General features: G+C 36.9%; 1 protein-coding gene and 2 non-coding genes across 6 annotated transcripts; 1 reads left to right on the top strand and 2 right to left on the bottom strand.

The window, feature by feature from the left end:
• Positions 1–5,395: 5,395 nt before the first annotated feature.
• Positions 5,396–110,341, top strand: LOC148268840 (uncharacterized). Of its 4 annotated transcripts, none has more exons than XR_015817098.1 (3): positions 5,396–5,828; positions 98,200–98,236; positions 110,132–110,341. XR_015817098.1 is itself a non-coding variant. In XM_088213544.1 (2 exons), exon 2 carries the CDS (start codon positions 29,281–29,283, stop codon positions 30,403–30,405), a length of 1,125 nt encoding a protein of 374 aa, XP_088069670.1. In that variant the 5' UTR covers positions 5,396–5,828; positions 29,174–29,280; the 3' UTR covers positions 30,406–35,771. The 4 variants fall into 4 exon arrangements, 1 of the variants encoding a protein (XP_088069670.1); XR_015817097.1 differs by lacking the exon at positions 110,132–110,341 and adding an exon at positions 98,368–98,630; XR_015817099.1 differs by lacking the exons at positions 98,200–98,236; positions 110,132–110,341 and adding an exon at positions 70,832–72,182.
• On the bottom strand, positions 32,934–33,039 carry LOC148268842 (small nucleolar RNA R71). The gene has a single exon (XR_015817469.1). It is a non-coding gene; the product is annotated as a small nucleolar RNA R71 (small nucleolar RNA).
• LOC148268841 (small nucleolar RNA R71) lies at positions 51,963–52,068 on the bottom strand. The gene has a single exon (XR_015817466.1). It is a non-coding gene; the product is annotated as a small nucleolar RNA R71 (small nucleolar RNA).
• Positions 110,342–121,896: the final 11,555 nt, after the last annotated feature.

Below are 121,896 nucleotides of genomic sequence, written 5' to 3'. Positions count from 1 at the left end.
GAGATGGAAGAGCTGAGAAAACAGATCATTGAATTGCAAGATAGTGGGTTCATCCGACATAGTGTGTCCCCTTGGGATGCTGGAGTCACATTTGTAGGGAAGGGAGATGAGACATTAAAGTTATGTATTGACTATTGGAGACTGGACATGGTCACAATCAAGAACAAGTACCCCCTCTCTAAGATCGATGACCTTTTTGATTAGTTATAGGGTGCCCAAGTCTTCTCCAAAATAGACCTGCATTCAGGTTACCATCAGATAAAGATTAAGGCAGAAGACATTTCCAAAACAGCTTTCCGAATCAAGTACAAACACTATGAGTTCCTGGTCATGCCATTTGGATTAACCAATGCACTGGTAATCTTTATGAATTTGATGAACAGGGTTTTCAGATAAGTTTTGGATTAGTTCGTCATTATATTTATCGATGATATATTGGTCTATTCCAAAAAGCAGAGAGGAACACGCTTACCATCTAACTTAGGTTTTGCAGGTTCTTAGAGAAAAAAAGTTGTATGCAAAGTTGAGTAAGTGTGGGTTCTAACTCGAGTAGACTACCTTTTTAGGGCACATCATATTAAGATATGGAGTGTCAGTGAACCACAAAAAGTTGAGGCAGTGCTTGGTTGAGAGAAATTGACCTCGATCAAGGAAATTCGTAGCTTTTTGGGGATAACAGGTTATTACCACAGGTTTATAAAAGGATTTTCTAGCCTAGCTGCTCTTTTAACTCGACTCACAAAGAAGAACATCAAGTTTGAGTGGAACGAGGACTGTGAAATGAGATTTTTAGAACTAACGAAGTGGTTGACTACTGCACTAGTGTTGGCCTTGCCGAGTGGGACAGGTGGATATACAGTTTATAGTGATACCTCGTACCTAGGGTTGAGTTCTATTCTGATGCGGCATGAAAAAGTCATAACCTATAGGTCCAGATAATTGAAGAGTCATGAAGAAAACTACCTCACCCACGACTTAGAACTTGCCATAATTATCTGCACCTTCAAGACTTGGTGCCATTACTTGTATGAGAAGATTTTTCAGATCTATACCGACCATAAGAGCTTGAAACATATATTCACAAAAGGATAGAACTCCTTAAGGACTACGATTGTAACATTTTGTATCACCGGGCAAGGGCAACATGGTGGTCGATGCACTAAATAGAAAAAGTCCAGGTATGTTAGCTCACCTAATGGTTTCAGAATGCAGGGTAATAGGGGGTCGCACAAGAGGTTCGACTTCAGAACCTGAAAAGAGTTACATATTTGGCTTACTTGACTATTCAACCTGAGTTTATTCAGAGAATAAAGGAAGCACAATCCGCCGATTCCACCCTAGCAGTCCTCAGGAAAGATGCAAAACAGAGAGTAAATTCAGAATTTCGAGTCTCTGTCGATGGGTTGCTCAGATTTTAGGATAGGATGTGTGTTTTATGTGACAGTGAACTAAAAAGGGACATCATGACAGAGGCTCATAACTCAAAGTTTGTCATGCATCCCGGAAGTATTAAAATATATCAAAGTATAAGACCTCAGTTTTGGTAGAACATGATAAAAAGAGAGGCAACTGACTTTGTTTCCAAGTGTCTAGTATGTCAGCAGGTCAAGACAGAGCATTAGTGTCTAGACAGCCTGTTTCAGCAATTACCAATTCTGGAGTGGAAGTGGGAACACATCACAATTTATTTCGTGACAGGATTGCCTAGGGCACGCTCTGGACATGATGCTATTTGGGTAATTATTTACTGGCTCACCAAGTTTTCTCATTTCTTAGCCATCAAGATGACCGACCCCTTAGACAAACTAGCAATAATGTATATCCAGAAGATAGTCAGGTTACATGGAGTGTCGGTGATAGTAGTATCCGATAGGGATCCAGGTTCACTTCTCGGTTCTAGTCTAGTTTTTAGCAAGGCATGAGAACGAAACTGTCTCTTAGTACCGCATTCCACCCTCAGACCGATGGACAATCAGAAAGGACGATTTGTACATTGGAGGATATGCTCCGAGCTTATGATCTTGACTTTGGATGCTATTGGGATTGATCATTTACTCTTAATAGAATTTACTTACAATAACAGCTACCAAGCAAGTATCAGCATGGCTCCGTATGAGGCGTTATATTGTTGCCTATGCAGATTGCTGATCTGTTGGGAAGAGGTGGGCGATAAAAAATTATTCGGCCCAGATCTTATAGAGGAGACTACAACCAAAATAGTTAAGATCGGGAAGAACATTCAGACGGCTTAGAGTAGACAAAAGAGTTATGCGGACACCCGGAGGAGGGATTTGGAATTTGAGAAAGGTGATCGAGTGTTCCTTAAGGTCACCCATTTCAAGGGAACTAGAAGTTTTGGCAAGAGAGGAAAACTAAATCCCTAGTTTATTGGACCATTTGAAATCTTAGACAGAATTGGTACTGCCGCCTACACACTCACATTACCTCCAGAACTATCCAGAGTCCATAACGTATTTCATGTGTCCATGCTACACAAGTACAACTTGAACCCCTCTCACATCTTGGCCCACGAACCCCTTTCACTCCAGGAGGATCTGTCTTATGAGTAGGTACAAGTGAGTATTACGAACCGAAAGAGTAGAGTACTTTGCAACCGAAAAATTTTCTTCGTTAAGGTCCTATGGCAAAATCACACACACAGAGAGCCCACATGGGAACTAGAATTATACTTCAGAGCCTAGTATCCTCAATTATTTGATTAAGTGTGAGGGAGACAAATTTGAGAGACCATATTTTTTTTAAAGGGGGAAGAGTTGTAATACCTGGGCCCGAAATTTAGTCCAAGATTAATATTAATATTCTAAAAATGTATAAGAATCTATTTTTGAAATTAATGAATTTTAATTTAATGTAGAATTATGAAAAAAATAGGTTGATGATGAAATTGAAAATAATTTTAAGAAAATTGCGTGAAAATTTGGGTTTGGATGGTGTTTTTAAAAAAACATCAGAAACTACGGGATTAGAACGCAATTAAAAAAAATTACGAAATATAGGACCGCCCAGTTAGTAACCTCGACGAACCGGAGCATGCCGCGCAGTAAGGCACGTTGACTCGGTGCCACGCGGGAGGCCACACTAACGATTCGCATGCCTCGCGATCGGACGAGCCAGGAGCGTTCTCGCACGCGTGGACGGTCCAAATTCGTTCCCTCCTCAGGCGCGATCAGACGGTCGCATTCAAACATGATGGATGGTCCAGATTTGTTCCCTCCTTATGTGCGATCGGATGATCCAAATCAAACGCGATGAACGATCCAGCTTCATTTCCTCCTTAAGTGCAATCGAACGGTTGAGATTACACGTGATAAATGGTCCAGATTAACACAAGATGGGTATAAATATTTTGCATCACGCCGAACCTGAACCCTAGCAGTCAACCTCCCACTGGAGAAGAAGAACTAGTTGCCGAAAAAGGGAGCCAACTGCCACTTACCGCCGTGCCGGAGCCACCTCCGATCGCCAAAAAAGGTACAAATTCTCCCCCTCACTCAAAATTTGATTCTGAGCACCCTTGTGGTCATATCGGAGCAAAAAAAGAGTGAGTGAGCTGAAAACTACATTTAAAGCTCGGCGAAGCTATCGCGGGCAAAACTCACAGTCGCCTCCAATGAGCCCCTTCCCGTTTCCCGTTTCATGCGATTTTTCCACCATTGTGTTCACCGTTCTGTTTTCTACAGGTTAATTGAAAAAAAATGCTGAGCTACGAAGGTGAGCCGGCGGAGCCGCCGCGCCGAAAATTTTCATTATCGGTAGGTTTTTGTTTTTTTTTTTTATTTTTTTGGGCCAACCGAGGCCTCCTAATTGTTTTCTCATAGGGATTGGTATAAACCCGGTCGAAACTAGTCAAAACTGGCTGAAAACGGCCAAGCCGAGGAAAACCGCCATCGTGGGCGACGGTGCTATCATCGGAGCAAGGCGGTGCTGCCGTGCCTGAACCCCAAAATTTTCTAAAAAAAGATTTTTAACACCGATTTTGGAGTTTTTGGGTATTTTTAAGTACGTGAAATGTGTTTTAATCTCAGTAGAAAAATTCAGGAAACCTAGGAACCGCCAGTATGCGCAGTATAAAGTTCAGTATTTTTGATACCGATTTGGGTAAAAAATCTCTCACCTTATTCTCTGTTATGGAATTGAAGCTTAATAATCGATAATATAGTATTTTGTGTAATTTAAAAATTTTTGAGAATAATTACATATTACTAATGGAGTCGGAACCGGTTAGTTATTTATTTGTTTGTCATGTGTAACTGATTATTTGCTTTTACAGCTTTAAATACATGAGAACATACTATAATGGTTAAATGATTCAGTTGTACTTACTTGATTTATATTTATTAGTTGTCTTGCATGATTTACGGTCAATTTATGAAATTAAAAATTAATTTATATACGAAAAATTGTTTGGTTATGTAAATTAATGAATGGTTGTCTTATTAGATATCTTGAGAGATGGTGGATAGATCAGGTACATAGAGAACCTTATCATGAATGTTGTCTCATACCAGATGGGGTATTGAGAAATAGTATTTTTGGTACTCATACTGGCTGGGTTATGGGGACCGCCCGATTCACCTTCATACCGCACGAGGTATTAAGGGATGGTATTTTTTGTGCTCATACCGAACGAGGCATAGGGACGGCCGATTAGTTGACAATGTTGGATTTTAGTTCACGCGTAGTGAAACATCCCTATAGACCCCTAGAGATACCAATAGGCATTTAAAAAGGAAAAGTTGTTGTTCTTGCTCACTTGAATATGAAATTAAAATGTTATTTGAGTTATTGTCTCTATAGGTCGATTTTAGAAATCTTAACAATTAAATATATACAATAAATGATTTTCTTTATGATAAATGAATTTATTTAAATCAAGAGCTCAATTGGTTATTTTTATGATTTTTACCAACCTTCAGTTTCTGTACAGTGAGTAGTGTGATATTTTTACTGGGATAGTGTAGCTCACTCATTCATTAATTATATCAAATCAAGAGAACCAAGATCCAGATCCCGATTAACAAGAAGATTGTGAATAGTTCACAACTTAGACTCGCTTCAAAAGCTAGTGAAGGTCATCCTAAAATGCTCAGTTATTTGACTTTTGTTTATTTCTTTAATTTTTGTTTATTGTTTTAGAATGGACATTCTCGTAATTTTATTAGGCTAAACTCTATTGTTTGAGAAATGTAAACCATAAACTCTATTATTTCGATTCTACATTTAATTTATAATTTTATTTTCTTCTAAATTCTAAATTTTTATATTTTTATTAATTATTAAATACTTATTTAATTTATTGGTTTGATTTCTTTTTCGTCAAAGTACAAAATAAATATAAATAAAATAATGTTTAAGTTAGTGTCTCACTAAAAGAGTTAATGAGAGAGAGAGCTTAAGAGAGAGAGAGAGAGAGAGAGAGCTTAAGAGAGAGAGCTTATGATGATGAAGCGTGAAGGCGAAGAAGGTGAGTCGCGCAGTACCAAATCAAGGCCCGAGGAGGAATGTAGAGGATAAGCGGTATACGAAGCTGTTAAAGGAAAGAGAAAGAGCAACCTGCTGCATCAGAAGAAAGAGAAAGAAAAGGGAAAATATAGAAAAGAGGAGAGAATGGAGGAAAAAAAAGAAGAGGCGAAAGGTACGAGTGAGAACCGAGCGGGAGAGGAGCTAATACTGGGACACTTTTGGGATTGCTGGGGCTATGAAACAGAAAAGGGGGAAGTGAAATTTTCGAAAAACAAATTCAAAGAGAGAGAAGAAGAATCAGTAATCCGTTCATATACTTATTCCAGAAATTGCCCGGAAGACAGGTATAGTTTGAATTCATTGATATGAATTTGTTTCCTTTTTTTTTTAATACCGTGATTATTGATAGTTGAATAATGCAAAGTTGTTGTAAAACACATCTTTAAATATCTGTATGAAAAGTGAAGAACAAATGCAAGAAAAATAAGACAAACTGAAAGAAAGCGAAGAGTAAACGTAACGTCCTGACTTCTTTTTCAAGAAGGAAACATTACCACACGTGTAAATTTCCCTTAATGAGCAGCAATATGATAAAATTTAAAATTATTTACAAAAATCAAATACCCGAAACTTTATACTACCTTTTTACAGAAATTATTTTATTTTTATTCTTTTTACAACCAAAAGTAACGAAATTAGAAAACTTCTTCATAATCTACTACTCGTTATTGAACTTCCTTCGAACCTGTCCTAATATGAAACGACTGTAGAAATTTGAGGTGAGAATTCTACTATCTCAATAAAAAAGGGCAGTGCCCATAACAGATATATGCAAACAATTAATTATATAAGTTTAATAAAATAAATGCAGATTTTAATGAAAAAAATCTCTATTTGAAAGAAAACAATCACAACAACAAGTCTTCTCATTTATTATTTCACATATTGGTTTCCTATTCATTTGATATCAATCTCACATATCCAAATTCCATATTTCATATCTGAATTTCTCTTTCACATAATTAAACTTCACATTAATACATCATTTTCCCTAACATCAAAACATCATTCTTTTCCTTTATACATTTCCATACTCATTGACAAACATTTCCATACTTATTAACGAGTTATCATTAAAACATGTTCGTATTTAAATGTCATACATATCAATCAAACTTAATCATTTGTCATTTGCCATTCCATTTTAGAATTAGAGTTTTATTTCCATTTTAAATTTCATCGCATGATGTCTTTTTTACCGGTATGGTTGAGGGTCCATAAGAATTTCTTCTATATGTGGATACTCAAACATTACCATATTTATTAATAATCATTGGTCGTCCTGATTAAGGAAAGAGAAAATCCCCATGAGATTTTATTTCTTAATCCCACAAAAAATCTTTCTTATTGAGAGGGAGAATTGACCCAAGAAGGAAATTGATCTTATATCGAAAGATATCTTAAGGAATAAGAAAACTCTTTAAATGTCAAATCTTACAGAAAAGAAAAATACTTGAGAAAAGGAAAAAAATATTGTCAGAATTTCTTTTCCTAAATCTCCATAATTAATTAAGATCTTCTTTATTTAAAAAGGGAGATCATATCTATCATATTTTTAGTTGTAATTCTCTTAATTTTGTTAGTTTCTTATTCTAATCTATATTTAGTTTTCTTTGTAATTTCTTAATTAAATTAGGATATTATTTCCTTTATTATTCACATGACCTACACTATAAATAGGTCATCAATTTATACTTATAATTATTTAAGTTTCATTCAATAAAATTATGAAGTTGTTGTTTTCAACTGGTGAGTTTTCTTCAACCTTCTTGTTGAGTGTGGAATTGATGTCAACTTATCAAGATAAACTGTGGCATCTTCATCATTCTCTTTTTTCGAATTAATTTTAACTTATAAAGATTCTTCTTGTGGTATTCTAATCAATTCATTTATCTCTATTATTTTAGTTTTGACTTCCATGTTGAATGCGGGTCAAGTAGGGAGGGTTTATTTAGGGATACGTTTCTGCAAAGTAATGTTATATGTAGAATTTTGGATTACATGTTTTAATCTTGGGTTCTGCATTATTATATGAAAGGTTTTTTATTAGAGCTTAAACTTAAGATAAATCTTATTATATTGCATATTTTATCCTTATATATTTTTTAATTCTTCATAGTTATAAAAAAATATTTTGCATCCGTTCATACACATAGAAAACAAAAAAAAAATGATATTCATATTGTCTTTCTTGCACTCTAAATGTCTTTCTTTCATTGTGTTTTTTATTCCATTATATCCATAAGTAACTAATTACATCCTGCTTTGTGACATCCAAATGCTAATTAAAGCATAAGGGTGCTAGATACAGAAACCGATTATGAATACATATAAGAAAAATATATGTAGCAAAATAAATAATTATAAATCCCTTATAAAATAATAATAAAGTTCCATAGATCATTGAGGCAAAAGCAAAATTAATTACAATATTCTATAAAAGATAGACTCATCAGAGTGCGGGCCAACTATGCACTCATAACGACGGTTCATGGATCCATGTGATTCTCAAAGGCTTCAAGAGGTAGATCAACGAACGGTTCCTCACTAGCTTCTTCATCCCGGGGGGGGGGGGGGGGGGGTATGGAAAGGGGTGAGTTCCATATAATATGGAAAGGGGTGAGTTCCATATAATATGGAAAGAAGTGAGTTCCATATACTTAATAAAGAAAACAATATTTAAAGAACACCACTAAGATTTTAAAGATAGTTAAAAATTACAATAAAGTACCATCATTATTTACTATCAGGAGTCATGTATGGGATTCTCTATTAATTATAAAAATAATTTATTTTATTAAATAAAACATCAAGCCATAGTCATATCATGTCAATCAAATCAATCATGCTGAAATAGAAAAAATCAAACAAATTATGACATGCTCTTTTTTTCATTTTTATTCTTCACATGAATCGTTTCGACTTTCATCTACTGAGGGCAATACGAATACCTGACTACCCATGTGAAATGATCAATTCAATTTATGTTATAACAACAATTTGCGACTTGCCAAACCAACAGCACATTTATGGCTTGCTAGACCAACAATACGCCGTACCAACCACAGTGGTCCTATATGTAATTTATGGCCACAATCGTACTTTGCCAAAAGGTGATCCCTATAATCATATCGCGTCAACACTCTCGTCAGAGAATACGTTGTCATCCATAAGAACTGGTCATCTCACATCTTTTCAGACCAGATGGGGGAAAAACAAAAATTTTTTAGAGATAAAAAGCCTAACAAAATATTTTATAAATCATACATGCCGATACCAATATATTTTTTCATTCTTAAATATCATTTCATGCTTTATTACTCCACCATCATACCATATATCATACATCAATGTTATTCACAAACATTTAATTATTTTAGTTAAACATGCGAATAATCGATTTATATATGTTCATATAAAGATGCATTAACATGTAATCATTTTATTTTAAACATATAAGATTAAGCACACATCCATTTAATTTAAAATTTTGTTAATTTAATCTAGAAATACTCCTTATTATGTTTAAAGTAAATACTAAATTTCTCACCAAAACCTTGATGTTTCATATTTCTATCTTTCTCTCTAAAATCCTTTGGTGGATAGAAGAATGAAGTAGAAGTGGTGAGAAATGGTGACGTAGGGGTCCCTATTTATAAAAAATAGGAATCGTTAGATTTGCGGTAAGTGGCAAAATCTTGTGAGGAGGGAGAAAGTTAAGATGAAAAGATGAGATGTGATGATTGACGGATGTGATTGACAGATAGACGATACGACGTGATGACAATGCAAAAATCGAAGGTACACCATATAAACGACAGCGGCACGTTGCTTAAGCGATGATGGCATGCCCGAGTTGGCAGTGGCGCCCCGCCCAACTAGCGGTGCTCGTTGCCCAAAAGCGGCGCCCGACGCCCAATGGGGCAGCATGCCCTGCTCGAGGTAGCACACGCTGTCCTAGCTTGCTATCCGCAGACTGACTGCGTGCTGGCCTATTAAGCACATGCCTAATGCGTGGACATAGGGCACTCAAAGCCGCGCGCCTGTTTATGCACGTAGACCGCGCCTCGTGCCCTGTGCGGATGGGACGTGCGCACAAGTTGACGTCCTGTGCTGGCCGCGTGCCTGTCTGCGCACATAGACCACGCCTCGCGCCTTGCATGGATGGGATGTGCGCACAGGTGTACGTCCTGTGCTGGCCGCCCACAGGCAGGGTCTTTCCTATGGGCATTCCTGTAGGAATTTTCGTCATTTCTCCTATGTTTTTCCTTGAAATCTTTTTAATTGAATTTAAATATAAATTATCAACAAATAAATTAAATAAAATAATTTTAATAATTATTTAATTAAATAATTACGAAATTAAAATATGAAATTTATTCAGAAATTACGAAATTAAAAGAGTTTAAACATCCTTAGGGCCTGCATAAATAGGGATTTACATTACAAATTAAGCATGAAGATTTTCGGGCTATTACATTTCCCCCACCTTTTAAAATTTGGTCCCCAAATTTTTTATGAATAGATCTAGAAACTTATCTCGTATTTCACTTTCCACTTCCTATGTCGCCTCTTCTGGAGTATGGTGTTGCCGCCGCACCTTCATCATAGGGATCCTCTTGTTGTGTAAAACTTTGTCAGTCCAATCAAGGATTTCTATGAGGAGCTCCTCATAAGTTATATCTACTTGAACCTGCATTTTTTGGTGAGGAATGATGTGAGAAGGGTCAGGGTGGTACCTTTTGGGCATAGATACATGAAAAATATCATGCAGACCCACAAACTCTGGGGGTAGAGCAAGGCGGTACGCCTTAGGTCCGACGTGATCCACGATTTAAAAATGTCCCACATAACGGGGATTCAGCTTACCCTTCTTACCGAACTGCATTTTTTCCTCACAAGGGAAGATTTTAAGGAAGACTTCATCACCAACAACAAACTCTAAGGGTCTTCTACGGTTGTTGGTGTAGCTTTTCTCGTGATTATGAGCAGTGGTTAGGTTCCCTCGAATGATGATGACTTTTTTGATAGCCTCTTGAATGTAATCAGATTCCAAGTGATGCTGCTTCTGAACTTTGTTCCAGCAAGTAAGAGAACTACAGGGCCTGCCATACAGGGCTTCATATGGAGCCATGCTGATACTGAAATTATAACTGTTATTATAAACAAATTCATATAAGAAAAGGTACTTAAACCAGTCATCACCAAAGTCGAGGACATAAATGCACAACATATCTTCAAGTGTCTGGATAGTACGTTCAGATTGACCATCAATTTGAGGATGATAGATAGTGCTGAAGTACAATCTCGAACCAAATTCTTTTTGAAAGCTGTCCCAAAAATAAGAGGTGAATCAAAGATCTTTATATGATATTATGGATGAGGGAATGCCATGGAGTCGAACAATCTCTTCGACGTACAGGTAGGCTAGTGAGCAGTCTTAGTCAATCTGTCAACGATGACCCATATTATATTGCGATCGGAACAAGTTTTAGGCAAACCAGTGATAAAGTTCATAGTTACATGCTCCCATTTCCATTCCAGAATAGGGAGGCCTTACAACAAATGGTTGGGTATATGATATTTAGCCTTAACTCGCTGGCAAGTAAGGCATCAGGAGACATAGTCGACAATGTCTTTCTTCATTTTAGGCCACCAATATTGATGCCTCAGGTCCTAGTATATCTTGGTACTTTTAGGATGGATGGACAATTTGGAGGCATGGGCAACCTTGAGAATATCCATCCTGACTGTGGCAGAGACCCAAATACGATCCCAAAATCTACACAATCCATCATCTGTGAGTTTGAAATCAAGAAATTTGTCATAAGTAAACTTACTCAGATTTTTGGTTATTTCTGGGTCAGTGGATTGAGCTTCCCAAATCTTCATGAAAAGATCAAACAAAGCTCAAATCTGGGCAAGGTAGGTACCGTTGCCATAATGGTTAAGGTCGAGTACCTGCATAACATCAACTAGTTTCTAATTGGAGGTCATGGTTTGGGCCAACAAAATAAACTCCTTTGGGCTCAGAGCATCAACAACCACATTACCTCTACTGGGTGGGTAGATGATCTTGCAGTTATAGTCCTTCAGGAGGTCTATCTAATGTCTTTGTCTCATATTTAATTCGCTCTATGAAAATATATACTTCAAACTCTTATGGTCAGTATAGATTTCAAATGTCTGACCGTATAGATAATGGTGCCATATCTTTAAGGCAAGACTACGGCCACCATCCAAGTCATGAGTGGGGTAGTTACAGTCATGGAGCTTTAATTGTCTAGATCTATAAATAACTACCTGACCATGTTGCATCAAAATACATCCCAAACCCACGTGAGATGCATCACAGTAAGCCTAAAAATCTTTCAGTATTATCGGGGAGGATCAGCACTGGAGTAGAGGAGAGATGATACTTCAACTCAACAAAACTATCATCATATTCATAGTTCCAAATAAAAGGTACATCTTTCCTGATGAGATGGGTCAACAAAGCTGCAATCTTGGAGAATCCATCGATGAATCACCGATAATAACCTGCTAAACTAAGAAAACTGTGTACCTCGACGAAATTTGTTGGTGAATTCCAATTTATCACTGTTTTAACCCTGGATGGATCCACAAAAACTCATTCGTCAAAAATTACATGACTAAGGAAGGAGACTCGATCAACTTAAAAATAGTATTTACTAAACTTAGAATATAAATGATTTCGGCGAAGGGTTTCCAATATCTAAGACAAGTGAGCTGTGTGTTTTGCATGGCTCTTAGAATACATTAGAATGTCATCAATGAACACGATGATTTATTGATCTAGTGCATGCCGAAAGACCCTGTTCATAAGATCCATGAAAGTAGTAGGGACATTAGTCAGTCCAAAAGGCATAACCTTAAACTCGTACTGGCCATATCGATATCAAAATGTTATTTTTGGAATATCTTCTTCTTTAACTCTCAACTAGTAGTATCCCGATCTGATATCAATATTCAAAAAAGTTGTAGCACCTTACAAACTGATCAAAGAGATCATCGATACGAGGTAAAGGATGTTTTCTTTTTATTATTACGTGGTTGAGCTCTCTGTAGTCTATGCACAATCAGAGGGAGCCATCATTATTTTTCACGAATAACACTAGGGTGGATAAATTTTTGTCTAAGAAGTTTAGAGAGCTGGTTTTCAAGTCCAGCAAGCTCAATGCGACTAATGCGATAGACAGGTTTTGAGATAGGTTGTTTTCTGGGAAGTAAATCGATAGAGAATACTATCTCCTGTGGGGGAGGTAAACTAGGTAAATCCTCTAGAAAGGCGTCCGAAAAGTTATAAATAGTAGGAATGGTGTATATGGCGGGATCGACATCCATATTCATGTTTATTCAAAATTTATAAGATTTTTTTTTTTCATTTTTAATGAACATAAAGTTATGATCTTACTTTCACAGTTGATAATTGCCCTATATTTCTCTAACAAGTCCATACCTAAGATAACATTGGATCCTAAAAAATTAAGAGTATAAGATCTACTAACAGTTTTACTCTTGAAACTTTTATTTTACAATTTTTATACACATAAGCTTCTAAAAGACCCCTAGAGAGAGTTTCTACTGCTAACACTTTATTTAAAGGTTCAGACCTAATATCTAACTCACAAGCAAAAGTATAAGAAATAAAGGAGTGAATAGCACCTGTATCAGTCAGAGCTCGAGCATAAATGTCATAAATAGAAAACACACCCTGGATAAGAGCAGGAGTGGCGAGGGAACTAGATTCATTAAGGTGGTACACACGACCTTGAACTACTAGTTTGGACATGTCCTTTAGCCGCTGGGAACAGTCTTCATAAAGTGCTGAATGCTTCTGCACTTATAGTAGGCCTTGTTCAAACGTCGATAGGGCTGATCACCATGCAAGCGACCATAATGTTGACATGGTTGGGTAGGTTGGGTAGGGTGTCCAGTAGGCTAAGGCAAAGCAGGAGGATGAAAAACTTAGGATTGTCTATCAGGATGGCTACTAACTAGCTCAGACAGTCTTCTTATTGGTTGTTGGGTTTGGTGTTGCTGTTGCTAGGTACGAACTCGGACAATGCGTTGGTGCTAGATCGAGATTAGATCTCTAGCCAACTGGGAATGTCCAACACCTTGGTATATGAGTTAGGTCTCAGCATCACGACTGATCGTAGATATTAGCACGAGATCCCTTAAGAAACTTCTTAACCTTACGACACTCAGGGGTGACCATCAGTGGAGTAAACCTAGACAGCTGGACGAATCGAGTTGCATACTGGGCAACTGACAAATTTCCCTAGCAAAGGTCCTGAAATTCCTCCTTTTTCTCTCAAACATAGACATGAAAGAAGTTTTAAAAAAACACATCCATGAAAACCTCCCAAGTGATAGGGGTAGGTAGGACTTCCTTTTTAAGTCGCTACCAATGTTCGGCTTCATCGATTAGCATGAAGGCTACTAGGGGAACCTTTTGTTCCTCTGTTAGGTTTAAGATAGAGAAAATCTTCTCTATTTGCAGGATCCAGGCTTTGACTACTAAGAGGTTGGGGCCTCCTTCAAAGTAGGTGGGTTAAGTTTCCTAAATTCTCCTATGTAGTAGGAGATAGATCTCTCGGTTGGGCGATAGTCAGGGGCGGGGGTGTTGGCTTTGGTTTGCTTGGTTTTGGCCTATAGCTACAGTTAAACTCTAGGTGGCTCGAAAAAGTTCAATAAACTTGGCCCTGGTTGGATGATCGTGGGTCTTACATCTCTCAGTTCTATCTACAGAAGGTCTTCCTCGTGTTATTCCTACAAAAAAAAAGAAGACACGAGTTGGTGGTTTAGTTTTTGAAAGAAGAAATATCTTAAGTATCTTAGAAGGATTTACTAACTACAATCTTAGTTGTAAGGGATTATTCTGCGTAACTGCTATGATACCATTTGTGACATCCCAAATGCTAATTAAAGTATAAGGGTGCCAGATACAGAAACAAATTATGAGTACATATAAGAAAAATGTATGCAGCAGAATAAATAATTACAATTTCCCTATAAAATAATAATAGAGTTCCATACATCACTGAGGTAGAAACAAAATTAATTATAAGTTTCTACAAAAGATGGACTCATTCGAGTGTGGGATAACTATGCACTCATAACGGTTCATGGATCCACATGATCTTCAAAGGCTTCAAGGGATTAATGATTGGTTCCTCATTATCTTCTTCATCTAGGGGGACATGTAAAGCGGTGAGTTTCATATAATCAGTAAGAAAAATAGTATTTAAATAGCACAACTGAGATTTTAAATGTAATTAAAAACTGCAATAAAGTGCCATCATTACTTACCATTAGGAGACATGTTAGGGGTTCTCTATTAATTATGAAAATAATTTATTTTATTAAAGAAAATATCAAGTCATAGTCATATCATGTCAATCAAATTAATCATATTGAAAATAGAAAAAATTAAACAAATCATGAAATGTTCTTTTTTTTTATTTTTATTCTTCACGCGAAGTCATTCTAACTTCCATCTACTAAGGGTAATACTAATTTCTGACTACCCATGTTGAATGACCAATTCAATTCATGTTGTAACAACAATTTACTGCTTGCCAGACCAACAACACATTTACGACTTGCCAAACTATGACATGATTTATGACCACGGTCATACCAACCACAGTGGTCTTATATGTAATCTATGGCCATGGCCGTACTTTGCTAAAGGTGACCCCTATAATCATATTGCATCACCACTCTTGTTAGAGGGTATGCCATCATCCATAAGGAGTGGTCCTCTCATGTCTTTTCAGACTAGATAGGGGAGAAACATAAACCTCTCAGAGATAAAAAGGCTAACGAAACATTTGATGAATCATGCATGCTGATACCAATACATTTTCTCATGCTTAAATATCACTTCATGCTTCATTACTCCACCATCGTACCATATATCATACATCAATATTATTCACAAGCATTTAATTATTTTAGTTAAACATGCAAATAATCGATTTATATATGTTCATCTAAACATGCATTAACATGTAATCATTTTATTTTAAGCATATAAGATTAATCGTACATCCATTTAATTTAAAACTTCGTTAATTTAATATAAAAATACTCCTTATTATGTTTAAAGTAAATACTAATTTTCTTACAGAAACCTTAGTATTTCCTACACCTTTTTCTTCTTCTTTTCCTCTCCTTCTCTCTCTAGATTACTCTCTCTCTTTAAAACCCTTTGGTGGATGGAAGAATTAAGTAGAAGTGGTGAGGAAATGATGAAGTGGGGTTCCTTATTTATAGAAAATGGGGACCGTTAAATTTGCGCCAAGTGGTGAAATCTTGTGAGGAGAAAGAAAGTCCAGGTGAAAAGATGAGATGTGACAACTGACCGATGTGACCGATGGGTGGATGATGCGACATGACGACAGTGCAATAACTGGTGACATGCCACCCAAATAGTGGCGTGTTGCCTAAGCGATGGCGGCACGCTGCCCAACCGACGGCACACGGTGCCTATGGGGGCCGCACGCGTAGCCCCAGCCTACCGTGCACGCTGCCCTTGTTTTTTCCTAAAATATTTTTAATTGAATTTAAATATAAATTATCATCAAATAAATTAAATAAAATAATTTTAATAATTATTTAACTAAATAATTACGAAATTAAAATATTAAATTCATCTAGAAATTTAAAATACGAAATTCAAAGAGTTTAAATATCCTTAGGGCCTGAATAAATAGGGGTTCACATTACAAATTAAGCATGAAGATTTTCGAGGTGTAACATACTTACTTAATATTATACATCTACATCCGTATCTTTATCAATCATCATCTATACTCATTTACTACTTTCCTCAATTAGGATTTCTTGAACAAAACTTTATTATCTTGGTTCAAGAAAATTCAATTATGACATTCAACTTTAATGAAGAAGGTTAAATTAGACACAGAGAGTGAAACCCGTGAGAAACTATTATTTTTTTACTAACCGTTCTTTGAATATGTTTACAATGACCTTATACAACTTCCTAATCGATGATATTTTCTCAGAGAAAGCAAAATTGGTGAAACCTTGACATAAAAAGTGCCTAAATTAAGGACGAATCATTTTTGAAGAGGGAGAGGATAATGTGAGCAAGGAAGAGGAAAACCTCCATGGGATTTTCTTTCTTAATCCTATAGAAAATCTTTCTTCTTAATAGGGAAAATCGGCCAAGGAAGGAAACTAATCCTACATCGGAGGATATCTTGAAGAATAAGAAAATTCCTTAAATGCTAAATCTTACAGACAAGGAAAACACTTGAGAAATAGAAAAGTATATTGCCATAATTTCTTCCCCTAAATCTCCATACTGAATTAAGATCTTTTCTATTTAAAAAGGAAGATCATATCTATCCTATTTTAGTTTTAATTCTCTTATTTTTGTTAGTTTCCTATGTAATTTCTCCATTAAATTAGGATATTATCTTTCTTATTATACACATGGCCTACACTATAGATAGGTTATCAATTTATACTTGTAATAATTCATGTTTCAATCAATAAAATTATGAAGTTGTAGTTTTCAATTGGTGAGGTTTTCTTCAATATTTTGTTGAGTGGGGGAATCGATGTCTACTTATCAAGATAACTTGTGGCGTCTTTATCATTCTCTTTTATCAAATTGATTTTAACTTATCAAGATTCTTCTTGTGATATTTTAATCAATTTATTTATCCCTATTATCTTAGTTTTGACTCCTCTGTTGAGTGTGGGTCAAGTAAAGAGTGTTTATTTAGGGATAACTTTATGCAAGCTAATGTTATGTGTGGGGTTTCGGATTGCATGTTTTGATTTTGGGTTCTGGATCATTATATGTGGTGTTTTTGATTATGTTAGTTGATCCTGAGATCCGCATCACATCCTCATATGCTAACGTGTATGAGAACCATAATCATAGGTTGTTCTCAAAGCCCAACCCCTATGGCCACTATTAAACCAGTTCCCAATTTTGTCTAGTATGGGACTTCTTAGTCTCGTCTGACTAAGGCCTATCCACTGTAGGGTTTATTACATATATTACACACATATAATCCCTCTCTGGTATTTGCTAAACAAATTTCCTCGTCTTTAATTGGTTCCTATTTTATTGTTTTGCTAATCAAATTCATCACTCTAACACACATATATTCATAACCTAGATGCTTACCTATTTAAATCCATAACCAATATACACAATTCACACATATTCCTATGCACGATTTAAATACATATATATTAAAAAATCATCTTACATATATATGTATTTCCATGTACATATGCTTACATAATTTATTTGTATATAGATTTTTCATATAACCCATACATATATACATATAGCTTATATCATATATACATGCACACTATTCATACACAGTTTTATACATACACCCATAATCTATTAATCAAACGACCATGTATAAATATGTATATCAGACACACACAATACATTAAACTGATATATACATAATATGCACCTACATGTTTTACATATAAATTCTTATATTACTCTACATACATTAAACATTGCATGTATAGATAATTTACAAACACAGATTGCACATAATATATACAATACAAAACACATACATATTCATATGTATAACTATTTAGACACATATTCTTAGTTGCCTATGTACTTAAAACACACAAAACATATTTGCACCTATATCAATATACATACATAATCATAAAAAGTCATTCATATACAATCTACATTCATATGCATATTTTTATAAAAAGTTTGCCAAGACAAGATTTGAAAATAAACTACAAAACTTTAAATAATTATTTATTATAAAATCAATAAACTATTTTATAAAAACATGAGTCCCCAAACAAAAAGTGACCTAATTTTTACCTGAAGCTTGATCGGAAAAGATACTGAAATCCTTATTGGGTTCAAGTTTACCATCCTATCTAATTCCAGCTGCTATCTAGATAATTTCCCTCATTTATAAATAGGAAAACATATGAACTAAATGGTGAACAATTTCGAAAATGACATAACACGAAAGGGGAACTAATTTTACCTTGGATATACAGTCCTCGCTTGCCGAAATCACCACGTGCCACCACATGCGTCACCACATGCATGTCACCAGAATTGTCACGTGCCATCGCATGTGCCATAACCAAGACCACCATGCGCCATCAAATGCATCTTTGTTGTGATCGCCACGTGTCGCCGTGCTTTGACCAGAGCACCACAGGCCCGTGGCGCGCTCACATATGGACCTATGCCAAAATTGCCACACGTACTGCCTCCTCTCCCTAGCTAGATCAAGCTTAACACCATACTCGAATCTGGTTTCCTCTTCTGAGTGGAAACGTTATGCCGTGCATCAGAAATAAATCTAGTGTGGTTTCTCTTCTTATTATTGCAGTGTGCACATCCTCTAGCTTCATGATTGCACGCGGATCTCCTTCTTTGGCCACCTCCTCCCTATCGTGAGCACCAAGTCTAAAAAGTCTTGCACGTGGATCGATTGTTTGTCGTTTCTCCCTTTTTTTCTTTCTTCTTTTTCTTCTTCTTCTTACCACGACCACTGATCTCCCTCTCCCTTATTTTTTTTCCGTCGCCATGGTGTCATCTCTTTCCTTATAGTCACAAACATGTCCTTTCCCTTTTATTTACTCGTGCTCTCCCTCTACTCTGCTCAGGCTCTCCCACTCCTCCTAGAGAAAAACTAATTTGATGCAACGAAGAATGGAGATGGATCGTTTTGACTCTCGAAACCTCACTCAACGTGACACCAGAAAGCTTAACCACTTAATTTACCCTCCCTTCTTGAACTACACCCAACAATATGAATGTAAATTTAAGATAACTGGAAAAAGTAAAAAGAATAAGAAAGGATGTCATGACTTACCTGATAAGTCAATCCTGATATCTTGCCTCAACAAGTCTTCTGAAGCTCTCCAACTTGAAGAAACTTGAAGAACACTCACAAAATTAGTTTAGTTAATTTTAAGAAAATAAGACAAAGTTTAAACTTTACTAATATGAAAATGTGATAGTTGTGAGTACAAGCCTAAGATTGAAGTCTTTGTATATACTTCACTTTTCTAATGAGTAAAAGTAAGATTACGTGAACACTTAAACTTAATTAAACTAAAAACCTTAAACAAAATAATAAAATAATTATAAGGATAAGGATTAACAATTAAATATTAATATAATATTCAATAGATAATTCTCATTTGTTTTACCATATTTTCCATGTGTTTTAATTCCTCAAGTAGACTTCAATTTGTAGTAGAATTTTAAAAAATCAACCATAAAAAACACATGAGAAAATGGGCATAGATGGAATCCTTCTTGGTATTAAACTCCCATCTATATGCCCCATCCGCATGACTATGTCTTCTAGCATGCGTGCGGGTATCCGTATGTGTGGCTTCCTATGTGCATGACCTTGTGTGCGAAATGAGAGCACTGATACTTGCGAGACCTTTTTCCCGCATGAGAAAGCAAGCTACGCGTGTGGCTCCTCTTGGACCACGGCTGCCTTGGCCAAAAATGCCTTGAATCTATCTCTTGTTGGGGCCAAGGTTGATTTTTCATATCTCTTAACAATGTTTTAAGCCCATAAATTCTCTCATGGACCTCATGCCCATTATTTTATCTTGTCTTGGATGTTCAGCCCTGGTTGGGCCTAGCTTGAACCTTTTTTTTAGTAACCTCTGGGCCTCCAAGATTTTCCTAATCTTGATCCAAGCTTGGTCACAAGGTTTGCACCTCTTTGGGCGATCATTGGGTCGAGTACTTGGCCCCACGTTGAAGAGCTTTGAGTTATCCTCTTTTGGACCCTTGGATTGATTGCAAGTCCCTCTTTAAAAAAAAATTTGGAATTGAGCCGCTACTGGACTTCTTCTTGGGCCAGGCTTCTTGGCTCTTTCAAAGGTGGGCTCAGCTTGGATTTTCAGGATTATTTTTGGCCTAGCTGGGATCACATCATAATCAATTGCCTTAAATATCCTCTCCTAACCATTCGATCTATCTCTTACACTCTTGGCCATTCATCGCACCTCTTTATCTCAGCTATCCATTTTGCCTCTTCATATGTGCCGTTCATTCCTAAATACTTTCAAAGTAGTTTGGCCTCACTTTTGAATATTTTATTCAATTTAGTCTTTTTTCTAAATTTAATTAATTTATAGGATTCCTTTTTACATTTTAGGGTCCCTAATTAAATCTTTAAAGCACCCAAATGTGAAAATTAAATCCCAAAAGCATGACTTCATTTTGGATTTAATTTACGCAAACCAGGGTGTTAAGTAGACGATGGCTCTATGAGAAAATCCTAATAGGATTTTAATTTTTTTTTTATTCTAAATAATTTAAATGAGAGAAATTGAGGTATTTATACCTTAAAAATTGAGTTGGGTGTACACATTCTATATGTAACACCCTAACTTTCTGGCCCTTAATGGATTTTAAAACTATGATATTTGTGGTCTATTACCTTGCAAAAATTTTCACTTAGAATCTCCACATCTTTTATTCTAATTAGCTTTTCTAAAATTTTATCTGAGTTTGCCAAAACTTTTGGGAGAAAAGTGAATAAAAATAGCTCGAGAAAAACTCGGACCATGACCCCAGCCCGCAACCCACGACCCTTGTACAGCAGCCTGTGAGCACAACCTGTGACTGTGGACAGCCCGTGCAGGCTTGCTGTGTGCACTGCGCACGCCTGTGCGCGCAGTCGATGGCTTGTATGCTACAATGGCGTGCTGTCACCGATGTGACAACCTTGTCCTGTCGGTCAAATGGCCACTCTTGGCCTTTCTTTTCTTCTTTTTCTTTTTGCCATGCTTGGTGGGCCTCAAATCCACCTCCTCACTCCATTCTGCCAACTTTTACCAAGTGGCGCAGATCTGGCCTTCCTTTCATCTCCATTTTCTCTACACCATTCTTCCTTCTTCACTTTCCCAAAATTTAGAGAAAGAAAGAAGAGAAACTTTAGGGGGGAAAGAGAAGGTTTTTTTTAGAAAGAATAAGGAGCAAGGAAAAAAAAAAGCTTGGAGTTTCACAAGCTTGTTCAGAGGATTTCTAGAAGCTCTCCCTTTGCTATCAAAAGGCTAAGTCAACCTAATTACGATTAGAAATTTAGTATTTACTTTTATGCCTCTAAGTGCTCTTTCTAGCTAAATAAAATAATGATAACATGAGATGGTTGTGAATATTTGCTTGGTGTCATATTTTGTTTAACTTGGTCGATAATCTACTCGGATGTCTTTACACTCATTTTGACTAAATAGAATTTGTACGAGTATTGATCCTTTGCCTTACTCTTAGAAAGAGCAAAGAGGGGTTTTTTAATGAGCCACTACTGCGTGAAAATATCCCGATGGTCAAGACCAGAGGTAATGGATTTTTGCCGCATTGGTTGGACCCCCACTAGGTTCCGAACATTAGGCATGATGCATAAGAGTTTGTTACATGATTAAGATGCATGAAACCTTGTCTAGAGTGATGTTTTGCTTGGTTGAACTATTGATTGGTTATATATGCAATGTTAGATACCATTTTCAATGGAAATACTGAGTATACTGCATGAACACATGAAAATTAAAAGTTTGCACGTTGGTTTGGCCCTTCGCCTTACTTAGGTAATGGCAAAGAGGGTTATTCTAGTGGACCTTAGTTCAAGAGGGTGACCTGAAGGTCAAGTTTAGGTAAAATGAGCCTTCAAGCTGGACATGAACCTTCGGGCTGGATAAGTTGAAGAAATCCTTCTCGGACTCGAAAAATAGTTGCATTGAACATATAGCATACATATGAAAAGAATATGAAATTGTTGTGAACATGAAATAAACAAGTGAGAAGAATAAAAAAATTTGTTTGACCGTTATCTCTGAGGGATTTTTGTTTCTCCCTCCTATGAATAAGTATTAGTGAATTGCTCCCTGTGATGATTGGTGTTCCCTATGAAGAGAGAGGAAACACGTTAGGTGAATGTACGGTCCCTAGGACGAATGGACGACCATGGATTAAAGCCTAGATGGGGGAAATGATAAGGACCCAAGAAAGGGGTTGGTGATTCACAGTGGTAGTCGGGGATATCCCTTCTGCCCTCAGTGGATATATGTTGCAACTGCTTGGCGCAAAGGTCAATAAAAGACAAATAAAATTTAAGCATCATTTAGAGCATTATTTTGATCTGTATGATGAAATTTTCTTTTTTTTGGTGTATTATTTATGCATTCTGATATTCCTCTTATCCAACTTCTTTGTTTGAGTATTCTTGGTGAAATATATTTGCTTAAGATGATATTTTTATCATGTTTAACATCTGTTTATCTAGTTTTTATAAAGACAACAGTTTTCATATGATTTAATGGCTCCATTCTGCAATGAACTCTAAGGTAAGAGGTATATGACCTTTACTCAAAATGATTACCATTTAAACCTTAGTCGTGTGATTTGAAATACTATTTTCCTTACTGAGTTTACATGAAACTCACTCCTAATCCATACCTCCAGGTGTTGAAAAAGTTAAGAGTTTGCTCTCTGAGTCACCTTTTGGAGTTCAGCTAGACCCAACTCCAAATTCTTGATGATACTCTAAGACATAGTTCAAGTTCACTAGTTACTTCGCACTCTGATGAGGTTCTTATAAAAGGCCTATCTTGCATTAAATTTTCATCTTATGACCTTATTGTAGGGGGATTGAATTTAGAAGGTTGTAAGGGATCTCCTAATTCTGCTTCAATATAAAAAAATTTATTTTGCACTCGAAATCTATTGAGTTTTCTACATCCCTTTTTTCAATGGGAAATTAGGGATGTCACACTATATATCTTATCAAGCTTGCTCTTAACCTAATACACATATACTTATATATTCACACACATTAATAACACGTGTCTAAAATAAGCTGCCGCAACCCATTTTCTTCTACACTCTTGGGCTTGGTTAATCAAAGTCTTGCAATGAAAGGCTTTAACATCCTCCATCAAGATGGAGAGTAGATAATTTCTGATCTCATCTTGGTTATATGTTAATTAAGGAGGATGTTTAAGAGTGCCTTAGTGGAAATATCTACAATTTTTTGTTTATTGTTCATTCATATTTTTACAATATTTTTGTCCTACATTTTTTTTTGTACTAAATGGCAATCCAGTTCAATATGCTTAGTTCTTTTATCAAATACTAGATTAACTACTACATGCATTACAACCGTAAACTGTCATAGATTTAGCATTACTACTTCTGGATGGTTAATTCCTATAGCATTCAAGAGGTACCTTACATAGGTTAGTTCACAACAAACACTTGACTTTATATTCTACCTCAACAAATAATCTAGAGACTATTTGTTACTTTCTAGACTTTCAGGAGATCAGAGAAGTAGCAAGGAAGATGTAGTATCATGTAATAGATTTCTTTGTGTCTTGACATCCTCCCTAATCACTACCACTATAGGCATTTAGTTCTAATTTTTATGAACTTAGATAAAATAGACTTTGCCCAGGAGTGCCTTTAATGTGTCTTAAGACCTTGTAAGCTATATTTAGATGTTGTTCTCTAGGGTTTTCCATTGGTTTAGGAGTTGTACAGAATAGGCTATATCTGGCCTTATGAGAGTCAAATATATAAGTCTTCTGATTAGTCTCTTATACATAGTTGGGTCAGGGACATATTCATAATCTTCCTTTAATAATTTGAGATTCTAATACAATAAAATTTTGAAGTTTTGCTTCCTAGGATGTCAGTGCCTTTTAACAAGCTAAGAGCATACTTTGACAAACATAAATTCCTTTCTTGGATCTGGCTATCTTAAAAATGAGGAAATACTTTAGATTTCTTGAATCTTTGATCTTGAATTATTTATTCATTGTTTATTTCGGGTCATCAGTCAAGTTATTATTGTTCCTGCAATAATTATATCACCTACATATACTAATGTTGTGGAATTTTTTGCATCTTTTCTCACAAAAGACTATGGTTGGCCTTTGATTGCCTAAACCCTTTTATGAAAATTAAGCTAGAGAATGTTGCATACTATCACGACTACCCCTCTCATATAGGGAATATCCAGAGCAAACTACACTTTACACGTAATTAAATAAAATATAATGAGATTTTCATTAATGAAAAAGTGCAGAGGTGTTACATCCCTTGATATATGTACATCAGATACATGTAAAACAAGGCCCTAAAATTTTTCTTTCTTACATTACAAAGCAAAAGTACAAAATAGTAACTTGAGTTCTTATAGAGCCTAACTTGCAAAAGACTTCTCTGTTATTATCGCTTACTCCGCAGCAGTCTTTGTAGGATCTAAAAATGATGAGGGAGTGAGATACACTATCCTAATAAGCAGATATCATCATGTGATATATATAACTTTCACATACATCAAAATATATATCTCATACATTTGCAAATAATAGATAACTAAATCATCATATTCACTTGGCTACATTGTACAATGAGTTATGCTACATCATCATTGTAGAGGGTCGTTCACATCTTCCTATTGCAAGCATGCATAGGCGCACACTTAACACTTAACACTTAACACATCCCATGCACCCGAAAATGGAACGGTTATGCATGGACACACAGAAGTTTAGCATCATATAGGTGCTTTTGGAATGGCTTACCTCAATAAAAATCAATGCATACTTATTAAAATCACTTTCCAAAACACATGGGCAAAATAACAAATATAATACAGTAACGCTTTCACAAAGCACTTGCACTTTATATATGAAAGTACGTATAAAACACTTATGAAAACACTTGAAAACTATGCATGCTATGCGATCATAAAACTATGCAACCTTGATTTGGGCAGAGTCCCCTCTTACACAAGCTCTAATCACTCTACTTAGTTAGGTAGAGTTTTCCATTATAAAATCTTTAAATTTCTCCGTTGACGTAAATAGAGTCTCCCCTTATGAAAACCTTAATTTCTTGTTTTCAAATGGGCAAAGTCTCCCCTTAGTTTATCTCAATTTTCTACCAAAATTTCAGCAGAGTATCCCTTTAGGAATATTGATAATTTTTAATTCAAAAATACCCTCTTCAAATGGAAATTACATTTATAAGTGATGCGAAACCCTAAGACCCTTGCTTGAACCTTAGAACTCTTCAATCGGTTTAGAACGGAATTTAGATCACAAGTATAAAAGGAATCAAATTTGTTCAATCACCCAAATGGTAGAAGTTAAAGAGAACCCAAGAAAGATAAATGATATCCCTTGAACCCAATCCAAACAAGCACCAAGAACAATTGAAATAGGAAATCAAAATTGAAACACAAGTGATAACAATTGTATTCTAAATCAACACCTTGTGCATAAAGTGAAAAGAAAGCCAAAATGCTCTCAACTCAATTCTGAAATGTTTGATTACAACTCTTGATGTCCACAAAGAAGAGTTCCTTTGGTATTTATGGCCAAAGAAATCAATGATAAGTTACAATACAATAACTACAATTGTAACTCCCACAATAATTAGGTTAATTATGTGGTAATTACAATTGTAACTCCAACAATAACTAAGCTAATTATAGGCATGTACTTGTTATATAACTCCTTATAACTCCAATCTTCTTAACCAACACCACTAATTATTTGTGGCACCATATAGTTATGGGCTCATTCTCGTAATAACACTAAGACAAGACTTAAGCCCAAAATGAGTTATACTTAACTATATGGGCTTAATTAACTCAATCTAAAATACTTAAAACAACTCAACTAATCCAGCCCATACACAAGGCTTATTCATCTATTACTAATAAGACTCAAACAAGCCCAAATTATCCCAAATTACTTAAATCCAATTAAAGTTACGAATTTGGGCTGTTCAAAAAGCTCATATTTGAACTTTCCACAATTGGCTAGCCCATCATCCACACGTTTTTGAGTAAAAACTTGGAGCAAATCTTTAAGCTTCTTTGCATTTGATCTTATTACTGGTCTGCTGAAGCTTTTCAGGTTTGGAACTGTATTTGTATTTACATCATTTGAAATTTGCTATAAGTCACCTTCTGATGCTCTTTGAGTATCTTGAGTGTTTTTAGCCTTGTTTACATCAAAAGTTCCTGAAAGGAGGATAAAGATGTGTGTGGCATTTGGATGAGGATGTAATACTCTAAATTTACTTAAGGGTGAAGGAAGAGGGAAAAGAGAGAAAAATGGATAAGCTTGAGGGATTGAGGTGGCAACCTCACCATTTGCCACCTAAACCCCTCTTGGCCGACCTTTTGGGCTTCCCTCCCCTATAAATAGGGGTTGGGAGATGGAAAATGCATTCTACAGTGAAGGAGAGCAAAGTTAAAGAGAGAGAAGAGAGAAAGAATAGAAGTAAAAGAGAGAAAAATGGTGCCTACCCAAGAAAAGTGAGGGAATTTAGGAGTTTTTCCTTGAGGAAATCCACCCAAATTTGTGAGAAGAAGGGAGAGGAAGAAAGAAAGAAGGAAGAAACAAAAAAAAAAGAGATTAAAAGAGGGAGAGCACTCATAACAAGCAAAAGGGAACCCGCGAGCTTAAGGTAAGTTTACTCCATCAATGGTATTATGTTTCTCTTGAATTTTGAGGTTAGTTTCTAAATGTTGTGAGGGATATTTTTGAGGTTAAAAACATCCTGAAACTTTACTGAATTCTTGGGAGAAACAGGCTCAAAATTAAGCTGAAACTCTGTCAGAGTTAAGATTGTGAGTGATACAAGGTAAGTTCATTTAAACCTCTTTTTCTTATTGATGCAAACAAGGCTAAAAACACTCAAGATACTCAAAGAGCATCAGAAAGGGACTTGTAGCAAATTTCAAATGATGTAAACACAAATACAGTTCCAAACCTGAAAAGTTTCAGCGGACCAGTCACAAGATTAAAGGCAAAGAAGCTTAAAGAGTTGCTCCAAGTTTTTACTCAAAAACATGTGGATGATGGACTGGCCAATTGTGGAAAGTTCAAATATGAGCTTTTTGAACAGTCCAAATTCGTAACTTTAATTGGATTTAAGTGATTTGGGATAATTTGGGCATGTTTGAGTCTTACTGGTAATGGATGAATAAGCCTTGTATATGGGCTCGATTAGTTGAGTTATTTTAAGTATTTTAGATTGAGTTAATTAAGCCCATATAGTTAAGTATAACTCATTTTGGGCTTAAGTCTTGTCTTAGTGTTATTACGAGAATGAGCCCATAACTATATGGTGCCACAAACAATTAGTGGTGTTGGTTAAGAAGATTAGAATTACAAGGATTTATATAATAATTACATGCCTATAATTAGCCTAGTTATTGTTAGAGTTACAATTGTAATTACCACATAATTAACCTAGTTATTGTGGGAGTTACAATTGTAGTTATTGTATTGTAACTTATCATTGATTTCTTTGGTTATAAATACCAAAGGAACTCTTCTTTGTGGACATCAAGAGTTGTAATCAAACATTTCAGAATTGAGTTGAGAGTGTTTTGCCTTTCTTTTCACTTTATGCACAAGGTGTTGATTTGGAATACAATTGTTATCACTTGTGTTTCAATTTTGATTTCCTATTTCAATTGTTCTTAGTGCTTGTTTGGATTGGATTCAAGGGATATCATTTATTTTTCTTGGGTTCTCTTTAACTTCTACCATTTGGGTGATTGAACAAATTTGATTCATTTTTTACTTGTGATCTAAATTCCGTTCTAAACCGATTGAAGAGTTCTAAGGTTCAAGCAAGGGTCTTGGGGTTCCGCATCATTTGGTATCAGAGCATTGGTTCACCAAGTAAATTAGTCTATCCTTATTTTGTTGTCTTTATTTTCATTATTTCTTATAAAAAAAGAGAGAAATTTGCATTCAGCAAAAAAAAAAAAAAAATCAGATTAGTCTAATTTGCTTAATTGTGCAAAAAGACATTTCCACATATTCTTCCTTGTGTAATTGACACAGGTGCTGTTATTTTCATTTTATTATCTCATATAACATTCAAATACATTTAAAATTTAAAAGGGGAACTCTTTTCAAGACTGTTTGTTTGGTTGAGATTGTTTGTGTAATTTTTGGGGCTGCTTGGAAACAACTTACCTCAATTGAGTTTGTTTTCATCTAAAACTGTTTGTTTCACTTAATTTGAGTATTTTGGGTGATAATTTGTGGTTCTATTAGAGAATTATTAATTTCGTGCATTAAATTTCATATTCACCATTTTTTTTTCTTGCATCCTTAATTTTCATTTAATATTTCTGCCCATTTGCTTCTTATTACATCTTGAGGTAATAATATTGATTCATTGTTGCCTAATTAACATAAAAATCATCATACACTTATTTCTATATAAAGTGTGCGCTCTTCGTTGTTAGATTGTTCTAGTTTGCTTTTACAGTTGAATTCGTTTATCTTGTTTCTTTAGGAATTCTTTGTTATCTCTAATTAAAATTGAGTACATAGTGATAATTAATTGTTATTTGAATTGGCCATTTTGTATAAAGTTATAAAAGATTGCTTGAGTATTAAAAAGCAAGAGATGTGAGCTCAAAAAAGGGTAAAAGCCAAAATTGAGTGAAACACGAGTGCCCATACTATGAGAGGAAACACGTGAGGGAGTGATTTGTGAGGTTGCAATTTATTTTGTTTGTCATTAAAATTTCAGATTTGAAGATGGAGCCACAAGGGAGTGAAAGAACATCAAAAGATCAAGAATTCATCCTCAAAGCAATGTAACAACAATTTGAGAGGATTCAACTAGCTATTGGCAACATGAATGAGAAACTAGAGAAACAACAACGTGAGTTAAATTCCATGAGAGGGGAAGCTTCCCAAACCAATCCAGGGGCAAGAAGACTTCCAACACCACCTTTTGATGAGGAACTGGAGGAAGAATTTGATGACCAAGCTTCTTTGGTCAATGAAGGTCGAAATTATGGTAGGGGTCGAAACGATCTTGATAAAAACACAAGGAGCATCAAAATGAAAATCCCATCGTTTCTAGCCAAGAATGATCCGAATGCTTATCTTGAATGGGAGTGCAAGGTGGAGCTTATTTTTGAGTGCCACAATTATTCGGAGGAGAAAAAGATAAGGCTTGCGGTGTTGGAGTTTGGAGAGTATGCCATTGTGTGGTGGGATCAACTCATCACAAGTAAAAGGAGAAATGGAGAGAGATCTATTTCCACTTGGGCCGAAATGAAGGCTATCATGAGAAGGCGCTTTGTTCCTACTCACTACTATAGGAACTTACATAAAAAATTACAAGGTCTTATACAAGGGAACAAGAGTGTAGAAGACTACTACAAAGAGATGGAGATAGCCATGATAAGGGCTAATATTGAAGAGGATAGGGAAGCTACTATGGCAAGGTTCTTAAATGGCCTTAACAAAGACATAGCCAACATTGTAGAGCTTCAACATTATGTGGAGATTGATGATATGGTGCACATGACTATAAAGATTGAAAGACAATTAGAGAGAAAGGGGAACAGAAGGCAAGTCAACACTTACTCGGCTCAAAATTCCAATTGGAGACCGAATTGGAGGGGAGATAACAAGGCTGTCCAATTCAAAAGAGATGACAAAACCAAGCCAAAAGATGCTAATGATAATAAAAACAAAGGTATTTCTAACTCCCAAACTCCTAGGAATAGAGATATCAAGTGTTTCAGAGGCTTAGGTTTTGGTCATATTGCATCTCAATGCCCGAATAAAAGGGTAATGGTGATGCGTGGTGATGGTGTTGAAACGGATGATGAGAATAATGTGGAGGATGAAATGCCTCCTTTGGAGGATTGTAGTGATGGGAAAACTCCTATGGAAGGTAGATTGTTGGTTTCTAGACGTGCTTTGAATATGCAAGTAGGGAATGATGATGAGGGGGTTAAGTTGTAAAGAGAGAACATTTTTCATTCTAGATGTCTAGTGAATGGAAAATTGTGCTTCAAAGGCAAGTGGAGGAGCTCTTACAAAAGGGAAACATTCGAGAAAGTTTAAGTCCATGCGCAGTGCCCGTCTTATTAGTACCCAAAAAAGTTAGTAGTTGGCGTATGTGTGTTGATTGTAGAACCCTCAATAAAATAACAGTAAAATATCGACACCCAATACCTCGACTTGATGATATGTTAGATGAGTTGCATGGTGCTTGTGTATTTTCTAAAATTGATCTTAAAAGTGGTTATCACAAAATAAGAATGAAACCAAAAGATGAATGAAAAACTGTTTTTAAAACAAAACAAGGGTTATATGAGTGATTGGTTATGCCATTTGGCTTAACTAATGCGCCAAGTACTTTCATGCGTTTAATGAACCATGTTTTACGTGAATTTATTGGAAAGTTTGTGGTTGTCTACTTCGATGATATTCTTGTGTATAGCAAATCTATTGATGAGCATGTCGTGCATTTGAGGCAAGTGTTTGACACATTACGCAAATTTCAACTATATGCTAACATGAAGAAATGTACATTTTGCATTGATTGCATCATTTTCTTAGGATAAGTCGTGAGTGGAAAAGGAATTGAGGTAGATAGTGAAAAGGTAAAGACTATTCAAGAGTTGCTGACATCTAAAAGTGTAAGTGAGGTGCGTAGTTTTCATGGTTTGATAAGTTTTTATTGGAGATTTGTAAAAGATTTTAGTGTTGTTGCTGCCCCTTTAACTGAAATCATGAAAAAAGATAAGGGGTTTGTTTGGGAAAAAGAATAAGAACATGCGTTTTTCTTATTGAAAGAAAAGTTATGTAATGCGCCTTTATTAAGATTGTTTAATTTTGATTCAACTTTTGAAATTGAATGTGATGCCTCTGGGCTTGGGATAGGTGCTGTTCTTATGCAGGATAAAAGACTCATTGCTTACTTCAGTGAGAAGCTCAATGGTACACAATTAAATTATTCCACCTATGACAAAGAGTTTTATGCTTTGGTAAGAGCATTAGAGACATGGCAATATTATTTGTTACCAAAAGAATTTGTGATTCACACCGATCATGAATCTTTGAGGCATTTGAAAAGGCAAGGCAAGCTTAATAAATAACATGCAAAATGGGTAGAATTCATATAGTCATTCCCATATGTGATACAATATAAGCAAGGAAAAGAAAATGTGGTAGCTGATGTGCTTTCAAGAATGTACAGTCTTATCTCTACTCTTTCTACAAAATTGTTGGGATTTGAGCATTTCAAAGAATTGTATGTGCATGATAGTAATTTTTCAAATGTTTATGTGGCTTGTGAACATGCGGTATTTCAAGACTTTTATAGGCATGATGGTTTTCTATTTAAAAAGAGAAAATTATGTGTGCCTAATAGTTCTATTAGGGAGTTGCTTGTTCGTAAAACACATAGTGGTGGTTTAATGGGACAAAACTTTGAGTATTTTAGATGAACATTTCTTTTAGCCTAATATGCGCAAACATGTTGAGAAAATTTGTGCCCAGTTCATCTCATGTAAGCAAGCTAAGTCTAGAGTTCAACCACATGGATTATATATGCCATTACCCAATCCTACACATCCTTGGGTTGTGGACCCTAACACTGTTTTATTAATTGATTTATCTTCCATTTAATCTGGTTATTCAATTCTTTACAATTTTAGTTAGTTTTATATTTTACTTTAATTTACTTTCATTTGATAAATATCTCTCAAATAATTATTTTCAGTATAATAATTGCTTCATAAAATTTGATCTTCATGGGACGATACTCAGATTTTCATATCTATATTACTGAGACGACTAATGAACTTGCTAGTGTTGTTTAGGACGCATCAAGTTTTTGGCGCCATTGCCGGGGACTAAAATTTATTTAGAAATTATTATATTGTTATTAGCTATTAATTTGATATTTTAATTTTTTTAATTTATTTCTCTTATGTTTCAAGTTTTGTTAGTGTATGACCAGAAGTTATGAGGAGCCATTAGTAGAATCTAATCCGGAACCTAAATGAACTTTTCCTTAAAGAAAAAGAGCAAATCGTAAATTCAACATGATAGAAAATCAAAACAATCTTCTTGAAGGAGGTGATAACAATAATGGTGCTTGAGCTACTCAACTTATTCGCATCATGAGAGACTATGCCGTGCCATCATTGGAAGGAACAAGTGCAGGCATTTTGAGGCCTACTGTTCAAGCTAACAACTTTGAGATAAAGCCAGTAGTACTAAAGTTGATCCAACATACTTGTTAATTTGGAGGATTGCCTAATGAAGATCCACACCAACACATAGCTAGTTTCCTCCAAATTGTTGATACTTTCAAGTATAATTGAGTTTCTAAAGATGTAAAGAGGATGAGGTTTTTTCCTTTCTCTTTAAGGGATAAAGCACAACATTAGTTGCAATCACTACCACGAAACTCCATAACTATTTGGATGCATTGGCACAAAAATTCCTTAGTAGATATTTTCCTCTGTTTAAAATTGCACAATTAATTAATGAGGTTGTTAAATTTTCACAGGGAGATTTAGAGACCCTATGTGAGGCATGGGAGAGATACAAGGATATGCTAAGGAAATGCCTTCAAGAGGAATTCTCTATTTGGGAAAAAGTATAAACCTTCTACAATGGAATTAATAGCTAAGTCAGAAGCATCATAGATGCTTCACGTAGAGGTTCAATATACATGAAGTCACTTGAAGAAGCTTATGAATTGATAGAAGAGATGGCTGCTAACTCAAGTGAATGGCCCACTGAAAGATAATTTGCAAAGAAGGCAGCTAAAATTTATAATATAGATGTTTTTATAGCATTAGCAGCTCAAATGGAAGCATTGAATAAGAATTTATGTGACATCCTAAATATAAAACAAAGCATAAGGGTGTCAGATACAAAAACATATTACGAGTGCATATAAGATAAATTTATGCAGTGGAATAAATAATTACAATCCCTTATAAAATAATAATAGAGTTTCATACAATACTGAGGTAGAAACAAAATTAATTACAATCCTCTATAAAAGATGAACTCATCAGAGTGCAGGACTACTATGCACTCATAACCGTTCACAGACCCACAAGACCCTCAAAGGCAATTGGTTCCTCACTATTTTTCTCATTTAGAGAGGGGCATGGAAATAGGTGAGTTTCATATACTCAGTAAGAAAAATAATATTTAATTTACATCACTAAGATTTCAAAAGTAATTAAAACTAAAATAAAGTACCATTATTTACTTACGATCAGGAGTTTTGTCAGGGGTTCTTTAATAATCACGAAAATAATTTATTTTATTTAAAAAATATGAATTTCATTATGTTATAGTCATATAATGTCAATCAAATCATTCATGCTATTTATTTCATTTTATTCTTCGTGTGGAGTCATTTTGACTTCCATCTATTGAGAACAATACAGATTTTCGACTACTCATGTGGAATGACCAATTCAATTCATGTTATATCAACAATTTGCGACTTGCCAAATCAACAACACATTTACGGCTTGCCAATCTATGACATGATATATGATCACGGCCTTGCCAACCATAGTGGTCCTACATGTAATCTATGGCCATGACTGTACTTAGCCAAAGGTGACATCTACAATCATATCGCATCACTACTCTCATCAGAGGGTACTTCGTCATCCACAGAGAATGATCATCTTACATCTTTTCAGATTAGATGGGGGGAGAAACAGAAAGCCCTCATAGATAAAAAGTCTAATGAAATATTTTATAAATCATGCATGCTGATACTGATACATATTTCTCATGCTTAAATATCACTTCATGCTTTATCACTTCACAATCGTACAATGTATCATGCATCAACATTTATCACAAACATTTAATTATTTTAGTTAAACATGCGAGTAATGAATTCATATACTTTCATATAAACACATAATAATTTTATTTAAGCATATAAGATTAAGCATGCAACCATTTAATTGAAAATTTCATTAATTCATATACGTGCACAAGGCGTGTGGAACCACGCAGGTAAACTGTGTGCCTCGCGCCCCATACAGATGGGATGTGTGCCTGTGTTGGCCGCGAGCGCGCATGCGCGAGTGGCATGTGGAGCTCGTGTAGGCAAGGTATTTCTCACGGGATTTTGTTGTCTTTTCTCCTCCGCTTTTCCTTAAATCTTTTTGATAAAATTTAAAATAAATTATCAACAAATAAATAATAAAATAATTTTAATAATTATTTAAACTAATTAAATATTAAACTAAAATATGAAATTCATTCAGGAATTTAAAATACAAAATTTAAAGAGTTTAAACAGTCTTAAACCCCTAATAAATAGGGGTTCACATTATAAATTAAGCAGGAAGGTTTTCATGGTGTTACAATCTATAAGGGCTGCAATTGGAAAATCAGCTGTAGTGGCAGCTATTTATGATTCTTGTGGAGGAGGGCACTCGAATCAAGAGTGCCAGGCAGTTAATACATTTACTGCTAATAATATGCCTAGACAAGTTAGCTTTGTTAATTTTCACAGGTAAAATGATCCCTTTAGCAATACTTACAATCTTGGTTAGAGAAATCACCCAAATTTATCATGGAATAATAATAATAATCAAGGGAGATAATCACCACTAGGATTCCAACCTCAATAGTATTATCCACTGCAAGAAAAGAAATCTAACTTAGAAGAGCTAATGACAAGGTTCATTAACTCTACCGAAACAAGGTTGCAAAATCATGAGGCTTCCATGAAGAATCTAGAGACACAAATTAGACAGCTTGCCAATGTTATTACGAGTCAAACTCAAGGTTCATTACCATGTAACTCAAAGAGCATGTCAAGGCCATTACACTCAGAGATGGGAAGGTGTTGGAGGAGCCAAAGCAAAAGGTAAAAATTGATAAGGTAATTCAATCAAACCCAGTTGAGGTAAGTGTGGAAAAGCAAGGTAAAAAAAATACTAAATTTACAATTTTTAATTCAAGCTCTAGTGTAGATGTTAATAAGTTTCCTTACCCAGATAGAATTAAAAAGGAAAAGAAAGATGCTAAGTTTGCTAGATTTTTAGAGATCTTTAAGACATTATAGATTAACATTCCATTAGTTGAGGCTTTGATGCAGATGCCATAATATGCAAAATTTCTTAAAGATATCCTTTCTAATAAGAGAAAGATTGAGGAATATGGCATGGTAATGCTTACTGAAGAGTGTAGTACCATTATACAAAATAAGTTGCTATAAAGCTTAAGGATCTAAGAAATTTTTCTATACCTTGTGAACTAGACAAATTTAAATTTAAAGATGCACTATGTGATTTGGGTTCTAATATTAACCTAATGCCATTATATGTTTGTAGGAGACTTAACCTTGGGGAGATGAAAGAGACACATATGGTTCTGCAATTTGTAGATAAATCAACTAAAAGACCTGTGGGAATCATTGAAGATATTTTGGTAAAATAGGAGTGTTTATTTTCCCTATAGATTTTATTATACTTGATATGGATGTTGAGCCTGAATTATCATTGATTTTAGATAGACCATTCTTAGCCACAGCTGGAGCATTAATAGATATAAAGAATGGTAAAGTAACCCTTAGGTTCAATGAGGAGGAGATAGCCTTTGACATCAAGAAGGCGATGAAAAATCTTTCTATTAGTTTGGATGATATGTGTTGTGCAATTTATATTATTGATGAGTGTGTAGATGAATAAAAATAAGCCATTCTAATGGAGGATAATTTAGAGAGATGTCTTGTGCTATCAAACACAATTGAAGAGGAGGATCCTCACTTGAAAAAGGAAGTGATAGAGTTGGAAGGTGAATCTCTATCATACATTGTGCTATAAATAAAGGAGGAGCCACATGTGGAGACAACAAAAATGGAGCTTAAGCCATATTTTGTAGGACGGTTAAATCTTGTAACTGAAGCCTTCAAATTGAGAGATTGAGCTCCAAAAGAAAGTCAAACTAACAACTATAACTTAGAACTACTTCTCTACCCTTATATTTAATTATGTTTTTTTTAGTTTTTAATTTTTTTAGGATTAATTATTCATCGTTTTCAATGTATTTAGTCAATTCTAAGTGGTATGTTATGGTTTAAGCATGAGTTTGATTCTTCAATGTGTCTCATGGTATAATCTAAATAACTTTTCATCATTTGGCAAGGTTTTAGAGGTGTTACACATGACAAACAACAGAGGGCAGCAAGCTGCATGAGCATCAGCATGGTGATGCAGTCACTCAGGCACATTCAGACTTAACTAGGAAAGGAGGACAACAAGGTGCATGACCATCTCCATGGTCATACACATGGTAAAAAAAGATTTTTGGGGCAAAAAATGGCATGGGCAGCTGCATGCTCATGCTGTTGAGAAAAAAATTTAAAAAAAACAAAAAAATAAAAAATAAAAAATAAAAAAAATTAAATGAAAACCTAGCTGACTCCTTTTCATCTATTTCTCTTGAACAGATCTTGCCTTCAATTGTAATGTTAACTATTAATGTAAATGCCAAGTTTGAAGAGCTTTCAGGTATCATCCATAGCCATAGTGTTCGCCCAAATTGAATCGAGCGACAATTAGATAATTCCATGGAAGAAGACAACCAAGAACATTTTTCCACATCACACTAAAAGAGATTTACAAGCAGTTTGTCCTCACGGAAAAAATTTCAGGGGAGTATTCTATACTTTATATTTCAATCTTTATCATCTCCTTTGAAACTTCTTCTTAGCATTGAGGAAAATGTTTATTTTAAAAATTTGGGGTCGGGTAATTGAAAATTTTATGAATCCATGCATACTTAACATTTTGCTTGTCAAGCTTGAGGTTGTTGTTGAATTGTTGAACTGATACGAGAGGGTATGGGGAGGATCGAATCAATTCCTATAACTCACTCAACATTATGCAATATCGAAACTATAACCGCCTAGATAAATCTCTCCCTCCAATTGAATCTACAATCCTAAAAAGAATGTATAAACAAAGATTATGAAAAATAAACAAGGAAAGGAAAAATGCCACGAACTTACCGATAAGTTGATTACCGCCCCTTGTCTCAACAAGACATATAAAGAATCCTGCTTCTCGAAGAACTTGAAGAAGCTAATTTTAGCAAAAATGCTAAAAGAAGAAAAGGCTAAGCTTTCAAGAATTCTCTTAAATTGATTGTAATTGGAGTTTACAACCTATGGGCAAATGCCTATTTATAGCCTTTTCCTGTCAATCTAGATGAGTACAAACTCTTAAGATAATTTAATAAAATAATTCACTAGATAAAATTCTATCTAAATCTAGGATAAATACATAATAAAATAATTATTCTATCCTAAATAAATTAATTAAATAATCCTAAGGAATAGAATTAGAATAAAATAATAATTAAAATATTTAAATATTTATCCCATGTGAATTCCATGTAAAACACGTGGAAATTAGTTTAGGCATGTGGGATTTTAATTTAAAACATAAATAATTTTAAAAGTGGATCCCAAAAGCCTTTTAAAATTTTAAAATAATAAAACAATAAAATATATTAAATAGTTAAAAGCGAAAGAGCCGGGTGGGTTTGGGTCACCCGAATGGGCCGGGTCGGCTAATCCACGCGGGCTACGTGGGAAAAGGCCTATGAGAGTTGCAAGCTGGTGGGCTTGTGTTGGTTGAGTTGTCCACAGGCTCGTCTGCATGAGTTTTATCCCTTCCAACTCTACGGGGCCAGTGCGAACTCACGAACACGAACATATTTTGGTCGAGCAACACTTCCCAGCAAATTGCACCATCTATAAACCATGACATCCCCCATAGCTCCTCTCTACCACGTGGAGCACCACAGTCATGTCAAACCTATTTTGGTCGGCCACAAAGTAAAACAATTATCATTTTTCTTTACATGTGATCCAATAGATCACATTAATCCAATCTCGTCTATTTGAAGCTTCTTCCCTTTTTCTATTCTCTTATGTTCTTCAAAAGGGAAAACTCAAGAGAGTTCAGAGAAGTTCAATGAAGAAATTGAGTGAATTTCTAGGAAGAAGGGCTGTATGTTGCTACTACTACAACCTCTACCACTTGTTGCTGCTTCGCCTGCCTTTTTCCTCCTAAAGGTAAGGCCATTTCTTTACTCCTTTACTTTCTCTTTTCCAGTTTTTTTTATCAAACATCACCTCATTAATAGTAGCTCTTCTCTCACAAACTAAACAAGAATAGCTTCTGACCTTTGGAAGATAATTTTTTCCTCTACAACAGCTTCCTCCTCTGCCTAAAGGAGCCTTTTTACTTCTATTTAAAAATAACAGACATCACTTATGATTTAAGGAATGGAGTATTTCTTTGATACTTTTCATGGAATTTTTAGAAAAGTCTTGGAAAGTTTAAGACGCTTAATATTGCATGCCAGATTGCTTTTACTTCGGTGATGCGTGCCTACATTCAAGATGATTTGAATTATTTGTTTTATTTCGAATGTTTAAAATTATATGCATGTTAACGGTAAAATTTTTAGGAATTAAATGGAATGGATCTCAGGATGAAAGGGTATTGAAGTGAAAGAAAAGAAGTGTGACAAAAAGACTGCCACACATGGTTGTGCCATACAAGTAGCATGCGCGAGATACTGCTTAAGCACGCCCAAGTGTCGGGGTAGAGCCCCCTTGCTTGCTATGTGCACACATTGAGCTTTGCATGAATAAACAAACTCTACCAATTATACATGTGCGCTGAGAGAGTTGCGACTGACATACGCATGCATGTGCAGTGTTAATTTTAGATGCCTAAAGTGGCGAGACTACCCCCCTAACACAGAAGGTGCGCGCATAAGCATGTCACATTGGCAGGCACCGCACGTCGAGGGAGTGCATGCAATGGCACCTTGTGTCCCGTGAGGGGGAGCCTATGAGTTGGCATGTTGTGCTACACGAGCGCTTGTGGACATGTTGCACCACGTGAAGAAAAATGTTCATTTCCACATAGGGGCTTGTCCTGAACACCTAAGTGTCTAGACAGCCTGCACTAGGTGCACTGCAATGTGCTGACTACTTATGCTATGCAGCTTTGCCAAGTATACCCTGTGCCTAGAGGGCTATATAACTAGCCTTTGTCTCGCCTAATTGGTGAATGCAGAGAGGGTCTTCCCTCGTGGCCCTTGGATTGGACATGGGTCCTAGTGGGCTAGGTTTCTTGATGGGCTTAAAGGAGACCAAAAGAAAGTTAATGGGCTTTATAGAGCGTTGAATTTAACAATAAACCCTCGATATGGTCCCGGTTGTGTTTTATGGGCCCTAATGGGTCGAGGGCTAGTGTAATGGACCCTGTTTGGTCTAGTTTTGTATACGTAAGACTAATGGGCCAAGAGGAAATTGAGAAATGTTTGGTGGGTCCAATGGACCGTACAATAAGACTTATATGATAAATTGTGAGCGAATTTAGGAATAGCCTTAGGAATTGACTCTTGTGTGAATGAAAACTTAAATCAACACAAAAATTCCTAAATTCATTTAACCATTATCATAGAGGGGTTACCGTTAATTTTCTCCTCATTGATTCTAGCGAAACCACTCCCTACGAATGAGTATCGTATTGGCCTTCCTTCTGATGAGAATGGATTGTGATTGATTGTAGGGGTCATAATGGCAAGTAATACCGTGATGATAGAATCTTACTGAATTACCATATCGTGAACCTAATTTTTTTCCATTCATAGTGGTAGTCGCGAATCCCTCTTTCCCTTTATTGACATAGGTTTAGATAGCTTCGCATGAAGTCTCTAAATAAAGGAAACCTAATTGAGTCAAAATAATTGGGTTGGTCAAAATTGTCTAGCTATAAGGTTACTGATTGAATTATGATTTGCCCTAGAATAACTTCGTTTTCTTTGTGTCTGATTATACTATTACGGATAGACTAGAGTTGCTATTTAAATAAAACTAAAATTGACTATTACTATGATATTTTTAACAATTTTTTAAAATAAACTGAAATTGTGTTATGAAATTTTCAATAATCTCTATTATGTAAACAAATGTTTGAAATGATAAATTGTATTTCACCGGTTGCACTAATCAACTTTAAAACATTAATGCTATGGATTTAATACTATTTTACCTACTGAGTTTCATGTAACTCACCCCAATCCATCTCCCCCAAATGATGTAGAGGAAGAAGATCTACCTGTCGATATGCCCCATGATGCTACTTGGATACTTTTGTTGATCCTTAGATGATGAATGCAATGAGAGGATTGTACTCTAAGAAGCAATTATTGGTGGCCTATAATGAACAAGGACATTTTAAACTATGTCTCCCGATGCCTTACTTGCCAACGAGTTAAAGCAGAACACCAGAGACCCAGTAGTTTGTTGTAAGGGCTCCTTATTCTGAAATGGAAGTTGAAGTATGTAACAATGGACTTTGTCATCGAACTGCCTAGGACCTGTTCTAATCGTAATGTCCTACGGGTCATTGCTGACAGGTTGACCAAGACCACTCACTTCTTACCCATCAAAAGTTTTTGACTCTACGGCATCCCCGCATCCATTGTGTCCGACCGAGATCCTCGATTCACCTCCCTTGTTTGGGACAATTTCTAAAAAGCACTTGTATCTAGATTGTACTTTAGCACTACTTATCATTCCCAGACTGATTGTCAGCTTGAATACATTATTTAGACGATGGAAGACATATTGCACGCTTGCATCCTCGACTTTGGCAATAATTGGTATGAATATCTTCCCCTTTGTGAACTTTCTTATAATAACTGTTGTCATTCCAGCATCGGTATGGCTCCATATGAAGTCCTGTACGATAGGGTTGCCGTTCTCCCACTTGTTGAAATAAAGTTGGGAACCAGCATCGTTTGGGAACTGATTTCATCTAGGAGACTATCAAGAAAGTTGCTGTCATTTGAAGGAACTTAACCACTACCCAGAGTTGTCAAAAACACTATCCCCAGAGTTGTCGTTGGTGACCAAGTCTTCCTTAAGATCTTTCCTTAAAAGGAAAAAATGCAGTTCGGTAAGAATGGAAAGTTGAATCCCCATTATGTGGGATCTTTTCAGATCGTAGAATGTGTTGAACTCCTGGCGTACCTTCTTACTCTACCCCGAGAGTTTGTGGGTCTACATGATATTTTTCATGTTTCCATACTCAAAAGGTACCACCCTGACCCTTCTCACATCATTCCTCACCAAGAGATGCAGGTTTAAGCTAATATGACATACAAGGAGCTCCCCGCAAAAATCCTTGGTTGGACCAACAAGGTTCTGTGTAACAAGAGGATCCCAAGGGTGAAGGTGCAATTGCAACACCACACTCTAGAAGAGGCAATGTGGGAGTTGTAGAACGAGATGAGAGAGAAGTTGCAAGACATATCATGACAAATTTCTGAGACCAAATTTTCTAAGGTAGGGGGAATGTAACACACCGAAAATCCTTGTGCTTAATTTGTAATTTAAATTCCTATTTATTCGAGCCCTAAGGCTGCTTAAACTTCTTAATATTTTATAATTTAATTTTTCATATAAATATCTCATTTCATATTTTAAATTTCGTATTTTATTTAATTAACTACTTCTTAAAATTATTATTTTATTTTGTCATATGAAAAATTATATTACATTTTTTATTTAAAATAAATTTCATAAAAAGTGGAGAAAAGACAAGAAATCCTTTAGGAATGCCCGCAGGAAGGATCCTGTCTGCCTAAGCTCCGCTAAACGTGCATATTGTGCGCACATCCCGTCTAAATGGGCACAAGGCATGGTTTACCTGTGTCCCATCATGCCTAGACAAGCATAGTCTGTACGCGCGTCCCATCACAGACAGATAAGTGCAGTTTGCATGCGCGTCCCATCATGTGCAGATGAGTGCGGCTTCGATCGCCCTGTGCATGTGTCGTCTGCGCAGTTAACCTGCAAACAAGGGCTTGCACTTGGTAGGATAGCAGGCAGTGCCTTGCGCACTATAGGGGCCTGCACGCTTGATAAGCTAGGCCTGTGCGCACGACAGGCTGAGCTTACGCGCGACAAACTAAGTCGGCACACGCAGAAGGCTAGGCCTGCAACATGGTGCTAGCTAAGGCGGCGTGCGATTGCCTCAAGCAATGTGTACTGCGCCCTTAAACATCAGCGCTGTTGATTGGGCGGTATTCCACTATCGCTTGGGCAACATGCCACCATCGGCTTGGACAGTGTGCCACTGTCGTTTGGGTGACGTGTCATTACCAGCTTGGGCGATGTGCCACCATCATTTGGGTGATGTACTGCTGCTATTTAGATGGGTGCCTCTATTTTTTGCACCACTGTCACATTGTATCGTCCATCTGTCGATCACATCTATCAATCGTCACATCACATCTTTCCCTTTGACTTTCTGTCTACTGACCAGATTTTGCCACTTGGTCCAAATCCAATGGTCGTCATTTTCTATAAATAGAGACCCTTCCTTTACCATTTCCTCATCACTTCCATTCCATTCTTCTATCCTCCTAGAGTTTAGAGAGAGAGGGAGTGATCTAAAGAGAGAGGGAGTGGGGAAGAAGAAGAAAAGATTTAGGAAACATCAAGATTTTGGTAAAAAATTTAGTATTTACTTTTAAACATCCTAAGGAGCATTTATAGAATTAAAACTAATGAGGTTTAAATTTATGATTTGCATGGTTTAATTTTTTGCCTAAACGAAGTAATTTTACGTGATAATGCATGTTTTATGATCATATATGAACTTATTAATTTATATGTGTAATTTATATGATTTGATGCTTAAAATAAATGTTGATATGTGATTGATGGCCAAAAAATGATTAAGCATGAAATGATGCATAGACATTAGAAATATGTATTGATATTAATATGCATAATTCATAAAGAGTTTTGTTAGGCTTTTTATCTGTGAAGGGTTTCTGTTTCTCCTCCATCTGGTTTGAAAAAACATGGGAGGACTGGTCCTGTGGATGACGGCATACCCTATAACGAGAGTGGTGATGCGATATGATTGTAGGGGTCACCGTAAGTGAAGTACGATTGTGACCGTAGTTAACATATAGGACCACTGTGGTTGGCATAACCATGGTTAAAGATCATTTCATAGTTTGGCAAGCCACAAATTGTTCTTATAAATAAAATGAATTAGTCATTCCACACGGGTAGTTAGAAATCCATATTACTCTCACTAGATAGAAGTAGGAACAACTTCACGAAGAATGACACAAAAAATAATGCATATCGTGATTTGTTTGATTTTTTCTATTTTTAGCATGATATATTTGATTGATATGATATGACTATGGGTTTGATAATTTTTTTAATAAAATAAATTATTTTCATAATTTAATGAAGGACCCTAACATAACTCTTAATGATAAGTAATGATGATACTTGTAACTACCTTAAAAATATTATGATACTATTTAAATATTGTTTTCTTTACTGAGTATATAGAATTTATACCTTTCCATGTCCCCATCCAAATGAGTAGGATAGTGAGAAACAGATCGTTGACCTACCCCTTGAAGTCTTTAAGGATCTCGTAGATCTATAAACCTTTTTGAGTGCATGACTTGTCCTGCACTATGATGAGCCTTTTTACATAGTGATAGAAGTTCCCTTTTTTATATTTTGATATTTTGTATTTTGTTATTTTGTATTTTGTTGCCACTTCTGGCCTCAATTATATATGTAATTGGGAACTCATATTTTATAAGGGATTTGTAAAAATTGCTTCACTACATACATTTAACTATTATACACTTGTAATCTATTTCTGTATCTAGCACTCTTATGCCTTATTAGCATTTGAGATGTTACAAATTAAGAGTAGTATAGGAAGATAGACTTGTCGATTATATCCATAAGAATTGATTGGATCCCTACACATCAGTCTGAATTATCATTCTTTGTGATCTATGTTTCATTCTTTATGTTTATGCTTGTTCCATTATATAATTAAGCGACTAATTGTTACTAGTTACGTAACGCACAAAGGGCACGTCATTCCTTTTTCTGTGCGCTTATTCCTGAGTTTCAGTAGAAATCAGAATCCTTTAAGGTTTCTTGTTGTGTCATAAGGACTAATGTGTAGACCCAATTTAAGTGACTCCAATTTTAAATGCTCAACTCTACAGACGAAGCTACCAATTGAGAGACAGTGAGGTAAACACGAGTGAAGGTAAGAGAGAGTTTTATCTTCACTAACGTCTTCTTTGCAGGTACTTCGGTATGTTTCAGCTCGTTGATGAAACTCCCAACTAGAGCAGTAACCTTATTTTACGGAGGACCTTCAACTTGCACATCAAGGATGAGGACCATGAACAACGGGAGAATATATTCCACACCCGCTGCCCAGTCAACGGTAAGGTGTGCAGTATGATCGTCGATGGAGGAAGTTGTGCCAGCATGGCAAGCACCCTGCTCGTGGAAAGATTGGGACTAGCATGCACCGCCCATCCCAACACCTACCTGCTGTAGTGGTTGAATGAGAGCGGCAAAATAAAGGAACCCAGCAGGTCATGGTACCCTTCTCCATCGGTAAGTATAAAGATGAGGTATGTTGTGATGTTGTTCCTATGCAAGCCAACCATGTGATACTCGGCCAGCCTTGGCAATTTGATAGATGAGTCCAACACTATTGTTTGGCCAACTGCTATTTTTGGTGGAAGGCCGACCTCACTCATATCCTCACACCTTTCTCACCCCAAGAGGTGCACAAGGATCAAGTTAAGGTCAAAAGGGCCTTCGAGGAATACTTGGAGAGAGAAAGGGAGAGAAAAAGTCAGGGGTACCCAAAAAGGAGTAAACCTAGCCTAGTAAAGACTCGAGAGAAATAGAAAGGAAAGTGAGTCTTTACATGAGGGGACAATAGATGAGGCAATCAGTTTATGAGAGAAAAAGCCTCATAGTATTGTAGTATAAGGAAGTGTACCTAAATCTATCTGATCTATACCTAGCCATACCTTGAGGTATTGTTTCTGTAACACCCCGCCCATCGTTGTGCTTAAGTAATTTGGAAAACCTTATTTGTTCGGGCTTTTGACTACATTAAACTTATTTAAATTATTATGCATATTATTTATCATAATTCGTGAATCTGGTAAATTTTTAATTATTTTTCTTTTATTTAATTTTATTTAATTTAATTTTAGAAAATTTAGAGAAAATAAAAAAAATAGCAAAACAGGAAGAAATCCCACATGGAAGAAGAGCCGCTCGGCAGGATGCCGCGCACAGTAGATGCAGCACATGTGCATAACGCGCACATCCCATGTGCGCTCACGCACGCACGACATGTGCGCAAAGCGCGCACATCCCTTCCACGCGCACAGTGTGAGGACAAGTCATGCGCGAGTTTTATCGCATGCAGGCGGGCCATCCGCGCGTCACCTCGTGCGTGTACAAGCGCTATAAACTTTGCGCGCAACGTTCGCGCGACAAGCCTGTGTCAATAGGGCCTGCACACTTGGGGCGTCCGGGCAGTAGGCCTACATGCACGGCGGGAGACCTATGCGTCTGCATGCTAGCCTGCAGCACACTGCCGGGGCACTACTGGCTCGGGCACTATGCCCTCCTCCCTCATTTTTTTGTGTTGAGCATCTTTTTCTCCTCTCTCTTCACTGGGTTTTGCCACTTGGTGCGAATCCAATGGTTCTAAAATTCTATAAATAGGTATTCCCATCCTATTATTCCCCACATTCCCATTCTTCCCTTTTTCTAGACTTAGAGAGAGAGTAATCTAGTGAGAGAAGGAGGAAAAGAAAAGAGGAATAGTGAAGGAGAAAACATCAAGGTTTCAGTAAAGAATTTAGTATTTCTTTTGATGTCTTAAGGGATATTTTTAGATAAAATAAAATTATTAAACGTGATGATTGTGATTTTGACTACTTGTATGCCTTTACATTTATAGTTCAGATAATCGAATTGTTCTTGTTTTCAAGCATGCTATGTGAATTATAGACACTTGATGATTTGCATGTAATAAATATAACATGTAGTCAGTATTATTGCCTGGTAAAAATAATGAATAAAAAAAAAGAAAAGAAAAAAGTTGAATGAAGCATGAATGGTCTGAAGTATATCTATATTGATAACATATTGCATCAAGTGTCTTGTTAGGCTTTTTATCTCTGAGGGATATCTGTTCCCCTAGCCCTTTAGGGTATCTGCTTCCCCCTCCCCTATCTAATCTAGAAAGACGTAAGAGGATCGCTCCTAGTGGATGAGGGTATACCCTCTCACGAGAGTGGTAATGCAAATATCTGTTAGGGATCACATTTGGCTAAGTACTATCGTGACTGTAGATATCTGATAGGGCCACTATGGTTGGTACGACCGTGGTCGTAGATCATACCGTGTTTTGGCCAGCCAAAAATGGGCATAGCAAATTGCCATATCTGTATCTAATTTGGTCATTCCATTTGGGTAGTTAAAAATCTATATATGCCTTCAGATATGGAAGTTGTAATGACTTCGTGAAGCATGACATGAAAATATTAGCATTTCATTATTTATTTGACTTTCTCTGTTATCTACCATGATGTATGTTTGGTTGTTCATATTAATGTACTATTTTCTTAGTAAATAAATTCTTTTCATAATGTAAGATAGGTTTACGAGGTGGCTAAATGGTAAGCTTTTAAGTCAAAATAATTCACCTTTAAAACCTTATGATATTAATTTAATACTTTTATCCTTACTGAGCATATGGAACTCACTCTTTTTATGTCCCCCCCCAGATGAGGAAGAAAATGAGGAACCGCAGGCTGACCTACCTTTAGAAGTCTATCAGGATCTCGTGGATCCACAAAATTTGAGTGCATGATTGTTTTCGCACTCTGATGAGTCCAATAGCATAGGGAAAGAAGTGACATTCTTTTATGTTTTGTTTTTGTATTTTATACGGCGAAGTAGAACACTGGTGGTGACTTAAAAGAGAAGTCCTGCATACCCCTACCACTTGGGAAGTTTTAATGGATGCATTTTTTGATAACTTCTTCCCTGCCTATGCCTAGAAAAAGGAGGAGGAATTTCAGGACCTCCACCAAGGGAGTCTGAGGTTGCCCAGTATGCAGCCCATTTTGTTCAACTGTTTAGGTTTGCCCTTCCAATGGTCACCCCATAAAATCGAAAAGTTAGGAAGTTTCTCAAGGGCCTTCGTGCTGACATCTATGACCAGGTCGCGATGTTGAGACCCAGTTCGTATGCAAAGGTGATATAACATGCCCAGTTGGTCGAAGATCTCATCTCAGCCAAGCACCAATGCATTGCCTGAGTCCATACCTAACCCAGTAAGTAGCTACCCTAGAGTTGCCCTTCGCCCTGCTTTGCCTCCACCTACAGTTCAACTTGCCTGACCTAACCAACCCTGTCAGCATTGTGGTCGCTCGCATGGTGACCTACCCTGTCAGCATATTAATAATACCTGTTATTAGTATGGAAGCACCCAATACCTTATGAAGGATTGCCCCTAGTGACCAAAGGATGCCGGTTGGCCTATAGTACAAGGTCACATGTACCAGTTGGATGAACCAGATGCTCTTTCTACTCCTGTTCTTATCCAGGGTATGCTTTCTATTCATGACACTTCTGCCAAGGCTCTGAACAATATAGGTGTTACTTGCTCTTTTATTTTTTGTATATTTACCTGTAATCTTGATTTTAGACTAGAACCTTTGATAGAAACATTAACAGTAGAAACTCCCTTTAGGGGACTGCTAGAGGCTCGTTGTGTATATAAAGACTATAGGATAAAAACTTTAGGAATAGAGGTATTTGTGAATCTGATACTGTTAAATTTTGTAGGATTTGATGTAATATTAGGAATGGAGTTAGAAAAGTATAGAGTTATAATCGATTGTGAAAATAAAATTGTAACTTTATGGTCCCTAAAAAAGGAATAAAATTTTTGTTATTATTTTTCCTAACCATTGAATGAATAGGAACAAGGTTACTGATCCTGTTGTGTATGCCATACCAATTGTTTGCAACTTTTTGGATGTCTTTCCCATCAAACTTCCTGGTCTACCTCCCCCACAAAAGTAGATTTCTTAATTGAATTGCTGCCTGGAACCTACCAATCTCAAAGCCCGCCTATCGTATGAGTCGTGCTGAACTAATAGAGTTGTAACATAATCTTTCTGACCTTTTTTACCCGAAAGTTTATTCGCCCTAACCATTCTCCTCTGGACGTTCCAGTGTTATTCGTGAAGAGAAAGGATGGTTCCCTTAAACTCTGTGTGGACTACCGAAAACTCAACCGAGTGACCGTTAAAAACATGTACCCCTTACCTCAGATCGATAATCTCTTTGATCAACTGTAAGGAGCCACAGTCTTTTCTAAAATTGATCTCAGAATGGAATACCACCAATTGAGAGTCAAAGAAGAAGATATTCCAAAGACCATCTTCCGATGTAGGTACAGTTTGTACGAGTTCAGGGTAATGTCGTTCGGATTAACCAATGCCCCTACAACCTTCATGGACCTAATGAACAAAGTTTTCTAGCATGCACTAGATCAATACTTCATCGTTTTTATTGATGACATCCTTGTGTATTTCAAAAGCCTTGAAGAACATGTAATGCACTTGACTGAAGTGTTGGAGACTCTTTACCAGAATCAAATGTGTGCTTGAGTAAATACTCTTTCTGGTTGGATTGAGTTTCTTTTCTCGGTCATGTAATTTCGAGTGAAAGAGTTTCTGTAGACTCGTCCAATATGAAATAGTAGTCAACTGAAATAGGCCCACCAATTGGCCGAGGTACGTAGTTTCCTTGGCTTGGTAGGTTACTACCGACAGTTCATTAATGGATTCGTTACGATTGCCACCCCACTGACCCGACTTACCCGAAAAAGGGTACCATTCATATGAAATTATGAGTGTAGTGAAAGCTTCATTGAATTGAAGCATCATCTCACCTCTGTTCCTGTGTTGATCCTCTCTAACAATACGGGAAGATTTCAGGTTTACTGCGATGCATCTCATATTGGCTTGGGGTGTATCTTGATACAACATGGTAGAGTAGTCACTTCTGAGTCCAGACAATTGAAACCTCATTAGCGAACTAGTCTACCCATGACGTGGAGCTAGCAGCTATTATTTTTACCCTAAAGATATGGCGTCATTACCTGTATGGTCAGACCTTTAAAATTTATATTGACTATAAGAGTTTAAAGTACATCCTTTTGTAGAAGTAGCTAAACATGAGATAGAGATGCTGAATGGATCTTCTAAAGGACTATGACTGCAAGATCATCATCACCCAGGGAGAGAAAATATGGTCGCTGATACATTGAGCCGAAAGGAGTTTGCTGTGCTGGCTCAAACCATAGCTTCTAGTTAGAAATTGATGGATGCTGTTCCAAGCCCTATGGCAAAGGGACCTATCTTCACTTTTTAAGTCCTTCCTCTTTTAATTATTTTTTAATGCTTATTTTAATGTAAATTCTATCCCTTAGGTTATTTAATTATTTAATTTGAATTCTAGATTGGAATAGGATATTATTTTATTAATTTTTAAATGTTTGTAACCATCTATACTATCCCAAAAAAAACTTATTGATAATGGTGTATTTTATATACAATCAGGATTGTTTTTACTTTAGTTTTTGTTAGTTTTGAGTAATTCTCGTTAGTTTTTTGTTTAATTTTAGTTTGTTTAGTCACTTTGGTTTATTTTATAAATTTTAGTTGATTTTGGGAGAATTTAAAAAGTTTTAGATGAAGGCACGAAAAAGGCAGAAACCTGCACTGACAGATGTATACTTATGCAGTGGTGATGCACATTAGTATTGGAGTCTCTCTCTACATAGAATTTTGAAGGCAACAATCTGCATGGGTAGGCGCATGGTCATGTAGGAAATGCATAATTTTTAGGTTTCCTAAATGGCTTAGGATGCTTTATTCTCTTTCCTATTTCACCTAGGATTTGTATTTACAAAATTTTGTTATTTACCCTGTGTATATAGGACATATTATTAGTATTCTAGCAGCACTCTTTTAATTGAGATATTGTTCTAAGTTGGGGTTTTTCTTCTTCTTCTTCTTCTTTTTCTTCTTACTGGAAGACTCAAAACTCCATTGGAGAGGAGATCAAGCTCAAGACGAAGACACAATCCTAAGTTTTATTTTATTTTATTATGTTTCCTTTTAATTTCTGTTTTTGTTTTCTCGATTTAATTACGGAGTAGATTTCTTTTGTTAGGGAGAACATGAACGCTAAACTATAAAGGGTATTGATTTTGCTTAATGATATCTGAGTTAGTTTTATGCAAAATCATTGAGTTTAATGCTTCTATGGATATTTTGTTGATTGAATTCCTTAATGATGTGTCAAATAGAGAAGTTAAGGTTTTCAATTGATGGGATTTCAATGCATGATTATTAGGATTTTGCATAACAGGTTAATAACAGATTTGTTCGAATAGATAATCTGAAATTGACTTGTAGTATGTATTCGTGTTCTTGAATGAGGTCAGATAATTGGGTTAATTATATGTTAGTTTTATATAAAAATGTCTGAATCAGAGTTTTGTTAAATCTGAAAGGTTATATCCCTAAATAAGATTAACCAGGCTTTAGAACTAACCCATCAATCTTAACTCAAATTTTGTTATCAATATTGATATCCAAACAAGTTTATGGAGAACCCTAACACTATTTTATTAATTGATTTAATTGATTTATCCTCCATTTAATCTGGTTATTCAATTCTTTACAATTTTAGTTAGTTTTATATTTTACTTTAATTTACTTTCATTTGATAAATATCTCTCAAATAATAGTTTTCAGTATAATAATTGCTTCATAAAATTTGATCTTCATGGGACGATATTCAGATTCTCATATCTATATTACTGATACCACTAATGCATTGTTAGTGTTGTTTAGGACGCATCAAGTTTTTGGCGCCATTGCCAGGGACTAAAATTTATTTAGAAATTATTATATTGTTATTAGCTGTTAATTTGAGATTTTAAATATTTTTTAATTTATTTCTCTTATGTTTTAAGTTTTGTTAGTGTATGACTAGAAGTTATGAGGAGCCATTAGCAGAATCTGATCCGGAACCTAAACAAACTTTTCCTTAAAGAAAAAGAGCAAATTGTAAATTTAACATGGTAGAAAATCAAAACAATCTTCTTGAAGGAGGTGATAACAATAATGGTGCTTGAGCTACTCAACTTATTCGCATCATGAGAGACTATGCCATGCCATCATTGGAAGGAACAAGTGCAAGCATTTTGAGACCTACTGTTCAAGCTAACAACTTTGAGATAAAGCCAGCAGTACTACAATTGATCCAACATACTTGTTAATTTGGAGGATTGCCTAGTGAAGATCCACACCAACACATAACTAGTTTCCTCCAAATTGTTGATACTTTCAAGTATAATTGAGTTTCTGAAGATGTAAGGAGGATGAGGCTTTTTCCTTTCTCTTTAAGGGATAAAGCACAACATTAGTTGCAATCACTACCATGAAACTCCATAACTATTTGGATGCATTGGCACAAAAATTCCTTAGTAGATATTTTCCTCTGTTTAAAATTGCACAATTAATTAATAAGGTTGCTAAATTTTCACAGGGAGATTTAGAGACCCTATATGAGGCATGGGAGAGATACAAGGATATGCTAAGGAAATGCCCTCAAGAGGAATTCTCTATTTGGCAAAAAGTATAAACCTTCTACAATGGAATTAATAGCTAAGTCAGAAGCATCATAGATGCTTCACGTAGAGGTTCAATATACATGAAGTCACTTGAAGAAGCTTATGAATTGATAGAAGAGATGGCTGCTAACTCAAGTGAATGGCCCACTGAAAGATAATTTACAAAGAAGGCAACTGGAATTTATAATATAGATGTTTTTATAACATTAGTAGCTCAAATGGAAGCATTGAATAAGAATTTATGTAACATCCTAAATGTAAAACAAAGCATAAGGGTATCAGATACAGAAACAGATTACGAGTGCATATAAGATAAATTTATGCAGTGAAATAAATAATTACAATCCCTTATAAAATAATAATAGAGTTTCCTACAATACTGAGGTAGAAACAAAATTAATTACAAGTTTATATAAAAGATGAACTCATCAGAGTGCGGGACTACTATGCACTCATAACCGTTCACGGACCCACAAGACCCTCAAAGGCAATTGGTGCCTCACTATCTTCCTCATTTAGAGAGGGGCATGGAAATAGGTAAGTTTCATATACTCAATAAGAAAAATAATATTTAATTTACATCACTAAGATTTCAAAAGTAATTAAAACTAAAATAAAGTACCATTATTTACTTACGATCAAGAGTCTTGTTAGGGGTTCTTTAATAATCACGAAAATAATTTATTTTATTTAAAAAATATGAATTTCATCATGTTATAGTCATATCATGTCAATCAAATCATTCATGCTATTTATTTCATTTTATTCTTCGTGTGAAGTCGTTCTGACTTCCATCTATTGAGAACAATACAGATTTTCGACTACCCATGTGCAATGACCAATTCAATTCATGTTATATCAACAATTTGCAGCTTGCCAAACCAACAACACATTTACGGCTTGCTAATCTATGACACGATATATGATCACGGTCGTGCCAATCATAGTGGTCCTACATGTAATCTATGGCCATGACTGTACTTAGCCAAAGGTGACATTTACAATCATATCGCGTCACTACTCTCATCAGAGGGTACTTCGTCATCCACAGAGAGCGATCATCTTACATTTTTTTAGACCAGATGGGGGGAAAAACAGAAAGCCCTCAGAGATAAAAAGCCTAATGAAATATTTTATAAATCATGCATGCTGATACTGATACATATTTCTCATGCTTAAATATCACTTCATGCTTTATCACTTCACCATCGTACAATGTATCATGCATCAACATTTATCACAAACATTTAATTATTTTAGTTAAACATGCAAGTAATGAATTCATATACGTTCATATAAACACGTAATAATTTTATTTAAGCATATAAGATTAAGCATGCAACCATTTAATTTAAAATTTTGTTAATTCATATACGTGCACAAGGCGTTTGGAGCCACGCAAGTAGACTGTGTGCCTCGCGCCCCATACAGATGGGATGTGTGCCTGTGTTGGCTGCGAGATCGCATGCGTGAGTGGCATGTGGAGCTCGCGCAGGCAAGGTCTTTCTCGCAGGATTTTGCCGCCTTTTCTCCTCCGCTTTTCCTTAAATCTTTTTAATTAAATTTAAAATAAATTATCAATAAATAAATAATAAAAATAATTTTAATAATTATTTAAACTAATTAAGTATTAAACTAAAATATAAAATTCATTCAGGAATTTAAAATACAAAATTTAAAGAGTTTAAACAGTTTTAGGGCTCGAATAAATAGGGGTTCATATTATAAATTAAGCACGAAGATTTTCATGGTGTTACAATCTACAAGGGCTGCAATTGGAAAATCAGCTGTAGTGGCAGCTATTTATGATTCTTGTGGAGGAGGGCACTCGAATCAAGAGTGCCAGGCAGTTAATACATTTACTGCTAATAATATGCCTAGACAAGTTAGCTTTGTTAATAATTTTCATAGGTAAAATGATCCCTTCAACAATACTTACAATCCTGGTTGGAGAAATCACCCAAATTTATCATGGAATAATAATGATAATCAAGGGAGATAACCACCACTAGGATTCCAACCTCAATAGTATTATTCACTGCAAGAAAAGAAATCGAACTTAGAAGAGCTAATGACAAGGTTCATTAACTCTACCGAAACAAGGTTGCAAAATCATGAGGCTTCCATGAAGAATCTAGAGACACAAATTGGACAGCTTGCCAATGTTATTACGCGTCAAACTCAAGGTTCATTATCATGTAACTCAAAGACTAATCTCAAAGAGCATGTTAAGACCATTACACTCAGAGATGGGAAGGTGTTGGAGGAGTCAAAGCAAAAAGTAAAAATTGATAAGGTAATTCAATCAAACCCAGTTGAGGTAAGTGTGGAAAAGCAAGGTAAGAAAAATACTAAATTTACAATTTTCAATTCAAACTCTAGTGTAGATGTTAAGAAGTTTCCTACCCAGATAGAATTAAAAAGGAAAAGAAAGATGCTAAGTTTGCTAGATTTTTAGAGATCTTTAAGACATTCTAGATTATAATTTCATTTGTTGAGGCTTTGATGCATATGGGAAGGAAGGTTCCTTAAGTAGCAAAAATCTAAGCTGAATCCTCGAGGAGATAGACCATTCCAAGTTTTGGAGCGTATCAAGGACAATGCCTATAAAATTGACCTACCAGGTGAGTATGAAGTATTCGCTACTTTAAATATATCTTACCTATCTCCTTTTGATCTAGGTGAAGATTCAAGGATGAATTTTTTCGAAGAAGGGGGGGATGACGTGAAAGCCATCGCGAAAGATATCTAGATAAAAGAAGAAGAAGTGCAGGACTCTGAAGTCCTTAACAAACTAGACCCAATGGGTAAACAAGCCCAGTTGCCCGTAGGCCTAATAACCTGAAAGCTTTAAGGAATTTTCAATCTGCTAGTCTAGGATTGCGTAAGCAACACTATCATCGATGAAGCAAAAAGGGATGCCCAAAGTCCAGCGTGAAGATGGAATACACGTACAGTATGCGTAAACTACCTTTAGCACGTGAGTAACGACAATGGAGATCCACTCGTGCAGGTGGATAACTCCCACGCATGAAGCAGCGTGCGAGCATGCGACTGGAATATCACGCACGCCCCACACGCGTAACATACGCGCAAGGCCTGTGTGGCCCAACATGTGCACAAATCTAGGGTCGTACGCCCCATGCTAAAATGGTCTACCATAACAAATACACTGTCATGACCTCTCCTAGTCCTTGGCAGCCCTAACACAAAGTCCATAGAGATGTCTACACAAAGGCCAGTGGGTATAGGTAGCGGGGTGTACAAAACATGAGGCATTAGTCTCGATTTGGCTTGCCTATAAGCGATACACTAGCTACAGATATGTTTAACATCCCTTTTCATATTTGGCTAGTGTTCTTGTAACATGTCTAGGGTTTTCGCTGCCCCAAAACGTACCATGAGTCCCACACTATGCGCTTTTCGTATCAATAGTTCCCTAATGGAACAACTTAGTATAAAGAATTTGTTTTTCTTTAGGAGGAATCCATTGCTCTAGTGATATTTTTGGAAAGTATAATGCTCACTAGCTTAGTAAAAAAAGAAAAAATCTTTATCATTGGCATTTATCTCTTTTATGTGCTCAAACCCTAACAATTTAGAGCTTAAAGTGGAGAGGAGCGCATATCGTCGAGATAATGTATCTGCAATGATGTTGTCTTTTCCTTGTTTATACTTGATCACATAGGGAAACGTTTCTATAAACTCTGCCCACTTACTGTGTCGGTGGTTCAGCTTACCTTGGCCCTTTAAATGCTTGAGGGATTCATGATCAGTGCGGATTATAAATTCCTTCGGCAGTAAATAGTGTTGCCATACTTCCAAGGATAGTACCAAGGCATATAGCTCCTTGTTGTAGGTCAAGTAATTAAGTGGTGAGCCACTGAGTTTTTCATTAAAGTAGGCTATTGGGCGCGCTTCTTGCATCAACACAGCTCCTATACCTATTCCTGAAACATCAACTTGAATCGCAAATAATAGTTTTTAGTATAATAATTACTTCATACAATTTGGTCTTCGTGGGACGATATTTGGATTCTCATATCTATATTACTGATACGACTAATGCACTTACTAGTGTTGTCTAGGATACATCACCTATAAATAGGCCTTTTCCCATAGGTTGTAAACACACTTAAGTTGAGAATAAAATTAAAGTTTAGATTTTTTCTTCAATTAGCAGTTTGCTAATTTTTTTTAACTTCTTTAAGTTCTTTAAGAAGTAGAAGTCTTCAGAAGTCTTGTTGAGCCAAGGAGCGGGTTTCAACTCATTGGTAACTCGACGGAATTTTTCCTTTCCTTCTTTTAGTTCCCTAGTTCTTGTTTATGCACGCCTATTAGGTGTTGTTGACTCAAGTAGAGGGAGGAATTTTCTAGACGGTTAAAGTTTTGATATTACATATGTTATGTGGGTTAAAGGAGTTTATTTTATCCTCCCCATACTCTCCCATGTCATCTAGTATTAGATTTTAGGCTCTTAAAACCCAAACATATTAGAGTTTATGCTTAGTAAGGAAAATAGTATTCAAATAACATCGTAAGGTTTTAAAAGTGAATTATTCTAACGTAAATACTTATCATTTGGCTACTTCGTAGACCTATCTTATATTATGAAAATAATTTATTCATTAGGAAAACAATACGTTAATATAATCAAACAAACAAACATCATGCTAGATAATTGAAAAGATCAAATAAATGATAAAATGCTCAAATTTTCGTGTCATACTTCGCAAAGTCCTTATAATTTCCATCTCTGAAAGCACATACAGATTTTCAACTACCCATGTGAAATGACCAGATCAGATATAGATAATGACAATTGCTCAGGCACAATTCTGGTTGGTCAAACCATGGTACAATCTACGACCACAGTCGAACCAACTATAGTGATCATATCAGATATCTACAGTCATGATAGTACTTAGCCAAAGGTGATCCCTAATAGATATTCGCGTTACCACTCTCGTCAGAGGGTACACCATCATTCACAAGGAGTGGCCTTCTTACTTCTTTTCAGGCCAGATGGGGGAGAGGGACACAGATATCCCGGATGATGCTAGAGGAACAGATACCCCTCAGAGATAAAAAGCCTAACGAGACACTTGATGCATTATGCATGTCAGTATAGATACATACTTCGGACCATTCATGTTTCATTCCACTTTATCTCTTTTTTTTGTTTCTTTTAACTTTTCAGATAACAATATCGAGTTAATATTAATTTTTATTACATGCAAAACATCAAGTGTTTATAAATCACATAGCATGCTTGAAAACAAGAACAATTTAGCTTATAAGACTTACAAACACACAAACATGCAAAACGGGAAAAATAATCATTATCATAATTTAATAATTTTTTTAAAAAATACTCCTTAAAATATTAAAAAAAGTACTAAATTCCTTACCAAACTTTGATATTTCCTCATTCACCGTGCTTCTTTTCTTTTCCTCCTCTCTCTAAATCGCTCTCTCTATTTCTTTCTCTCTAAGTCTTGAAAAATGGAAGTGTGGGGAAGAATTGGAAGGGAAGACTTATTTATATAAATTTGGAACCGTTGGATTCGTGCTAAGTAGCAAAATCTGATGAAGAGAGAGAGGAAAAAGATGCTCAGCACGAAAAATGAGGGAGGAAGGCCTCCTCCGCCCGTGGCGGCAGCGCGAGGCGACAGCAGCGCACAGCCTGAGGTGGCAGTGGCCTACCTGGCACGCTGTAGGCTAGCTTGCAGGTGCATAGGCCACCTGCCGCGCACGCAAGGCCAAGTTGCGCTAGGCGCCACCCGCGCAGGCCTTAGGTGCACAGGGGCCTATCTGCACATACCTGCTGAGCAGACGACATGCACACAATGTGTGGCACCTATCCGTGCACGAGGTGATGCACAGACGAGCCTTCACGCGACATGTCGAGCGTAGGGTTTGGCCCTGCACCACACGAGTAGATGGGACGTGCGTGCTGTGCGCATGCGTGCGCGCACAATGTGGAGGCATCCCGCGTGGGTTGTTATCCATCCCAGCGAGATTTTCCCATTTTGCCGTTTTTTTGAATTTTCGATTTTTTTCTAAATAAATAAATAACATAAATGAAATTAAATTAGAAATAAATAAAAATAATTAAAAATTAAATAAAATCAAAATAATTAAAAATTGGTAAGATTCACAATTTATGATAAATAACATGCAGTGTAAATTAAATGAGTTCAATGCAGCCTAAAGGTCCAAACAAATAGGATTTTTCAAATTAATTAAGCACACGATGAGCGGGGTGTTACAAGTAACCATAAAAGAGAGGGTTCTGGACATGTTCACTCAGTTAAGTTTGCAAATGGGGAACATGTCCAGAACCCCAAATGGGGAACATGACTGCCCGCATGGATCATCTGGAACAGGGAGACAACCGCAATCGCGCCTGATGGCGCATTGCAGGCTAGCCTATAGGTGCTCAGGTCTCCTACTGCGAGTGCAGGGCCTTAGCGTGCTGGGCACCACCCGAAGGCCTGCTGCGGAGACTCGCTGCGCACAGTCTGTCGTGCCTATCCACATGCGATGTGACACGCAGATGGCTCACCTGCGCTAGACAGGAGAGGCGCAAGTCCTGACCCTTCGCCATGTGCGCACTATACGCACATCCCGTGCGCTCATGCGAACGAATTAGACGTGCTCACTATGAGCACGTCTCGTGCATGCGTGAGTGCGGATGGGACATGCTCGCTGTGCGCATGTCTCGTGCGTGCGTGAGTGTGGATGGTGCGCATGTCCCGCAGCTACTCTGTGCGCATGCGCGCACGCACAGTGTCATGCAGGAATTTTCTTGCGAGATTTTCTTCCCAATTCACCGTTTTCTAATTTTTTCTCAATTTTTATGTTTAATTTAAATGAGTTAGACTTAATTTAATTACAATAAATTAAAATAAAATTAATTAAAAGAAAATTAAATAAAAATTAAATAAATAAAAAAATCAACCAAAATTACGATAATTACTAAGTAGCGTAAATTAATTAAGTTTAACATGGCCAAAGACTCGAATAAATAAGGTTTTCAAATAATTTAAGCACAGTGATGGGCGGGGTGTTATAAATCACCACTTGGAGAGAGTTAACATCCATTATGAGGAAACGGTTTATACCAACCCATTTCGACAGGGACATGAATCTGTAGCTGCAACACCTAATTCAAGGCTCCAAGTTAATGGAAAAATACTACAAGAAATTGGAAATAACTATGATTAGGGCCTAAATAGACGAACGGCCAGAAGCTACCATGGCTCGGTTCTTGGAGGGCCTAAATAAGGAGATAGCCAACGTCGTTGAACTTCAAAATTATGTCAATTTGGAAGAGACGGTACACAAGGCTACCAAGATTGAAATGAAACTAAAGGGTAGAGGAACCAACTAAGGATATGTTAGTGACAATCCCTAGGGTAATTAAAGGTGGACTCGAGGGGATGAAGGCAAAAAAGTGGATGACAGTAAGGGAAATTAACCAACTGACAACTCAACAGGTAATCCTAAGGCACTTACTGCTTGCCAAAGCGCTATTAAGTGTTTCAAGTGCCTAGGAGTTGGGCATATTCCATCTCAACATCCCCATTAGCGCACCATGATCACCAGAGATGATGAAAATATTGTCAGTGATCATGAGAGCAGTAATGAGCAGGAAAATCTGCCATCAGTGGGTGCAAGTAGAGAAAGTATCATTCAATTAGTACATGGAGATGTGTTTATGGCTCAATGAGCACTGAACATACAAGTTAAGCCCAAAGGCAATGGTCAAAGGGAAATAATTTTCTACTCCAGATGTCTGGTCAATGGAAAGGTCTGTAGTATGGTAATTGATGGAGGCAGTTATACTAACATTGCCAACGGCTTACTAGTGGATCGAACATGGTTAATATGTGAACAACATCCTTGTCCCTATAAGCTATACTAGTTGGATGACAGTAAGGAGATCAGTGTCACCAAGCAAGTACGCATCTCATTTTTTATTGGTAACTATATTGATCAGATATTGTGTGATGGTTCCCATACAAATAGGGCACTTATTGTTAGGCAGGCTGTGGCAATATAATCGAGATGTTAGCCATGCTGGTGAAAGGAATCAGTACTCTATTAAAATGGGAAGCCTTACCCATGTTTTGAAACCTTTGTCAAGAAGGGACGCCTATGAAGACTAACTCAAAATTATCAAGTTATATGATGAGTTTATTAAAAGAAAATAAGAGAAAGGCAACAGTTCGGACTAAGCCAAAGGCTGCTTCTTCATTCAAGAGTTGCTTATGCAACTTGTTCTGGGGTTTTGTGCATTTTGCTCTCGAGTCAGAGAATCGAGCATGTCAATTACGGGGCTACAGTGTTGGTCGGCCATCTTAGAACTGCTTGCACTTAGAGTGAAGCTTGTTCCTCTCATGTGATTTGGAGTTTGAGTGTTGCTAGAGGCGACTGTGTTTGTGCTTTTATCTCACCAGTGGTTCAAAGTCTTTTATTTTTTAATCAGCCATATTTAGGAAAAACTTCCTTCGTCTTTATTTCATATGGTTTAAGGATATTTGGAGTGGAGGGAGGTTCAGGTAGAGCAAATAAAAAGGATTTTTGTTTTGATAGAAGATGGGCAAAGTGGGTATTGTGATAATTAAAAAGAGAAAGGTTTAGGGCAAAAAAAATTAAAATGGGTGTCAAATGGCCTTGGGTAAGCCTTGGGTGAGGCTTATGCGAACATCCCTAAATTAATCCCAGATATGGTTATGGCATAAGCCTTGGGCAAGGCTTGTGCGAATACCTCAAATTGAATAAGTGGCATGATCAAGCCTAGTGCAAGGCTCGTGTAAATATCTCAGAAGAATTATTGTAGGCTTGGGGCAAGTCTAGAGTAGTTGACATAAACCTTAGGCAAGGCTTATGCAAACACTCAAGATTAAAAACTCAGTAGATCTGTTTGTGGCCTCTTCATTGGTGAGCTGCAAATGATAGGAAACTTCATGTTAGAATAAATAGAACAAAATGTCACGGATAAAAAAAAATTAAAAAAAAAACTAAATTTCAAAATAAAAACACTAAAAATCGAATGGGTTGCCTCCCATTAAGCACCCTTATTTATTGCCCTAGGTTAGACATTATCAGCTATGTTAGACACTTTTTTCAGGGATATTCAAAGTGAGTTCTTCCACCTATTGTGCAAAGAATCCTTCATAGAAGGGCTTCATTCGATGGCTGTTTCTTTTGAGAATTTTATGGGTGTCCAAGCTTTTAATCTCGACTGAACCATGAGGGAATGTGTTGGTAACAACAAACAGGCCTAACCACCTTGACCATATATTCTCATAAAATAGTTACATATGAGAATCATAAAACAAGACTTTTTACCCCATTGAGAATTGTTTTCTGGAGATCATCTGATCATGGAAAGCCTTTGTCTTTAATTTATAGATTCTTGAATTCTCGTAAGCATCACTACTTGTTTCTTCAAGTTCTTATAGATGTAACCTCATGTGTTCCCCAACTTTTTCTAACTTCATGTTACAACTTTTGATCACCCAATAGGCTCTGTGCTCCAATTTAACAAGAAGTTGACGAGCTTTACTAAAGACCAAGCGATATGACAACATTCTTGTGAGGATTTTCAAAGCTATTTTGTAAGCCCATAATGCATCATCGAGTTGTAAACTCCAATTCTTCCTATTGGGACTGACTATCTTCTCAAGGATCGATTTCACCTCTTAGTTAGAAACTTTTATTTGTCCATTGGTCTATGGGTGGTAAGCTGTGGAGATGTGATGAGTAACATGGTATTTTTTGAAGAGAGCTTCTACAACTCAATTACAAAAATGAGTTTTTCTTATTGCTTATCATTACTCACGGTATCCCAAACTTGATGAAAATATGAGTTTTGTCAAAGTTCACAACTGTTTTAGCATCGTCAGCTCGGGTAGCCCTTACCTCCACCCGTTTAAAGACATAATCAACAACAAGCAGTATGTAGGAATTACCATAAGAGGAGGGGAATGGCCCTATAAAATCTATACCCCATATGTCAAATTTGAAAAATCAGGATAGGTGTTAGCTGCATTTGATCTCTATGGCCTAAGTTTCCTGTTCTTTGACAATTTTCAAACATTTTGAAATACACATATGCATCATGGAATAAAGAGGGCCAAATCAGACCAGATTCCAACTCCTTGTGGGATGTTTTTCTTGGCCAAAACATCCTCCACAAGCATAAGAATGGCAAAATTTTAAAATGGAGGGTACTTCTATTTTTGAGACACAGCACCCAATGGTTTGATCTACACAACATTTTCATAAGTAGGGATCATCCCCTACATAATGTCTAGCCTCTTTTTTCTTGATCTTATCTCTCTTTACTCTGGACAACCATCCATCTAGAAGTGTATTGGTAACTAAATAGTTAACGATATAAGCGTATCATGGTGTTGATTGGCAACCTGAGAAGAGATACCCATCCAAGAAATTGTCTTTTAGTAGCAATGGCTCTTCACTTAGTGGTAGACAGCTAAGGTTGTCAACACCAAGATTCTCCATACCCTTTTTATCCTGTATTTTCAAGTTAAACTCCTGTGGCAAGAGTATCCATCGAATCAGCCTCGATTTGTATCTTTCTTCTTAAGTAGGTACTTTAAAGGTGCATGATCTGAAGACACAATCACCTTATTGCTAAGAAAATAAGAACAAAATTTTTTTAAGGCAAATACGATCGTTAAAAGCTCTTTTTATGTGGTCGAGTAATTGATCTAAGTGCTGTCAAGAGTTCTTGAGGTGTAGTAGATCACATGAGGTTCCCTGCCTATCCTTTGCCCAAGGACTATTCCCACTGCTTAGTTGCTGAGATCACACATAATCTCACGGCAGCTCCTAGTTTGGCAACTGCATGATTGGTGCTAACACTAGCTTCTCCTTAAGTATTTCAAATGTCTCCTTGCATGATGCATCAAATTTGAACACCACTTCCTTTTTATAGCAACCAGCATAGAGGTTTGTTAATCTTAGAGAAATCTTTAATGAAATAGAACCCTACGTGTCCAAGAAAATATTGCACTTCTTGTACACTCGCAGGATAAAGCAAGGATTTAATTACATTAATTTTTGCCTTGTCTACCTCTATCCTTTTTGAAGACACCGCATGTCCTAAGATTAATCCCTAATCTACCATAAAATGGCACTTTTCATAGTTCAAAACGAGGTTAGACTTAAGGCATTACTAAAGTACTTTTTTGAGGTTGATGAGGCATTCATTAAAGGAATTACTTTGGATCGTGAAATCATCCATGAATACCTCTATTATACTCTCTGCAAAATTAAAAAAAAATATTGACCATGCACCTCTAGATGTTGTTGGGGTGCTGCAGAGGCCAAATGGCATCCTCCTATAGTCAAAAGTGGCAAAGGGCCAGGTGAAAGTTGTATTTTCTTAATCTTCGAGTGGGAAAGGGATTGGGTTAAAACATGAATAACCATCAAGACAACAGTAGTGTGTTCAATTGGCTAAATGTTCCGACATCTGAACAATGAAAGGAAGGGGGAAGTGATCTTTTCTGGTTGTTGCATTCAGTTTTTTATAGTCTATATAAACTCTCCAACCATTCTATACTCTAGTGGATAGTAACTCACCATCGTGATTTTCCACCATTGTTACTCATGTTTTCTTTGGAACCACCTACATCGGATTTGGCCATTTACTGTCTGAAATTGGGTAGATGAGTCCAACATTAAGAAGTTTCAATATTTCTTTCTTTAGAACCTCCATCATGGGTGGGTTAGTCGTCTCTATGCCCGTTTGCTCGAGTTGCTTTTTTCCTCCAGTAGTATCATGTGCATGCACATGGATGGTGATATCCCTTTTATATCAGCTATGGTCCGTCTAATTACGTCTTTATGCTCTGGGGCACTCTAGTTAACATAGTATCCTCTTCTGTCCTGCTCAACTTGTTGGAAATTATTACTGGAAGGGTTTCTCCTTCTCCTAAGAATGCATACTTCAGATGTTCGGGCAATGGTTTTAGTTCCAACTTCGGTGCCTTTAAAATATAATGTTGAAGCTTCATGTGAGAAATAGGGAGATTGATATTAGATACATTACCTCTTTGTGGTTTAAGTGTTTCTAATACAAACATTATTTACTGCACATTCCTTTCAACAACAAAATCTTTTTCCAAAGTTCCAAAGCTTTTCACATTCATATCATTATAGAGTATAATGTTCAACTTATCATCATAGCTTAAATCAAAGTATTTTTTACTTAGAGTATCTACAATATCAACACCATACACACAAGACACATCACTAGGATACTTTATATCATCATAAACATTAAATTTTACAATTTCTCCATCAAACTCCATCAAGAGTGTATCGTCTTACACATCTATCCTCATCTTAGTCGTACTAAGAAAAGGCCTACCTAGCAAAAGATTAGAAGAGTTAGAGGATTTTCCATCTTCCATGTCTAATACATAAAAGACAGCAAGGAAAATAAGATTGTCCACTTGGACTAGTATGTCCTCTAAAACTCCCTCAAGGTAGACAACTGACCTATCTACTAGTTAAATGATGACACCGGTTCCCTTCAATAGACCAATATTCAGCTTGGAATAAATGGATAGTTGCATTACATTTATTGAGGCTCCTAAATCACACAATCTTTTTTATACCTAAGGTACCTATCTTGCAAGAGATAGCAAACATATCTTGGTCCTTGCACTTGGGGTAGTTTTCTCTGAAATATGGTCGAGACATTCTCCCCCACACTTACCTTTTCATTATAGCTCAACTTCTTTTTATTGGTGCATAGTTTCGTTAGAAATTTGGCATACCGAGGTATCTATGTAATTTTGTCAAGTAAAGGGACGTTTAATATAATTCAGCAAAATAATGTAGTGAAAATTAGTTATGAGAGAGTTCCAGATAAAGAAGTAATATCAGTTTCAATTTGCAGGATTGATCATTGATCAAAGATAATTCCTACCAACTTTTAATAAACCAGTTCTAATTGTTGGAGATGCTCCTAACAGTCAATCTTTCCTTAATCCTATACTAACTAAAAAACGCTCGTTGATTAACACTTGCTAATAAACAATTCTGAAAGAAAGACCTGTGTAGAAGAAACATTGAGAGAAAAGGCAAGGAACTAAAACCTTAGTGAAATAGTTCCCAATAAAGCTCTAATTTGACTCTTTTAGCTTGATTTATGTTCCAAGACCAAAATACATTTAAGGCTCAAATTTTGTTGAGAACTAGCCAAGACATTGAAGACGATGTGTATGGAACAAAAATGTCCATAGAATAAAATTTGGGAGAAATGAGGCCGAACCCAAGAGGCATGCACATGAAGGACAAATTTGATCTTTTGGGATTATTGGGCCATAAGTGGGTCAAATGGATCTGGATGAAGCCTAAACCAAAACTATGTGATAACACCTATTTGAGGAACACGTGAAGCATAAGTCAGCCCAAAAAGATTAAAAATTGAACAAGTTATGGAGTTTTGAAGTAACGGTATGAGCATGGGGCTAACTTTATATGCGGTTTAGACCTTTTGGGACTTAAGTAAACCTTAGATATGCCAAATGTGGTCAATTTGGGAAAAATTTGTTCAGTAAGTTATAAAAATCACTAAGAGCAAGTGAAGGTAAAATAGGTTGAAAACTTATAAGAATCAAGGGAGTTATGGTTGTTTAAAGTGAAGGCATGTGCATGGAGTGCAGTTTTTTATGGGTTTAGGTGGGCTTAAGGCGGCCTAAAATAGCTTAAATGGAAGCCCCAATTTGGTATGGAAGCTCCTAGAAAGAGGATAGGGCGATATATAAAGTCTAGATAAGGATGAAAGACTCTAGAAGTACTTAAGGATGAAGGAAAGGGAAAAGAGGGTAAAAAGGATAAGCTTGAGGAATTGAGGTGGCAACGTCATAATTTATCCCCTAAACAACTCTTGGCTGACGCTTTTGGGTTCCCTACCCTAAGGAGGACTTGGTCTCCAATGACGAATTCAAGGGGTCTCCTACAATTATCAGCGTAACTTTTATCCTGACCTTGGGCGGTAGCCAAGTTTTTACGGATGAACGTGACCTTCTCAATAGTCTCTTAGAAACAATTTGGTCCCAAATGATGTTGGTTTCAAACTTTACTCCAACAAGTGGGAGATTAGTAGGGCTTATAATATAGAGCTTCATACGAAGCCATGCCGATATTGGAACGATAACTGTTATTTTAAGCAAATTCACACAGGGAAATATACTCATACTAGTTATTGCCAAAGTTAAAGACGCAAGCACGCAACATATCTTCCAATGTCTGGATAGTACGTTCTGACTGATCATCAATTTGGGAATGATAAACGGTGTTGAAGTACAATCCAGACCGAAGAGCTTCTTGAAAGCTGTCCCAAAAGTGGGAGATGAATCGAGGATCTCGATCGAACAACATGGATGAGGGAATACCATAGAGTTGAAAATTTTAATCGACATAAAGGTGGCTAATTTGCTGGTGGAGTCAGTGGTCATAATGGGCAAGAAATGGGCAGTTTTGATCACTCTGTCAACGATGACCCTAATAACATTACAATTAGAACAAGTCTTGGGTAGCCCGATGACAAAATCCATGCTTAAATGTTTCCACTTCCATTCCAGAATCGAAAGGCCCTGTAACAAACTACCAATTCTGGTGTTTTGCCTTAATCCTCTTGCAAGTAAGGCATCGGGAGACGTAGTTGACAATATCCTTCTTCATTCCTGGCCACCAGTATTGGCGCTTCAGGTCTTAAGTACATCTTGGTACTCCCAGGATGGATTGAGAGTTTAGAGGCATGAACAGCCTTGAGAACATCTGTCCTAACAGTGACAAGAATCCAAATCTGATTCCAAAATCTAAATAATCCATTTAGCCTTTTCCATCCTTTAGTGGTATCATAAACCTCCTGTTTATTACTGGTCTTTTCTTAAGTTATTATCACGTCATTTTCCTTCAATCGAATTTGTTTATAACAATAGTTACCGGTAAAGCATTCATATGGCACCTTATGAAGCTCTGTATAAAAGACTATATTGATCACCAATCTACTAGAAAAAAGTTGGGAAAAAAAGATACTTAGACTAGATTTTGTAGAAAAAGCTACAAAGAAAATCAAGGTGATTAGGAAACATCTATTAATGACCCAAAGAAGACAAAAAATCTATGTAGATAACTAGATAAGAGATTCTTCGAGGTAGACAATCATGTTTTCTTAAAATATATCCAATAAAAGGGATAATGAGGTTCAGAAAGAGAGGCAAGTTAAGTGATTTTTCAAACCTTTTGATATATTAGAAAAGGTTGGAGCTGTCGTCTACAGATTGGCCCTACCGCCAGAACTAGCCAGTATTCACAATGTCTTTTATGTGTCTATGTTGAGGAAGTATCAACTAAATCCTATGCATGTACTCTCGCATGAAGCCCTTCCTTTGTAAGATAATTTGTCATATATTAAGGTCCCTGTGCAGTTTTTTGTCGTAAGGAAAATGTACTACAGTGCAAGGTGATTCCACTAATGAAGGTGCTATGGCAACACCAATCTACTGAAGAAGCTACTTAGGAGTTGGAAGAGGAGATGAAAGATAAGTATCCTCATCTATTTCTAAATTTAAATCCTTGGTAATTTCAAATTTGTAGGACCAAATTTATTTTAAGGGGAGAGAAATAAAATATTCTAATTTTTTTAGTTCTCTATTTTATGTGTGATGTGAACATATGCATATTTAAATAGAAATGTGTTATAACAATAGAAAATAGAAAACAAGAAAAGGAAAACAAATGAGAAATTAGGTTTAGAGAGAAAAATCCCCTAGATGAGGGATTTTACTCCCCTAAAGTGAAACTAAGTCACTCCGAACTTCGAATTAGGTTTATAAACCTTATATTACATTATAATATGTTTGAAAACTTTCCACAAGAATGAGAAAAAGAATCATAATGAAAATAAGGCGAGAAAAAAAAAATTAGGATTAGAGGGAAATCCTAAACCCCACACCCCCCCCCCCCCCAATAGAGGGATAAAGTGACCTTTTAAGCTTCTAACACTTCCCAAGCTCAAAATAAATAGAATTTAAGTATGAAATTATGGAAGACATTAGCGTACATAGAAGAAAAGAAAATGATGGAAAGAAGAATATTTTTGAATAAATATATAACAAATAAATAAATTTTATACTATAAAATTATTATATATCAAATCCATTATTATCGATCAAACTAATATTGCAATATATATAAATTAAGGTTATATATACATTAGAAGAGAGAAGTAAGGGCCAATAAATAAAGTAAAAGAAAAAAAACTATGAAGAAGAAATAATGGCCATGAAATGAATTAATTTTTATAACATCAATTAAAGTATAGTTAGAGTATTATTTGAGAATAAATATAGACATAAAATATCTCGGGGTTCTACCCAAAATAGGAATAAAATTAGTACCAAAGTAGGCGTTACGCTATCGAGTTTATGGGAAGAGTTTAAAGAATTTTTGAAATTAGCAAGAGCAAGGTAAGTGCTTAACATATTAAAAAATTGGCATGATTTTAATATTTTAAGTATGAATTAATTATGTCATTGATTTAAAATTAGTAAATTTGAATTATCTTTTTTTTTTTTTTGAAAATTCCAATAATATCTTAAATTCAATGTTTTAATTTTATATGTGAAGGGTTTCTCCCCCATTTGGTATGAAAAAACATGAGGGGACCGGTCTTGTGGATGACAGCATACCCTATAATGAGAGTGGTGATGCGATATGATTGTAGGAGTCACCGTTAGTGAAGTACGATTGTGACCATAGTTAACATATAGGACCACTGTGGTTGGCACAGCCGTGGTTATAGATCATTTTATAGTTTGGCAAGCCACAAATTGTTCTTATAAATAAAATGTAACCCAGCAGGTCATGGTACCCTTCTCCATCAGTAAGTATAAGGATGAGGTATGTTATGATGTTGTTCCTATGCAAGCCAACCATGTGATAGCTGGCCAGCCTTGGCAATTTGATAGATGAGTCCAACACTATTGTTAAGCCAGCTGCTATTGTTGGTGGAAGTCCGACCTCACTCATATCCTTACACCTTTCTCACCCCAAGAGGTGCACAAGGATCAAGTGAAGGTCAAAAGGGCCTTCGAGGAAACTTGGAGAGAGAAAGGGAGAGAAAAAGTCAGGGGTACCCAGAAAGGAGTAAACCTAGCCTAGTAAAGACTCGAGAGAAAGAGAAAGGAAAAGTGAGTCTTTACATGAGGGGACAACAGATAAGGCAAGCAGTTTATGAGAGAAAAAGCCTCGTAGTATTGCAGTATAAGGAAGTGTACCTAAATCTATCTTATCTATACCTAGCCATACCTCGAGGTATTGTTTCTGTAACACCCCGCCCATCGTTGTGCTTAAGTAATTTGGAAAACCCTATTTGTTCGGACTTTTGATCGCATTAAACTTATTTAAATTATTTTGCGTATTATTTATCATAATTCATGAATCTGGTTAATTTTTAATTATTTTTCTTTTATTTAATTTAATTTTAGAAAATTTGGAAAAAATAAAAAAAATGGCAAAACAAGAAGAAATCCCACATGGAAGAAGAGCCACTCGGCAGGATGCCGCGCACAGTAGACGCAGGACATGCGCATAGCGCGCACATCCCATATGAGCTCACGCACGCACGAGATGTGTGCAAAGCGCACACATCCCTTCCACACGCACAGCATGAGGACAGATCATGTGCGGGTTTTATCGCTCGCAGGCGGGCCGTCCGCGCGTCACCTCGTGCGCGTACAACTGCTGCAAATTATGCGCGCAACGTTCGCGCGACAAGCCTGCATGGATAGGGCCTGCGCACCTGGGGTGTCCGCGCAATTGGCCTGCACGCACGACAGGAGACTTGTGCGTCTGCATGTTAGCCTGCAGCACAGTGCCGAGACACTACTGGCTCAGGCACTATGCCTTCCTCCCTCATTTTTTTGTGTTGAGCATCTTTTTCTCCTCTCTCTTCACTGGGTTTTGCCACTTGGTGTGAATCCAACGGTTCTAAAATTCTATAAATAGGTTTTCCCATCCCCACATTCCCATTCTTCTCTTTTTATAGACTTAGAGAGAGAAAAAGAGAGAGAGAGTAATCTAGTGAGAGAAGGAGGAAAAGAAAAGAGGAATGGTGAAGGAGAAAACATCAAGGTTTTAGTAAAGAATTTAGTATTACTTTTGATGTCTTAAGGGATATTTTTAGATAAAATAAAATTATTAAACGTGATGATTGTGATTTTGACTGCTTGTATGCCTTTACTTTTATAGTTCAAATAATCGAATTGTTCTTGTTTTCAAGCATGCTATGTGAATTATAGACACTTGATGATTCAAAACATAACTAGGATGTTGTTGATACTTTATGGTGATTTTGTATGATGGTTCTTCTATTTTATCATGATTTACAAAAGCTCGTTGTTGGTTCAACTAGCTTCAATTTTAATGTATTGTTATGATTTGATTATCTTTTCTCTCTGCCTTTACTGTTCAGTAAGTTACACAATGTTCAAATGTTGTTTTCAAGAAAGATAAAGGTTTTACTAAATATTTGAAAATAAAATCATTATGCGAGAACTACTGAGGTTAGTCATTTATTTAATAAGGACATTTTAATTTTAAAAACAATCACTTTTGTAAACCTTAGTAGTGTAGTTTAAATACTATTTCTCTTACTGAGTTATATGGAACTCAATTCAATCTATGCCCCCCAGATGATGGAAGTGATGATGCGCTGACTGAGTTGTCCCTTGAAGCTTGTTTAGATCCCCTTCATGGATGCCTAGGATGATTACAAGTGCTATATTTTGTCTACGCTCTAATAGGACCAGTTGTAATGATAGAAGTGGCTCTTATAACTTTTTTGTATTTAAATTTTGGCAACCAACTTCTTGGCCTTAGTTGTAAACATTAAACCTTTTTTTTGTTGTAAGGGATTCTATTTTTTGCTGCATATATTTTTATTTCTTGAACTCATATCTTTTTCTATTATCAAACTCCCTTTTACCTCACCAGGTATCTAGGATGTCATAGTTCTCACTTGTCTTGGACTAAGGCTTGGTCTATCTCTTCTTAGATGAGCCTCCAAGCCCATGAGTTTCTCCAAAGGCCTTAGCCCACTTTCTTACTTTATTTTGGGGTTGCTTTGTTGACGATCTCATTTAGAAAAGTATCTATGGATGACTTTACTTTTTTGTTCACCATAATTCCATTTAGGTAATGAAACATGCTCAGAATTGTTTTCCTTTGTGATGTGGACTTGGTGAGATTTCTTGCAGACAATCTCTGTGATGTGATAATAATTGAGGAAAAGACCAGTAATAAATAGGAAGTTTATGAGATCACTGAAGGACGAAAAAGGCTAAATGGTAATGAGCTTCCTGGACATGTTTGTAAGTGTTCTCGAACAGATAGTGAACAAGCTGAAACCACCCAAGTGCAAGCCCAATACAACAAATCTAGATTAATTACACCTGGATCTCAGTCTAAAAAAAGACAAAATCTGAAATGATGTGAAAACTGGAAATTATTGGGCCTTCCTGCTAAGAAAAGACTCAGGCCATAAATCCCAGCCTAAGAAAAAGCCTAAAGTGTGGTGTTAGTATGGATACTTGTGGCCTACATATGTACAGGCCTTCACAGGTGCGAAACGTGGCCCTTGCACGTGTGAGCACCTAGCCCCCACAGTCTCACACATAGGTAGTGTGTGTAGCAACACTTGGACGTCCCACAACGTGTACACAAGCGTGCAAGGAGCTAGCCGTATATGCAGCTCGCAAGCGTGCATGGACAAACTCTCGCACACACAACGTGCGCTAACATGTGCGTAGGACTTGCATAGCATGTGTACAACAACACTCATGTGCGTAGGAGGCTGGTCACTTGCCTAGCAACCCACGCACGCGACCTAGGCCTATGCAACAGGCCTGCGCGGCCCACATAGCCTGCCCGAGAGGCCCGCAGCCTGACTTGCACTTAATAGCCCACCCACACGACTGGCATTTCCTAAGTCCTCTTGGACTTCCCTTTCTCACTTTTCCTAAGACTACAAGGCTTACTAAGCTTTTACAATTATCTCATGTGATTCATATGCAAAATTGGAGGAAGATTTCTATTCAAAATTGAAGTTCAAAGAAGATAAAGATCCTTAAAGATTTGGATAAGAAGAAAATATTATTTTAATATTTATTATAATTATTTTATGTATTTGGATTAAGTTTAGGATAAGATTATGTTATTTTATTATTTAAGTAATTGTATTCTAGTTAAATTAAATCCTCTAATTTGGATAGGAATCTTAAATCATATTGCAAGTAGAAATAGAAAATAAAAGCCTATGTAAAGGCTTAAGTTCAAGCTTTGTAATAACAACTTTGAGAATTAACAAATTTGAAGCTTTGAGCTTTTCTTTAAATTAGTTTTGTGCCAGTTTTTCTTCCTCAAGTTCTTCGAGCCTAAGGAGTTGGGATCGACTTATCGAGTAAGTCCGTGACATCTTTATTTCCATCATTTTTTCATACTTCTTGGTTGTAGATTCAAGTAGAGGGAGGGGTTAATTAGGTGGTTAAGTTTGTAAAATTGTATGCATTGGGTTGAGGTTTCAAGAGTTAAAATAATTCTTTCCATACCCTCTCGCGTCAAGTGGTATCAGAGCTTAGGCTCCTAGCAAACATATTTATTTTAATTGCTTTAACATTCTTGTTAATTAATTAACATTCAAATTTATTTGAATTGTTAATTCATTTTGCATCCCACTTGAATTCATAACCGTTTAATTCAAGTAGTTCATATTTCTATCCGTAAGTAAAAAAAAATACAAAATCCAAAAATATCCCAAATGCACACCATAAGGCAGTCGACATGCTGTTTGCATTATTGCATTCAAAAGAAGGTAATTGTGTGACAACCCTCATGTTGTTATCTTAAAAACCTCGAAGCATTTCTATTTATTTTGTTTTAGTAGTTTTATTTTATTATTTTTTTAATTTTATTAATGAATCGAATACATGAATCATTAAAAAAAGAGACAAAGAAAAAAAGGATTTCCAAAATAACTCGTAGATAGAAATCCCCTGGACATTGCTCGTGGCTTGCACATGATGAACCTTCCCCACCCACAAGCACAGGTCTCGCAGACACATGGGCATGACATGTGTAGGAAATTTCCCCAACATACGGGCAAATTCCGCATGAAACTGAGTTACGGGCAAAACACGCAAGGGCGCACAAGAGTGTTTTCTCCGCATGTACTGCAAGCCCAATGTGAACCCGCAGACATAGATAGATTATGCCTGAGTGACACTAACTAGCAAACTGCGCCATCTGCAAACCATCACATCCCCTACAACTCCTCTCTACCACATGGAGCACCACAGTCGTGTCGAACCTATTTTGGTTAGCCATATAGTTGATCAATGACCATTTTCCTTTGCATGTGATCTAGTAGATCACATTGCTCTAATCTCACCTATTTAAATATTCTCCCTTCCTCCATTCTCTTCTATTCTTTAAAAGAGAAAACCCGAGAGAGTCGAGAGAAATTTAGTGAGGAAACTGAGTGAATTTTCAACAAGAAGGGCTGCGTGTTGCTGCTGCTACAACCTTTGTTGCTTGCTGATGCTTCGCCAGCTTTTTTCCTTCGAAAGTTAAAGTCGTTTCTTAACTTTTTTATTTCTTTTTTCTTGATTTTCTTACTGAACATCACCTCACTAACAGTAGCTCTTCTCTCATAAACCAAACAAGAACAGCTTCAGCCCTTTGGAAGAAACTTTTTGCCTCTACAACAGCTTTTTGCTCTGCCTAAGGGACCGTTTTCCTTCCATTTAAAGACAGGAGACATCACTTTTGATTTAAGAAAGGAATGAAGTATTTCTTTAATAATTTTAATGAAATTTTTAGACGATTTTTGTTTCAATGATGCAAACCCGCATTCGAGATGATTTGAGTTGTTTGTTTGATTTTGAATGTTTGAAATTATATACATGGTGACGGTAAAATATGAAAGGGTATTGAAATGAAAGAAATGAAGTATGACAAAAAGATTGCTATGCACGGCCATGCTGTGTAGGCAGCAAGTGTAGGACACTACCTAGGCACACCTAAGACTGAGATAGAGCTCCCTAGCACACTGTGTGTGCAAAATGAGCTATTATGCATGTACATGCATACTCTGTCAGGCGCGCATGCGCACCAAAAGAGCCACGATTGACACCTGTATACATGTGTAGAGCTGATTTAGCACGCTCGATGTGCTGAGATTACCCCCCGACACATAAGGCACATGTACAAGCGTGTCACTTTGTTAAGTGTCGTGCACTGAGGGAGTGGGCATGATATCATTCTATGCCATGCGGGGAGAGTTAATGCGCGTGAACATGTCATACCGGGGAAAGAAAAATCTGCATCTATGTATGGGGGCTTGTCCTGACATGCCTAAGTGTCTAGACAGCCTGCCTTGGGCGTGCTACAATGCCCAACCTGCCTGTGTTGTATGGCCTTACGATGCACATCCTTGTGTCAAGAGTGTTGTGTGTCTGGTCTCTGTCTCGCTCAGTTGGTGAGTGTAGAGAGGGTCTTCCATCATGTGCCTTGGATTGGACATTGGCCCTAGTGGGCTGGGTTTGCTTGATGGGCTTCAAGGAACACAAAAAGAAGTTAATTGGCCTCTATTGGTGAGTTAGTTAATGGGCTTCATGGAGCTTGAAATTTGACAATGGATCCCGATAGGGTCTTAGTTGGGTTTTATGGGCCCTAATGGGCTGGGGACGAAGGTAATGGACCCTGTTGGGTCTATTTCTATTTATTAGGCTAATGGGCCAAGAGGAAATTGAGACATGTTTGGTGCGCCCAATGAGCCGTGCAGTAAGACTTATATGATAAATTGTGAACAAATTTTAGAATAGCCTTAGGAACCAACTGTTGTGTGAATGAGAACTTAAATCAACACAAAAAGTCTTAAATTCGTTTGACCTAATTCATGAAGGGGTTACCGTTAAGTTTATGTTCACTAATTATTGGTGACCCACTCCCTATGAAGGAGTATCATATTGACCTTCCCTCTAATGAGAGTGGATCGCGATTGACTGTAAGGGTCACAATGGAAAAATAATATCGTGATTATAGAATCTTACTGAATTATCATATCGTGAACTAAACTATTTTCCATTCACAGTGGTAGTCGGGAATCCCTTCTGCCCTCCATTGATGTAGGTCTAGATGGCTTCGCGTGAAGGTCTGTAAATAGAGGAAACCTAATTGAGTCAAAATGATTAGGATGGTTAAAACTACTAGCTAGTATTACTGATTGAATTATCATTTCCCCTATAATGACTTTGTGTTCTTTGTCTAATTACATTGTTATGGATAGATCGGAGTTTCTATCTTAAATAAAACTAAAGTTGAATATTACTATGAAATTTTCAGCAGTTTTCTAAAATAAACTGAAATTGTATTATGAAATTTACAATAGTCTCTATTGTGTTAAAAAATGTTTGAAATGATAAATCGTATTTCACTGGTTGCATTAATGAACTTTTAAAACATTACCGATATGGATTTAATAATGTTTTACTTATTGAGTTTCATGTAACTCACCCCAATCCATCTCCCCAAAATGATGTAGATGAAGAAGATCTACCCCTCAATCTACCTCACAATGCTTGCTTGAATACTTTTATTGATCCTTAGATGATGAATGTAATGAGAGCATTGTACTTTGAGAGGCAATTATTTTGTATTTTCTAGGAGTTAGCATAGAATATTTTGTAAATATTAAGTAGATAATTCTGGTGTCTCAGAAATACCCATGTAATTTTTGTGAGGGATGAATATAACTTCTACATGAGATTTTAAATTCATTGCACTTTTTTAACTCTATATTAGACATTGTTACCCTCTGGTAGTAGGATGTCACAGGTGATATCAGAGTAAGATCCCTAAGACATCCCTTATGGTGAGGCTTATGATTTAGGGTCAGCAAGTTCAAAAAAAACTTCCTAAGAAAGATAGTAGCCTAGGAACTCTTGACAAATACATTTTACTAACTCTTTATCTCTCTTTTGTAGGCAATCATGACTCAAGAGAGATCATTCGTTGAAATACCTGAGGCCTATGGTGCCCCAACTAGGGCAGAATTCACCTAGTTATTCAGGGCCATTCAGGGTTTGATTACTGTAGTTGGCCAAAATTGTGCTCACAATAACAACCATCCTCATCCTGCTGAGGACCAACATAATCATGAATGTAACATCACAAATGCTAATTAAGGCATAAGGGTGCTAGATATAGAAATAGATTATGAGTGTATAATAAAAATTGTATGCAGCAAAGTAAATTATTATAAATCCCTTACCAAAATATATGAGTTCCAATTACACATATATAATTGAGGCCAGAAGTGACAACAAAATACAAAATATCAAAAATACAAAATGGACTCATCAGAGTGTAGGACAGTTCATGTACTCAAGGTTTATGGATCCACGAGATCCTCATAGACTTAGGTCAGCGATCGGTTTCTCACTATCTTCCTCATCTGGGTGGCATAGAAAGGAGTGAGTTTCATATACTTAGTAAAACAGTATTTAAATAACGTCATAAGATTTGAAAAGTGAATAATTAAGTTATCGACACTTACCATCGGGTCACGTCAGGATCCTTTCTTAGTTTATAAAAAAAAATTATTTATTAAAGAAAACATCAGATCCATCATATCATAGTCACAACAATCAAATCATATTATACGTAACAATAGAAAAAATTAAATAAATCATGCAATGCTCAAATTTTCGTGTCATGTTTCACGAAGTCGTTTTGGCTTCCATCTACTGAGGGCATATACGGATTTTTAACTACCCATATGGGATGACCAGATTAGATATATAACGATAATTTGCTCACAGCATATTTTTGGCTTGCCAAATTATGTTACGATCTATGACCATGGTCATACCAACCACAGTGGTCCTATCAGATATTCTATAACCGCGACAGTACTTAGCCAAAGGGGACCCCTAACAGATATTTGCATCACCGCTCTCGTTAGAGGTTATGCCATCATCCACAGGAAGCGGTCATCTCATGTCTTTTTAGGCTAGATGGGGGAGGGAGAAACAGAAACTCCTCAGAGATAAAAAGCCTAACAAGACACTAGATGCATTATACATGTCAATATAGATACATTTATTTTTCAGACCATTTCAGGCTCATTCCCTTTTTTATATTTTAGAAAATTATCACAAGAATCATGTTATTTAAATTACATGCAAATCATCATGTGCCTATAAAATCCCATAGCATGCTTAATCAAGAAAAAATCACTTCATTGGAACTACTAAACATAAATCATGCAAAACATAAAGATCAAATTTTATAATTTTGGTTTCTAAAAATGCTCTTTAAGATGTTTAAGAAAATACTAAATTCCTTACCAAAACCTTGAATTTTTCCTACACTTTTCTTCTTTTTCTCCTCTTCTTCTCTCTAGATCACTCCCTCTCTTTTTAAGCTCTTGGAGGATGGAAAAATGAAATGGAAGTGATAAGGAAAATTGAAGAAAAAGGTCCCTATTTATAAAAAATAGATACCATTAGATTTGTGCCAAATGGCAAAATCTGGTGAAGAGAGAGAATGTTGAGTGAAAGATGTGTGATTTGACGTGATGCAACAGCAACACAAAAACTAGAGAAAAAAATCCTCTAACTGGTGGTGGCTCTCCACCCAAGGTATTTGTGGCACACTGCCCAAGGCGACGCACGGTGCCTAAGGACTGGCAACACACTGCCCGAGGCAGCAGTGCACCTCTCTAAGCCGGCCTAGCTTGCGGGTGCTAGCCTATCCTGCTGCGCGCAGGGCCTACAACACGTAGGTCTATCCATGCAGGCCTACTACGTGGACGGCGCAGGCACAAGGCACACGATGCCTGGCCCTGTCCATGTGCGATGTATGGGATGCATGCGTAGACTGGCCCCGCGTCTCACATGGACGCGATGTGTGCACAGTGTGCACATCCTGCGCGCGCACAGCGCGCAATGCCCACATGGGCAGATCTTTCCCGCGAGTATTTTCCTGCAGGATTTCACACATTTTTTTCCTGTTTTTCTCCTAAAAATTATTTTAATAAAAATATAACAAAATAATAATAACAATAATGAATAAAATTAAATAAAAATAAAATAACGAAATCAGTATAAAATTAAAATCACGAATTTGAATCAAGAAATACAATATAAAACTATGAGATAAATTTAAATGAGTTCGGGTGGCCTTAAGGCCTGAATAAATAGCGATTTCCATATACAAATTTAGCGCGATGGTGAGCAGGGTGTTACATCCCCCCCACCTTAGAAAATTTGGTCCCCCAAATTTGTTTCGAATAGGTCTGGGAAGTTCTCTCTCATCCCACTCTCCAACTCCCACGTTGCCTCTTTCGGAGTATGGTGCTGCCATTGCACCTTCACCATGGGGATCCTTTTGTTGCGTAAGACTTTGTCGATCCAATCAATAATTTCTGCGGGGTTGGTGGTAGTTGGGACAAGCATCTACCACTGGCAAAATTCACTTACAACAATATTGGGATGGCCCCCTATGAGGCCCTATATGGAAGGCCTTATCGATCCCTAATATGTTGGAATGAAGTTGGGAAAAGACATCCCTTTGGACTAAACCTTATGAGGATACAGTGGACAAAATTTTCGTCATCTGTAAGAATCTCATTACAACTCGCAGTTGACAAAAGAGCTACACCAATAATTGAATGAAGGATCTAGAATTTCCAGTGGGTGACTATGTCTTCCTCAAGATCTTTCTAGCCAAAGAAAATGTGAGGTTTGGAAAAAGAGGTAAACTAAGTCCTCGTTTTATGGGACCTTTTGAAGTACTGAATTTTATTGGTCCCGTAGCTTACCCTCTTAATTTATTGCTTGAGTTCACTGGTTTTCATGATGTCTTTCATGTCTCAATGCTCCAGAAGTATCATTATGACCCTTCCCATATCATCATGTACCAACGACTCCCAGTGTGATCAGATATGACCTACTTGGAGTATCCCGTTGAGATTATCAATCGATAAGAAAAAGTCTTCATATCTAATAAAATCCCTATGGAAAAGTTGTCTTGTAATGTCACTCACCTAACATTGCTATATGGGAACTTAAATATGAGAGGTGGGACAAGTATCCCGAATTATTTTAAATTTCAAATTAAGAGGACCAAATTTTTATAAGGAGGGGAGGATGTGATAACCCTCATGCTATTATCTTAAAAACCTCCAAGCATTTCTGTTTATTTTATTTTAATAGTTTTATAATTTTATTAATGAATTGAATGTATGAATCATTCAAAAAAAGAGAAAAAAAAGGATTTCCAAAATAACTCGTGAATAGAAATCCCCAGTCATGCCTCACAACTTGCACGGAATGAAGCTTCCCTACCCACAAGCCCAGGCCTCATAGAAAAATGGGCATAACATGCATAGGAAATTTCCCCCCACATGTGAGCAAGTTCTACATGAGACTATACCACAAGCACAACACGCAAGCAAAACCTGCAAGGAAGAATGTGAGTTTTATCCCTGCCCACGCTACGGGGCCAGTGCGAACCCGCGAAAACGAACATATTTTGGTCGAGCAACACTTCCCAGCAAATTGCACCATCTGTAAACCATGACATCCCCCATAGCTCCTCTCTGCCACGTGGAGCACCACAGTCATGTCAAACCTATTTTGGTCGGCCACAAAGTCAATCAACAATCATTTTCCTTTGCATGTGATCCAACAGATCACATTACTCCAATCTCGTCTATTTGAAGCTTCTTCCCTTCCTCTATTCTCTTATGTTCTTCAAAAGAGAAAACTCAAGAGAGTTGAGAGAAATTCAATGAAGAAATTGAGTGAATTTCTAGGAAGAAGGGCTGCATGTTGCTGCTACTACAACCTCTGCCACTTGTTGCTGCTCCACCTACCTTTTTCCTCCTTTACTTTCTCTTTTCCAGTTTTTTTTATCAAACATCACCTCATTAATAGTAGTTCTTCTCTCACAAACCAAACAAGAATAGCTTCTGACCTTTGGAAGATAATTTTTTTCCTCTACAACAGCTTCCTCCTCTGCCTAAGGGATCCTTTTTACTTCTATTTAAAAATAAGAGACATCACGTATGATTTAAGGAATGGAGTATTTCTTTAATACCTTTCATGATATTTTTAGAAAAGTCGTGGAAAGTTTAAGACGCTTAATATTGCATGCAAGATTGCTTTTACTTCGATGATGCATGCCTACAATCAAGATGATTTGAATTGTTTGTTTTATTTCGAATGTTTGAAATTATGTACATGTTGACGGTAAAATTTTTAGGAATTAAATGGAATGGATCTCGGGATGAAAGCGTATTGAAGTCAAAGAAAAGAAGCATGATAAAAGGACTGCCACACATAGTCGTGCCATACAAGTAGCATGCGCGAGATACTGCTTAACTACGCCCAAGTGTCGGGGTAGAGCCCCCTTGCTTGCTATGTGTACACATTGAGCTTTGCATGCATAAACAAACTCTACCAATTATACATGTGCACTGAGAGAGTTGCGACTGACATAGGCATACATGTGCAGTGTTAATTTCAGATGCCTAAAGTGGCGAGACTACCCCCCTAACACGGAAGGTGCGCGCACAAGCTTGTCACATTGGCAGGCACCACACGTCGAGGGAGTGCATGCAATGGTACCCTGTGTCCCGCGAGGGGGAACCTATGAGCTGGCATGTTATGCTACACGAGCACTTGTGGACATGTTGCACCACATAAAGAAAAATGTTCATTTCCACATGGGAGCCTGTCCTGACACACCTAAGTGTCTAGACAGCCTGCACTAAGTGCACTGCAATGTGCTGACTACTTATGCTGTGCAGCCTTGCTAAGTACACCTTGTGCCTAGAGGGCTATATAGCCTTTGTCTCGCCTAGTTGGTGAATGCAGAGAGGGTCTTCCCTCGTGGCCCTTGGATTGGACATGGGTCCTAGTGGGCTAGGTTTCTTGATGGGCTTAAAGGAGACCAAAAAGAAGTTAATGAGCTTTATAGAGCGTAGAATTTAACAATAAACCCCCGATGTGGTCCCAGTTGTGTTTTATGGGCCTTAATGGGTCGAGGGCTGGTGTAATGGACCCTGTTTGGTCTAGTTCTGTATACGTAAGACTAATGGGCCAAGAGGAAATTAAGAAATGTTTGGTGGGTCCAATGGATTGTACAATAAGACTTACATGATAAATTGTGAGCGAATTTAGGAATAGCCTCAGGAATTAACTCTTGTGTGAATGAAAACTTAAATCAACACAAAAATTCCTAAATTCATTTAACAATTATCACAGAGGGGTTACCGTTAATTTTTTGCTCACTGATTCTAGCGAAACCACTCCCTGCGAATGAGAATCGTATTGGCCTTCCTTCTGATGAGAGTGGATTGTGATTGATCGTAGGGGTCACAATGGCAAAGTAATACCGTCATCATAGAATCTTACTGAATTACCATATCGTGAACCTAATTGTTTTCTATTCATAGTGGTAGTCGCGAATCCCTCATGCCCTCTATTGATATAGGTTTAGACAGCTTCGCATGAAGTCTCTAAATAAAGGAAACCTAATTGAGTCAAAATAATTGGGATGGTCAAAATTATCTAGCTATAAGGTTACTGATTGAATTATGATTTGCCCTAGAATAACTTCGTTTTCTTTGTGTCTGATTATACTATTACGGATAGACTAAAGTTGTTATTTAAATAAAACTAAAGTTGACTATTACTATGATATTTTTAGCAGTTTTCTAAAATAAACTGAAATTGTGTTATGAAATTTTCAACAATCTCTATTATGTAAACAAATGTTTGAAATGATAAATCGTATTTCACCGGTTGCACTAATGAACTTTTAAAACATTAATGCTATGGATTTAATACTATTTTACCTACTGAGTTTCATGTAACTCACCCCAATCCATCTCCCCCAAATGATTTAAAGGAAGAAGATCTACCTGTTGATATGCCCCATGATGCTACTTGGATACTTTTGTTGATCCTTAGATGATGAATGCAATGAGAGGATTGTACTCTAAGAAGCAATTATTTTGTATTTTGCAAGAGTTAGCTTAGATAATCTTGTAAATATTAAGTAGTTAATTCTGATGGCTCAGAAATATACTTTTAATTTTTGTGAGGGATGAATGCAACGCATGAGATTTTAAATTCATTGCACTTTTTTTTACTCTATAATGGACATTGTTACCCACAGGGTAGTAAGATGTCACAAACCACTTAGTAGTGTGATTGGAAAACCTTTGATGAGTCAAAGGAAGAGTACCTCACCTATAGGTGCACGTGAAAATGTTTAGTTTTCATTCAGTTGCATAAAGAAAAAAGGAAGATTAACTCACTCATTGAGAGTGGAAACCTTTTCTATTTCACGTTTAATTTCTGTTTTGCATCCTAGAGTTTTGAATTAACGTTGTATAAGGAAACTTGATCACTCGTAGAGCGTAGCTAACATTGGGTAGTATAATTAGGATATACCTTATGGTTATATGCATCAGGATTGATAAGATCCCTACATTGTAGAGTCTATATTTTTTTTTTGTGATCTTCATTTCCATTAATTTCATTATGCTTTTGTTTCATTACATATATGAGCAACTAATCATCCCTAGTTGCTTAGTATATAAATAAAAATCACACTGTTCCTTCTTCTGTGAGCTTGTTTTTGAGCTTCTGTATAAATTAGATTCCTTTAGGATTCTTTGTGTGTCAGAAAGACTAACATGTAGATCTTGATATAAGCGAATCCAATTCCGAACATTCAACTCAATAGAAAAAACTATAGTTTGAGACATTGTGAGATAAACAAGAGCAAAAGTGAGGGAAAGTTTAATTGTTTTCACTAACATTTGTCTTTGCAAGAATGTCACCATGTCTCACCATAGTGCTAACAGTAAGCCGATCACTATGGAGAAATTATCATGGACATGAATGCACAATGGACCGCCTAGAGAGGGGAGGCCATCGCAGCCGTGCCCGATGCCACATAATGCCATGGTCATAGAATTTTTATATTTTATGTCTTCTTAATTGAATTGATTATTTCCATTCACAAGAGTAGTTGGGGTCACCTCTGCCTTCTGTTGATATAGGATTAAACGGCTTTGCGTGAAGATCTGAACCATTAAAACCCAATTGAGTCATTGTTAGCATTGTTTAACTTGTCTGTTAGTTAGGTTGTTTATTTACTTGAGCTTCTGTAAATGATTGGTTGTGTACTTGAGGATGGATCGGTAAAATGATTTTCAAGAAAGATGCATCAATGATTTTACTATGAAATTTGAAGCAGTCTTGATAATTTAGGTATGTTATTTTTTTTTAAAAAAAAGTAAATGTATTTTCACCAATATGCCTTAATTAACCTTTGAAACATTATGGGTATGATTATAATGTTATATCCCTTGCCAGGTTTTATGAACTCATCCCAATCTATTTTCCCTCAGATGATGTCAAGGAAGATGACTTTCCCCTCGATTTGCCCTTGATGCCTATTTGAATTCGTTAACGGATTTGTAATTTGTTGAGTGCAAATGGGCGCTTCACTCTATAACTATTTTGTTAGGAAACTTCTTTGCCTGATAAATGTAAATTATACTGCTAAAGTTTTTTGTAAGGGATGAATCGCTTCCGTGATACATATATATATATATTGCACTCATTATTTTTTTGTATTGGTCACCACTTCCCATAAGGTAGTAAGATTTCATACACAACTAGGCTGAGACAGTGGTAGAGATCAATGAAAGAATATTGGAGTGTTTCAAGAGACTTAGACTGCCATCATTTCAAGGAAGCCCTTATACAATTGTAGTTTAATATTGGATAATATAGATTGAGAAGTTGTTCAAGATCATCGGAACACCTCATAGAAAAAAGTTCCATTTGGCAAAAGGTCCATTTGGCACCGAGCACTAATGACACATGAAGAAAGAGATGTTGAGAGCTCCAATAACCTAAGAAGGATTTTTGAGAGCATTCTATGAGGAATACTTCCCTCAATATATTAGAGAGTAGAGAGAAGTAGAATTCATTAAGTTGAAGTAGGGTAGTATGAGTGTTGGAGAATTTTTGGTGAAGTTTATAGAGCTTTCTAGGTTTGCCCCACACTAGTAACAGAAGAAGAAAGTAGAAATGAAGAAGTTCCAATGGGGTTTAAGTAAAAAAAAATCTTGAATATGAACTCTATATTTCAATTGAGTACTTATCATGAAACACTAGATCATGCCTAGCTTACAGAAGAAACAATAAGGCCGGTGGTTGAAACAACAATGACAATAATGGCTAATAATAACAAGGGAAGATCACAAGAGCTTAGGCAACCAGGCAAGAGGCTGAGGATAATATATGTTGCATCTAGACCAATGGCATCTAGAGCTCCAGTACCATTTCTAATACCCTAGTAGATTTATCCACACTATTGAAAGAACCACAAGAATAAGCCATGCTATAAATTGATTAATAGTTCTTTTAAATATGGCAGTACATAGCACATGATTTGAGATTGTCCTTAGCAACAATAACAAGATAGGACCAGAGCACAAGGAAGGGTTTACGCCATTACTTAAAAAGATGCAGAGGCAACTCAATCTGTAATCCAGGGCATGATTTTAATTTATAAGTAGTTAGCAAAAATTTTGATAGATCCTGGTTCGCAGACTCCTTTGTGTCCTATCAGTTTGCATTATAGTAATATGTTCAGCTATCACAATTAAACTGCATTATGGTAGTATTTACACTAGCAAATACTGAAGTGATTTCTGATAGTGTATATTGGAACGACATCATAGAAATGGCTAATAGAGAACTAGAGATAAATTTATTTTATTGAACAGTCATAATTTTGGTGTCATTTATGTATGAATTTGTTAGCCACATATCATACTAGTGTAGACTGTCATGGAAGGTAGTTACTTTCAACATTCCTAATGACAAAGCCATCGCAGTGTTCAAGGCCGACTAAGCCGGTTCCTCGCCTGTCCGCACAGGACGAGCACATTTAGCCCATTTTCCTGTGTGCACGTGGCTGGTTCGGCATGGGGGCCCAACGAACCACGTGCGTGGGCATTGATGTACACGTGGTTTGAGCGGGCACACGGGTTGGGTTGCACGTACGACACACAAAGGGGTAACCTCGTTCGCATGTGGACCTCCATGTCCATGTGTCGAGGAATTTGCATGCCTCCAGTTTTCCTACGGGGTACAAGGTCACTTCGATTGGTTTATCCCAAGACCTTGGAACACCAGTGGAGATGGGGACCAAGTATCCTATATGTGAATTGTGACACATTTATACCCCACAGGCACCATATCTAGACCATATTTGGGCTTTCTTCTTGGATCAGGATTTTCAAGGCAAGTCATTCCTTAACTGTGAGGCCCATTACCCTTTGGGTTTCTAGCATATTCTAGTGTCATTTTTTTCCTAGGCTGGGATCTCTGTTTGGTGGATTCGACCTTGTTGTTTGATACTTGATCTGGGAAAGAGTAGCCTAGAGTATTGTTACCTTGCAATTGTTTTCTTTCACTTCCTAGTAGTTCATCAATACTGGCTAGCTTCTTGCTTGCCACTGGTTAAGGTTTCTCCTCAGTGCATATCGCATCACAACAGATACCTATAGTGAAAGAATTTTCATATGTGTTCCTAGAGGATCTTCCAAGTCTACCTCCTGATAGAGAAATTAAGTTTGCGTTTAACGTGATTCCTAGAACAAGTTTATTGCAACAGGCCTGTGCACGGGATCCGTGCGCGTTGAGCTGCACGCCAAACGGTCACATCTACAAGCATGATTCATGCCTTTGGTGGTACAAAATTTGGAGGCACATCAGCTGAGAGACAAAGCACTCATCTCAAATGATGGCAGCACACCGGTCGAACGACAACATGCGCCCCTCATAGTGCGGCGCCCACTGCCGCAGGGGCAGCATGCACAAGCGCAAACACAGGCGCACAGAGTCGCCCATCGTCTATGTAAGATGTGATGCACGTGCAGACTGTGCGCATAGCCGCACGTTCGGCTAGCTGCATGCATGCACGGGTGTGGAAAAATTTCATGCGGCCTTTCCGCGGGATTTCTCCGTCATTTTCCTTCTCCATTTTTCTTCAAATTTTTAAAATTAGTAAAAATAAATAAAATAAATAAATAATAATTGTGAAAAAATAAAAATTCTAAATTTCGAACCCATTTTCATGCGAAAATCAAAAACACAAATTGAAGAGTTAATGGCCATAGGGCCTGAATAAATAAAGGTTTTACAACAATTAAGCATGAAGGTTTTTGGGGTGTTTTACCTACCTTACCCCATGGTACTCGCCAGAAGTGATTAAGGAACTTGACATCCCTATCACTTACTATCGTTTTAGGTATGCTATGAAGTCTCACAACATTTTTAAAGAATAGGTTTTAGGATGCTAGTCGCATCATCGGTCTTATGACAAGCAATGAAATGGGCTATTTTACTAAATCAGTCCACTACAACAAATATGTTGTCAATACCCTTCCTAGTCCTGGGTAATCCTAACACGAAATCTATAGAAATATCTACCAAGGTGCCATAGATACATTTAAAGATGTATAAAAACCATGAGGATTATACTCTAGATTTTGTTTGTCTACATGCAATGCATTGGCTACAGATGCATTCGACCTCTCTTTTTATATTAGGTAAGTAGAAGTATTTGATCAAGATGTCTAGGGTTTTAGCTACCCTAAAGTGTCCCATGAGTCCCCTACTATGTGCTTCATTCAGTAACAACACTTTGACTGAGCAGTTGGGTATACACAGTCTTCCCTCCTTAAGAAGGAACCTATTGCTCCTATGGTATTTTTAAAATGCATAGTGTTCACATGTATGATAAATAATGGAAAAGTCTTTATCGTTGGCATATACTCTTTGATATGTTCAAAGCCTAAGAATTTATAATTTAAGGTGGATATTAATGCGTACCTTCGAGATAATGCATCTATGATAATGTTATCCTTTCCCTGTTTATACTAAATCACATAGGGGAATGACTCTATAAACTTTACCCACTTACCGTGTCTACAGTTGAGTTTAACTTGGCCTTTTAGGTACTTAAGGGACTTGTGATCAGTGTGAATCTTAAACTCCTTTGGAAGAAGGTAGTGTTGCCATACATCTAAGGACCTTACCAAGGCGTACAACTCTTCTCATAGGTTGAGTAGTTTAAGGGTGCACCGCTAAGCTTTTCACTGAAATAGGCTACTAGGTGCCCTTCTTGCACCAATACTATTCTTATGCCTACTCTTGAAGCATCACATTCAAATTTAAATTTTTTTTTAAAATCAGGTAAAACTAGAATAGGAGTAGAATACAACTTGTCCTTTAGCATAGTAAAAATAGTCTCTTATTTTTCAGTCCATGTGAATTTGACAACCTCTTTTACCAACTCATTTAAAGGTGCCACAATGGAGCTGAAATATTTTACAAACCTGTGGTAAAAGCTGGCTAATTCATGGAAGTTTTTGACTTCACTTACATTTGTTAAGTGTAGGCCACTCCCTAATGGCTTTAACTTTTTCCTCATGGACCTCAATGTCTTGAGCACTCACCACAAAAACCTAAAGAGATCATTTTGTTACTAAAAAAGATGCACTTCTTGAAATTGGAATTCAACTGTTCCTTTCTAATAACCTCGAGGACATAGCAGATATGCTCAAGGTGATCATCTAAATTTTTGCTATAGATCGATATCATCAAAATGCACCACTATAAATTTCCCAAGAAATGGACATAGGACATGGTTCATAAGTCTTGTGAAGATGCTAAGGGCACTGAAAAGGCCAAAGGGCATTACTATGCACTGGTACAAGCTGTATTTGGTCTTGAAGGCTATTTTTCATTCGTCTCCGGGGTTCATTTTGATTTGGTGATACCCACTTTTAAGATATATTTTGGTGAAGATGGTGGCTCCACTAAGCTCATCTAGCATGTCATCTAATTTGGGATAGGGTGCCTATATTTTACTATAATCTTATTGACAACTCTACAGTCAACACACATCCACCAAGAATAATCCTCCTTGGGTACTAGTAAAATAGGAACAATACAAGGGCTTAGGCTTTCCCTAGCATGTCCCTTTTCCAACAACTCTTCCACCTACCATTGGAGCTCCTTAGTTTATTCAGGGTTACTCCTATAGGTAGGTCGATTAGAGGTAGTAGCTCCAGGGAAAAAATCAATTTGATGCTCGATCCCTCGGATAGGTTGAAGGCCATTCGTGATTTCATTCAGAAAGACATCTCCAAATTCTTGCAAAAGACAGAAAATGCCACTAGGCAAAGATTGGTTAAGGTCAGATAAATTCAAATAAGCCTCTCTGTACCATGGTACAATCAAGCTCCTTTTCGCACACATTGCTCGCCTCACCTCTCTCTCCCTTACATAGAGACTCTTTTTTTTCCCTCTTTCATATTTTCTTTTTCTTTTTGTTGGGCCTTCTTTTTTTCATTTTCCTTTTCTTTTTCTAAGTATTCCTCATAATTCCTTTTAATTTTTAGTTGGTCCTCATATACCTCAGGAGGTGACAAAAGCATAAGAACAAGGGTAAGGCCATCCTTCTACAGTGAATATGGTTTATGCGGCCATGGTGTTGGACATGCCTATCAAACTGCTAAGGTCTACCTAGAATTACATGGTTGGCTTGCATATGTACTACATCACAACATACCTCATCCTTGTACTTACCAATGGAGAAAGGTACCATGACTTATTTGGTTATCTTTACCTCACCACTTTCACTTAGCCACTGCAATCAGTAGGGGTTGGGATGGGTTGTGCACGTTAATCCCAATCTTTTCACAAGTAGGGTGCTCGCTACATTTGCGTAACTTCCTACATCGATGATCATACTACACACTTTATCGTTGATAAGGAAATGAGTGTGGAATGTGTTATCCTATTGTTTGTGGTCTTCCCTCCTGATCTATAAATTGAGAGCTCTTTGGAGAACAAGGGTACTATTCTCTTGAGACATAATGAAACACCTGCAAGAAAAGGTTAATGAAAGCAAATAAACTCTCCCTCACCTTGGCTCATGTCAAGTTGAGTATTCATAATCGGATTCGCTTTAGATCAGGATCTGCACATTAGTCTTTCTGGCACATAAAAATCCTAAAGGAATCTAATTCTATACACGCTCGAAACAAACACAGAGAAGAAAAATGGAGTGTTCCTATTTATATGCTAAGCAACCAAAAAGAATTAGTCATGTAGATATGTTATGGAACAAAAACACAATGAAATAATGGAAACGTAGATCACAAAAAAAACTAGTTAGACTCTACTGTGTAGGGATTCGATCAATCGTGATGGATATAACCGGAAAGTGTATCCTAATTATACTACCCAATACTAGCTACGCTCTATGAATGGTTGACTTTCTTTATATAACGTTTAAATCAAAATTCTAGGATACAAAACGATTAATTAAAAGCGAAGCAAAAAAGGTTTTCACTCACAGGAGTTAATCTTCTTTTTTGTTTTATGTATATGAATGATGCAAAAGGAATGAAAACCAAAAGTTTTCACGCGTACCTATTCAGTGAAGTACTCTACCTTTGAATCCATAAAGGTTTTCCAATCTCACTTACTAGGTGGTTACTCTGCTTTTGAATGCAAGATACAAACAGCGTACCAATTGCCTTATGGTGTGCAATTGGGATATTTTTGTATTTTTTGTTTTGTAATTTTTTTAGTAATAAACACAAACTAGTTGAATTAAACAGATAGATACGAATTGAAGTGGGATGCAATATGATCTAACAAAACAAATTTAATTTGAATTGTTAATTAATTCACAAGAATGCTAAAGTAATTAATGTAAACAAGTTCACTGGGAGCCTAACATCTAATACCACCTGACACGGGAAGGCATGGGAAGGATTGTTTTAACTCTTGGAACCTCAACCCAATTGTGTGCAATATCGAAACTCAAACAACCTAATTAAAACCCCTCCCTCTAATTGAAATTAAAATCCTAAAATTAAGAAAGTAATAACAAAAACTAAGGAACAAAAATAAGGAAAGGAAAGACGCCACGACTTACTTGATAAGTCGATTCCAACTCCTTGGCTCAATCAAGACTTTAATAAGCTCACTTAGCTTGGAAGGACTTGAAGAGAAGAATTAGCACAAGGCTAACAACACCCAAAGCTTAACTTTTATTAATTCTCATTATGTGTTACAATTTTTGAGCTAGGGCTTTTATATAGGCTCTTGATTACTACTTCTAGTTTGAATAGAATTTAAGATTCTTATCCAAACTTTAGGTTTTAATTTAACTAAAAAAAATATATATAATTAATTAAATAATAAATTCCTTATCATTGTCCTAATTAAATAATCCTAACAATAAGGATTTACATTAAAATAATATTAAATAATAGTCTCCTCATCCTAATTATTCAAGGATATATTCTCTTCAATTTTGAGTAGCATTCCACTTAAAAATTTGGCATATTTTGCACATGCAATATTTGGGAATCTATGACACCTTGTAGAATTAGGAAAAGTGAAAAATTGGAGTCCAGAAAGGACTATGAAGAAGGAAACCATGCAAGTAGCTACAAGGTGTGCGGGTCAGGCTGCAGGTCCCATTGATGGGCTAGGTGGGAGCCGCATTTCGATTTCCTGGGCGTAAGTCACTGGGCTCAGACTAGCTGCTTGCGTGCATGCGCATTGTCACGCGCATGCTACGCATGTCCTGCGCGCGTGTCAGCGCGCACGGGCATGCGAGTTGACTTGGCTGGGCACCTATCATGCTTCCTCACGCAGGTGATACCAACTAGGAGCCTAAGTTCTGATACCACCTTATGCGAGAGGGTATGGGAAGGATTGTTTTGACTCCCAAAACCTCAACCCAATGCATGCACTTTTAGAAAGTTAACCACCTAATTAACCACTCACTTTACTTTAATCTACAACCAAGAATATGGCATGCAAAAACAAGAACTAGGGAACAAAATAATAGAATCTTATCATAAACTTAATTTAAGTACATAAAATAATTGGGATAAATATTAAAATAATATTTTCTCCTTATCCAAATCTTTAAGGATCTTTATCTTCTTTTAAATTCAATTTTGATTAGAAATCCTTCTCCAAATTTGCATACTAATCACATGGGATAATTATAAAAGCTCAGGAAACCTTGTAGACTTAGGAAAAATCAGAAAAGGGAGTCCAAGAGGACTTAGGAAAGCCAACCACATGGGTGGGCTATTGGATGCGCTGGTTAGGTTGCATGCCCTGCAGGTGGGCTATGCGGTCACGTGGGCCTGTAGCATGGGCCTGGGTTATGCGCGCACGGGTCGTTGGGTGCATGACCAACCTCCTATGTACAAAAGTGTTGTCATGTATGTGTTGTGCTCGTTCTGCATGCATGTTAGCATGCAGGATGACTTGTCCATGCGTGCTTACAGGCTGCACATGTGGCCAGCTCTTTGTGCACTTGTGTGTATGTTGTGGGATGTGCAGGTGTTGTTCTTCGTAGGTTTGATGTGCATGACCATGGGGGCTGGGTGCTTGCACGTGTAAGGGCTACATTTTTTACTTGTGATCTATACTCACACCACACTTTGGGCTTTTTCTTAGGTCGAGATTCGTGGGTCGAGGCCCAATAACTTCCAATTTTTCCATCTTTTCTAATTTTATCTCTTCTTAAATTGAGATCCAGGTGTAATTAATCCAAATTTGCTATCTTGGGCTTGTACCTGGGTTTTTTCAGCTTTGTCACTATTTGTCTGGGAACATTTACGAACATATCTAGGAAGTTCATTACCATTTAGCCTTTTCCACCCTTTAATGGTCTCATAAATCTCTTGTTTATTACTGGTCTTTTCTTAAGTTATTATCACGTCATTTTCCTTCAATTGAATTTGTTTATAATAATAGTTATCGGTAAAGCATTCATATGGCACCTTATGAAGCTCTGTATAAAAGACTATATTGATCACCAGTCTACTAGAAAAAAGTTGGGGAAAGAAAGATACTTAGACTAGATTTTGTAGAAAAAGCTACAAAGAAGACAAAAAATCTATGCAGATAACCAGATAAGAGATTTTTCGAGTTAGACAATCATGTTTTTCTTAAAATATCTCCAATAAAAAGGATAATGAGGTTCAGAAAGAAAGGCAAGTTAAGTCATCGATTTATCGAACCTTTTGATATATTAGAAAAGGTTGGAGCTGTCGCCTACAGATTGGACCTATCGCTAGAACTAGCTAGTATTCACAATGTCTTTTATGTGTCTATGTTGAGGAAGTATCAACTAAATCCTACACATGTACTCTGGTATGAAGCCCTTCCTATGTAAGATAATTTGTCATATATTAAGGTCCATGTGCAGTTTGTTGTCGTAAGGAAAAGGTACTACACGCAAGGTGATTCCACTAATGAAGGTGCTATGGCAACACCAATCTACTAAAGAAGCTACTTGGGAGTTTGAAGAGGAGATGAAAGACAAGTATCCTCATCTATTTCTAAATTTAAATCCTTGGTAATTTCAAATTTGCAGGACCAAATTTATTTTAAGGGGAGAGAAATAAAATATTCTAATTTGTTTAGTTCTCTATTTTATGTGTGATGTGAATGTTTAATATGCACATTTAAATAGAAATGTGTTATAACAGTAGAAAACAGAAAACAAGAAAAGGAAAACAAATGAGAAATTAGGTTTAGAGAGAAATTTCCCCTAGATGAGGGATTTTACTCCCCTAAAGTGAAACTAAGTCACTCTGAACTTCTAATTAGGTTTCTAAACCTTATATTACATTATAATATGTTTGAAAACTTTCCACAAGAATGAGAAAAAGAATCATAATGAAAATAAGGCGAGAAAACAAAAATTAGGATTAGAGGGAAATCCTAAATCCCCCCAGTAGAGGGATAAAGTGACCTTTTAAGCTTCTAACACTTCCCAAGCTCAAACTAGATGGAATTTAAGTATGAAATTATGGAAGACATTAGCGTACATAGAAAAAAAGAAAATGATGGAAAGAAGAATATTTTTGAATAAATATATAACAAATAAATAAATTTTATACCATAAAATTATTATATATCAAATCCATTATTATCGATCAAACTAATATTGCAATATATATAAATTAAGGTTATATATACATTAGAAGAGAGAAGTAAGGGCCAACAAATAAATTAAAAGAAAAAAATAATGAAGAAGAAATAATGGCCATGAAATGAATAAAATTTTAGAATTAATTTTTATAACATCAATTAAAGTATAGTTAGAGTATTATTTGAGAATAAATATAGATAAAATCAGTACCAAAGTAGGCGTTATGCCGTCGAGTTTATGGGAAGAGTTTAAAGAATTTTTGAAATTAGCAAGAGCAAGGTAAGTGCTTAACATATTAAAAATTTGGAATGATTTTAATATTTTAAGTATGAATTAATTATGTCATTGATTTAAAATTAGTAAATTTGAATTATCATTTTTGTTTTGAAAATTCCAAAAATATCTTAAATTCAATGTTTTAATTTTGAAACTAAAAATCAGTTATTGTTATGTTTTCATTTTTAATATGTGATTGTGAAATATATTCATCGATAATTATGGGGGGAGTCCGACATCATTGGCACTCGAAACCCATCTATACCATGTTAGGAATCTGTTTGTGCAATACGTGTTGTACGCGGGTGCATTGGGAGTCTAGTGCCCGTAGGAATTGGGAGTTTGGCCTTATTGTCACTTTGTGCCTAGACATGGTGTAGCTAGATATATCTATTGCACCCTCTAGTAATGATGAATTTAGACTCATTATACAATATGATGTGGGTGGAGTGCATTTGCTCCACGGACCGAAGACACTTCAATCTTGAACCCACTATATTTAACAAATGAAAACTTTATTACATAGGATAAACCCTCCCTATTGGAATCACAGTCAACTAAGTAAAAACTTATCCAAACAACTGGAAAAATAAAAGAAAGAATACAGAAAGACACCACGGATTAACCCCATAAGTCGATCCTAAATTCCCCACTCAATGAAGCAGTCTAAAGCTCCTAACGTGAATACGCCTGAAAAACTTGAAAATTAATAGACCTAATTTAAGAAAAAGCTTCTTTATTGATATTTTGAATTGTGTGTTTACAACTTATGGGTAACGACCTTTATATAGGTTTTTCCCAGAATAATTTTGCTAGAATATAAATACTCGAATATATCCAAATTCTAGCTGTATATAATTCTTATCCTAACCCTAGGATTGAAATATCATTAAAATAATTAATAAATAACACTTAGCCTAATCCTAAGATTAAAATAATAGATATTTAATCCTAAAGAAAAAATATAAAAAATTAATTACATTTAAAATAATATTAAAATATTATAGTAGATAAATTTCTTCTTTTTCATGTGCTGAAATTTGAGCTTGAGTTGTTGCGGAGTTCTTGTAGAATTTATCCCATAAAAAATCATATGTAAAAAAAGAGACTCCTTGTTGAAGAAAAATGTCTAGCCGTCACATGTCTAGCATGTGTGGGAAGGAATTCCTGCACGCCCCACCCGCACAGGCCATTTTCCCACGGCCTGGGTGTGCCACCAGTATTGATGGGCATGCATGCTCATTCCCTACCCACAGGTCTTCTGCATAGATGACGTGTACCGCGCGCAACCTGACACACTTGCCTCGCGCATGCGTACTATGTGTGGGTTATCCTGCGCATGCAGGCTGCCTATCTCCCAAGTGTGCGTGCTTGCTTCGAGCGTGGGTTGGGCCTTCGACACATCCGTAACTCTGACCCAACATGTATGGCCATCCACTTGCATAACTTACTTGGGTCGTGAGCTGTCACGGCTGTGGCCTATCTCACTTATCGCATAGGGCTGTTGGCTGATGTGTCACTTCGGAGCTGAGGGCTATGATGGCCAAATGACCATGGGCATGGGCCTTTCTCCTTGGATTCCAAGATTGCCCCAAAGGCCCATGCTTCATCTCCACCTTCAGATTCTTAAGCTAGTCGAGTTGAAGGCCTACAGGGTTGCCCCTGCTTGATGGCATTTAAGATCCATCTTATGTGATCCAATCTTTTGCGAACTAGATCATTACACTTAGGTGGGCTGACCTTCACTTCCTATATGCGGGTTTGTTTTTTAGGCCTTGTTTTCTTTTGAATTTTTGATCGAACACCTATGCCATGCAGCTTGCCATGTGAATCATGATTAAGCCTTCTTGATATCACATCATCACCCCCTCTTTCTTCAAAAGGATTCATCCTCGAATTTGCTTCGTGTCCTTTATTAAACTTGGCCATAATGAGAAAAATAAAAAGAAGTGGAAAGAGTTAGGTTGATACTGGGTCTAGCAGAACACATCCTCATGTGGAACTAAGCTAATGTTCCTATCCTAAGACCCATCTTTTTGTCTTACTATTACTCTAATTTTTGCCACTCACAACTTTAACTTCACCCACTAAGTTGAACACTGCAAAATGGCATCTCCTTGAATCGAGTCCTGCGAGTTACAAACAATTTGTACCCTAACAAGCTCTAGACACTTAAGGCATGCACGAGTGAACAAATGAGCAATACAGACTCAACAATGCAAAAAATTTAAATATGGGCTTTTCACCTATCTTGAAAAGATGGTTAATCTTCTTTGCTCATTTAAATGCAAAAAAAAAAGTTTTCGCATACACTTGGCGGGTGATGTAATCTTCTTTCAATGAATCAATTTTTTTTTCACACCGGTAGGCAGTTATTCTTCTTTTCTTTATAATGTAATAGAATGACCCACTTGCCTTACGAGGTACAACTAGTTTTCTTGGATGTTTTTACTCAATAACACAAACAAACTACCACTTGAATAAACAAACAGGATAAAATCAAGTGGGATGCAGTTTCATAAGCAAAACGTATGATCAATGAGATGTTTTTGTTACTAATTATGCATATAAAATGGAAAGAAAAATAACAAAGTAGATTCAAAGCAAGTGCTTAAGCTTTGATACCAAATGACGCGGGGTGGAGTGTGGTTCCTCCACGGATTGAAAACACCTCGATATCGAACCCAATATATTTAGCATATCAAAGATTAATTACCTAAGATAAACCCTCCTTATTGGAATTATAGTCGACTAAATAAAAGCTTATCCAAGTAATTTGGAAAATAAAAGAAAAAATAAAGAAAGATGCCATGGACTTACCTGATAAGTCGATCCTTGATTCCCCGCTCAACGAAGCAATCTGAAGCTCCTAACTAAAGATGCTTGAAGAACTTAAAAATTAACAAAGCTAATGTAACCCCTCGAACTTTTGTGCTTAAAATGTGGTGTCAAAAGTCTATTACTTTGGGCATCATGGCCATTTAATTTCTACCTATAATTAACTTCTCCATATTTTTAATTATTAATATTTTTCTACATTTATCATGTTTTATTTTACTAAATTTGGTACTTCTTTATTTGAAATATTAAATTTGATTTTTATCTTTAATTTATTTTTATGAGTTTTCTAAAAATATGAGAGAAAAAGGATGAAAAATGACAAAAACCAAAAAAGGGGAGAAAATCCCTTAAAATTTACAGGCTGACCGGGGGTACTGTGTGCGGTCACGTCGCACAGCCCGCGTGTCAGTCAACTTTGCGCACACACATAATTCACAGCATGGTGCACCAGTGGGCACAGTAGGGCATGCCTGTGCACACAGTGCTGCAGGCCATGCATTGCCTACCACACGCGGGCATGCCCAGCCGCAGACGTGATAGCCCATGGTAACGTCGGCATGCTTCCCCATGTTGTAGCATCCTTTTCGAGATACCTACTCGCCACAGGTCCTATTCGGATGAGCACCACGTGTTGCCCATCCATGGCCCCTCCATTGCTATTTAAAGACCCACATCTCTTAACATTTTCCCGCCATTTTTTTCTTCATTTTAGAAATTTTAAAGAGAGCAAAAAAGGATTTTAATGAGAGAAAGAACCAAGAAAAGAAGAAAAGAAAGTAGAAGTTTAAGGGTACTAAAAGTCCTTCCTTTCCCTCCTTAAAGACTAATTTTATTTCGATTTTGGTAAGAGATTCTTTTTGTATTTTCTCTTACATTTCTAAGTTCAATTTCTAGAAAGAATAATTTAAATGTTGAATACTATTTTGTTGCTTGAATTTCTATGATGATTGGCAATTTGTTTATTTAGATATGAAATACGAAATTATTAAGCTTGAATGATTTTGATGCATAAACCTTTATGTTGATTTTCTATTGCTCATTCGAATATGAATTATGAAAATATCGAGTATAATGCAGTATTAACTTGATGATTTGAAATGCATGAGGGTTGACCCTTCACCTTACCATTTGGCATGGTGAATAGGTTATTCTAATGGGTTTTGGCTAAAGAGGATGACCCGAAGGTCAAGTCTGGGTAAATGTGCTTTGTGTCAGATATGTATTTAGATCCTCACCAAATTTTAAGCACGAAATTTATTGTGATTTGGACATCGAACATCAAAGAGAAAAGATGAAAATCCATTTAACTATTATCTCTTAGGGGTTTCTATCTCTTTATACTCTAAATATAAAATGTTAATGAATCACTTTCTGTGAATGATTGGCGTTCCATCTTATGAGAGTGGATTCATGATATGATATATAGGGCCACTGTGGCGATGTACGGTTGTGGTCATAGTTTATACCCAATATGAAAATTGAATTGACTAATCATTCACAATAGTAGTCCGGAATCCCCTCTGCCCTCAATGGATATATGCTGGACTGGCTTCACGTGGAGATTGGTAAAAGACTTAATAAGGCAAAAACATGATTCAACTAGTTGTTGAAGACTCTATGGTGATTTTGTATGACAATTATTCTAATTTATCCTGATCTTACTATGTTCTTGGTTAGCTCAATGAGTTTCTATTGAATTTCCTGATTTATGATTGACTTTATATTTTCTATGCCTTTGTTATTTGCTATGTTGATGATGTTCATATGTTTTTCAAAAAGAAATTGTGGTTTTTTTTTCTAGGTATTTGAATTGAGCTCGCCCGGTGGAGACTTCTGAGGTAAGTTATTTTATTGAGGAATGATGTTTTACTCTAAAAATTAATCACCTTTATAAACTTTAGCAGTGTAGTTTAAATATTGTTTCCCTTACTGAGTTTATAGAACTCAACCTAATCTGTGCCCCCTTCAGATGATAAAAGTGATGATTCGCTCACCGAGTTGCCCCTTAAAGCTTGTTTGAATCCCTTCTTGGATCTTTAAGATATTTACGAGTGCAATATTTTGTTCGCACTTGATGACATATGTTTGTAATTATTACAATGACTCTCACTTTTGTATATTCATGTTTTGGTAGCCAATCTTTAGCTTCGGGTGTAAATAAACCTTTGATTTTATTGTGAGGGATTTCTATTTTTTTGCTGCAACATTTTATTATTTGAACTCGTATTTATTTTTGTTATCAAGCTCCCTTTTACCCCACCAGGTATCTAGGATGTTAGAGCTGATTTAAGCCAAAACTTCTTTATTGATATTCTGAATTATATGTTTACAACCTATGGGTAAAGGCCTTTATATAGGCTTTTCCCAGGATAATTATGGTAGAATACAAATACTTGAATATGATCCATATTCTAGCTTGATTAAAAAATAATTAAAATAATTAATAAATAATATTTAGTCTAATACTAAGATTAAAATAATAAATATTAAATCCTAAAGATAAAATATAAAAAATTAATTACATTTAAAATAATATTAAAATATTATAGTAGATAAATTTGTTCTTTTCCATGTGCTTAAATTTCAGGTTGAGTTACTACAGAGTTCTTGTAGAATTTATTCCACAAAAAAATCACATGTCAAAGAACAAACTCATTGTTAAAGAAAACTGTCCAGCTGTCACATGCTTGTCACATACAGGAAGTAATTCCTACACGCCATAAGGACACGGGCTATTATCCCGCAGCCTAGGCGTGTCACACATGTAGGAACTTGTGCGCTGGCCTCCCACTCATGTGGCGGGTGCCGCGTGCAACCTAACATGCCTGTCTTGCACGTGCGTAGCGTTCGAGCTGTCTTGCATGAACGGGCTGCCTGTCTTGTACACATGCATGTTCCTTCGGGTGTAGGTTGGGCCTCCCACAGATCTGCAACTTGAACCCAATGTTTATGGCCATTCGCTTGCGCAACTTTCTTTAGCCATTGGCTGTCACGGCTATGGGCCTTTCTCACTTGTCACATGGGTTATTGGCCTATGTGTCATTTTTAAGTCGAGGGCTATGATGGTTGAACATTCATGGGCTTGGGCCTTCCTCCTCAAATTCCAAGATTGCCTAAAGGCCCATGCTTCATCTCCTCCTTCAGATTCTTGGGCTAGTCAGGTGGAAGGTCTATAGGGCCGCCCTTGTTTAATGGCATCCAGGATCCATCTTATGTGATCTAAATTTTTGAGAACTGGATCATTGCACTTAGGTGGGTCGACCTCCACTTCTCGGATGTGGGCTTGCTAGGCCTTGTTTTCTTCTAGATTTTAGGTCGAAGACCTATACCATGCGGCTTGCCATGTGAAGCAAGATCATGCTTACTTGATATCACATCACTATCTAGCATTATTTGACGCAAAAGACATCATGAAGGATATCCTGATAAAAGAAGAAGACGCACAGGACTTTGAAGCCCTTGATGAGAATGGTGACGCAATATGATTGTAGGGGTCACCATTGGTGAAGTACGACTGTGACCATAGTTAGCATATAGAACCACTGTGGTTGGCACGACCGTGGTCATAGATCGTGTTATGGTTTGGCAAGCCGCAAATATGTTGTTGATTTGGTAAACTGCAAATTACTGTTATAAATGAAATTAATTGGTCATTCCACATGGGTAGTCAGGAATCCGTATTGCCCTCAGTAGATAGAAGTTGAAATGACTTCACGAAGAATGACATGAAAAATAGTGCACATCATGATTTGTTTGATTTTCTCTATTTTCAGCATGATATTTTTGATTGATATGATATAATTATGATATATGGGCTTAATGATTTCTTTAATAAAACAAATTATTTTCATAATTTAATTAAGGATCCTAGCATGACTCTTGATGGTAAGTAATGATGATACCTGTAACTACCTTTAAAATCTTATGATATTTAAATATTATTTTTTTACTGAGTATATGGAACTCACCCCTTTCCATGCCCCCTCCAGATGAGGACCAAATTGCTGACCTACCCCTTGAAGTCTTTGATGATCCCGTGGATCCATAAACCTTTTTAAGTGCATGACCTATCCCGCACTCTGATGAATCCTTTTACATAATGATAGAAGTGGCCCTTTTTATATTTTGATATTTTGTATTTTGTTGCTACTTCTGGCCTTAGTTATATTTGTAATTGGGAATTCATATATTTTATAAAGGATTTGTAATAAATTGCTCCGCTGCATATATTTAACTATTATGCACTTGTAATCTATTTCTATATCTAGCACCCTTATGCCTTAATTAGCATTTGGGATGTCACAAATGGTATCAGAGTAGTTACGTAGAACAATCCTTTACAACTGAGGCTGTAGCTAGGAAAAAACCCTTCTAAAATACTTAGAAAATATATCGTTCTTTGAAAACTAGACCACCAACTCGTGTCTTTCTTTTCTTTTATAGGTATGACTCGAGAAAGACCTTCTGTAGAGCATAATGAAAGACCTGAGGTCCAGGATCATCCGACCAGGGCCGAGTTTACCGAACTCTTTCGAGCCATCTAGGGTCTCACTAGAGCTGTAGAACAAAACCAAGCCAACCTGTGCCAACATCTTTTTGCCCTTAAATATCGACCAGCAGAAAGGTCTATCTCCTACAATATAGTAGAATTTAGGAAAGTTAATCCACCCAACTTTGAACGAGGCTCAGACTCCTTAGTGGCTGAAGCCTCGATCCTGCAGATAGAGACATTTTTCTCTATCTTAGACCTAGTGGAGGAGCATAGATGTCCCCCTAGTAGCCTTTATGCTAACTCATGAAGCTAAACATTGGTGGCGGCTTAAAAAGGAAGTCCTACCTACCCCTACCACTTGGGAGGTTTTCATTGATGCATTCTTTGAGAACCTCTTCCAAGTCTATGTCCAAGAGAAGAAGGAGGAGAAATTTTAGGACCTTCCCCAGAAAAACTTGACAGTTACCCAATATGCATCTCGATTCATCTAGTTGTCAAAGTTTGCCCCATTAATGGCCACCCCTGAGAGTCAGAAAGTTAAGAAGTTTCTAAAGGGCCTTCGTGCTGATATCTACGACTAGGTTGCGATGCTGAAACTCTGATCATATATTGAGGTACTAGAACATACCAAGTTGGGTGAAGACCTTATCTCAGCCGTCTACGTATAGCCCGAGTCCGTACCCAACAATAATAACACCAACCCCAATAACTCAGAAGAAGACTGCCTGACCTAGTAAATAGCCATCTTGATAAACAACCCCGAGTTACCCCTCCCCCTGCTCTACCTCCACTTACTAGATAACCTGCCTAATCTTCCTAATAATGTCAGCATTGTGGTTGCTTGCGTGGTGATCAACTCTGTCGACATTTGAACAATGCTTGCTATAAGTGCAAAAGCACTCAACACTTTGTGAAAGACTGCCCTCAGTTGCCGAAGGACATGGCCAGACTTGTAGCCCAGGGTCATGCGTATCACCTTGATGAACCTGGGGCCCTCACCACTTCAGTCCTCATCCAAGGAATGCTTTCTATCCATGATATTTATTCCAGAGCTCTGATCGATACAAGTGCTACTCACTCTTTAATTTTTTGTACATTTACTTGTAAATTATATATTAGACGTGAACCTTTAACTGAAGTATTAGCAGTAGAAACTCCCTCTAGGGGTGTATTAGAAGCTCATTGTATGTATAAAAATTATAAAATAAAGACTTTGGAAGTTGAACTATTAATAGATCTAATACTTTTAGATTTCTCAGGATTTGACGTTATTTTAGGAAGGATTGGTTAGAGAAATATAGGGCAATCATTAACTATGAAAGTAAAGTTCTAATCTTGCGATCCCAAAAAATGAAATAAAAATCTACTTTTGTTATCTTCTAATCTTTGAATAAAAAGGAATATGGATGCTGATCCCGTTGTATACTCCATTCCTATTGTTTGTGACTTTCTGGAAGTCTTTTTTGAAAATCTACCTGGTCTGCCTCCCCTATCGGAGATAAAGTTTTCTATCGACCTAACTCCTGGAACACAACCAATCTCAAAACTCGCCTATTGCATGAGTCATACTTAGCTCACAGAATTGGAAAACCAACTTTTTAAACTTCTTGATAAAAAAGTCATCCGCCCCAATCATTCCCTTTGGGGTGCCCCAATATTATTCGTGAAGAAAAAGGACGGCTCCCTCAGATTATGCATAGATTACAAAGAACTCAACTGGATAACAGTGAAGAGGAAGTATCCTCTATCTCATATCGATGACCACTTTGATCAATTGCAAGGAGTTACAGTCTTCTCAAAGATCGACCTCTGACCAGGATACTGCCAATTGCGAGTCAAATTAAAAGATATTTTGACAACTGCCTTCTGATGGCGATACAGTCTGTATGAGTTCAAGGTTATACCTTTTGGACTAACTAATGCCCCTGCTGCCTTTATGTATCCTATGAATAAGGTTTTTTAGCATGTACTGGATTAATACGTCATCGTGTTCATTGATACCATTCTAATGTATTCTAAGAGCCTGGAAGACATACAGTCCCTATATCTCAGGTATTGGGGACCCTTCATCGAAACCAATTATATGCTAAGTTTAGTAAGTGCTCATTTTGGTTGGATCGAGTCCCCTTCCTTGACCATGTAATTTCAGGTGAAGGAGTTTTTGTGAATCCATCGAAAGTTGTATCAATGATTAATTAGAACCCGCCAACCAACGTAGCTGAGGTACGTAGTTTTCTTAGTTTAATAGGTTATTATCGACGATTCATCAATGGGTTCTCCAAGATTACTATTCTGTTGACCCGTCTCACTAGAAAAGGTGTACTTTTTTTTGGGACTTTCAATATGGTGAAAGTTTTGTTGAATTGAAGTATCGTCTCATCTCTTCTCCAGTGTTGATCCTTCTTGACAATACTAAAAGATTTTAGGTTTACTGTGATGCATCTCATGTAGATTTGGGTTGTATTTTGATCTAGCACAGTTTGGTGGTTGCTTATAAATCCAGACAGTTGAAGTCCCATGAGGGCAACTACCCTACTAACGACCTGGAATCAGTGACCATAATCTTTGCCTTGAAAATATGGCGCCATTATTTGTACGGTCAAACATTTAAAATTTATACTGACCACAAAATTTTGAAATATATATTCTCACAAAGGGAATTAAATATGAAATAGAGACATTGGATGGACCTCCTGAAGGATTACGACTACAAGATCATCTACCACCCCAGTAGAGGTAATGTGGTCACAGATGCGCTGAGCCAAAAGGAATCTACTACCTTGGCCAAAACCATGGCCTCCAGTTAGAAATTAGTTGATGCTATGTGGGCACTCCACCTTAATCACTATGGCAACGGTGCCTATCTCACCTAGATCCAAGCTTTGCCTGATCTTTTCATAAAGATTTGGCAAGCTCAGTCCACAGACTAAGAAATTAATAAAAATTTAAGTTTAATTCTGAAGAGTTTGCTAATTTCAAGCTCACAGATGACGGATTGTGTAGATGTTTGGATTATATATGAGTCCCTGTCACTGTCAGGAGATATGTTCTCAAGGCTACCCATGCCTCCAAACTGTCCATCCACCTCGAAAGTACTAAGATGTACCAGGACCTGAAGCCTCAATATTGGTGGCCTAGAATGAACAAGGACATTTTAAACTATGTCTCCTGATGCCTTACTTGCCAACGAGTTATGGCAGAACACCAGAGACCCAGTAGTTTATTGTAAGGGCTCCTTATTCTGAAATGGAAGTTGAAGCATGTAATAATGGACTTTGTCATCAAACTGCCTAGGACCTGTTCTAATTGTAATGCCATACGGGTCATTGTTGACAGGTTGACCAAGACCACTCACTTCTTACCCATCAAAACCATAAATTCCACCAGCAGATTAGCCCGCTCATATGTTGATAAAAGTTTTTGACTCTACGGCGTCCCCGCATCTATTGTGTCCGACCAAGATCCTCGATTCACCTCCCTTGTTTGGGAAAATTTTTAAAAAGCACTCGTATCTAGATTGTACTTCAGTGCTACTTATCATTTCCAGACTGATTATAAGTGAACACATTATTTAGACGATGGAAGACATATTGCACGCTTGCGTCCTCGACTTTGGTGATAATAGAAATGAAGATCTTCCCCTTTATGAACTTTCTCATAATAACTGTTATAATTCCAACATCGGTATGGCTCCGTATGAAGTCCTGTATGATAGGGGTTTCCGTTCTCCCACTTGTTGGAATAAAGTTGGGAACCAGCATCGTTTGGGAACTGATTTCATTTAGGAGACTATCAAGAAAGTTGCTATCATTTGAAGGAACTTAACCACTACCTAGAGTTGTCAAAAAAGCTATCCCCAGAGTTGTTGTTGGTGACCAAGTCTTCCTTAAGATCTTTCCTTACAAGGAAAAAATGCAGTTCTGTAAGAACGAAAAGTTGAATCCCCATTATGTGGGATCTTTTCATATCGTAGAATGTGTTGAACTCCTGGCATACCTTCTTACTCTACCCCAAGAGTTTGTGGGTCTACATGATGTTTTTCATGTTTCCATACTCAAAAGGTACCATCCTGACCCTTCTCATATCATTCCTCACCAAGAGATGCAGGTTTAAGCTAATATGACATACGAGGAGCTCCCCGCGAAAATCCTTGGTTAGACCAACAAGGTTCTTTGCAACAAAAAGATCCCAAGGGTGAAGGTGTAATTGCAACACCACACTCTAGAAGAGGCAACGTGGGAGTTGTAGAACGAGATGAGAGAGAAGTTGCTAGACATATCATGACAAATTTCTGAGACCAAATTTTCTAAAGTAGGGGGAATGTAACACACCGAAAATCCTTGTGCTTAATTTGTAATTTAAATTCCTATTTATTCGAGCCCTAAGGCTGCTTAAACTTTTTAATATTTTATAATTTAATTTTTCATATAAATATCTCATTTCATATTTTAACTTTCGTATTTTATTTAATTAACTAATTCTTAAAATTATTATTTTATTTTGTCGTATGAAAAATTATATTACATTTTTATTTAAAATAAACTTCATAAAAAGTGGAGAAAGGACAAGAAATCCTTTGGATTCGCCCGCAGGAAGGATCTTGTCTGCGCAGGCTCCGCTAGACGTGCATACTGTTCGCACATCCCGTCTACATGGGCACAAGGCACGGTTTACCTGTGTGTCCCATCATGCCTAGACAAGCATAGTCTGTACGCGCATCCCATCACACACAGATGAGTGCAGTCTGCATGCGTGTCCCATCATGCGCAAACGAGTGCGGCTTCGAGCACCCTGTGCATGTGTCGTCTGCGCAGTCAACCTGTGAACAAGGGCCTGCACTTGGTAGGATAGCAGGCAGTGCCTTGCACACTTAGGGGCTTGAACGCTTGATAGGCTAGGCCTGTGCGCAGACAGGCTAGGCTTACACGCTAAAAATTAGGTTGGCACACGCAGAAGGCTAGGCTTGCAACATGGTGCTAGCTGAGGCGGCGCGCGATTGCCTCAGGCAATGTGTACTGTGCCCTTAGACACCAGCGGTATCGATTGGGAGGTATGCCATCGTCACTTGGGCAACATGCCACCACCGGCTTGGACAGTGTGCCGCTGTCGCTTGGGTGACGTGTCATTACCGGCTTGGGCGATGTGCTGCCATCGTTTGGGTGATGTATTGCTGCTGTTTGGATGGTGTGCCTCTATTTTTTGCACCATTATCACATTGTATCGTCCATCTGTCGATCACATCTATCAATTGTCACATCACATCTTTCCCATTGACTTTCTATCTGCTGACCAGATTTTGCCAGTTGGTCCAAATCCAATGGTCGTCATTTTCTATAAATAAGGACCCTTCCTTCACCATTTCCTCATCACTCCCATTCCATTCTTCTATCCTCTTAGAGCTTAGAGAGAGAGGGAGTGGGGAAGAAGAAGAAAAGGTTTAGGAAACATCAAGATTTTGGTAAAAAATTTAATATTTACTTTTAAACATTCTAAGGAGCATTTATAGAATTAAAACTAATGAGGTTTAAATTTATGATTTGCATGGTTTAATTTTATGCCTAAACGAAGTAATTTTACCTGATAATGCATGTTTTATGATTATATATGAACTTATTAATTTGTATGTGTAATTTATATGATTTGATGCTCGAAATAAATGTTGATATGTGATTGATGGCGAAAAAATGATTAAGCATGAAATGATGCATAGACATTAGAAATATGTATTGATATTGACATGCATAATTCATAAAGAGTTTTGTTAGGCTTTTTATCTGTGAAGGGTTTCTCCCCTATTTGGTCTGAAAAAACATGAGAGGACCGGTCCTGTGGATGACGGCATACCCTATAACGAGAGTGGTGATGCGATATGATTGTAGGAGTCACCGTTAGTGAAGTACGATTGTGACCACAGTTAACATATAGGACCACTGTGGTTGGCACAGCCGTGGTTAAAGATCATTTTATAATTTGGCAAGCCGCAAATGTGCTGTTGGTTTGGCAAGCCACAAATTGTTCTTTTAAATAAAATGAATTAGTCATTCCACATGGGTAGTCAAAAATCCATATTGCCCTCACTAGATGGAAGTAGGAACAACTTCACGAAGAATGACACAAAAAATAATGCATATTGTAAGTTGTTTGATTTTTTCTATTTTTAGCATGATATATTTGATTGATATGATATGACTATGGGTTTGATAATTTTTTTAATAAAATAAATTATTTTCATAATTTAATGAAGAACCCTAACATGACTCTTAATGATAAGTAATGATGACACCTGTAACTACCTTAAAAATATTATGATATTATTTAAATATTATTTTCTTTACTGAGTATATAGAATTTACCCCTTTCCATGCCCCCATCCAGATGAGGAGGATAGTGAGAAACTGATCGTTGACCTACCCCTTGAAGTTTTTAAGGATCCCGTGGATCCATAAACCTTTTTGAGTGCATGACTTGTCCTGCACTCTGATGAGCCTTTTTATATAGTGATAGAAGTTCCCTTTTTTGTATTTTGATATTTTGTATTTTGTTATTTTGTATTTTGTTGCCACTTCTGGCCTCAATTATATATGTAATTGGGAACTTATATTTTATAAGGGATTTGTAATAAATTGCTTCGTTACATACATTTCACTATCATACACTTATAATCTATTTTTGTATCTAGCATTCTTATGCTTTATTAGCATTTGGGATGTCACAAATTAGGGGTAGTATAGGAAGATAGACTTGTCAATTATATCCATAAGAATTGATTGAATTCCTATGCATCAGTCTGAATTATCATTCTTTGTGATCTACGTTTCATTATTTATTTTTATGCTTGTTCCATTACATAATTAAGTGACTAATTGTTACTAGTTGCGTAACGCACAAAGGGCACGTCATTCCTTTTTCTATGTGCTTGTTTCTGAGTTTCAGTAGAAATCAGAGTCCTTTAAGGTTTCATGTTGTGTCATAAGGACTAACGTGCAGACCCGATTTAAGTGATTCCAATTTTAAATGCTCAACTCTACAGATGAAGCTACCAATTGAGAGACAGTGAGGTAAACACGAGTGAAGGTAAGAGAGAGTTTTATTTTTACTAAAGTCTTCTTGCAGGTACTTCGGTATGTTTCAACTCGTTGAAGAAACTCCCAACTGGAGTAGTAACCTTATTTTGCGGAGGACCTTCAACATGCACGTCAAGGATGAGGACCATGAACAACAGGAGAATATATTCCACACCCACTGCCCAGTCAACAGTAAGGTGTGTAGTATGATCGTCGATGGAGGAAGCTGTGCCAGCATGGCAAGCACCCTGCTCGTGGAAAGATTGGGACTAATATGCACCACCCATCCCAATATCTACCTGTTGTAGTGGTTGAATAAGAGCGGCGAAATAAAGGTAACCCAGCAGGTCATGGTACCTTTCTCCATCGGTAAGTATAAAGATGAGGTATGTTGTGATGTTGTTCTTATGCAAGCCAACCATGTGATACTTGGCCAGCCTTGGCAATTTGATAGATGAGTCCAACACTATTGTTAGGCCAACTGCTATTCTTGGTGGAAGGCCGACCTCACTCATATCCTTACACCTTTCTCACCCCAAGAGGTGCACAAGGATCAAGTGAAGGTCAAAAGGGCCTTCGAGGAAACTTGGAGAGAGAAAGGGAGAGAAAAAGTCAGGGGTACCCAGAAAGGAGTAAACCTAGCCTAGTAAAGACTCGAGAAAAGTGAGTCTTTACATGAGGGGACAACAGATAAGGCAAGCAGTTTATGAGAGAGAAAGCCTCGTAGTATTGTAGTATAAGGAAGTGTACCTAAATCTATCTTATCTATACCTAGCCATACCTCGAGGTATTGTTTATGTAACACCCCGCCCATCGTTGTGCTTAAGTAATTTGGAAAACCCTATTTGTTCGGCTTTTGACCGCATTAAACTTATTTAAATTATTTTGCGTATTATTTATCATAATTCATGAATCTGGTTAATTTTTAATTATTTTTCTTTTATTTAATTTTATTTAATTTAATTTTAGAAAATTTGGAAAAAATAAAAAAAATGGCAAAACAGGAAGAAATCCCACATGGAAGAAGAGTCGCTCGGCAGGATGCCGCGCACAGTAGACGCAGGACATGCGCATAGCGCACATCCCATATGAGCTCACGCACGCACGAGATGTGTGCAAAGTGGACACATCCCTTCCACAAGCACAGCGTGAGGAGAGATCATGCGCGGGTTTTATCGCTCGCAGGCGGGCCGTTCGCGCGTCACCTCGTGCGTGTACAACCGCTGCAAATTATGCGCGCAACGTTCATGCGACAAGCCTGCGTGGATAGGGTCTGCGCACCTGGGGTGTCCGCGCAATTGGCCTGCACGCACAGCAGGAGACCTGTGCGTCTGCATGTTAGCCTACAGCATAATGCCGAGACATTACTGGCTCAGGCACTGTGCCCTCCTCCCTCATTTTTTTGTGTTGAGCATCTTTTTTTCCTCTCTCTTCACTGGATTTTGCCACTTGGTGTGAATCCAACGGTTCTAAAATTCTATAAATAGGTTTTCCCATCCCATTATTCCCCACATTCCCATTCTTCTCTTTTTATAGACTTAGAGAGAGAAAAAGAGAGAGAGAGTAATCTAGTGAGAGAAGGAGGAAAAGAAAAGAGGAATGGGGAAGGAGAAAACATCAAGGATTCAGTAAAGAATTTAATATTCCTTTTGATGTCTTAAGGGATATTTTTAGATAAAATAAAATTATTAAACGTGATGATTGTGATTTTGACTGCTTGTATGCCTTTACATTTATAGTTCAAATAATCGAATTGTTCTTGTTTTCAAGCATGCTATGTGAATTATAGACACTTGATCATTCAAAATATAACTAGGATGTTGTTGATACTTTATGGTGATTTTGTATGTTCTTCTATTTTATCATGATTTACAAAAGCTCTTAGTTGGTTCAACTAGCTTCAATTTTAATGTATTGTTATGATTTGATTATCTTTTCTCTCTGCCTTTACTGTTTAGTAAGTTAACAATGTTCAAATGTTGTTTTCAAGAAAGATAAAGGTTTTACTAAATATTTAAAAATAAAATCATTATGTGAGAACTACTGAGGTTAGTCATTTATTTAATAAGGACATTTTAATTTTAAAAACAATCACTTTTGTAAACCTTAGTAGTGTAGTTTAAATACTATTTCTCTTACTGAGTTATATGGAACTCACTTCAATCTATGCCCCCCAGATGATGGAAGTGATGATGCGCTCACTGAGTTGTCCCTTGAAGCTTGTTTGGATCCCTTCATGGATGCCTACGATGATTACAAGTGCTATATTTTGTCTACGCTCTGATAGGACCAGTTGTAATGATAGAAGTGGCTTTTATAACTTTTTTGTATTTAAATTTTGGCAACCAACTTCTTGGCCTTAGTTGTAAACATTAAACCTTTTTTTGTTGTAAGGGATTCTATTTTTTGCTGCATATATTTTTATTTCTTGAACTCATATCTTTTTCTATTATCAGACTCCCTTTTACCTCACCAGGTATCTAGGATGTCATAGTTCTCACTTGTCTTGGACTAAGGCTTGGTCTATCTCTTCTTAGATGAGCCTCCAAGCCCATGAGTTTCTCCTAAGGCCTTAGCCCACTTTCTTACTTTATTTTGGGGTTGCTTTGTTGACGATCCCATTTAGAAAAGTATCTATGGATGACTTTACTTTTCTGTTCAGCATAATTCCATTTAGGTAATGAAACATGCTCAGAATTGTTATCCTTTGTGATGTGGACTTGGTGAGATTTCTTGCATACAATCTCTATGATGTGATAATAATTGAGGAAAAGACCAGTAATAAATAGGAAGTTTATGAGATCACTGAAGGACGAAAAAGGCTAAATGGTAATGAGCTTCCTGGACATGTTTGTAAGTGTTCTCGAACAGATAGTGAACAAGCTGAAACCACCCAAGTGCAAGCCCAATACAACAAATCTAGATTAATTACACCTGGATCTCAGTCTAAAAAAAGATAAAATCTGAAATGACGTGAAAAACAGAAGTTATTGGGCCTTCTTGCTAAGAAAAGACTCAGGCCATAAATCCCAGCCTAAGAAGAAGCCTAAAGTGTGGTGTTAGTATGGATACTTGTGGCCTACATATGTACAGGCCTTCACAGGTGCGAAACGTGGCCCTTGCACGTGTGAGCACCTAGCCCCCACAGTCTCACACATAGGTAGTGTGTGTAGCAACGCTTGCACGTCCCACAACGTGTACACAAGCGTACAAGGAGCTAGCCGTATATGCAGCTCGCAAGCGTGCATGGACAAACTCTCGCACACACAACATGCGCTAACATGTGTGTAGGACTTGCGTAGCATGTGTACAACAACACTCATGTGCGTAGGAGGCTGGTCACTTACCTAGCAACCCACGCACGCGACCTAGGCCTATGCAACAAGCCTGCGCAGCCCACATAGCCTTCCCGAGAGGCCCGCAGCCTGACTTGCACTTAATAGCCCACCCACACGACTGGCCTTTCCTAAGTCCTCTTGGACTTCCCTTTCTCACTTTTCCTAAGACTACAAGGCTTACTAAGCTTTTACAATTATCTCATGTGATTCATAAGCAAAATTGGAGGAAGATTTCTATTCAAAATTGAAGTTCAAAGAAGATAAAGATCCTTAAAGATTTGGATAAGAAGAAAATATTATTTTAATATTTATTATAATTATTTTATGTATTTGGATTAAGTTTAGGATAAGATTATGTTATTTTATTATTTAAGTAATTGTATTCTAGTTAAATTAAATCCTCTAATTTGGATAGAAATCTTAAATCATATTGCAAGTAGAAATAGGAAATAAAAGCCTATGTAAAGGCTTAAGTTCAAGCTTTGTAATAACAACTTTGAGAATTAACAAATTTGAAGCTTTGAGCTTTTCTTTAAATTAGTTTTGTGCCAATTTTTCTTCCTCAAGTTCTTCGAGCCTAAGGAGTTGGGATCGACTTATCGAGTAAGTCCGTGACATCTTTATTTCCATCTTTTTTTCATACTTCTTGTTTTTGCATGCCATATTCTTGGTTGTAGATTCAAGTAGAGGGAGAGATTAATTAGGTGGTTAAGTTTGTAAAATTGTATGCATTGGGTTGAGGTTTCAAGAGTTAAAATAATTCTTTCCATACCCTCTCGCGTCAAGTGGTATCAGAGCTTAGGCTCCTAGCAAACATATTTATTTTAATTGCTTTAACATTCTTGTTAATTAATTAACATTCAAATTTATTTGAACTGTTAATTCATTTTGCATCCCACTTGAATTCATAACCGTTTAATTCAAGTAGTTCATATTTCTATCCGTAAGTAAAAAAAAATACAAAATTCAAAAATATCCCAAATGTACACCATAAGGCAGTCGACATGCTGTTTGCATTATTGCATTCAAAAGAAGGTAATTGTGTGACAACCCTCATGTTGTTATCTTAAAAACCTCGAAGTATTTCTGTTTATTTTGTTTTAGTAGTTTTATTTTATTAATGAATCGAATACATGAATCATTAAAAAATGGACAAAGAAAAAAAAGATTTCCAAAATAACTCGTAGATAGAAATCCCCTAGACATTGCTCGTGGCTTGCACATGATGAACCTTCCCCACCCACAAGCACAGGTCTCGCAGACACATGGGCATGACATGTGTAGGAAATTTCCCCAACATACGGGCAAGTTCCGTATGAGACTGAGTTACGGGCAAAACACGCAAGGGCGCACAAGAGTGTTTTCTCCGCCTGTACTGCAAGCCCAATGTGAACCCGCAGACATAGATAGATTATGCCCGAGTGACACTAACTAGCAAACTGCGCCATCTGCAAACCATCACATCCCCTATAACTCCTCTCTACCACATGGAGCACCACAGTCTTGTCGAACCTATTTTGGTTAGCCATATAGTTGATCAATGACCATTTTCCTTTGCATGTGATCTAATAGATCACATTGCTCTAATCTCACCTATTTAAATCTTCGCCCTTCCTCCATTCTCTTCTATTCTTTAAAAGAGAAAACCCGAGAGAGTCGAGAGAAATTTAGTGAGGAAACTGAGTGAATTTTCAACAAGAAGGGCTGCGTGTTGCTGCTGCTACAACCTTGTTGCTTGCTGATGCTTCGCCTGCCTTTTTCCTTCGAAAGTTAAAGTCATTTCTTTACTTTTTTATTTCTTCTTTCTCAATTTTCTTACTGAACATCACCTCACTAACAGTAGCTCTTCTCTCATAAACCAAACAAGAACAGCTTTAGCCCTTTGGAAGAAAATTTTTGCCTCTACAATAGCTTCTTGCTCTACCTAAGGGACCGTTTTCCTTCCATTTAAAGACATGAGACATCACTTTTGATTTAAGAAAGGAATGGAGTATTTCTTTAATAATTTTAATGAAATTTTTAGACGATTTTTGTTTTAATGATGCAAACCTGCATTCAAGATGATTTGAGTTGTTTGTTTGATTTTGAATGTTTGAAATTATATACATGGTGACGATAAAATATGAAAGGGTATTGAAATGAAAGAAATGAAGCATGACAAAAAGATTGCTATGCACGGCCATGCCATGTAGGCAGCAAGTGTAGGACACTACCTAGGCACACTTAAGACTGAGATAGAGCTCCCTAGCACACTGTGTGTGCAAAATGAGCTATTATGCATGTACATGCATACTCTGTCAGGCGCGCATGCGCACCAAAAGAGCCACGATTGACACCTGTATGCATGTGTAGAGCTAATTTAGCACGCTCGAAGTGCCGAGATTACCCCCCGACACACAAGGCACCTGCACAAGCGTGTCACTTTGTTAAGTGTCGTGCACTGAGGGAGTGGGCATGATACCATTCTATGCCACGCGGGGAGAGTTAATGTGCGTGAACATGTCATACCGGGGAAAGAAAAATCTACATCTATGTATGGGGGCTTGTCCTGACATGCCTAAGTGTCTAGACAGCCTGCCTTGGGCGTGCTACAACGCCCAACCTGCCTATGTTATATGGCCTTACAATGCACATCCTTGTGTCAAGAGAGTTGTGTGTCTGGTCTCTGTCTCGCTCAGTTGGTGAGTGTAGAGAGGGTCTTCCACCATGTGCCTTGGATTGGACATTGGCCCTAGTGGGCTGGGTTTGCTTGATGGGCTTTAAGGAACACAAAAAGAAGTTAATTGGCCTCTATTGGTGAGTTAGTTAATGGGCTTCACGGAGCTTGAAATTTGACAATGGATCCCGATAGGGTCTTAGTTGGGTTTTATGGGCCCTAATGGGCTGGGGACGAAGGTAATGGACCCTGCTGAGTCTATTTCTATTTATTAGGCTAATGGGCCAAGAGGAAATTGAGACATGTTTGGTGCGCCCAATGGGCCGTGCAGTAAGACTTATATGATAAATTGTGAACAAATTTTTGAATAGCCTTAGGAACCAACTGTTGTGTGAATGAGAACTTAAATCAACACAGAAAGTCTTAAATTCGTTTGACCTAATTCATGAAGGGGTTACCGTTAAGTTTATGTTCACTAATTATTGGTGACCCACTACCTGTGAAGGAGTATCATATTGACCTTCCCTCTAATGAGAGTGGATCGCGATTGACTGTAAGGGTCACAATGGCAAAATAATATCGTGATTATAGAATCTTACTGAATGATCATATCGTGAACTAAACTATTTTCCATTCACAGTGGTAGTCGGGAATCCCTTCTGCCCTCCATTGATGTAGGTCTAGATGGCTTCGCGTGAAGGTCTGTAAATAGAGGAAACCTAATTGAGTCAAAATAATTAAGATGGTTAAAACTACTAGCTATTATTATTGATTGAATTATCATTTACCCTATAATGACTTTGTGTTCTTTGTCTAATTACATTGTTAGGGATAGATCGAAGTTTTTATCTTAAATAAAACTAAAGTTGAATATTACTATGAAATTTTCAGCAGTTTTCTAAAATAAACTGAAATTGTATTATGAAATTTACAACAGTCTCTATTGTGTTAAAAATGTTTGAAATGATAAATCGTATTTCACTTGTTGCATTAATGAACTTTTAAAACATTACCGATATGGATTTAATATTGTTTTACTTATTGAGTTTCATGTAACTCACCCCAATCCATCTCCCCAAAATGATGTAGAGGAAGAAGATCTACCCCTCAATCTACCTCACAATGCTTGCTTGAATACTTTTATTGATCCTTAGATGATGAATGCAATGAGAGCATTGTACTTTGAGAGGCAATTATTTTGTATTTTCTAGGAGTTAGCATAGAATATTTTGTAAATATTAAGTAGATAATTCTGGTGCCTCAGAAATACCCATGTAATTTTTGTGAGGGATGAATATAACTTCTACATGAGATTTTAAATTCATTGCACTTGTTTAACTCTATATTAGACATCGTTACCCTCTAGTAGTAGGATGTCACAGGTGATATCAGAGTAAGATCCCTAAGACATCCCTTATGGTGAGGCTTATGATTTAGGGTCAGCAAGTTCAAAAAAAAATTCCTAAGAAAGATAGTAGCCTAGGAACTCTTGACAAATACATTTTACTAAATCTTTATCTCTCTTTTGTAGGCAATCATGACTCAAGAGAGATCATTCGTTGAAATACCTAAGGCCCATGGTGCCCCAACCAAGGCAGAATTCACCTAGTTATTCAGGGCCATTCAGGGTTTGATTACTGTAGTTGGCCAAAATTGTGCTCACAATAACAACCATCCTCATCCTGCTGAGGACCAACATAATCATGAATGTAACATCACAAATGCTAATTAAGGCATAAGGGTGCTAGATATAGAAATAGATTATGAGTGTATAATAAAAATTGTATGCAGCAAAGTAAATTATTATAAATCCCTTACCAAAATATATTGAGTTCCAATTACACATATATAACTGAGGCCAGAAGTGGCAACAAAATACAAAATATCAAAATACAAAATGGACTCATCAGAGTGTAGGATAGTTCATGCACTCAAGGTTTATGGATCCATGAGATCCTCATAGACTTAGGTCAGCGATCGGTTTCTCACTAAGACCTCATCTGGGTGGCATAGAAAGGAGTGAGTTTCATATACTTAGTAAAACAGTATTTAAATAACGTCATAAGATTTGAAAAGTGAATAATTAAGTTATCGACACTTACCATCAGGTCACGTTAGGATCCTTTCTTAGTTTATAAAAAAAAAATTATTTATTAAAGAAAACATCAGATCCATCATATCATAGTCACAACAATCAAATCATATTATACGTAACAATAGAAAAAATTAAATAAATCATGCAATGCTCAAATTTTCGTGTCATGTTTCACGAAGTCGTTCTGGCTTCCATCTACTGAGGGCATATACGGATTTTTAACTACCCATATGGGATGACCAGATTAGATATATAAAGATAATTTGGTCACAGCATATTTTTGGCTTGCCAAATCATGGTACGATCTATGACCACGGTCATACCAACCACAGTGGTCCTATCAGATATTATATAACCATGACAGTACTTAGCCAAAGGGGACCCCTAACAGATATTCACGTCACCGCTCTCGTTAGAGGGTATGCCATCATCCACACGAAGCGGTCATCTCATGTCTTTTTAGACTAGATGGGCGAGGGAGAAACAAAAACTCCTCAGAGATAAAAAGCCTAACAAGACACTGGATGCATTATACATGTCAATATAGATACATTTATTTTTCAGACCATTTCAGGCTCATTCCCTTTTTTATATTTTAGAAAATTATCACAAGAATCATGTTATTTAAATTACATGCAAATCATCATGTGCCTATAAAATCCCATAGCATGCTTAATCAAGAAAAAATCACTTCATTGGAACTACTAAACATAAATCTTGCAAAACATAAAGATCAAATTTTATAATTTTGGTTTCTAAAAATGCTCCTTAAGATGTTTAAGAAAATACTAAATTCCTTACCAAAACCTTGAAGTTTTCCTACACTTTTCTTCTTCTTCTCCTCTTCTTCTCTCTAGATCACTCCCTCTCTTTTTAAGCTCTTGGAGGATGGAAGAATGAAATGGAAGTGATAAGGAAAATTAAAGAAAAGGGTCCCTATTTATAAAAAAATAGAGACCATTAGATTTGCGCCAAGTGACAAAATCTGGTGAAGAGAGAGAACGCTGAGTGAAAGATGTGTGATTTGACGTGATGCGACAGCAACACAAAAACTAGAGAAAAAAATCCTCTAACCGGTGGTGGCTCTCCACCCAAGGTATTTATGGCACAATGCCCAAGGTGACGCACGGTGCTTAAGGACTGGCGACACACTGCCCGAGGCAGCAATGCGCCTCTCTAAGTCGGCCTAGCTTGCGGGTGCTAGCCTATCCTGCTGCGTGCAGGGCCTACAACACGTAGGTCTATCCATGCAGGCCTACTACGTGGACGGCGCAGGCACAGGGCACAAGATGCCTGGCCTTGTCCATGTGCGATGTATGGGATGCGTGCGCAGACTGGCCCCGCGTTTCGCATGGACGAGACGTGTGCACAGTGTGCACATCCTGCGCAATGCCCACATGGGCAGATCTTTCTCGCGAGAATTTTCCTGCAGGATTTCACACCTTTTTTCCTGTTTTTCTCCTGAAAATTATTTTAATAAAAATATAACAAAATAATAATAACAATAATGAATAAAATTAAATAAAAATAAAATAACGAAATCAGTATAAAATTAAAATCACGAATTTGAATCAGGAAATACAATATAAAACTATGAGATAAATTTAAATGAGTTCAGGTGGCCTTAAGGCTTGAATAAGTAGCGATTTCCATATACAAATTTAGCGCGATGGTGAGCAGGGTGTTACATCCCCCCCACCTTAGAAAATTTGGTCCCCCAAATTTGTTTCGAATAGGTTTGGGAAGTTCTCTCTCATCTCACTCTCCAACTCCCACGTTGCCTCTTTCGGAGTATGGTGCTGCCATTGCACCTTCACCATGGGGATCCTTTTATTGCGTAAGACTTTGTCGATCCAATCAATAATTTCTGCGAGGTTAGCGGTAGTTGGGACAAGCATCTACCACTAGCAAAATTCACTTACAACAATATTGGGATGGCCCCCTACGAGGCCCTATATGGAAGGCCTTGTCGATCCCCAATATGTTGGAATGAAGTTGGGAAAAGACATCCCTTTGGACTAGACCTTATCAGGATACAATGGAAAAAATTTTCGTCATCTATAAGAATCTCATTACAACTCGCAGCTGACAAAAGAGCTACACCAATAATTGAATGAAGGATCTAGAATTTCCAGTGGGTGACTATGTCTTCCTCAAGATCTTTCTAGCCAAAGAAAACATGAGGTTTGGAAAAAGAGGTAAACTAAGTCCTCGTTTTATGGGACCCTTTGAAGTACTGAATTTTGTTGGTCCCGTAGCTTACCCTCTTAATTTACTGCTTGAGTTCACTGGTTTTCATGATGTCTTTCATGTCTCAATGCTCCAGAAGTATCATTGTGACCCTTCCCATATCATCATGTACCAACGACTCCCAGTGTGATCAAATATGACCTACTCAAAGTATCCCGTTGAGATTATCAATCGATAAGAAAAAGTCCTCACATCCAATAAGATCCCCATGGAAAAAGTTGTCTTGTAATGTCACTCACCTAACATTGCTATATGGGAAATTAAATATGAGAGGTGGGACAAGTATCCCGAATTATTTTAAATTTCAAATTTAGAGGACCAAATTTTTATAAGGAGGGGAGGATGTGATAACCCTCATGCTATTATCTTAAAAACCTCCAAGCATTTCTGTTTATTTTATTTTAATAGTTTTGTAATTTTATTAATGAATTGAATGTATGAATCATTCAAAAAAAGAGAAAAAAAAGGATTTCCAAAATAACTCACGAATAGAAATCCCCAGTCATGCCTCACAACTTGCACGGAATGAAGCTTCCCTACCCACAAGCCCAGGCCTCATAGAAAAATGGGCATAACATGCATAGGAAATTTCCCCCCACATGTGAGCAAGTTCTACATGAGACTATACCACAAGCACAACACGCGAGCAAAACCTGCAAGGAAGAATGTGAGTTTTATCCTTGCCCACGCTACGGAGCCAGTGCGAACCCGCAAAACGAACATATTTTGGTCGAGCAAAACTTCCCAGCAAATTGCACCATCTGTAAACCATGACATCCCCCATAGCTCCTCTCTGCCACGTGGAGCACCACAGTCATGTCAAACCTTTTTTGGTCGGCCACAAAGTCAATCAACGATCATTTTCCTTTGCATGTGATCCAACAGATCACATTACTCCAATCTCGTCTATTTGAAGCTTCTTCCCTTCCTCTATTCTCTTATGTTCTTCAAAAGAGAAAACTCAAGAGAGTTGAGAGAAATTCAATGAATAAATTGAGTGAATTTCTAGGAAGAAGGGTTGCATGTTGCTGCTACTACAACCTCTGCCACTCGTTGCTGCTCCACCTGCCTTTTTCCTCCTTTACTTTCTCTTTTCTAGTTTTTTTTATCAAACATCACCTCATTAATAGTAGCTCTTCTCTCACAAACCAAACAAGAATAACTTCTGATCTTTGGAAGATAATTTTTTCCTCTACAACAGCTTCCTCCTCTGCCTAAGGGAGCCTTTTTACTTCTATTTAAAAATAAGAGACATCACGTATGATTTAAGGAATGGAGTATTTCTTTGATACTTTTCATGATATTTTTAGAAAAGTCTTGGAAAGTTTAAGACGCTTAATATTGCATGCCAGATTGCTTTTACTTCGATGATGCATGCCTACATTCAAGATGATTTGAATTGTTTGTTTTATTTTGAATGTTTGAAATTATGTGCATGTTGACGGTAAAATTTTTAGGAATTAAATGGAATGGATCTCGGGATGAAAGGGTATTGAAGTCAAAGAAAAGAAGCATGACAAAAAGACTGCCACACATAGTCGTGCCATACAAGTAGCATGCGCGAGATACTGCTTAAGCACGCCCAAGTGTCGAGGTAGAGCCCCCTTGCTTGCTATGTGCACACATTGAGCTTTGCATGAATAAACAAACTCTACCAATTATACATGTGCACTGAGAGAGTTGCGACTGACATAGGCATGCATGTGCAGTGTTAATTTGAGATGCCTAAAGTGGCGAGACTACCCCCCTAACACGGAAGGTGCGGGCACAAGCTTGTCACATTGGCAGGCACCGCATGTCGAGGGAGTGCATGCAATGGCACCTTGTGTCCCGCGAGGGGGAGCCTATGAGCTGACATGTTGTGCTACACAAGCGCTTGTGGACATGTTGCACCACGTAAAGAAAAATGTTCATTTCCACATGGGAGCTTGTCTTGACACACCTAAGTGTCTAGACAGCCTGCACTAAGTGCACTGCAATGTGCTGACTACTTATGTTGTGCAGCCTTGCCAAGTACACCTTGTGCATAGAGGGCTATATAACTAGCCTTTGTCTCGCCTAGTTGGTGAATACAGAGAGGGTCTTCCCTCATGGCCCTTGGATTGGACATGGGTCCTAGTGGGCTAGGTTTCTTGATGGGCTTAAAGGAGACCAAAAAGAAGTTAATGGGCTTTATAGAGCGTAGAATTTAACAATAAACCCCCGATATGGTCCCGGTTGTGTTTTATGGGCCTTAATGGGTCGAGGGCTGGTGTAATGGACCCTGTTTGGTCTAGTTCTGTATACGTAAGACTAATGGGCCAAGAGGAAATTGAGAAATGTTTGGTGGGTCCAATGGATCGTACAATAAGACTTACATGATAAATTGTGAGCGAATTTAGGAATAGCCTCAGGAATTAACTCTTGTGTGAATGAAAACTTAAATCAACACAAAAATTCCTAAATTCATTTAACCATTATCACAGCGGGGTTACCGTTAATTTTTTGCTCACTGATTCTAGCGAAACCACTCCCTACGAATGAGTATCGTATTGGCCTTCCTTCTGATGAGAGTGGATTGTGATTGATCGTAGGGGTCACAATGGCGAAGTAATACCGTGATCATAGAATCTTACTGAATTACCATATCGTGAACCTAATTGCTTTCTATTCATAGTGGTAGTCGCGAATCCCTCTTGCCCTCTATTGATATAGGTTTAGACAGCTTCGCATGAAGTCTCTAAATAAAGGAAACCTAATTGAGTCAAAATAATTGGGATGGTCAAAATTGTCTAGCTATAAGGTTACTGATTGAATTATGATTTGCCCTAGAATAACTTCGTTTTCTTTGTGTCTGATCATACTATTACGGATAGACTAAAGTTTCTATTTAAATAAAACTAAAGTTGACTATTACTATGATATTTTTAGCAGTTTTCTAAAATAAACCGAAATTGTGTTATGAAATTTTTAACAATCTCTATTATGTAAACAAATGTTTGAAATGATAAATCGTATTTCACCGGTTGCACTAATGAACTTTTAAAACATCAATGCTATGGATTTAATACTATTTTACCTACTGAGTTTCATGTAACTCACCCCAATCCATCTCCCCCAAATGATGTAAAGGAAGAAGATCTACCTGTTGATATGCCCCATGATGCTACTTGGATACTTTTGTTGATCCTTAGATGACGAATGCAATGAGAGGATTGTACTCTAAGAAGCAATTATTTTGTATTTTGCAAGAGTTAGCTTAGATAATTTTGTAAATATTAAGTAGTTAATTTCGATGGCTCAGAAATATACTTTTAATTTTTGTGAGGGATGAATGCAACTTCTGCATGAGATTTTAAATTCATTGCACTTTTTTTACTATATAATGGATATTGTTACCCACTGGGTAGTAAGATGTCACAAACCACCTAGTAGTGTGATTGGAAAACCTTTGATGAGTCAAAGGAAGAGTACCTCACCTATAGGTGCGCGTGAAAATGTTTAGTTTTCATTCAGTTGCATAAAGCAAAAAGGAAGATTAACTCACTCATTGTGAGTGGAAACCTTTTCTGTTTCACATTTAATTTCTGTTTTGCATCTTAGAGTTTTGAATTAACGTTGTAT

This window comes from Carica papaya, chromosome 2, assembly GCF_054855325.1.
Source record: "Carica papaya isolate Zhongbai chromosome 2, ASM5485532v1, whole genome shotgun sequence".
NCBI lineage: Eukaryota > Viridiplantae > Streptophyta > Magnoliopsida > Brassicales > Caricaceae > Carica > Carica papaya.
Note: the sequence above shows the minus strand (reverse complement) of the source record. Positions and strands in the feature narration are given on the sequence as shown.

What these genes read in the sequence shown, in the direction of transcription:
- LOC148268840 (XM_088213544.1), top strand. Translation starts at nt 29,281, where the DNA reads ATGAATGAGAAACTAGAGAAACAACAACGTGAGTTAAATTCCATGAGA.